The 120,613-nt window shown below is 48.0% G+C and overlaps 4 protein-coding genes and 1 long non-coding RNA gene across 9 annotated transcripts in view; 3 read left to right on the top strand and 2 right to left on the bottom strand.

Moving 5' to 3' along the window:
• The window catches only part of myo10l3 (myosin X, like 3), a gene marked incomplete at its 5' end in the record, with an annotated part of 90,741 nt that extends 74,981 nt beyond the window's left edge, over nucleotides 1-15,760 (top strand). Inside the window, 18 exon segments of the mRNA XM_084442781.1 lie at nucleotides 516-962; nucleotides 1,507-2,323; nucleotides 3,820-3,943; nucleotides 5,511-5,754; nucleotides 6,523-6,618; nucleotides 7,230-7,323; nucleotides 7,710-7,765; nucleotides 8,388-8,530; nucleotides 9,077-9,271; nucleotides 9,512-9,669; nucleotides 10,225-10,348; nucleotides 11,016-11,313; nucleotides 11,954-12,161; nucleotides 12,653-12,789; nucleotides 13,199-13,322; nucleotides 14,023-14,496; nucleotides 15,225-15,416; nucleotides 15,634-15,760. Coding sequence (XP_084298907.1) covers nucleotides 516-962; nucleotides 1,507-2,323; nucleotides 3,820-3,943; nucleotides 5,511-5,754; nucleotides 6,523-6,618; nucleotides 7,230-7,323; nucleotides 7,710-7,765; nucleotides 8,388-8,530; nucleotides 9,077-9,271; nucleotides 9,512-9,669; nucleotides 10,225-10,348; nucleotides 11,016-11,313; nucleotides 11,954-12,161; nucleotides 12,653-12,789; nucleotides 13,199-13,322; nucleotides 14,023-14,496; nucleotides 15,225-15,416; nucleotides 15,634-15,738 — 4,036 coding nt within the window. The 3' untranslated portion in view covers nucleotides 15,739-15,760.
• A 12,528-nt stretch (nucleotides 15,761-28,288) lies between these two features.
• On the top strand, nucleotides 28,289-89,767 carry lrp2a (low density lipoprotein receptor-related protein 2a; the record flags this gene model as incomplete). The annotated part of the gene is made up of 79 exons (XM_084442780.1): nucleotides 28,289-28,397; nucleotides 34,675-34,782; nucleotides 34,928-35,050; nucleotides 35,398-35,514; nucleotides 36,176-36,286; nucleotides 36,447-36,560; nucleotides 36,906-37,022; nucleotides 37,914-38,057; nucleotides 38,531-38,650; nucleotides 38,803-38,931; nucleotides 39,467-39,636; nucleotides 40,747-40,970; nucleotides 41,529-41,735; nucleotides 41,905-42,107; nucleotides 42,232-42,372; nucleotides 42,647-42,850; nucleotides 43,567-43,759; nucleotides 44,809-44,934; nucleotides 45,511-45,641; nucleotides 46,142-46,279; nucleotides 47,315-47,596; nucleotides 47,897-48,136; nucleotides 48,907-49,026; nucleotides 49,566-49,682; nucleotides 50,146-50,526; nucleotides 50,974-50,988; nucleotides 51,524-51,772; nucleotides 52,417-52,628; nucleotides 52,876-53,060; nucleotides 53,834-54,062; nucleotides 54,204-54,381; nucleotides 54,740-54,868; nucleotides 55,928-56,094; nucleotides 56,186-56,329; nucleotides 56,506-56,615; nucleotides 57,443-57,620; nucleotides 58,089-58,302; nucleotides 58,855-59,094; nucleotides 59,606-59,794; nucleotides 60,168-61,103; nucleotides 61,304-61,469; nucleotides 61,851-62,009; nucleotides 62,576-62,865; nucleotides 63,143-63,343; nucleotides 63,933-64,244; nucleotides 64,715-64,840; nucleotides 64,963-65,082; nucleotides 68,124-68,255; nucleotides 68,829-69,030; nucleotides 69,218-69,513; nucleotides 70,005-70,671; nucleotides 71,144-71,314; nucleotides 71,403-71,626; nucleotides 72,191-72,368; nucleotides 72,871-73,067; nucleotides 73,554-73,799; nucleotides 74,208-74,336; nucleotides 75,960-76,079; nucleotides 77,635-77,751; nucleotides 79,133-79,249; nucleotides 79,353-79,490; nucleotides 80,031-80,153; nucleotides 80,418-80,546; nucleotides 81,384-81,515; nucleotides 81,825-81,956; nucleotides 82,110-82,253; nucleotides 82,727-82,892; nucleotides 82,978-83,106; nucleotides 83,213-83,433; nucleotides 83,641-83,820; nucleotides 84,101-84,220; nucleotides 84,442-84,532; nucleotides 84,702-84,769; nucleotides 85,986-86,103; nucleotides 86,435-86,561; nucleotides 87,055-87,165; nucleotides 88,043-88,159; nucleotides 88,256-88,327; nucleotides 88,443-89,767. 79 exons carry the CDS (start codon nucleotides 28,289-28,291, stop codon nucleotides 88,611-88,613), a joined length of 14,103 nt encoding a protein of 4,700 aa, XP_084298906.1. The 3' UTR covers nucleotides 88,614-89,767.
• LOC311312788 lies at nucleotides 73,651-76,627 on the bottom strand. 2 transcript variants are annotated; one of them, XR_014630582.1, is made up of 4 exons: nucleotides 76,286-76,627; nucleotides 75,939-76,170; nucleotides 74,188-74,331; nucleotides 73,651-73,873 (listed from the first exon to the last, which is right to left on the bottom strand). It is a non-coding gene; the product is annotated as an uncharacterized lncRNA (long non-coding RNA). The 2 variants fall into 2 exon arrangements; XR_014630583.1 differs by having other exon boundaries at nucleotides 75,939-76,151.
• A 9-nt stretch (nucleotides 89,768-89,776) lies between the features above and the next one.
• LOC311312947 (uncharacterized protein) lies at nucleotides 89,777-102,715 on the bottom strand. The gene is made up of 11 exons (XM_084442955.1): nucleotides 102,601-102,715; nucleotides 101,850-102,164; nucleotides 99,372-99,630; nucleotides 96,902-97,065; nucleotides 95,752-95,974; nucleotides 95,344-95,347; nucleotides 93,512-93,553; nucleotides 93,061-93,391; nucleotides 91,828-92,086; nucleotides 91,239-91,402; nucleotides 89,777-90,289 (listed from the first exon to the last, which is right to left on the bottom strand). Exons 2-11 carry the CDS (start codon nucleotides 102,160-102,162, stop codon nucleotides 90,054-90,056), a joined length of 1,995 nt encoding a protein of 664 aa, XP_084299081.1. The 5' UTR covers nucleotides 102,163-102,164; nucleotides 102,601-102,715; the 3' UTR covers nucleotides 89,777-90,053.
• A 5,399-nt stretch (nucleotides 102,716-108,114) lies between these two features.
• On the top strand, nucleotides 108,115-116,526 carry abcb11a (ATP-binding cassette, sub-family B (MDR/TAP), member 11a). 4 transcript variants are annotated; one of them, XM_084442784.1, is made up of 25 exons: nucleotides 108,115-108,158; nucleotides 108,283-108,502; nucleotides 108,664-108,748; nucleotides 108,893-109,026; nucleotides 109,152-109,323; nucleotides 109,495-109,619; nucleotides 109,708-109,882; nucleotides 109,990-110,103; nucleotides 110,203-110,313; nucleotides 110,394-110,519; nucleotides 110,621-110,824; nucleotides 110,963-111,133; nucleotides 111,277-111,478; nucleotides 111,559-111,637; nucleotides 111,745-111,877; nucleotides 112,010-112,165; nucleotides 112,308-112,412; nucleotides 112,828-112,989; nucleotides 113,185-113,388; nucleotides 113,511-113,752; nucleotides 114,290-114,446; nucleotides 114,574-114,771; nucleotides 115,423-115,629; nucleotides 115,815-115,961; nucleotides 116,172-116,526. In XM_084442784.1, the coding sequence occupies exons 2-25, from the start codon at nucleotides 108,291-108,293 to the stop codon at nucleotides 116,370-116,372; spliced, it is 3,822 nt and encodes a 1,273-aa protein (XP_084298910.1). In that variant the 5' UTR covers nucleotides 108,115-108,158; nucleotides 108,283-108,290; the 3' UTR covers nucleotides 116,373-116,526. The 4 variants fall into 4 exon arrangements, with proteins under 4 accessions (XP_084298910.1, XP_084298909.1, XP_084298908.1 ...); XM_084442783.1 differs by having other exon boundaries at nucleotides 108,261-108,502; XM_084442782.1 differs by lacking the exon at nucleotides 108,115-108,158 and having other exon boundaries at nucleotides 108,186-108,502.
• The last annotated feature ends 4,087 nt before the right edge of the window (nucleotides 116,527-120,613 follow it).

Genomic DNA, 120,613 nt, shown 5'->3' with positions numbered 1-120,613 from the left:
GCGCTGCTGATCTGCAGGCATCTGCACACACTATAGAGAGACTTGTGGCACGACAACTAGCCTCCCGCAAGACAAGGTCACATACTGTAGGTGGTGGGACAGAGAGAGAGAGAGGGGGGGGGGGTAGAGAGAGAGAGAGGCAGGGCATTGTGTGTGGTCCCGGGGGGGGGGCGGGGGTAGGGGGGTGGAGGGGTGGGGGGGATGGGTGATGAGTCCCAGTCACGGAGCTAAACACAGCTGCTAACTCAGCTCACCGCACACTGCTGGCTCTCGACGACACACACGATGGTTCGCAACACACGCTGGCACTCGACACGGTCAGCGTACCAGGGCCTGGCCTGCACATGGTGTGTGTTATGTTGTTGTCAGCAGTCTTTTCCAGGTTGAATAGATGTGGATGATACCGTGAGGGGGGAGTGGGGGTGGCGGGGGGGGCGGTGGACGGCGGTCGGCCTATGACTGCGGCGTGACGTCCCCCTCCTGTGACCGCGGCGTGGCGTCCTCTGTCCCTACAGGAAGCACTATAAGAGGGTCCTGTCCAGCGCCGTCACCATCCAGAAGAACTACCGCGCTTTCTCCGGCCGCCGCGCCTTCCTCCGTCTCCGCTACGCCGCCCTGCTCCTGCAGACGCACCACCGGGGCGGGCTGGCTCGCCGCCGCTACCGCCGGCTCCGCGAGGAGAAGAGGAGGAGAGAGGAGGAGGAGGAGGAGAGGAGGAGGAGAGAGAAGGAGGAGGTGGAGGAGAGGAGGAGGCGGGTAGAGGAGGAGAGGCTGGAGGAGGAGAGGAGGCAGAGGGAGGAGCTGGAGGAGAAGAGGAGGAGAGAGGAGGAGGAGGAGGAGAGGCGGCGGATGACGGAGCAGGAGGAAGCGAGAAGGAAGCAGGCGGAGGCGCTGCGGCTCCGACGGGAAGAGGAGGAGTTGAGGAAGAAGGAGGCGGAGCTTAAGACCAGGAAGGAAAACAGGTACGTCAAAACACGGGCTGCGTTCCGAATCGCATACTTCCACACTATATAGTATGCCAAAAAAGAATGTAGTATGTCCCAAAACATAGTATGCTACATGTAATATGTCAAAAACACCAGGATGTCCTACTACAATTGTATGCATACTGCGTGCAAAGTGCATACTTTTAGGGGCAGCTGTAGTACGTACTGGTAGTAAAAAGTAGATACAATTCGGAACGCAGCCACGGTCAAAAATGCTAGCCCTGTTAGCCTCCGATAGCCCCAGAGAAGACTAGTTTTCTCTCTACTCCTGCAGTGTTCTGACCAACAATGATTTCTGTGTTTGTCTGCTTAGGAACTCACTGGTGATGAACTCCGCTTGTCCAAAGGTAATTTCATCTCATATGATCTCATAGTCAGGAGTGCAGTTTCCAACAAAAACCACTGATATGTCGTTAGCATTTCCACAGTGAAGGCAGCGGGCTCAACGTTCATCTCCCCTCGCTGTGTCCTCTTCGTCCAATCAACAGGAGGCGTCGGCGCCCCCAAGCCCCGCCCCCAGCCCCGCCCCCGGCCACGCCTCGGAGGAGGAGCGACGGCAGATGGAGGAGATCCTGCGTCTGGAGCGGGAGATTGAACGGCTGCAGCGGCGGCAGCACGAAGACGGCGTCCTGCCGCCTACGGGCGGCGGCGACGCCTCCAGGGAGGAGCTCAGGCGGAGGCGCGACGCCGAGATCTACCGCCTGGAGAAGGAGGCATCGCGCGTGGCCACCGAGTTCCTGGAGCTCCTGGACTTCGGCGGGCTGGAGCCGTCGATGTCCAGCGAGGAGAACCTCCACGACACGTCCGAGTCGGCGGCGCCGCTCGCCCTGGCGGAGGAGGAGGACGAGGAGGACGAGGAGGTGGAGGTGGACGAGGGGTTTCACGCCGAGGAGGAGTGCGTCCCGCTCCCGGACTTACCGCCCCCCCCTGCCGCCGCCCTGGACGGGGACGACCTCGGCGGCCTCCCCCCTCCCCCCGCCCCCTTCACCGAGGGGCTTGTCGCCGCCTCCTCCTCCACGCCATCCCGCGTGGACCGCCATCCGGCCGTCTCGCCCCACGCCCTCAACGGGGCCGAGCACACCCCTTCGCCGCCGCCCCCAGGGCGCTCCGACGCAGACGGGCGCTACAAACCCGGCAGGGCCTCCCGCAGCCCGCCGGACGGGGAGGGGCTTCGGTTCGGCGCCCCGCCGGACGCGGAGTCGGACTACGACCAGGAGGAGTACGAGGAGACGCAGGGCAGCTCCGGAGACGGCACCAGCGCCAACGGGGAGGAGGCGCCGCGCAAGTCCTCCTTCACCCACAACAGCCTGGACTCCTTCAGGGGCAGCTCTGACTCGGTGAGGGACACACACACACACACACCTCTACACACATGCACACACACCGCTACACACACACACACACCTCTACACACATGCACACACACACACACATGCACCTCTACACATGCACACACACACACACATACACACACATGCACCTCTACACACGCACACACACACACACACACACACACACACACACCTCTACACACATGCACACACACCGCTACACACACACACACACACTTCTACACACATGCACACACACACACACATGCACCTCTACACATGCACACACACACACACACACACACATGCACCTCTACACACGCACACACACACACACACACACACACACACACTTACATGCACCTCTACACACACACACACACACACACACACAAACATACACACTTACATGCACCTCTACACACACACACACACACACACACACACACACATACACACTTACATGCACCTCTACACACACACACACACACACACATGTGCGCGCACGTACACGCACTTCTACACACACACACACACACACACACACACACACACACACACACACAGCTGCCACATCTGGAAAGAAGACTGGTTTTAGAGTCAGATGTCAGGTTTGTTTTGGAGGCTTGGCCGGGCCTCTGGGAGGTTATTGGATATTTGAGTCGGACGGTCTTGTTGTATTGTGACCTGATTACGCCGGGGTCACGGGGTCTTATGCGCTTATACATCATCCTGGTTTATGACCAGCCGAGACCTACAGCTCTCAGGAACCTCTGCCGTCTAGACACACAGGTTTCTTTGGCTTGAGACACACTTCCCCCAGGACTGGATGGTGTCTTAGGGCAAACACTACTCCATTCATCACACACGCACGCGCACGCACACACACACACACACATTCCTCTTGGCTCCCTCCGTGACATGCGTTACAGCTTGTATCTGCCGCTCGCTTGTCACGACGCTCCCTTCCGTGATGATGTGAGGAGTTCTAATGGAATAGTTCATCAGTGAGTTCACTTGGCCTCGGCCTCTGCGCCTGAATCTGTTCCCAGATACTGCCAGTCACAGCAGGGCCTGGAAGAAACATTGCCAGTTCAGCAGAAAGAGCCAGGGAGGATGTGTGTGTGTGTGTGTGTGTGTGTGTGTGTGTGTGTGTGTGTGTGTGTGTGTGTGTGTGTGTGTGTGTGTGTGTGTGTGTGTGTGTGCAGGGGCGGGGGGGTGGACAGGGTAGGGCTGATTGGCTGTGAGCCAAAAAGAAAAGAGAGACTTCACGAAAAGAGGAGTTGAAGGAGGGAGTGAGACGTCTCTCTCAGAGGGCGTTGATAAGGAGTTGACACCTCCGAGTCATCGTTCTACGCCCCCCTGACGAGCATGACGCACACACCTACACACACACACACACACACAAACTCACTCACCCTCGCCGCCGATCGAGACCTGACACTGCAGATCGCTCCTGTCGGAGCCCCGCCCCCCTCTAACGAGTCGCGTCCGTGTTTCAGTTTATCGACAGCGACGAGGACAACGACGGCTACGTGGACACCGACGAGGAGGTGTCCAACGGGAGGGCGAACCTGCTGAACGGGAGCGGCCCCCCGTACTTCCACAGCTACCTCTACATGAAGGGTAGGTGGAGGCGCGGTACCGCGCCCACCGGCCTGAGAGGTCGGGGGTGGGGGGGTGGGGGGGTGCTGAGAGGTCGGGGGTGGGGGGGGGGCTGAGAGGTCGGGGGTGGGGGGGGGCTGAGAGGTCGGGGGTGGGGGGTGGGGGGGAGCTGAGAGGTTTGGGGTGGGGGGGGGCTGAGAGGTCGGGGGTGGGGGGGGGCTGAGAGTTCGGGGGTGGGGGGGGGGCTGAGAGGTCGGGGGTGGGGGTGGGCTGAGAGGTCGGGGGTGGGGGGGGGGGGCTGAGAGGTCGGGGGTGGGGGGGGGCTTTCGCGTGCCGAAACGCTGCGGTGGTTTGTTAGCTAGCCGGGCTAGCAGGAGAAAAGCTCTGAGGAGAAGAGTGCGCTACTTCTCTGGTACAAGAAACGGGGAGAGATTTATGTTTAAAAACCCACCTCGCCTTCCATCCTGGTAATGAATATACACTCCTATACTGCCCTCTTCTGACTGTACCATGCGATGGTCTATTGATTTGTCTGGTGCTGAGGAATCAATGGCCGGAGAGGAATGCAATTTGCCGGAAGGGGGATTGTAGATCGGATTCAGCACGTATTTACTAAAACAATATACAGATATCTGGGTCAGTCACAGTGAGACGCTATTGCGTTCAGCGTTCTCTGCTCAGACGACTCGGCTTTCAGCGTGGTCTCTCTTTATAGGCGGTCATCCATACAAACAATAGATAGTGGTCAGCGGGCTCCTTATACTGCAGCTGTAAACACTTGATCTTCACTGGACACTGACCAGTCCCATGACCAACTGAGGCATGTTCATGGTGTTTTTCTGAGAATGGTAGGGGCACTCATGACAGAAATGATCACTAGATGTCTGTATCAGAGGAGATTTTGGACGCACCTTCTCAAAAAGAGACTTCCTGTGGTGCTAAAGCAAAAAGTAGGAAAACTACATCTGAATATGTGCAGCTCCAGAAAGCAGGACAGGGACAGAAAGCAGGACAGGGACAGAAAGCAGGACAGGGACAGAAAGCAGGACAGGGACAGAAAGCAGGACAGGGACAGCGCCTTGATTTCGCCAGTTTATTTGGCCGTCCAAACAAGCCTTCATCAGAGTATCTGTTACATGTCTGTTTCTTTCTCTCAACCTCTCCTTCCCTCTCTCTCTCTCTCTTTCTCTCCTCCCTCTCTCTCTTTATCTCTCTCCCTCACCCTCTCTCTCTCCTACTCTCTCTTTCTCTCCTCCTCTCTTTCTTTCTTTCCTTCTCTCTCGCTTTCCCTCCCTCCCTCTCTCTATCTTTCTATCCTCTGTCTCTTTCTCTCCTCCTCTTTCTCTCTCTCTCTCTCCTCCTCTCTCTCTCCTCCTCCTCTCTCTCTCTCTCTCCTCCTCTCTCTCTCCTCCTCTCTCTCCTCCTCTTTCTCTCTCTCTCTCTCCTCCTCTCTCTCTCCTCCTCCTCTCTCTCTCTCTCCTCCTCCTCTCTCTCTCCTCCTCTCTCTCCTCCTCTCTCTCTCTCTCTCTCCTCCTCTCTCTCTCCCTCTCTCTCTCTCTCTCTCTCTCTCTCCTCCTCTCTCTCTCAGGGGGGCTGATGATCCCATGGCGACGGCGCTGGTGCGTACTGAAAGACGAGACCTTCATGTGGTTCCGGGCCAAGCAGGACTCCCTCAAGTCCGGCTGGCTGTACAAGAAGGGCGGCGGCATGTCCACGCTGTCCCGGCGCAACTGGAAGATGCGCTGGTTCGTCCTGCGGGAGTCCAAGCTCGCCTACTTTGAGAACGACAGCGAGGACAAGCTGAAGGGAACCATCGACATCCGCGCGGCCAAGTAAGAGCCTGCTTCCCCCGACTTGGGACCGCGTTTAGACGGATAGGAAGCTAATTGTTGCTATGTCGTAACTAGCGTGACTCAGCGGATGTAGGTTTTGGGGATAAGCCTTGTCATTCGTTTATTACTGCCCAATCAGCGGCGGCAAAATCTATTGTCCGCCCAATCAGATTCAAAACAGACTACAGTGCGTAAAACAACAACCTAGCAACCGCTCCATTTTTTTTCGCCCTTATCCCCAAATGGTAATGAGTCCAGCCAGACCTTTCTCCCGCGCTGGCCCAGCGTAAGCGCAGTGTGGAGATAGAGGTCCGGCTACGCGACACTACGTCGTAACAGTCCTGCCTTTTGGTTCTGCTCATGGTGTGTTCTGTGGCTAAAGAGTTACTTAGGGGGGCGGCTGTAGCTCAGTTGGTAGAGCGGGTCGTTCAATGATCGAAGGGGCAGCGGTTCGAATCCCAGCTCCGACTGTCCACATGTCGAAGTGTCCTTGAGCAAGACACCTAACCCTAAATTGCTCCCAATGAGCAGGTTAGCACCTTGCAAGGCAGCTACCGCCATTGGTGTGTGAATGTGTGTGTGAATGGGTGAATGAGAGGCCATTGTAAAGCGCTTTGAGTGCCGCTAAGGAGGAAAAGCGCTATATAAGTGCAGTCCATTCACCATTCATTAGATACAGAGCGTGTTGAGGCGACGTCTTTCTCAGCGCCCAGCGCCAGACGGTTCTGGTTCTGACGGCGTCCCCGCTCTGTGTCGACCTCCTCACAGGGAGATTGTGGACAACCACGAGAAGGAGAACGCTCTGAACATCGTGACGGAGGAGAGGACCTACCACATCTACGCAGAGTCCCCTGAAGACGCCAGGTACGACCACAGTGCTCCTGCTTTGTATGCACCACCATGTAGAGAATACTGGTATTTGCTGGTTAGGGATGGGAATCACTCATGATCGCACAATTCAATTCGATTTCTATTCTTGGGGTCAGAATTCGATTTCAAATTATCGCCGATTCGATTTTTGATTTGATTATGATAGAATTTTCATTTCCACCATTTCACGGCAGTAACACATTAAATACTGTAACCCATTAAATATAGGTTGTCCCATAATGGTAGGGGAAGCACTGAAATATATCCCAAGCACAAAATTATTGTGATAACAGGATAAAATCCCCAAATAAATTCGAACACACAAAAAAATGAAAAATAAATAAATTTTCGCACTTACATGGCAGCTGATGCCATTGGTATGTGAATATATACATGCATGGGTGAATGAGAGGCCATTGTAAAGTGCATTGGATAAAAACGCTATATAAGTGCAGTCTATTTACCATTTACCAAAGTTTACTAAAGTGTTTTGCCTGATAATCAAATGATAGATGTATGTCTCCCTCTACTGGTGAACTAGAGTAGTGGCGTTGCTCAGTGTAACTCTCCCCCACATCCTCCTCTTCCTCTCTGTGCCCCTGCAGCGGCTGGTTCAATGTGCTGAGTCGCGTCCACAGCGCCAGTCCAGAGCAGCTCACGGAGATGCACCACGAGCAGGCCAACCCCAAGAACGCTGTGGTGAGGGCCACCTCTGTCACTGACTCTCTGTCTCTTTCTCTCTCTCTCTCCCTCCCTCTCTTCCTTTCTTCCCCCTCTCTCTCTCTCTCCCTCTCTGTCTGTCTATGTCTCTCTCTCTCTCTTCAGATTCCTTTACTATTACATCCATTGTACAGGTACAGGGGAATACAATTCTTGGGTTCTGGCTCCTCAACCTTGCAGTAACAACAGACTCTCTCTCTCTCTCTCTCTCTCTCTCTCTTTCTCTCTCTCTCTCTCTCTCTCTCTCCTCCGACCCATCTGCTAGAGATCCAGCTTGTCGATGGTAGTTTAGAGCTACATTATGGCGTTCTTGTGGATGTAAATATTTCATGTAAATCGGGAAAACAATTTGCATTTCCTTCCAGGGAACTCTGGATGTTGGACTGATCGACTCGGTCTGTGCCTCTGACAACCCTGACAGGTGAGAACCGAGCCATCAGTCACTCTGCTCTGCTGGATCGCATGCTGATGCACCGTTTTCCAGGAAGAACCTGTTTTCTCCAGCAATTATTTCATTTCAAACTGCAATAGCATGACCTTATGACCTTCGCATAATAACAACAACAGTTTATTTTGCTGCTCTTACGGGCCCTGTATGTCATATCGGGGTGGCTGTGGCTCAGGAGTTGGAGCGGGTTGTCCAATGACCGCATGGTCGGCGGTTCGAATCCCGACTCCCCCTGTCCAAAGTGTCCTTGAGCAAGGCACTGAACCCCAAATTGCTTCCAATGAGCAGGCTAGCACCTTGTCACCATTGGTGTGTGAATGTGTGTGTGAATGAGAGGCCATTGTAAAAGCGTCAAGGCAGGAAGGCGCTATATAAGCGCAGTCCTTTTACCACATATGTGATGATACTGTTTTTTTTGCTTCCCTCTGGAATATATAGGAGTGGGACCTATGCCCACCTCCCTTGTTCTCTGTAAAGCGCATTGTGTTGCCTCTGGGTATGAAATGCGTTATACAAATAAAGCTTTGATTGATTGATTGATTGATTGATTGATTGATTGATTGATTGATTGGTTGATTGATTGATGTGTCCCCAGGCCCAACTCGTTTGTGATCATCACAGCCAACCGGGTGATCCACTGCAACGCCGACACGCCGGAGGAGATGCACCACTGGATCGGCCTGCTGCAGAAGCCCAAGGGAGACTCCCGGGTGGACGGGCAGGAGTTCCTGGTCAGAGGTCAGTCCTGTGGTCAGTCTGGGACGCCGGGGCCTGATTACAGGGTTGACTTTTATACGGCAGAGTTGACCGTACTGACTCAAGATGTGATTTGGTAGAACTAGCCTTGGGTAGAACTAGGCTCGATGCAATGTACGAGGTTAGCGTGATCCTTTGTGTAGGAGGTGCATGTGGAGCCAAATGGACTTTGACAAAATGTATCAAGTCTCCTGTATCGTTATGGATGGATGCGGTTTTCTCAAGCTGTGTTCGGAATCGCTCCCTCGTTCCCTCACTCCCTATTCCCTATATAGGGTTCACCATGTAGTGAACTACCTAGGGAACGGAGAAAATGTAGGGTACATGCACTGTTCCCTGGAAATCAAGTTGAATTGTGGGTAATAAATAGTGAACTATATAGGGAACGAAAATTCCGCGGAGAATTCGGACACTACAAACAAAATGGCTGACGCCCTATATAGTGCACTATATAGTGAATAGGGAGCGATTCCGAACACAGCTTCAGTGTTTCTCAGTCTCCTTCTCTGCCCCCCCTCCCCCCCCCAGGCTGGCTGCACAAAGAGATGAAGTCCGGCGCCAAGAGCTCCTCTTTGAAGCTGAAGAAGCGCTGGTTCGTCCTGACCACCAACTCTCTGGACTACTACAAGTCCTCCGAGCGCGGCACCTCCAAGCTGGGAACCCTGGTGCTCAACAGCCTGTGTTCAGTGGTGCAGCCGGACGAGAAGGTCTTCAAGGAGACCGGTGAGTACGGACGCCGTTTTCAATCGTGTTCAGTCTTCGTCGGCACTCCAAGGGTTGGCTACAATTACAAACATCCCCACCGCAGGTCTAGCCACTTGTAGATAGGAAAGAGTTGGATAGGCATAAGAAAAATGGTGGCACTAGTAACCTATTGTACCAAGCTAAGTCAGTGCTTTAAAAACAAAATGTCTCCAGCTTCTCTGTGTTTTGACCTGCCCCGTCCCCTCCTTGTCCACCCAGGCTACTGGAACATCATAGTCCACGGGCGGAAACACTCGTACCGCCTCTACACCAAGCTACTCAACGAGGCAATGAGGTGGGCCTCAGCCATCCAGGGGGCCATCGACAGTAAGGTGCCCATCGAGACCCCCACCCAGCAGCTGATCAGGGACATCAAGGTACCCCGATCCCCGCCTCCGCTATCAAATCTCACTCGGATCAGAAACACAGCGCCGGGAAACGCTAGCTAGGCCAGGCCTTCGAGATCCTGTGTTCATCAATGTGTCGTTGACCTATGACCCTTTTATGTATTGTCGAGTAGCATTCCCGTCTGAGCTCTGTTGTAACCCATGTCCATCTCCCATGTCCAGCTGTGCAGGCCCCTACCTAGGCCCTCCCTGCCTGTGACCAGGCACACACACTGTAGTTAAGTGAGTCACTTGAGTGGAGCTCACTGTGTGTGTTTGAAGTGATATTCCTTTATTTCAGGCTTCAGCCTCCTTCTGTGAACATCGTATTTTTTCCTCTTTTCTCCAGAATGTCTTCATTTAGCCGTGTGCAGTGCTTAGTGCTATCCCGGCTCAAACCACGGCATGCATCCCTTCCAAAGCCGGTGGTTTCTTCCTGTGTTGACTTTGACCTTTGACCTCGCGCTACCACGCTACTAGCTGTCCCTGTAGCCGTCCTCCCAGGCATTACGAGCCGACCCCTGATCCCGCTGCCTCTCTCTCCAGGAGAGCAGTCTCAACGTGGAGGCTGTGGAGCAGACCTACTGGAGGAACCCCATCCTGAGATATACCCAGCATCCTTTGCACTCCCCACTACTACCTCTGCCCTACGGGGACGTCAGCGTCCACTGTGAGTCGACTCTCTGATCCCTCTCCGCAGGGGGCCACTGTTCGTTGATAGTGAAATACACAAAGCTGGAGCTTATGATCTCTGAACGAGCCTTTAGTAGTGAATATCTTACTGTATCTCTCTCAGTATAACTAGCGCTCTCTGTCTATAAACCTTTTTCCATACGATTTTCAAGCGAATTAACGTGTAAATCGATGTAAATTTGAGCGGTATTAGAAGCCCTCACACGGTTTTCCATTCTAGCGATTCTAGCGAGTTAGCTCGAATGCCCCGTGTTGATGTGCATTTTAGTAATTTGTTTTTCTAAATTGGTATTCAATCGATTCAATTATTTTCCCATCAACCATGGCGCAGTAACTTTTAGATGCTTTAGATCTATTTTGAGCAAATTATCTTTTTGATGGAAAAAGGCCTCATCTCTCTCTCTCTCTCTTTGTCTCTCTCTCTCTCTCTCTCTATCTCTCTCTGTCTCTCTCTCTCTCTCTCTCTCTTGTCTCTCTCTCTCTGTCTTTGTCTCTCTCTCTCTCTCTGTCTCTCTCTCTCTCTCTCTCTCTGTTTCTCTCTCTCTGTCTCTCTCTCTCTCTCTCTCTCTCTCTCTCTCTCTCTCTCTCTCTCTGTCTCTCTCTGTCTCTCTCTCTATCTCTCTCTCTCTCTCTCTCTCTCACAGTGCAAAAGGAGAAGGGCTACGCCAGCCTCCAGGACGAGGCGGTGAAGATCTTCAACTCGCTGCAGGAGATGGAGGCGGTGTCGGACCCCGTGCCCATCATCCAGGGCACCCTGCAGACCTGCCAGGACCTGCGGCCACTCAGGGACGAGGTCTACTGTCAGCTGATCAAACAGACCAATCACGTCCCCCAGCCCAACAGCCCGGCCAATCGGGCTCACTGGCACCTCCTCACCTGCATGAGCTGCACCTTCCTGCCCAGCCGAGGCATCCTGCGCTACCTCAAGTTCCACCTCAAAAGGTGCGGCACCCGCAGAACCTCTCTCCGTAGTCGCGCCCTTCTTCTGGGTTCTTTTAACGATCCCCAACCCCAGTAGAGCAGAACAGAACCGGATTACAGTAGCATCCACCCAGTTTAACCCAAGCAACACTGTACTGTATGTGTCTCCCTGTACAGTAGTTGTATAAGTGTGTATCCTGATGTAGTTATATATATACAGGTACAGAATATTGTGAAAGTTTTTGAATAATGAAAAATTGTTTTTTTATGTAATTTAATTCAACTTTCATGTATTCTAGATCCATTACACAAAGGGAAATATTTCAAGCCTTTTTTGTTTTAATCTTTATGATTGTACTGTATGTTCAGTATGTTCATTTATACACTCAATACTTGGTGGGGGCTCCTTTTGCACAAATTGCTGCATCAACGTGGAGCGTGGCATGGAGGCAATCAGCCTTGAAATATTTCACTACATGTGTAATGAATTTATAATATACGAAAGTTTCACTTTTTGAATTAAATTAGGAAAAATAATGAACAATATTAGAATTTTCTGAGATGCACCTATATATATATATATATACATATATATTAATAGACAAATCCACTTGGCTGCGTCACATTATAATAGTGATTTGTACTCGTCTGTTTCCCCCAGGATCAGGGAGCTGTTCCCCGGGGCGGAGATCGAGCAGTTCGCCCTGTTCATCGGCGAGTCTCTGAAGAGGACCAAGACCCGGGAGTATGTTCCGTCCCAGGAGGAGATCGTGGCTCTGCTGACCCGACAGGAGATGACCACCACCGTCTACTGCCATGGAGGAGGCTCCTGCAAGATCTCCATCAACTCCCACACCACCGCTGGGGAGGTACGTCCAGTGGGTCAGGACCACAGGGAGGAACGGCTCTATTCAACAAAGTGCCACTTAGTTCGAATGACCTCCCACGGGTTATAGTGGGTTATAACTCCAGTAATGTAGGACTTGTTTGGGGCTGATTTCAATGTTGGGGTCAACACTTCCCAGATAGCAAGCGGATCTGGGCCATGTACAGGCCAGATCTGGCCCTTGTGGCTTAGTTCCGGCCCATATATGGCCCAGAATCATTACACATCCGCTTGCTATCTGGGTTAGTCAGTTCAATTAGTTGCAATTTAATTCAATGCAATCGCATGAATATGAGAGTAAAGTCAGTAATTCAGAGCTGAGAGGTGTGTGTGCGTGCGTGTGTGTGTGTGTGTGTGTGTGTGTGTGTGTGCGTGTGGGTGTGTGTGTGTGTGTGTGTGTGTGTGTGTGTGTGTGTGTGTGTGTGGGTGTGTGTGTGTGTGTGTGTGTGGGTGTGCGTGCGCGGCGCTCTCCAGGTGGTGGAGAAGCTGATCCGCGGCCTGGCCATGGAGGACAGCAGGAACATGTTCGCCCTGTTCGAACACAACAACACCATCGACCGCGCCGTGGAGAGCCGGGTCATCGTGGCCGACGTGCTGGCCAAGTTTGAGAGGTCAGAGCTCCGCCCCCAGCACGTCTGCGCGGGAATCACCGTTGTATCGATGCATTATAATTATAGGATGCTTACTAGCCTCCTGTGTCCGCTCGCATAGCGTTTGGTATCAGTAGCGTGTTATTGCACTGATGCTAAAGCTATGATGGTTTTTTGCTTCCCTCTGGAATTTGTAGGGGTGTGACCTACGCCCAGCTCCCTTGTTCTCTAAAGCACATTGTGTTGCCTCTGTGTATGAAATGCACTATACAAATAAAGCTTTGATTGATTGATTGATTGGTTAATTGATTGGTTCAACCAATTTAATTCAAATTTCATGTATTCTAGATCCATTACACATGGTTGGTTGATTGGTTGGTTGATTGATGAAACTGGATGAATCCTAAGGTGTCCCGCTCTCGTCCAGCAGGCTGGCCGGCAGTGAGGAGCAGGAGGCGGAGGGCCAGTGGCGACTCTATTTTAAACTCTACTGTTTCCTGGATGTGGAGAGCATGCCCAAGGAAGGGGTGGAGTTTGCCTTCATGTTTGAACAGGTGAGCTGCTGGGATCCTCTGAGCTAGACAGTCACTAGTAAGCAGAGTCACAGAAAGCGTAGTCTTATTAGCGTTAATGTCTTTAAGTAGCCGTGTAATAAGCGGGATAACGTATGACCAGCCGGTTATTATCGAAAAAGAAGAGCCCGACAACTGTGCGTTACAATCCCCCTCGGCTTCACCTCGCTACGTTATCCCGCTTATTATACGGCTAGTTACCAACGTAACGTCAAAAAGTTACACTTTTTATTTCGCCAGGAAAATGGTTTCTGTGTGCTTGGGCAACGGACGTTTTCAGAGATTGAACATAGCAGGCTACAGCAGTCAAACCGTTATTGTTTAGAATTCAAACTTTCAGACAACTTTCAACTGTCGCCCATAGACGTACATGTATAATGTGTTGCCCTTAGCAGCGGCGAATATCGCTTGTTGCCGGTGAATTATCGAGAAATAATTCACTGGTAGAACGTGCGATTGTCCAATCAGAGACGAGTATTTCAGAGAGCCGTGTAATAAATATATACGATTCACTCTCTCTTCTTGCATCAGTCTTTGTTATTGATCCTGACCGACCTCCTCAGGTTTCCCTCATGGGACAATTAAGAGATTGGTTGATTGTCTGATTGGTTGATTGTCTGATTGGTTGATTGGTTGATTGGTTGATTGGTTGATTGGCTGCCCTCCCCCTCTGTGTCTGCAGGCCCATGAGAGCCTGACCAGCGGCCACTTCCCGGCCCCCGAGGAGACCCTGCAGCACCTGGCCGCCCTGCGGCTGCAGTTCCTCCACGGGGACAAGGCTCGGGTGGGCTGGACCCTGGAGGCCGTCTACCCCGTGGGCCGCCTGCGCAGCCGCATCCTGCAATTCACCAAGGCAGGGGGCGGGGGCGGGGCCTCCACCGGCGGCACGCCAGGCCACACCCTGGAGCGCCGGCGCACCAGCTTCCTGGACGGCACGTTGAGGCGGGGCCTGAAGACGGGCTCGGTGAAGAAGCAGAGGATGGAGGAGGAGCAGATGCTGGAGATGTGGGTGAAGGAGGAGACGTCGGCCACGCGCGCCAGCGTCCTGGAGAAGTGGGCCAGGCTGAGGGGGCTGGACCAGCACCAGGCCATGCTCAAGTACATGACCGTCATCAAGGAGTGGCACGGCTACGGATCCACGCTCTTCGACGTGGAGGTGACTGATCTGACGCGCAGGACTGCAAACACAATACAGCCTTAAGGGGGCGATCACACCTGGGAAAGACGCTAGAAACGAGATGCTAGTAAAACCATTGATTTCCTATGATACGGCGCGTCTGACTGGCGTTCCGTCGTCTTTTTCGACGGGCGTCTTTTCTTGCAGGCGCGTCAGTTTTGAGTTGTAGACAAATAAAGAAACGATTTGACTACTAAACTATTTTCAACCTTTTGAGCGTCAGACGCGAGAAGCGCCATTTCGTCATCGTCATATTTGGCCCAGGCATTTCAAGCGTCTTTGAAGCGTCCGCGTTTAAAGTGTCTTTTCCAGGTGTGACCGCCCCCTAAGATGCCTTTCTGACACGGTTTTTATTTGACCCAAGTCATACCATCACACTGGGTTTTATTGCCAGGTAGTTTTTACACATACTAGGAATTTGTTCTGGTCAATCGGTGCATAATACTCATGGAGACATCATTTGACGGGGTGGAAGGACTAGACGGGACAGTGCAAAGACAGGACTGTGCAAATGACAGTACAAAATACAAAATGTTGTGTGTGATGTGTGTATATACAGAATGTGTACAAAGTGTTAATGTGTGTACGATGTTTTTACCCTTATCACGGTGGGTAACAAAGATGATGTCACTTGAAGGTTACCAGACAGTGTTTGTTTGATGTTAGCCAATGTCTCTGACCAGGTGTGTGTGTGTGTGTGTCTGCAGTGTAAGGAAGGAGGTTTCCCTCACGACCTGTGGCTAAGCGTGAGTGCTGAGAACGTGTCTGTGTACAAGAGAGGAGAGCCCCGGCCCCTGGAGACATTCCCCTACGAACACATCGTCTTCTTCGGGGCCCCGCAGCCCAACACCTACAAGATCACCGTGGACGAGAGGGAGATGTTCTTCGAAACGCCACAGGTACTTTCAAACGCCATCGCTTGGAACTGCACTATAAACACATCGTCGTCGCATCGTAGCATCTCAGAGCCATGGTTTTATTGGCTGTTGAATAGCGTATAATAATGTTCCTGTGTGTATTCCACATGTACTGAATAGCGTATAATAATGTTCCTGTGTGTATTCCACATGTACTTGTTCCTGGCGGGTGACTGTGTTTATGTTGTATCATCATCAGGTCGGGGAGATCACCAAGATCATGAAGGCCTACATCAACATGATCGTGAAGAAGCGCTGCAGCGTGAGATCGGTTTCCAGTTACGGAACCAGCTGGATCAGGTGATGGACGGGACAACAGCCCGACCGGGCTCGCAACCACCTTGGGTGGAAAAGTTCGCAGGAAGGAGGCCGCGAAGGCTACAGGGATTAAACTCCACTACCCAGAAATCTGAATGGCAGGGAGTTTTGCTGACCAGAAGCAAATCTGTCCTTCTCGTAGACATTGACTGGCTAGTGAGAATCGTGGTGGTCTCCCTCAGTGCATATGCCAACATTGTAGCATCTGCTTCACTAAAGGCTTTATCGCCCAGTTAATAGTGCTTATTCCCCTAGAGGCTGTGCTGTATTCACACCTACACCATCTGGTTGCAGCCTGATCAGTACAATATCAGTATGAGTATCACATGTCGTGTCAAATTCTACATTCTCTGATCTCATTGGATCGAGACGCAGACCACACTCCGTTTCTCACGTCGCCTCGGTAACTCCCCCCGCCATGAGAATGTTGCGTTTGTTTTTTCCCACGTTGGCATAGTAACTGAGTTATTGACCATAATGAGGTTCTGATACTGTACACTCTTAACAGATGTGTTATTTTAACAAGTCTGTGTGTATAGTTCAGGACGATATAACACATGTTGTTTTTAACACATCTGTGGTAAGAGTGGTGTTTGGGGGCGGGTCTCACTATTATTATTTCTGATATGTCTTGATTTAGCCACTGAATGGAAATGCAGGTTGTATATTTCTCCTGTTGGAAGAGTCCCTCAGGTTCAGTGGGCAATATGACGGTCAGCATTACACCTAGGGAGGTTCCTGTCTTCAACTCTAATGCCTTAAGTAGTTTCACTGCTTCCATCTGTTATTATGGACTATAAGTAATAGTTTCAGTGCAGACTTTGCCTTTCACGAATGGAGGATTAAAGAAGTTGGTTGGTTTTGCTGCACTCTGCCATTGAAATGTGCCTCAGAAGCAGGGTTCTATCCCTGGTGAAATAAAATGCCTTTTACAAGTCAGTAGAATAAGCAAATTACATTCGCACTCCATGAGAGTGCCTTCATTCTAAGGCAGTGTTGTTCACTAAAAGCAGTGGCTCTACAAAGTGATTGTGTGCTTTTTGTGTAATACACGCTTATAGAACTAGTCCTCAGTATTCAGCTGTTTTGATTTTCTTATGGATTAGAACATTTTTGCATCCTGGTAATGAAATGTATTCTGACTGAAACTGTTGTTCAAAGAAAGCGTTGTTTTTTTTTCTCCAGAAACGAGCATGTTCTGCTTGGTACTTCTGCTACTGAAGGATGTTTTATTTGGGAGGGGGACATGGGTGGGTGGGGTATTTATTATGTGTCATTTTAATGGTTTGGAAGAGAGAGGAGCAGTGAGGAGGACACGTCGTCACAAGCCAATACAGAGAGTATAGTATAGAGTAGCATAGTATAACAGATGTATCTGCCATGTCAGAGAAACGTTTAGGACGAGTCACAGGTGGACCCCTGGTTTGGCCCCCTGCTTAGGTGGTCTGCAATTCATGATGCAAGCATTTCAAAGAAAGAAGAAAAAAGCTCCTATCCTAAAACCTAGATTCACTATTATTTGGTTGCAAGCATTTTTCTTTTAAATGACCCCGAGACCCATGTTGGTAAGGGCAACAGGTGTCTGCCTGTCAAGCTACGGTGTGATTTGGATGTTAGCCCATGTCTGTACCTCGCTCTCAGCATCGCTGTCCTCCCTGCGTTTCATTGCTCTCCTCTCTCGTTGACTGTTCTGGTCAGCTGCCGGCAGCTACACCAGAGCTCTTAGCTTCCAATTTATAATGACTGTACTTATGACATTTCTGCTTGTTTGGAGTAAAACAATCACAAAATGATGTTTTATAACTGGATTTAAAAATGCTTTAATAAATTATTGTATTTCATAAGCTATCTGATGTCTGTATCTTGTGGACTTCTGTGATGTAAACACAAACACGTACAACATTATTTATTTCACAACTTGCAGCCATACCCCACCTCCCTATGGCTAAATTATTGTTTTGATAAACAAGGGATTGGCCTGCAGAGGGTATGGGATCAAATTGATGACCAAAAATATTATGAAAAATATGAAAATCATGATTCATCCGGTATATGGAAAAGTATGGAATTTGATTTTAGTAATTTCCAGGTCTGGATAAGCAAAGGGGGGGGGGGGTGGTCTTGGACCTTGCAGGAATGACAGCTGATACAGTAGTTGTGGGTGGATATTAAATCCACTTATAGATTTCCTCATAGCACTGGGGTTCTTTCGCCCCAAGCAAATTGTCTTTGTGCCATTTGTGCAGATCTGATCATATCATATTCTGCCACAAAGAGGCGCCAAATATCTTTATGATTAAATAGAGGGGGGGGTTGACCGCTACTGTTGAGTGACGGTTTAAATATTGAGGGATACCCCTCCAGCTGAAAGTGGCTGATGTGTCACATATTTATAGGCTATATTCTCTTTACGTTGCCTTAATGTTTGTGAAACGATCTTCGTGATTGAGTGTATTCATTGTAATAGGCTTGTTGTGCCCCCACGCCCAAGCCGATCCCAGTCACGTTCCCAGTCCCACTCAGCGCGTCATCATTGAGGTTGGTCCCGCGTCTCCTTCAGCAGCAGGTGTTTCCCATTACCATCTGACCAGCTGAAGCCAATCACCGCCTGGGCTCGGTACTACTTCAGGCTGCTGAAGACAAACGTCGGGCGCTTGAACGTTGACAACTGTTTGGCTCCCTCCGGCTCAAGACGTCCAGTGTCTCCCCAGCTCCACCTACGTCCTCCCCCGAACTTCCTAAGCCCCATCTCCCCGCTCCTTCCCTCCACTCTCTCGTTCCTCCTCGGGACCGCATCTCCCCGTGCTCCCCTACCCAGGACCCTCCCGGACGGGTCTCCCCCACCCAGGACCCTCCCGGACGGGTCTCCCCTACCCAGGACCCTCCCGGACAGGTCTCCCCTACCCAGGACCCTCCCGGACGGGTCTCCCCCCACGCATTCGACCCAGGAACCCCCCTCTCGGATCCTCCCTGTCGCCTCACCCCTGCCACTAGGGCTTTTCTTCTGCAGCACATAGCCTACACAACACTCCCCGGTACATTTAGCCTACACTCGCACCGGACACTGACACACACACACACACTCCATTCATATTCCTACCAGGCACCCATACACAACTAAATAGGCTAGTTTTCGTTTATGTTAGGTAGGGTTTATGATTTATCAAATCGTTGAACTTGGATCCGGTCTTGTCTCTGCTTCTGGGGTCTCTGGCACATTTGGCTAGCAGGTATCGTTGGGTCTTAACAACGCTAAAATAAAATAGCTTAAATCTATTTAAATCTAGCACTACATTTATTTCAATTAGTTGGCCGCCTGGACTAGCCGTCAAGTCACAGTGTTCTATCCGGTCTGTGACATCACGGGTGTTCGCATGGCGTAACATGTACACGTCACAGCGGCAAGGTACATATCTGGACTAGCCGTCCAATCACAGTGTTCTATCCGGTCTGTGACATCACGGGCACTACGGCGTAACATGTTGAGGTCACAGCGGCAAGGTACATATACTGCTGTAACAAGTGGACAAGCGTCAGTGTGGTGTTTGCGATGAGATTAACATGTTGATAAAGATGTGTCTTTGCCAATATGTTCGATAGTGCAAGAAATATTTTTTCTAGAACCCGAGAGAGGGTGCCATGTGGACATACATCCCAAGGTCCTGAGGCGACGCCATTTCAGCAAAACCCGTTCCTGGACCTTGATGTGATACTCTGGGGAGTTGTGGTCGCTCTCTATATGATCCTGATCCTGTCTTGGCTATTAGACCAATGGAGAAATCGCCAAGGAAATATTCAGGTTGGTAATCAAAGTTTCATTGTACTTTAATAATTTACAATTCAAACAATTACAGAAGCTGCTCTTTGTGAAGCCTTAATGACCTCAACATCCATCTGGTATTTCCTTTATAAATTAGGATGAAAACCGTGAAGACAGTGATTGGTAAGTTCAAAATGTTTTTTGCAGTGTATCCAACTGTGTGTGTGTGTGTGTGTGTGTGTGTGTGTGTGTGTGTGTGTTTGTTTGTGCTTGCATGTGTGAGATGTGTGTGTTTATGTGTAAAGTGTGTGGTATGATGCATTTTGATTATACAAGTGTACTAAAATCATCAAAAGTCATTTTTTTATTCATTTATTTTATTCTATCTCAAAAGGGCCGAGCTGGAGAGTGTGACAGTCCGGGTCAACAGCTGCCTTGCCCGTCTGGAAGTACTAATGCAGATGCATGAGCTCCATTGGGACTGTCGAGGACAAGACGATCCAGGTTCATACTCCTATGATCCGGGGGCCTGTGGAGAAGACCCGGTGTCTGAGATGAGTAGAGGCTCCGCCCCCATGCCATCTGGCGGCGTCGCCGAGCCCTTCCAGACACACAAGGGCAAAAGTTCAAAGGGCACATCTGAGCTGAACGTTCCGCTCTCAGCCGAGGCCGACAGGGAGCGTCTGGTGCTGGATCGCTGTCAGAGGCTCTATTGCAACAGCGCAGACTCTGTGGTGAACAGGGCAGCTGTCACAGCCCTGTCTGCCACAGCTCCATCTGCCAGTCCACCACTCTCCATGACCAGGACCAGTAGAGGAGACAGCCCCGCTAGCCACTTATCCACCCCCATGGCATCTACTGGTGTGCTGGTAAAGGGACAATCTGACCCGGACGTTCCACGATCGCCCGAGTCCCACTGGAGACAAGATCTGGAGCTCTCTCAGCGTTGGAGGCTCATTGGTAATAAGTGGGAAAAAGTCTCTCAAGGGGCGACCACTTCCACCTCGGACTCTCTGACGTTCCACGATCGCCCGAGTCCCACTGGAGGCGAGGTCCAGAGGTCTCTCTGCATCAGAGACCATCAAAGAGCAGCCACTTCCAGTTCGGACTCTCTGATGAAGAGGTCACCTGACACAGTCCCTTCTGTCACAGCTCCATCTGCCAGTCCACCACTCTTCATGACCAGGACCAGTAGAGGAGACATCCGCACTAGCCACTTATCCACCCCCATGCCGTCTACTGGTGTGCTGGTAAAGGGACAATCTGACCAGGACGTTTCACGATCACCCGCGCCCCACTGGAGACAAGATCTGGAGCTCTCTCAGCGTTGGAGGCTCATTGGTAATAAGTGGGAAAAAGTCTCTCAAGGGGCGACCACTTCCACCTCGGACTCTCTGATGAAGAGGGCCTCTGACACAGGCCTGTCTGTAACAGGTCCATCTGACACAGCCCCGTCTGTAACAGGTCCATCTGACACAGCCCCGTCTGTAACAGGTCCATCTGACACAGCCCCGTCTGTAACAGGTCCATCTGTCAGACTACCATTCGCGATGACCAAGACCGGTAGAGGAGACAGCCCCGCTAGCCACTTATCCACCCCCATGGTGTCCAGTGGTGTGACACTAAAGGGACGATCTAAGCCGGACGTTCCACAATCGCCCAAGGCCCACTGGACACGAGGTCCGGAGCTCTCTCTGCATGAGATGCTCCGTCGCGAATTGTTGGAAAAAGTCCCGAACCTGACACAAGCCCGTCTGACCGCCCCGTCTGTAACAGGTCCATCTGACACAGCCCCGTCTGTAACAGGTCCATCTGACACAGCCCCGTCTGTAACAGGTCCATCTGTCAGACTACCTTTCGCGATGACCAAGACCGGTAGAGGAGACAGCCCCGCTAGCCACTTATCCACCCCCATGGTGTCCAGTGGTGTGACACTAAAGGGACGATCTAAGCCGGACGTTCCACAATCGCCCAAGGCCCACTGGACACGAGGTCCGGAGCCTTCTCTGCATGAGATGCTCCGTTGCGAATTGTTGGAAAAAGTCCAGAACCTGAAACAAGCCCGTCTGACCAAGTCCCTTCAATCACAGCCCCGACTTGATGACCCGACTCAATGACCAGACTCGATGACAAGACTCAGTGACCAGACTTGATGACCGGACTCCCAGTTCCCCCCAACACTATCCACTGAACAAACACAAGACGTTATGTTTTGTGCTTTTACTGATTTCATTTGAGAGTAAAGTTTCTGAACATTCTTCTCCTGTGTTTGGGTCATATCTCCATTGTATCCTGATGCACGCTAATCAGCGCCCATCCCACGGCTGTGCTTAGTGAGCTGCATGGACTAAGAGACGTTGTGCAATAAAATGTGTAATAAAAATCAAATTAAAGTCGCAAGCAACAATGAGACGAGGTCCTACGGTTACACGCCTTTAAGACTGACAGACAGGGTGAGACTGACCAGACAGACCTGGTAAATCCAGCAAGACCAGCCAATGACCAGCCGTGGTTTGTAGCTGACTCTCACTGGATTTACCAGTAGAGTATGACATCTAGCCTGTATTGAGGTCATTGTATCACACATTTGCCATGGGGGTAATTTTATATACAATCCAGCTGCAGATTGACAAACAGGGTTTTATTGATTGATTGATTAATAATAATAACAATAATAATAATAATAATAATAACAATACTACACTATGTAGCCTATATAGCACTTTTCATACAACTAGCTCAAAGTGCTTCAAATAAAAAGACGTCAAATAAACAACAAGCAGGTAAATAAGATGGAAGACAAAACACAATAAGAGATGAAGATAAGAAATCAAGTAAAATACAGTGTAAAATTACAATTTAATAAAATATTGTGCTGGAGATAAAATAAAGAAAAGTACAGTAGCCTGCAAGTGCAAAAGGAGCTAGTTAAAAGCTTAAGTGAAGAGATACGTTTCTAGCTTTCTTTTAAAACTATTTAGCGAGCTGGCTTCCCTGATATCTGTATTGTGTTCTATAGCTTTGGGCCATAATTGACAACGGCTGCACTCCTGATCGGCCGACTGTTGTTGCTGGGAACCTCTAGTAAACCAGCAGTGGATTATCGCAATGTTCTTGAAGGCGCGTAATTGACAAGGGAGTTAGCAATGCTTGGTCCATTAAAGCCCATTAAGGGCTTTGTATATAAGGAGGAGGACCTTACAATCAACTCTAAATGTTACTGGAAGCCAATGTAAAGCATTTAAGACTGGACAAATGTGCTCTCTCCTCTTGGTTTTTGTTAACAGTGGGCCTGCAGAGTTTTGAATGAGCTGAAGTCTCTCGGTGGTTTTGGGGGGAGGCCAGTGAAGAGTGCATTACAGTAATCAAGTCGGCTTGAAATAAAAGCATGAATCAAATGTTCTGCATCCGTTTTCATATGGCCGTACCTTAGCTATTTCTAAGGTGGGAATATGAAGTTTGAGGTCACATTGTTAGCTATATTAGCGTTAGCCCTATTTTGCTAGTTATGGCTTCGGTAGGGATTTTGATAGCTTCTTCATATTATTATCATGTAATCCCTGGTTATACTGTAGGCTATTGGTAGCTCAGAGTAACTGTAGCCTACTTTGTTTTATTTTTATGTTCATTATGTTCTGTTGTCCAAGTAGGCTATGATTTAGTCCACGTTCTTGTTGGCTACAAATGTGTGTTATCGGTGATAGACTGCATTTACCGTTTTCGGCCACAGGAGGGCGGCAACAGGCTTAGACAGACTGTTCCTGGCTCAGTTTCAGCAATTCAATTAGTATTTGAGTTAGGATATTTAGTTATTTCTGTAAGTATTTCTGTTAGTTAGGCTATATATGATATTTCTTTATTATTTCAGAGACCACACACTCACTAACCAGGTTTCCCGATAAAGAACCTTCTTAAGGAACCCTTCTTAAGCAACCCTTTGCATGGGAGTTAAGAAGTACTTTGGAGTTAAGTGCTTCTTAACACGTTCGGGAAACCCGGCCACTGTCTGTTAATGTAAGTGAAGAGAATTGAAAGGTCAAATAATTCTTATTACCTGTTTAAAAAGTAGTAGTACTGTCACAATACTGAGGAAAGCTTGCGTGCAACGAGCGCATGTATGCTCTCACTCACTTAAGAAACTGGGCTCAGCATCATGATCATGATCACAAGTTTATACAGTTAACATATTTTTAAGCAATGGTAGTGTCTTCTTTTCATGTCAGTGAGTCAAACAAAATTGATAATGCATGGGTTGTGTCTTTTGTCTTTTCCCACATGTGACCTTCATTCCTGTCTGGGCTGATCATCGACCACTATGTTCCTCTGATCTGGAATAAAACAAGTGCAGAGGTAGTGTTGTTTTCTCTTTCAATGTCTAGTTAATGGAGTAAACAGTGAAAAATTGGGGGGGGGATTTAAAAAAGGGGGTACCACATATAACATTTGTTATAATTCCTAAACCGTTCACCTGATTTGGATGTAAATTTTGATGGATTTTGGAGAGATTAGCATATAACATATATGTGTGCCCTGTAGTTTCTAGAGGGTTGTCAACACGCACTGGTAAATATAGGCCTACAATAGCTGTTCTGCCAACCAGGCCTAGCAGAAGGGTCATGCTAAGGGGTCAACTTTGGGAGTGCAGACTAGGAGAGAGGCCTAATCCCACCATCTAATACCTTATTTAGTAAGAAGGCCCTCCTGATAGTCATAAATTCATTAATGGTTGAAGTCTAGGCGTTGCGTCATACATATTACGCGCCACAGCTGACGCACACGAGTGTTATGGAACCTTCAGGTCTAGCACAAGCACACTGTGAATAGCAAGTAAGGGTCATCTTGGCCCCCCTAGCACCATTTAATCAGAACCTTAGCTGATACCGATACGCAGGCAGGAAAACAGTATTTAAGGGGCATTTTGGCCTTGGAACACGTGACTAGAGAGAGAGGGTAGACAGGCTTAGGCCAAGTGTCTATTTCAAAAGACTCTGTATAGGGAAACTTATACAATATACCTGTGTTTTTGCTGCTCCAAATCCCGTGTTGGACATTCTTCATTTGCAAAAAGACCAGACTAAATGTGGTTGCTAGCTGAGTGATGCTGCAACTTTATTGAACTTTAAAAAAAAAAAAACACATACACAGAACAACAACAACAAACAACAAAAATGAACAACAAAAAAAGACATTAACAACAAAACAAGAAAATTAATACGATACAACAATACCCTCAAATTAAAGCTGAAAGTCTGATGATGAAAATTGTGTCAATGTCCAAATAATTATGGACCTAACTGTGTGTGTGTGTTGTATGAAATTGAAAAAGGTCATGGCCAAACAAAAAGCTCCATGGAGAAATGAGGGGATGAATCACCTTGAGAACATGTAGAAAAGCTGAGTGCACATGGAGGAAGACAAAGCTGCAGGTTCACCATGATATCCATAAAGAACATCTCTATGCCTCTAATAAGGCTATAAGAGATGCTAGGAGAGATCACTTCTCAAAATTGATCTCTAGAAATCATAACAATCCCAGGGTCCTTTTTTCAACAATTGACAGCCTTATAAACCCTCCCCCTACACACTTGTCAACATATTCTATACTTCCAAGTGTGAGCAATTTATAGCATATTTTAGAGGGAAGATAAATTACGTTAGGATGCATATGACCAAATGTTTTGGTTTCCTCCAGTGAGCAGTGGGATGAACTTGTTTGCACCGGTTGACACAGAGATGCTGAGCAGTGGTATCACAACTTAAGTCATCTACATGATTTGAGACATTTTAGACTGATTTCAAACCTCCCATTTTAGGTAAAATTCTAGAAGAAAATTGTATTCAAACAGGTTAATGACTTCCTAGATGCAAATTGTATCCTTGACACTTTTCAGTCTGGTTTTCGCCCTTTTCATAGCACAGAGACGGCACTGGTCAAGGTTGTAAATGACCTCAGAATCAACGCTGATGCGAAAAAGCTCTCTGTCCTTGTCCTTCTGGACCTGAGTGCAGCTTTCGACACTATAGATCATGACATCCTTATTGGAAGACTTGAGAACTGGGTCGGCCTCTCCGGGTCCAGTCCTTGACTGGCTGAGGACCTACCTAATTGGCCCAGAGTTTTTTGGCGCCCTTGGTGATCACAGCTCAAAAAACACTTCAATGAGATGTGGGGTCCTACAAGGATCCATTCTAGGGCCCCTACTTTTAAGTCTATATATGCTACCCCTACCTGATGTCATTAGGAGGCACAATATTAGCTACCATACTGTAGCTACGCAGATGACACCCAGCTCTATATTTCTGTGACACCCGATAACGACAGCTCACTACAGACCACTTGGTAGAATGCATTGCTGATATAACTCCATGGACGTCGCAGAATTTCCTTCAGTTAAATCAGGATAAAACTGATGTGCTGATCATTGGTGAAAAAGTTGAAAGGGAGAGACTATCTGGGCACTTAAAAACACTAACACTGAACACCAAATGCCAAGTCAGGTGTCATGTATGATTCAGATCTTAATTTTGAGGCCCATATTAAGAACATGACAAGGACATCTTTTTATCACTTGAGAAACATTGCTAAGGTGAAACCTTTTCTCTCCCAGGCCAAAATTGAAAGACTAATGCATGCTTTTATCAGTAGCAGGTTGGATTACGGTAATGTAAAAGAAGATGATGTCCGCACACAGTATAAGGTCTCTGTCCCTGCTTTATTCACCCCCAACTAATGCACACAATTAATGTTTCGCCCACAAGGGCTTCTTCAGATCTGGATTACTGTAATGCCCTCCTATCTGGTCTACCAAAGAAAGCAATTAGCCAACTTCAAATAGTAGAAAATGCTGCAGTACATGTCCTCACTAAGACCAGAAGGAGGGCACACATCACACCAGTTTTGAAAATCACTGCACCTGTCAGTTTTAGAATAGATTTTAAGATTAATTTATTAGTCTATAAGTCATTAGATAATCTAGCACCTAAATACATATCAGATATGCGTTTAAAATATACACCCAGTAGGTCCCTCAGGTCCTCTGGCACTGATCTTTTAATGGTTCCTAGAGCCAGGACTAAGAGGCATGGGGAGGCAGCCTTCAGTTCTTATGCCCCGAGCTTTTGTAACACCCTGCCAGAGGACCTGAGAATGTCTGAGACCGTGGTAATTTTTAAGCGAGATCTTAAAACACACCTTTTTAACGTTGCTTTTACCATGTAGTTTTACTTGTTTTAATATCTTAGTGTTCTTAATTTGCATTGCTTTATAGTTTTTATTCTATTTTACACTATTGTTTAATTTGTAATTCTTTTACTTTTATTGTATGATTTATGTTTTTATCCTTCTCCTTTTATGTAAAGCACTATGTGCTACATTGATTTCTATGAATGGTGTTATATAAATAAAATGACATTGCCATTGTGTGTGTGTGTGTGTGTGTGTGTGTGTGTGTCTAGAATGTATTCCCATTCATCCTCTGCGAATTCAACCTCCAAGTCGTTTTCCCAAAGAGACGTGGGAGGGCAATGTCTGAGAGTATGTTATAGACTAATATAACCTATTCGAGAAATAACTAACTTTATTCTAATCTAGAATGGATTCCTGTTGCAGTTTGCATTTAAAAACACCAACGAGTTCGCCCTCGGAATAGACAGATCGCCTACATCGTAGCCTATCAAGAAAATGTTACTTCTACTGAGTCTACGTCTGAGTCTAATAGGCTATTGAAAGCAAAGCGCAGGTGCCTTGCGGCAGGTGACGTCTTACCTCTGCACCGACACATGGTGGCGCTGTTGCGCTTCATGTTAAAATGTATGTGGGATACTCGATTGCAATCAACTCAATATTTAGGCTTCTTAATAGGCTATTGAATAATGTGAGGAGAAGTAACACGTCGGTTGTCACTGACGTCCAAACGCCCTATTTTAGGCTATGCTGTGACTGGTGGTTGAAAACAACATTGTTATAGCAATAGAACACTTAGGCTAAATGGAATAGTAGTTGGATGAAACATCAAGCAAGCACATTTCAACCAATTGCTGATCTGGAACGTTTGGGGCATAGGGGGCCAGACAGAAGTAGGCTATTTGCCATTCTGTTTAACTATCCTCACACTGATTTTACCACCCAGTAATTGGGTCTTGACCCCCGTGCAGTCCAACACGTCACCCTGAAGCTGAATAACATTCTGCTAGAACAGAGCGCAACAATCTGCACAAACAAAGTAGGCTAGCATGCTACATTATTTCTCTATTGTAGCCCTACTGATTAACACGTCGTACGGTTGTGTATGACGCCACGTTTTGAATTTAATCTAGACGCAACAGACTCAGACCAGATAGGCCTACTGCATGCATCAAGCAAAGTCGTCATAGTGCCTTTTTATTTTTTTTATAAACAATTGGTCTATAAAAAACTAATATTTATAGTTTTTTTTAATTACATTTTGTATTAGTTATTCAAATTGAATGGCCTCCTATTTGTGCATTGACGCTGCTCTCATCACGTGGTCTCCTATCAGGCCTATTATCCTAGCCCCCAACGCGATATCAAATCACGCGCAGATAGACAGCCTGGGCAGTGGCATGGAATTATGCAGATTCCAGGGCGCGAGGTTTAAGGTTGTTTTTTTTGCTCTCCCGGAGCGCCGGGGTGGGCGGGGGGAGCGACCTGGCTGCGGGTTTGGATCCGCCCCTTTTCATCAGCTAGCGGGACAAGAAAGAGAGGGGCGAGCAAGCAGCATCCCAGTCCCTAGAGTACCTCCATCTGGCCGGCTTCATGCGGAGCTGGACGGACCCGCCGGGACCCGGCAGCAGAATGTGGAGAGCACTGCCAATACAACTCCTCCTTATACTCATTTGGTGTTCTATCCGGTGTCATTCTCAAGGTAATGGTTTTGATTTATTTATTGATTCGTTGAGAACCTGCGGTGTCGTTGTGCTTCGATCCATCCCAGTGATGGTAAACACTTGTTGCCCTTCACTAGGCCTATAAAAAAAAGTCGTCTGGCACTGAGGAAGTGTGTAGGCTAATGGCATAATATTTGAATAGGCTAATTGAAGCCTTTCATAATGTCCTAATTAACCTCATTTAAATGAACAGATTAGACGGTCTTGCATGATGGCAATTGCTGTAGCCTAAGGCTCTTTGATGATGAACTGCTGTGTCTTTCCATTCGCTAATGTGCCTAATCACAACACCATGCTGTGAAATGACCAGTAGGCCTATGGCAGACACGTTTGGCACTTTCCATAGACCCTGCAATCTCTACATTAAAATAGAGATTTTATATGATAACATAAATGTAGGCCTAGTGCATTACAAAGGTTGAGCATAACAGCTTTCCTCCCACAGACTGGAAGTTCTGGAGAACTTTTTTTCTGAGCTTTGCCGTTGCTAGGTAACAGAATGGAGCATGTGACTTCCAGACAATCTGTGTAGACTGAGCTGCTGGTTCGAATCCCACTCAGAGCTCAACAGTGTGCCTGGTGCGACATGTTAAATGAGAAATAATTTTAGTAGTCTATACTTTCTGATTGGGGAGCATGTTCTTCTCAAAATTGTTTTAAAAAACACCCCCACTTGCTTGTGAGGTTCATCTCTTATGTTGGTGTAGTCTATAGGGCCTAGGCTACTGCTCGAATTGTAATCTGCTTTCTTTTTGCTCAACCCTTAGTATGTAAGCTCCTTAGTGTGAATCAAGCAACTAATTACGCTGCAGCTGCTGCTGAAAGCGACCATTTCCACCTAAGGAACAACAGGGAAACGAGTAGGCCCTATATGTGTAGGCTAAACAACAAGGGGAAAGTTCCCAGTCTACAGTCTTGAGATCGACCATCTAGAAATCTCTTCACTTGCTGTTTTTTTTATCCATCGTTTTCTAACCACCTCATGCATTTGCAGGCATTCCAAGACAAAGACAAAACCAAATGTATTGTTTTAAGTGATTCAGTACTTTCCCCCAATTTTTTAAAATACATAGGTTTAACTGTAATGCCAAACTGTAATGTGGGTTTCACAATTTTGATATGCCCAATAAGTAGCGTTTAATCAATTCAGGACTTTTGTTGATAATTGCTTGATAAGAATTGATCAGTGGGTCGACCTGTACTAACTGTAGAGCCATTTTGATATCAGAATATGATGTTCTAACCTTGAAAGTTCAGATGGATGTCAGTACAGGCTACAGGCAATATTGCTACCAGGAACAGACACTCTTGAACTTTTTGAATCTGGTTGCAGTTTGTATCAAACTTAAGAACATGGCACTTGGTGATCTCCTCAGAAATGTGAGGCAGGAATGGTTGATTTAATCCAGATTTATTCACCATGTGTTTCAGAGGAAATGACCAAAAGAGCCCCAATGCAGGCAGACAGGTTACTTTCTCTAATCCATTGAGCCTTATTTCCGCTGGGTCCTGTAGGGTACAGGTTCACACTCTTCTTTTTTTGCCCTGTCAAGGTTTTTGAAAAACTAGTATGGTTCAGCTAGTTGGCTGTTTAATGTGTGACTTTGAATGTGAGGCTTTGGATGTGTTGATGTGTTGAGAATGCCTGTGTTGGCACTAATGGCTAATGTAGCACTAATGGCTAATGTAGCACTAATGTAGGTGATTTTATGTTAATAGATCATTCATACAAAGGACCGGGAGTGGTAGGTGAACTTCAGTCATGGTTAGTTGACTATCTCTTGCTTGATTGGTTTTCAAAACAGTTTTTTGCTGATCAATTCTCAGAATATTGGGAAATAATGTTGTTTTTACCATAATCATTAGCAACAAACAGCTGACCATGAACATGGTCTAATGTACATGAACAGGCCTGATAGATACAGCTATAGGGCAGTGACACATTGAGATAATGTGACATTGTACTTTACTGCATAGTTACATGATAGGCCATTGTAGCGTAGATTCTGAACGCCGTTATAGTATTGTCAAAAGGCTGCTTGTGTTTCTATACAGAGGCATACAACAACATCCCTGCCATTTCACATTCGTTTTCTGAGGTTCTTAGATGAGCCTAATCTGTTATTAGTTCAAGTTTGTAAAAACATAAGAAAAACACTTGTGCTTTGGTGTTTACATTTCACAAGGCAGAAAAAAACCCTGGTCAGCACGTGCATACTAAACCTTACTCATGCCGTGAGTCTTTTCCGGTGTAAATCCTTGAACAACTCACTGTATTAGAAACAGGAACAGAAGTTAGCACAGTTGGCGCAGGGAAAGACGTCTAATCCGTTTCCTCTGCTCCCAGCCTATGTCCCAGGCTTCTCTGGGATGCAGAGGGAAAGTACTTTAGGCCAACTAAACGCTCATGATCGCTCAATAGTCACATTTCACTGCACTAGTTATAGTTACGTGCAGCATGTCAACTAAATTCATGCTCCTTTTGTCAACAATATATTATTTACACTCTTGCTGATTAAATAAAAAAACATGCTGGATTCCCCCCCTAGTATTGGTTATAAGTAAGGCTTCATTCATCACGCCTTGCCTCCTTTTGTACCTATGCCAATGCCAAACTCCCTTGGGCTTTCTCTGTTTTGTGTGTAGCAGTAAGAGCCAAAGTCAGTTGTTTGGCAATTGACTGCATTCTGTTGCATTGATTTCCATATGAAATGGGCAGCCGCACTCCACTCTGACAGCAAGGACAGATCCAGCGCTTCACGCTGCCAGACGTTTTCTCCGCGCACATTCAAAGGGTGCGCGACGAGACGCACCAAAACAAGGCGGTATTGATGAAAGATGGCGCACGTCTCGCAGGGGCCCCACGTGATCAGAAAGAGATGTTTTGGGCGAAGGGGACAGGCATTTTATGGGGTGGGGGTGGTGGGGAGGGGGACTGCTGTTAGACTTTTGTTGTTGTTTTTTGCAGGAAGCTCTACTGTATTCTGTTTTCTGCTGTCCATCTCCATCGGGGCCTTTTTGCGTGGTGACACTTCCAGTTATGAGGGTTCAGTCCTGCTGGCTCCTCCATTGTGCCATTGTGATGTCCCAGTGGGGTCTGAGTCATAGGGAGGCTTCATTCTAATGAAAATTCCTCCACTGCTGCTCTTTGTTTGGCCGTAGTAGGGCGTCCTTATCTTCCTCTTTGGATGGTGTGGGCTTCTCGCATGCTGTGGGTTTAAGTTGGCTAATTAGAAAAGACATGGTCAGAGAGAGGGGCAAAAGAAAACACCAAACTTAACAAAACAGGCGAAACAAAGACACTACTGAAAAAAGCCAATCCTTAGACACCACTTTCTTAACAGCAGCTTTGCATCAGTGAAGTCACTCTAGTTTAAACTTTTATCATAATTAACACAGTTGAATTAGACCAATGTTTGATCTTTGTTAGGGAAAAAAAAATACAATGTAAGGATTAAGACATGCATAGTTACAAAGAGGACGGTTTTGCTGAATGAAAGGCTCGACACAAGATACAGAAGTACTGTTGGGAAGTCCACTTTAGTCTGCCAGTCACCTTTCCCAGAATTGATACTGTCAGGGAACACTGGCCCCATTTGAAGGTCGGAGAGGATTGGTTTCTTTTTGGCAAAAGTTTGAAGTTGTTAACCCAGGTCGGGAGATTGGATGTATAGCAGTATCAGCAGACTGTGATTGAGAATATCTCTGTCCCAAAAGTGACCTTCCTTTGACCCCACTGTCCCAAATTACCCGCCCAGAGATTTTTGACTATTCAGTATAGCTTTTGTTATGTTGATCTTCCCTTAAATGGTTTGAGGATAGTTTGAGCCATTGAGATGGGTCTGAGAGTGTGAGGTTGAGTGTCAGTTATACAGCCTGTTCATGTTCAGGTTTGTCAACAGCCTACAGCTTTTGCTTATTTAATTTTATTGATTTATTTAGATATATTTCTAACCTGTCATACTTAAAGGGAAGGTGTTGAAGTTGTTAAACCTGTCACACTTAAAGGGGTGAGTGCTCCGGAGCTCCTGACTGACTGCAGAGAGCTGCTCGGTGAAACCCAGACATCTCAGCGGTGTCGCGGTGCGCGCCGCGCCGGTACTGTGAGCTCCGTTTGTCCTACCTGCCACGCACAGATGATGCTGAAACCTCCTGGGATCATTGGCTCGCAACAAAGGCTGCCTTTGAGCTGACGGGGGAGCAATTTTATCATTAGTAAACTGAGCAGGAAAAAGGCTGGCCTCCCAATTGGCTGCCGAAGGAGTTAAATACTGTATGAAGCCCATTTGGCTGGCAAGGTTTGAAAGTGGCGTTGCTGGTGTGGGCTAATTAATCTGAGAAGAGACCTCATGGTAGGAGAAGCCCCCCGAGAGGCTTTTAGCGCAGTAGCACAGGCAGTGACCCCACTACGCAAGTGGAAGTGATCCATCTTTAAAGAGCACATTACATAAAGGAGATGATAAAGTACTGACTCTCCTACAATAAACTGTCCGCTCGCACAACATTTGTCAAGCTGAGTTTTTTTTAGTTTTTTTTTAAAAGTTTTTTTATATATATATTTTTTTTTACAGTCAATTCATTATGTTTTATGTGTGTTTGAAAACGCTCCACCAGTAGTCTGGACACACACAATGGTCAGGAAATTGATTTTGTTATTTGTCGAGCGGACAGCTGACCTTGTCTGTTTTTTCATATCCTTATCATGTAAGACACTCCAATGCCTGTGGAATTTGAAGTAATTTCATTCTTCAGCGGGGGAGAGCTTGTTCTCTCATCTAATAGAAGAGGTGCACATGGCACACTCACACTGTAGGTGATGCCTCTCATAGAAGATGCAACGAGGAAAATATTCATTATACGTTTGCTTAAAAAAAAAAAAAGTATTATATGTTGTATGCAAATATATGCATGACAGATAAGCCATGGAGCAAAGCTTGTCTTTTAATATATGATGAGTGAATCATTTTTTGCATCTGATGTTGATGTGTAGCCTGTGTACCATTTGAATGTCCAGATGTATCTGCACAGTTGTGCTGACGCAATGTCATTGATTTATTCAACTGAAGACCCCCAAAAAATCATTTTTTAATTGAGTATTTAGGTTAGTTAGGCCTGTGGATGTGTGGTCAGTATCTTTGCAACTGAGGTGTTGACTCACTGTAAAAACCCTTCCCTGTCTGCAGCCCATATCTGCCCAGGCAGGGAATATATTTGAAGGTGGTGGATAAGATTGAGTAGACCACCAACCCCAGCCATGCACCACCAACCACCACCTTCCATCTCACCTCACCAAAGAATTTGGGTTTAAGCGGCTGCAGTACCACCCGGTACCACCCGGTACCACACGGTACCCCCCGGTACCACACGGTACCACTATTTATCCCAATTACATTTCTGACAAGGAACAGCATGCACCATTAATCAGGCTGTCAGAGGGAGCCAATCAGAACTTCACATTCCTGTACGGACGGGTCTGACGGAGCGCGCTGCCACTGAACTATGCCGCCCCGGGTCGATATCTCCTGGAGAACGTCAGGGAAGGTGGAACGGTGGTACCTTATCTCCTCGGATGCCACTCAGGGAGAACATCAAACGGAGTGGTGCTGGGGATGAGTCCGTTGGAAGTTGTGTAACTCGTCAGGGGGTGGGGGGTGGGGGCGTTGGTTGGCTGGCACGCTCATCTCCGAGGGATACTGTCGATGCTGTTAACACCAGGCTTATCAATAGGAGACATCCCCAAAACACACTTCCAACAGTTTAGATGTTTTGATTAAAACAAAAATGCAAAGAGCACATGGGTTTATGTATTAAATAAGGAGGTTGTTGGAGGGGTGACTGAGGAGGAGAGGTTATATTAGGATATATTTAATCGCGTTGTCAAACAAGATTATAGCCTTAGAACTGAAGCTACAACATACCAGCTACTAGATTAGAAGGCCGATGTTGAATGTCAGATTTAGATGAAGCTGTGATCATACTCTTCTCATTTGGGGCGGCGGTATAGCTCAGGAGGTAGAGCGGGTCGTTCCAACACATCGATCGTAGGGTCGGTGGTTCGAATCCCGGCTTCTCCTGACTACCTGTCGAAGTGTCCTTGGGCAAAGACACTGAACCCCAAAATTACTCCCAATGAGCAGGCAAGCGCCTTGCATGGCAGCTGCCGCCATTGGTGTGTGAATGGCGCTCCGGGCCAGTGTAACAACTGGATAGGGAGGGCATTACAAATGCAGTACCTATACCTATACCTGTTTGCAGGATGCGAGTCGGGGCAGTTCCGCTGTGGGACCGGCCGGTGCATCCCCCAGGACTGGCACTGTGACGGGACGGCCGACTGTACGGACGACTCCGATGAAATCGACTGCCGTAAGCAAGCGTCGTCTTCTACAGTAACCACCTCATCAAAGCTGCGATTTGATCGGATTCCTTCTCCTACATTCTGAGAGTTGTCAGTAGAGGAGAGAATAATATGGGATCTGCTGTGTGTGTGTTTGTGTGTGTGCGTCCTCAGCTCACGTAACGTGTGACAGCAGTCACTTCCAGTGTCTGAGTGACGGCGAGTGCGTCCCGGACGTCTGGGTGTGTGACGACGAGGAGGACTGCGAGGACGGCTCGGATGAAAGACATCACTGTTGTGAGTTCCTCCTCACCAACGCCCCCCCCCCCCCCCCCCCCCCCTCCCCGCGCGTGTTTCACCGTGCTACAAGGCACCGCGGCCGCCCCTACGGCATTAGGAGCAAAATATATGCGTTACAAATGTCAAGTCACTTGTACATTTGTTGTCAGTGACCACAGCTTGAATATGACCTATGACCTTTTGACAATGCCTCATGTTAATGTTTTTCTTTTCGCTTGTTACCTTGTATTGTTGAAAATACCAATGAAAATAAAAGTTAAAAAACAAATGTCAAGTCAAAGATCATAGGAGAAATAGAAAACGCTGGTGTTTGTGGTGAAGTTCCCCCTCAACCTCCCCTCCAGCTGGCAGGACGTGCACCAGCGGTCAGTTCGGCTGCGGTAACGGGGCCTGCATCCCGGGGGAGTACAGGTGTGACCGGCTGCCCGACTGCTCGGACGGCGCGGACGAGAAGGACTGCCGTAAGTCTCCCCCCTCACCCCTCACCCCTTCCCCCGCTCACTCCAGTATGGCTTACCCTCTCTCCCTCGGACTCCTGTGGCATTTTAATCAATTTGTTCAGATTAAGAGGCTCGCTGACTGACAGAACGGGCCACAATATGCTTCTTGTTGTCAGATGTTGATTGCGGATTCCTTGGTGGATTAGTCAAGCTGAAGTTCAGCTGCTGTTCGGTTGTTGTGGCGCTATGGTGGAGTCACAGCACCACGACGCAGCTGCTGTCATCTCACAGCGGCAGAAAAAAATGTCGGTGGTGTTTATAAGACAACCTCATTAGGTGTTCACGTTTCCGGCTTGTGTGGGATGCGTCCGGAATACTTCCGGAATAGTCAGCCTTTGTTCCTTTAGGCAAGACAGCGTTTTAATTTAATTTATCTGAGGTGAATTGCCACTCTGGTTTCAAGGTGAGGGAGCCAAGGGTATATTTTACGTGTAAGCCAGTGGTTCAAACAGTGCGATCCCTTCTACTGCTAATGAGATTATACAAGGGCTAGATCCCCCAATATGGCTGCTACTATGATTACCGTTGGAGAGCAAATCGTTTAATTTGGCGGACACCTTAGTCGGCCTGGAATGATCGGTCGGTCCGCGCTTGTTATTCACTATCTCCGTGTGCCTCTCAGACTACCCAGAATGCTCGGAGTTGAGCTGTGCTAGCGGTGCGTGTTACAACCGGACCCAGCGCTGTGACCAGGTTCTGGACTGCAGGGACGGGTCAGACGAGGCCAACTGCAGTAAGTGTCCACTCAACTCCGACGGTGACGCACGCACACACACACACACACACACACACACACACACACACACACACTCAACGCGGCCCTCCACAGAAGGAGAGTGTGAGGAGCTGGTGCTGTGGAAGGATGGTCATTATGTTCTTGTTTTCTTTATTAGCGCAGCACTGCAGTACCGGCCGCTTCCAGTGTCACAACGGGGAATGCATCCCCCAACGCTACGTCTGCGACCACGACGACGACTGTGGCGACAGGAGTGACGAGCTAAACTGCAGTGCGTTCTGTACCACGCCTCTCCTCTCCTCTCCTCTCCTCTCCTCTCCTCTCCTCTCCTCTCCTCTCCTCTCCTCTCCTCTCCTCTCCTCTCCTCTCCTCTCCTCTCCTCTCCTCTCCTCTCCTCTCCTCTCCTCTCCTCTCCTCTCCTCCCCTCTCCTCTCCTCTCCACTCTCCTCTCCTCTCCCCTCGTCTCTTATCCTCTCCTCCCCTCTCCTCTCCACTCTCCTCTCCTCTTCTCCTTATCTGTGCGAGCCACTTAATGGATACTCTTATCTGGACTCTTCGGCCAGATTGATTCTCCCTCTGACTTGAACTGGCGCTGACCTCCCCTCTGTTCCTGCAGCTTATCCCACCTGTAGAGGGAGCTACTTCACGTGCCCCAGCGGCCGCTGCATCCACCAGGTCTGGCTCTGCGACGGCGAGGACGACTGCGAGGACAACGCCGACGAGAAGGGCTGCGGTACGGACGCCACGCAGCGGGAACCTCCTCCGCCTAGCCTAGCCTAGCCTAGCCTCGCGTCACCAGGCTCTCCTCGGGGGGGGGGGGGGGGGGGGGGGCTGGTTTTTATTCGCTTGGTTTCCGGTGTAGAGCCCGCCGGTATCCTGTCACGCAAATGTCGAATCAAGCAGACTAGTCTCACCGAATTAGAATAAAACACGGAGCTGCCGAACGAAGTAGGCTATTCCACGAGAAACTCTTGCCGCATCGCTTGGGTGTATGGGTAGGTCTGTTTTTGGACGGGAGGGATCACTATCCGCTTAGACCGGAAACCACAACTGCAAAGCAAATAGGCCCCAGGCTACCTCCACCGCAGTCCGACACACAACACCCCAGTGCACAAAACCTCCCAGCGCGATTCATGGAGGAACTGAATGAGGCTGTTGGAAATAGAGGTTCTCCCGAATGAGAAATGCAAGAGCTGTGTGAACCCGATTCACCTCCAGCCTCCACGGCTGGCCAGGGTTAGCCAAGCACTGTGCTTGTGCTCTTCTAAGTGTGTTATTCAAATGCCCCCCCCTTCTTTGTGGCACAAGATCGGCCAGCCCTCCAAAGAGCTTTTGAATTCCTCCACGCCGCTGTGAAGAGTGTGTTTTTAGAGGATGGGCCGCAGGAGCCCTCAGAGCCCCCATGTGACCCTCTCAATGCCCCCCCGCCCCCCCCGGGAGATTTAAAGTGACAGTCTGTTCCCCGACAATGAAGTCTGACTCACACACTAGCCTTGAGTTCAGCCATGCATACCTCTGAAGATAACGCTGCCTGTGTCCGATGCTTACTTCACACATTGTGTCTCTTTTTCCCTCCGCAAACCCAGGCGGTGAGAATAGCTTGTTTTTTGTGTGTTTTTTTTAGATAATATCCCTCGCGAGTGCTACCCCGGAGAATGGCCCTGTCCCTCGTCAGGCCTGTGCATCCCCGCCGAACAGCTGTGCGACGGAACGGTCCACTGTCCCGACGGCGAGGATGAGACCAACGCCACCGCTGGACGCAACTGCAGTTAGTTAACACACACACACACACACACACACAGACACACGCAATTACACGCACACACACACACAATCACACTGGGTTGAAGACCATAATGTAACTAGATTTAACAATACTCCCCAGTCACATTGACAAATGATCAGTATCCCATCATTGACGGCCATGTGTGTCTCCGTGGTTGTCGTGTGTGTCTCCGTGGTTGTCACGTGTGTCATCGTGGTTGTCGTGTGTGTCTCTGTGGTTGTCACGTGTGTCATCGTGGTTGTCACGTGTGTCTCCGTGGTTGTCACGTGTGTCTCCGTGGTTGTCACGTGTGTCATCGTGGTTGTCACGTGTGTCTCTGTGGTTGTCACGTGTGTCTCCGTGGTTGTCACGTGTGTCTCCGTGGTTGTCACGTGTGTCTCTGTGTTGGTCATGTGTGTCTCTGTGGTTGTCACGTGTGTCTCCGTGGTTGTCATGTGTGTCTCTGTGGTTGTCAGGTATCTGGAGATGTGCGTCTCTGAGCTGCGAGCATCGCTGCCAAGCTTCTCCTGAGGGAGGAACCTGCTCATGTCCCTCCGGATATATCGTCAACAACAACGACAGCCGCTCTTGTGTTGGTAAATATCGTACCCCCCCGCCCCCCTTCCCCCCCGTTTACCCCCAATTAACTTCACACGGGGGGAATTCTGGGAAACTATTCGATATTATGCTGAAATGAATGTCGTCAAACAGTATTATAACACGATACCACTTTGTTTGCGGGATGCAGACTTTGACGACTGCACGATGTGGGGCGCGTGTGACCAGCTGTGCGAGGACCGGACGGGCGGCCACCGCTGTGCCTGCCGGGAGGGCTACATTCTGGAGCAGCACAGATACTGCAGAGCCGACACCTCGAGTGAGCGACCGTTTCTCTTCTCTGTGTGTGTGTGTGTGTGTGTGGGGGGGGGGGGGGGGGGGGACCAGCTGCAGTTGAATACATCCAAGCCGCCCGTGCTACAGGCCAAGCTAGGCCCCCTCCTCCCCGGGCCCCGGGCCCCTGTCCTGTGTGCCAGCCCCTGTGGCTGCCCCTCTGCTCGCAACTCTGCTCTGGCGCATTGTTGCGTGCTGAATGTTGTTTCAGTCGGACGTTTGCCTCTGTGGGACAGAGAGTGCCTTTTGACCGAGAGACAAGAGACCTCTCTGCCTCGGAGCTCCAGGCCAGCAGCCGGGGGAGAAAGTCTGTTGGTAGCGCAGAGCTGATTGTCTTGTCTGGCCGGGATCCTAAGTTTGAAATTCGAAAATAAATAAAAGGAATCATTTTGAAATATAAAAAATCTGATAATAATCTTAACGTCTAACTTGCTTGTTATAAATAGAGAGACTGTAGATTATAAACTGAGAAGGTTGTCTTGGGGATCTTAATGTTGTTGTTTTATCGTCCTCTGCTGCAGCCGGAGTTCCCTCTCTGGTCTTCTCAAACGGCCGAGACCTGCTGATGGGGGACATCCACGGCCACAGCCTGCGCACCCTGGTCCACTCCCAGAACCGAGGGGTGGCTGTGGGGGTGGACTTCCACTTCCAGCTCAGACGGGTGTTCTGGACCGATACCATTCAGAACAAGGTACTAGAACGCAGCTAGAACAGCTTTTTCCATCCAATCCCCCGTTATCAACGCTTATACCCCCATGAAGGCACCAGGGGCAGTTTTTCGAATACCCCAGCTACTCTAGCTATCTGCAGGATAGATGGGCAGGCGTATCGTTTGGGGAAATGCCTGTGTACAGGAACCTGCCCCTTCCTGGGGAATTCTGGGACAGATTTATGAAGATACCGGTGATGTGGATACTCTAATACCGGACGAACTCTTGGCTCCTTCATGGCTGAGGTCTTAATGAAGGGGGGAAGTAGACCTGGAATGGAATCCGAAATGTCCCTATCTTGAAAACTGTCTGATATACCGGTATGATGTTCACAAACCGCCGTGCAATTTTTGTAATTCGATCGCGTCCGAAGTAATCGCGCGGTATTTGTTTCCAGCGAGCCGTCCGTTTGGAAGCTAGTAGCTATATGCATTCTTTGGACAGCTCAAAGGCCTTTGTTAAGTCTCTCCCCCCTGGCTTCTCCCGTGGTTTGAACCTCAGCCACGAGGCTGAACAGCCAGGGCATAGCGGGGCGCCGGGGTATCTGGGTATATCAGCCACCTCCATGGCGGCATGTCAACGAATTTAAAGTGTGGGAGGGGGACCCGCAAACGGGGCATGTGAATGTGACCAGAGAGGTTAAACTACCAGGCTGCTTCCACATCTTCAGTTTCTCCCGAAACAGGTCAGCTGAATATCCTGCTTTTTAAGACGTGTGGATCTCGTTTCTCCAAAGAGCCAGAACTGTAAAGAGCAGTATTCCCCTCCAGAAGCCCGCTGCCAAGGCTTCAAGCCTGAGAAACTAGTGCCATCTTAGAATCAGTAGGGTAGCAGTTTCAAAACACCGCCGGCACCACCAGAATGTAACAGGACTGACAAGATGGTAGTCAGACAAGCTACAGTACCACCAGACTCAATTTCCACTCAACGGAAGGATGGCATATCACGATTATAGCCGTAGAATCCCAGTGTCTCTGTCCTATTTGTGTGTTTATATATGATTATATATGTGTTGTGCGTGGATTTCCGGAGCCCCAACCTCCAAAGGGCCAATCTCATTCTTGACAACAATGCTCTCTTTTGTGGGGCAGGTGTTTTCAGTGGATATGGACGGTAACAACCTGCAGGTGGTCTTAAACGTATCGGTTGACTACCCTGAGAACCTGGCCGTGGACTGGGTGAACAATAAGCTGTATGTGGTGGAGGCCAGCGTCAACAGGATCGACATGGCGGACTTCGACGGGAACAACCGGATCACGCTGATCACCGAGAACCTGGGTAACCCCAGAGGACTGGCCGTGGACCCGACGGTGGGGTGAGCGCCTCTTCTCTTCCTCCCTCCGTCCGTCCCCTACGTCCTCCCCGTCCCTCGTCTCTCTCTGTCTCGCTGTCCTGCTTCAGCGGAGGGGAATAATGAGTGTGTGTGTGTGTGTGTGTGTGTGTGTGTGTGTGTGTGTGTGTGTGTGTGTGAGAGATTAGCAGAATGTCCTGGAGGGATTAGCGAGGAGCAATATAAGTGATGGCCATCATTGTAATCCAATAGTACAGTTCAAGAGGGGGGATGGGCCAGGTGGGCAAAATTGGGAAGGGATGATAAATGTACAGTTATTCCTGTGTGGGATTTAAAGTGACTTACTGTATCTTTAGACTGGCGGACAAAGACACAGCTGTGGAATGCTAATTTAATAAATAGGTGAAATCCACTCATGCGTTTCCTTCGGTTGAGGCTTAATCTAGTATCTCAGTAGTAGAGAATGACCACCGTGATCGCTGTGGAATCCAATATAGAAGCGCAGTGCATGATGGGCCGCGTCAGTGTAGCGTATCTAGTGTCGTGTGAGCCGGCTGACTGAACCCACATCACTTCTCTCAGTTTCATGTTCTTCTCGGACTGGGAGACTCTGAACGGGGAACCAGGTCTGGAGAGGGCCTACATGGACGGAACCAACCGCTACGGGATCATCAGAACCAAACTGGGCTGGCCGGCCGGGATCACGCTGGACATCGAGGCCAAGCGCGTCTACTGGGTGGACAGTCGATACGACTTCATCGAAACCACGACGTACGACGGTCTCCACAGGTAACTGTACCGGATACTGTCCTTTTCCTCACGCCGGGGCGTGATTCACGGTTGTCTGGTTTGCATTTCCGAAAAACCCTCAAAACAAAGGACATTCCCTTCACTAAAACTGGGAATGATACAGTACAGTGTACAGTAGGTACTAGCTCATTGTATGTCCCCCTTTCAGGAAAACGGTGGTCCATGGTGGCTCAGTTATCCCCCACCCCTTTGGCATCAGTCTGTTCGAACACACCGTCTACTACACCGACTGGACCAAGATGGCGGTGATGAAAGCCAACAAGTTCACCGACAGCAACCCTCAGGTGGTGTACGCCACCACTCAGACGCCGCACGGAGTGGCTGTCATACACCAGCTCAGACAGCCGTTTGGTAAGTACCGCCCCGCCGCCATACAAACCACGGTAAAGACCTGTTTGACCAGGACCCAAAAAAATGACCCGTCGTTCCTACAACGGCGCTCGTATCTGAGACTTGTGTGCGCTGCTTTCCGCAGTGTCGAACCCTTGTGGAGAAGAGCAGGGCGGATGTGAGCACATCTGCGTTCTGAGCCACAGGAGCGACAACGGGGGTCTCGGGTACCGCTGCAAGTGTCGCATGGGCTACGACCTGCACGCCGACGGCAAGAAATGCGTGGGTAAGAGAACCGCGCTCGACTCTCGGCAGCAGCCGTGCGTCGTCACCGGCGACGGGCTCAGGGCAGCTGTTCAGCTTAAGGTTTCGGTTATCTGACCTCGGACTGTTTATAGGATTAGCTTCATCCTCAAGCCCACCCGTTTTTTTTACTTCATCTTCTTCCGCTTTGTGGCATTACGGGCCCTCCGGTGCGGTTGCCGCGGCGACCCACGGAACATGAGGCCGTGTGTGCGTGTGAGGGCTGACGACCTTTTTTTGGCGGGCGTTCTCCACAGCTGTGCGTCAGTTCCTGCTCTTCTCCAGCCAGCTGGCGGTCCGGGGGATCCCCTTCACCCTCTCCTCTCAGGAGGACGTCATCCTCCCCATCACCGGGAGCCCCTCCTACTTCGTCGGAGTGGACTTCAGCGCCGAGGACGACGCCATCTTCTACTCGGACACGGCCAAAGACATCATCTACAAGCAGAACGTGGACGGCACCGGTGAGAATGCCGTCCACGCTGTCCGTTCGGTGCGATCGAGCTTTAGCCAAAATTCACGATCAAAAGTATTTTAACTAACTATTTATTTTCAGTGTATCAGAATATTCTTAATTGAATTGAATTGGGAATATGAACACTGTGTGAAGTTGAGGCGTTTTCTATTCGTTTTCCATTTTCTACTTTGTTTACATCCTTGGATAATATCCTTCCCAGCAGAGAGCTCAAGCATGTGATCCAGGCAGGCTTATACAGGGAGTAAGGGGAGTGCCTGACAGGGCTGACTGGTACTAGGGGGTACTGGTCCTGGTTCTGGTACTACGGGGGAGGGAGTGGAAAGCAAGACAGACAGCAGTGAAACTATCACGCAATCACAGAACAGCGCACAGCCATGCCTTCCAACCAGATAAAACAAGCAAGGTGTCACGCTGTTAAAATAGCTCTTGAGGGTTCAATGTGTATTTTCCAACTTACAACTCAACAGTCCTGTAAGAGAAGTTAAGAATGTGTTTATCCGTGTGGTAACGGATTCCGGCAAAAGGCATTGAAAGGACACCGCCCCGGTGTTGTTTTTGGGACGTGGCGTTAGCCAGCCCCAGTTTTCTCTGTCAGGTTGACAGACGCGCGGCAAATACGAGCTGACGTTCTATTTACTCTGCGTGCGTTTCGCTTTCATCCGCGTATTAAATGGTGGCGGCCGGCGCTTTTCATCTGCGCAGGCAGGGAGGTGCTCGCGGCCAATCGGGTGGAGGGTGTGGAAGACCTGGCTTACGACTGGATTTCAAAAAACCTTTACTGGACGGACCCGAGGTACCGGAGCATCTCGGTCATGAGGCTGGCCGACAAGTCCAGGAGGGCCATCGTACGCAACCTGAACAACCCCAGGGCCATCGTGGTGCATCCTGGGATTGGGTAACTGGAGAGCCTACACATCTGTCTGTCTGTCTATCTATCTATCTATCTATCTATCTATCTATCTATCTATCTATCTATCTATCTATCTATCTATCTATCTATCTATCTATCTATCTATCTATCTATCTATCTATCTATCTATCTATCTACAGTATCTATCTATCTATCTATCTATCTATCTATCTATCTATCTATCTATCTATCTATCTATCTATCTATCTATCTATCTACAGTATCTATCTATCTATATATATATCAATCTATCTATCTATCTATCTATCTATCTCTCTCTCTCTCTCTCTCTCTCTCTCTTTCTCTATCTATCTATCTATCTATCTATCTATCTATCTATCTATCTATCTATCTATCTATCTATCTATCTATCTTTCTATCTACAGTATCTATCTACAGTATCTATCTATCTATCTATCTTTTCCTGGTTAAATAAAGGCTAAATAAATAAATAAAAATATCTATCTATCTATGGAGTGGGATGTCATCATAGAACGGACACCGCTGCTAGATATAGGATCCACTTTTTTTCCGTCACACTTTTCAAAGCCCTCCCGGCCGGGGCATGCTCAGAATTCAGCGAGGGTATTAGGCAGACCGAGAGGCCCTCACTTTCATCTCCGAACCCGGCCTCCTGCCTCCCCGAGAACATAAAACAGCATTAGCAAACTGGCCACTTGTGTCTGCTCACACCTTCCTTAGCGTCCAGCGGTGCCCATCCATTCAGAGATTGTTCACGCTTTAAACCCCCACCTGATAAAAGGGAGTCTTTATTTAGTGCTAGCGGAGACTATTTCCAATAGCTTCAAACTCATAAGGCCCCTGGGTCCAACAGGCTAGATTAGTTCAGCATGAAGGCGGGCATTGTGGGGGAACACTAAGAACTTGGCTTAAACGCAAAAGCCCTGTGGAGCCCTCAAATAAATCATCTATATTCTGCAGTTTATATAAAAGATTTCCATTTTTTTGTATAAGAGAGTAGTCTTTGAAGCTAATTCAAATTGATTTTGCCTTTGTGTACGTTTTTTTGGCAGGTATATTTTCTGGACAGACTGGTACCGTCCAGCGAAGATTATGCGGGCCTGGTGTGACGGGTCACATGCCCTGTCCATTGTAAACACGACTCTAGGCTGGCCAAATGGCCTGGCCATCGACTGGAGGTGAGCCAAGCCATCTCCTAGGCTCAAGTGAATGAAGTGTATGTAATGAAATGTACTATTCATGAAAGGCGCTATATAAATTAGTTATTATTATTATTATTATTATTATTCCTCCAATTATTCTCCATTGGAGAATGATTTCATTTACAAGATACAGTACATTTCAACATTTTAGTACATTTCAACAATTTCTCCTGTGTTTACTCACAATTCATTGTGTCCCCCCAAAAACAATCAGGTCCTAATCCTGATCAGTGATTTCATTTACCAGAAAACAAGTGGTGGTTGATTTGTGTCTGAGGAGGAAGGGGTTGGGGTTGAGGAGGAAGGGGTTGGGGTTGTTACATTTCAACATTGTATTCTGTGTGTAACGACATCAATTCATTGTTCGCTCATCTGAGATCTGAGCCTCTTACAGTACGCTCACCTGTAATCCCTCTACGGACGCCGTTAAGCAGCTGTCTCACTGCTCGTTAAGCAGCTGTCTCACTGCTCGTTAAGCAGATGTCTCACTGCTCGTTAAGCAGCTGTCTCACTGCTCCTGCACCCCCCCCACCTCACCCTCCCCCCTCCCAGCTCCATGCGTTTGTATTGGGTGGACGCCTTCTTCAATAAGATTGAGCACAGCACCTTCGACGGACAGAACAGACTCTCCCTGGACCGCATCACGCAGATATCACATCCTTTTGGTCTCACCATTTTTGGGGGTAAATATAAAACCTTTATAATAATCAGAAGATATAAGCAGATATGGATCACTGCTTAGCTGTGATATCTATAACTGGAATATCTACAGTAACAAGTGCTGTGGTTGGTGTTCTGCTATGTTCCCTGAGCTTCTGTGGTCTGTGCACTGCCGTGCTCTGTCTGCATTTCATTTTAACGTTTTTTTTTTCAGGTAGCCGTTGTAATATGTGGTCTGCAGATGAAAACTAGCTGTCTTCCGGCAATGTTTATTAATGTGCAGGTCCCTGTTAAACAAATAAATAAAATCAAATTAAATGGAAGTTATGTAAAATTATTAGAATTTAATTATATTTAATTTAACAATGATTGATGATAATTTCAGAGGGTAATTACTGTGGCATCTCAACCATTTGATGTCTGTCTGGCGGTGATGAGAGGTGAAGTAGCTGGGGTCAGAGGTCGCGCCCTGGTATTCACCGCCCGTCTCTCACAAGCATTCTTGCTGTGCTCGCCCGTCCAGCCTACGCATACTTCACCGACTGGCGCCTGGGTGGCATCGTGCGCGTCCGCAAGACGGATGGCGGCGAGATGGTCAGCATCCGCCGGGGGATCAGCCGCATCATGCACGTCAAGTCGTTCAACTCCAACTCCCAGACAGGTGAGCGCCGCACGCCGCGCCTCGGCGTCCACGCAGGCCGGCTCTCGCCTGTCCGTCACTTTCACGTTGACAGCAGTGAGAATGTACAGAATAGATCAGAGTAATAACATACATATAGCTATAATATAGCTATTTAGAGGAGTAAAAAAAAAAATACATACAGTATACTGTACATACAATCTTTATATATATCCCCCTGTTTGGGAGTTGGGGGGGGCGCTCAGGCGCTCATATAGAGTCTGATGGCTGCTGGTACAGAGGAACGCCCACCCCGATCCGCTCTGTTTTGCACCTGGGTGGGACGAGGCCGCGACTTAAGGGGCTCCCTATCTGCCGCAACTCGTCATGGGGGGGGGGGGGGGGGGTGGACTCCATCTTGCCCCTCACCCTCCTCTCCCGACTGTCCGGTCCTTGCCCCCCACGACAGAGCCGACCTCACGCTGTGACCTTATCACCCCCCTCCCCCACCTCCTCCCCACACACACTCTCCTCACACACTCCCCACACACACTCTCCTCACACACTCTCCACACACACTGTCCTCACACACTCTCCTCACACACTCCTCACACTCTCCTCACACACTCTCCTCACACTCCCCACACACACTCTCCTCACACGCTCTCCTCACACACTCTCCACACACACTCTCCTCACACACTCCCCACACACACTCTCCTCACACTCTCCTCACACACTCTCCTCACACATTCCCCACACACACTCTCTACACACACCCTCCTCACACACTCCCCACACACACTCTCCTCACACACTCTCCACACACACTCTCCTCACACACTCCCCACACACACTCTCCTCACACACTCTCCTCACACACTCCCCACACACTCTCCACACACACTCCCCACACACTCTCCACACACACTCTCCTCACACACTCTCCTCACACACTCCCCACACACTCTCCACACACACTCTCCTCACACACTCTCCTCACACACTCCCCACACACTCTCCACACACACTCCCCACACACTCTCCACACACACTCTCCTCACACACTCTCCTCAGGTTCCAATTTCTGCAACCGGGAGGTCAACCCCAACGGAGACTGCAGCCACTTCTGCTTCCCGGCACCCGACTCCCAGCGCGTGTGCGGCTGCCCGTACGGCATGAGGCTGGCGTCTGACCGGCGGACGTGCGAGGAGGACCCGTCCAACGAGCCGCCCACGCTGCAGTGCGGCGCCAACTCCTTCTCCTGCGCCAGCGGGAAGTGCGTCCCCCACAGCTACCGATGCGACGGCGTCGACGACTGCCACGACAACAGCGACGAACTGGACTGCGGGACTCATAGTAAATTTATTATGTTCCTTCTTTCGGTACAGAATAAACAGGAGTAGAATAGAACAGAACCGAAACGTTATCATTAAAGGACTCTCTTGAACCAGGCCAGGTCCAGCCTGGCTTATGTGCGTGGCTGGCTTGTTTCTGTTCAGGACTGGTAGTACAGAAGCTAGTCATGCCACCGAAATAGCTGTGAATTGAAATAACATGAAATAATGTCTGATAAATTAAGATAGGTCTTGTCACCTGGAAAAATCCTGAAAAATAACAACCCTAATATTTACTCCCACCCCCCGTTCTCTTTCTCAGACACTTCCTGCTCTTCCTCCGCCTTCGCCTGTGCCAACGGCCGCTGTGTGCCCGGCAGTTGGCGTTGCGATGGGCACAACGACTGCTCCGACCACAGCGACGAGAGGAGCTGCCCCACCCAGGTCCCGGGGACCTGCGCCGCCGACCAGTTCGCCTGCGCCAACCGCCGCTGCGTCCCGCGCACCTGGCTGTGCGACACGGACAACGACTGCGGCGACGGCTCCGACGAGGCCGACTGCAGTGAGTCTCCCAGTAGAGAGATCAGTAGAGAGACCAGTAGAGAGACCCAGCTCCCTACTGTATATAAATGAGTCTCCCAGTAGAGAGACCAGTAGAGAGACCAGTAGAGAGACCCTCCAGCTCCCAGTAGAGAGACCCTCCAGCTCCCTACTGTATATAAATGAGTCTCCCAGTAGAGAGACCAGTAGAGAGACCCTCCAGCTCCCAGTAGAGAGACCCTCCAGCTCCCTACTGTATATAAATGAGTCTCCCAGTAGAGAGACCAGTAGAGAGATCCTCCAGCTCCCAGTAGAGAGACCCTCCAGCTCCCTACTGTATATAAATGAGTCTCCCAGTAGAGAGACCAGTAGAGAGACCAGTAGAGAGACCCTCCAGCTCCCTACTGTATATAAATGAGTCTCCCAGTAGAGAGACCCGGCTCCCTACTGTACATGCATGGTTACTGTACTCTTATGAGTGAGTCTCCCAGTGAGTCTCCCAGTAGAGAGATCCTCCAGATCCCTACTGTACTTTAAGGGCTACTGTACTCTACTGTATCCCTACTGTACTTTAAGGGCTACTGTACTCTACTGTATCCCTACTGTACTTTAATGGCTACTGTGTATGAACAAACGCACCCTTTTTTATATCCTCTGTGATTGCTTTGATTAGTGAACAATCCAGCTTGGAGGATGTGTGTGACTTGTGTGTGTGTGTCTGTGTGTGTCTGTGTCTGTGTCTGTGTCTGTGTGTGTGTCTGTGTGTGTGTCTGTGTGTGTGTGTGTTGGCAGGTCTGACCGGTACGTGCGACCCGGGTCAGTTCCAGTGCCCGGACCACCGGTGCATCGACCCCAGCTACGTGTGTGACGGGGACAGGGACTGCGTGGACGGGGCTGACGAGCAGGGCTGCAGTGAGTGTCTCCTGCGTACCAACGCGCCGTCTCAGTCTGCCTCTCTCCACACGGACACCCCAGGGTCATTTGCTACCGCAAAACTAGAACATATTTTAAAATATTTTTGTTTTTTTTGCGAGAAAGACCGTCTTCCAGGCTTCAGGGTTTCCATCACTGCTCTGACTTCTCAGGGGGGCATATTTGTGTCCCAGCCCCAGATTTGAAACTACCTTCTGAATATATTATTGAGTCTGCGAGTTGAGAGGTTGAATCTGTAGATATTGGTGATGGATTGGATCAAAAACAGATACTCCAGGATTTGAAGCGGAGTAAACGATGAACTTGGTGTAACGAGGAGTTTAGCCGTGTCAGTGCTATGAAACTGGAAGAGGTTAGCTGGATGTACAGCTAAACGTGACATTTTGCGTTCTTATTTGATAATCCTTCTGCCCCATTGATCTCATACGATTACTTTGCATTTTTCTTAACTGCCTCAGCTGCCACAGTTAAAGAGAACGTCAGTCTAGTTGTATAATACTGCCGCTTTTGTGTTTCAGTTTACAACTGCACAGCGTTTGAGTTCAAGTGCTCCAACAGACACCAGTGTGTGAACTCCTACTACCGCTGTGACGGCGTGTTCGACTGCAGCGATCGCTCCGATGAGTCCGGCTGTCGTGAGTACAGAGCTGCTTCCTTCAGTAGGCCGATGCTCAAAACAGTGATCAGTGACCAATATGACTCTTTTTGACTTTTGAGGTTAATTTATGGTCGGTGAGACAAGTGGCGTCCCTTATGAAAAAAAAGAAGCAATATATATTGTAAAATACTGTATAATATATCAAAAATACATTTCCATATATAGGAAACTAGAGGTTATATTTTCCGATATACTGCAATATATGAAAAGCGGCAATTCCTTATGTATTATTCAATATATTATGTATGCATCGTATATTATTCTGTATATTTCCTCCATATATTATACACACTATATTGACGGTTAATATGTAGGGGAACATATTTTCTTTGCATAAGAGGTACCCCGCGTCTTAGACCAAAATGACTTCAGTCAGACACTTGGATTTGGCTCATTTGACTGCCCCCCCCCCCCACCCCACCCCACCCCACCCCCCACAGCCACCAGACCCCCCGGCATGTGCCACCACCAGACAGAGTTCCAGTGCCAGTCTGATGGCAGCTGCGTCCCGTCCACCTGGGAGTGCGACGGCCACCCGGACTGCGAGGACGGCTCTGACGAGCACCACGTCTGCCCGCCGCGCACCTGCCCCGCCTCGCTCTTTCGCTGCGACAACGGCAACTGCGTGCTCCCCGGCTGGCTCTGCGACGGCGACAACGACTGTCGGGACGGCAGCGACGAGCGGGACTGCCCCGCCCCCCCCTTCCGCTGCCCCGGGTGGCAGTGGCAGTGCCCGGGTCACAGCGTCTGCGTCAACCTCACCCGGGTGTGTGACAACACCCCGGACTGCCCCAACAGCGCCGACGAGTCGCCGCTCTGCAGTAAGTCTCCGCCCCCTTCCCCCCCCCCTCCCTCCCCTCTCTCTGCCACTTCTTCTTCTCTCTCGTCGGGCTCGCGCCGGAACCGCGCTGAGGTAACGCTCCTGCCCATCAAAACGACCCGGTCCCCTTTGTCGAATGTTCCCGTGTGCTCTCATCAGACGTACAGTCATGTTATCATCACCGTAAACAACGACCGTCTTTCATCCTCCTGTTTTCACCCCATCGTTGCGATTTATTTTTCAACGTCATCCTAGTATGTCCTGACGGCAGGCTTAAACGCCGCCATTTTGAGTAAAGCCACTGGTTTCTTGCCTTTGATGCGAGTGGTGAATTGTGTTGCTTGTGTGGAATCATTATGTTCAAATCCTGCACGTGCTGATTTGGTGTGTGTATTAACTTTCAAGTGATCTGTGATTCTCCTCTTTTCGCTGTCCTTGCTGCTTTCAGACGAGCCCTTGCCAGGTAGGAACAAACACTCAATCAGCCGCATGCATGTAGTGACGATTTACCCCCCAAAACCTGCCATCCGTACTAACTGTCTGGATAATGCGTAGACTGGTGCCAAACATGGCTGACGTCTGTAGAAGTAAACGTAGGAGTTGTGCTTCACTGTATATTTTTTTTGCATTATATGGAAATTCTTCAGCATGTTTCTGGTGAAGGTAACGCTGTGATGATGGCTGTGATGTGGCTGTTTACTGTGCTTGTACAGTACATGAATGGCTGTGATGTAGCTGTTTACTGTACTTGCGTGGTTAGCCAGAGGGGTATTCCAGAAAGCGTGTTTAGTGATCTCAGGGTTAGCAAACTAGTTTTCACTAAACCCTCTTTCTGGAATACAGCACCCCCCAGATCCCTTGTGTTCACTCCACGCAGATCCTGTCTGTTTACTCAGACTTCCTGTTACGCCAGGAAAGCGCCTCAGTGTCTCTCAAGTCTGCTGCCGTGTACGTCTGGCGTGTCCCCTCACCTCCCCTCTCCCTCGAAAACCCCTCAGACCAGGAGAGCTGCTCGGACAGCAACGCGGGCTGCACCCACGGCTGCATCCAGGGGCCGTTCGGGGCCCAGTGCACCTGTCCCCTGGGCTACCAGCTGAGCAACGACTCCAAGACGTGCGAGGACGTGGACGAGTGTAGCCCCCCCGGCCTGTGTAGCCAGCACTGCTTCAACGAGAGAGGCTCCTTCCGCTGCCACTGCCAGGACGGCTACACCCTAGAGGCGGACGAGCGCACCTGCAAGGCCTCAGGTGAGCAGCGGCACTATGGGTAATGTAGTCCGAGCGAGCGCGACGGAAGGCCACGGCGAGAGAGTTTCAGAACTCGAATGCCGATCGCTCCCCTCGAATAGAGCGCCTGATATTCTAGAAATGATGACTCGTTGATACTTGGATGGAGGAGATCTGATTGGCTCGCAGAGACACGAGACTTAGAGACAGGACTGATCCCCTGATCCCTAATGGAGCGGAGGTCGCCCCCCACCCCCTCCACCCACCGCCCCCCACCCGCCCGCTACCTCTCGGACGGGCTGACTCGCTATCCTCTCCCCTCTCTCTCCACCCTGCTCCGATTTCCCCAGATAAGAGAAATAACATCTATGTCAGTCAGTGGCTCTCGTCTGGGGTAATTAGGACATAATCGGCAACAAAGGGCTGTTTATGAGGAGCGCGCCTGACATGAGCCCATCTCCCCCAGAGATAACGCGCTGAAAGGCCCCCGTAATCCAATACGCCATGATTCCCAACAAAGCAGCGTTTATCTGCCGCCGTGGGGAGCAGGTCTGTCTATCGAGCTGTGTGGGGTTTTTAGGCACACGATAACGGAAGACCGGCGTCGCCCGTTCGGACGAGAACGTGCGACGCCGGTGACGGAGAGACTCGCCGTGCGTTCGCAGGTTCGCGCGAGGCCTTCCTGTTGGTCGCCAGCAGGAACCAGATCGTGCAGGACGACATCACCAGCCAGCCCAACGTGATCCGCTCGCTGGTGCGCGACGGGAGGAACATCGTGGCGGTGGACTTCGACTCGGCCGCCGACCGCGTGTACTGGTCCGACACGAGCCAGGACCGGATCTGGAGCGCCCACAGGAACGGCAGCGACAGGACCGTGGTGAGTGCGGGACTAAGATCTCTCATTGGCTCCCCCCGATGTCCAATCAGCAGAGAGAAGCGGTGCCAGGGAACTTCATCTTTTTGTTCCAAACTTGTCGCCTACGTTGTATTACAGTATGTATGTGACTCTGAATCTGAATCTGAATCTGAATCTGAATCTGAATCTGAATCTGAATCTGAATCCTTTGCTTAGTAAGTTTTCCTCGGTAGGTTTTCTCACTTCGAGGTCTTACTTTGATCGACAGGTGTTTGACAGTGGGGTGACGGTGACAGAGAGCCTGGCTGTGGACTGGGTGGGCAGGAACCTGTACTGGACCGACTATGTCCTGGAGACCATTGAAGTGTCCAAACTGGACGGCACCCATAGGACGGTGCTGCTCAGTCAGAACGTGACCAACCCCAGAGGCCTGGTGCTGGACCCAAGGGAAGGGTGAGTAGCATCTCCCCTCCATGTTAGACACTGTCCAGGGCGGCTATAGCTCAGGAGGTAGAGCGGGTCGTCCGATGATCGGAGGGTCTGGCGGTTCGAATCCCGGCATCTCCTGACAACATGTTGGAAGTGGGCAAGGTACAGAACCCCAATTAGCAGGCCCAACATGGCAGCTTACATGGCAGCTGCCGCCATTGGTGTGTGTATGTGTGTGTGAATGGGTGAATGAGAGGCCTTCATTGTAAAGTGCTTTGGATAAAAGTGCTATATATACTATATATATTATATATATAAGTGCAGTCCATTTACCATACTCTTATGTCCTGTACTATAGAGTAAAGAACTGAAGTACAGTGCCCAGTGGGCTACTTTGAGAAAGCATCTCTTTGATTGAGTGCTGATATACACACAGACATATACCAGTGTTTGCCATGTCTCTCCTATGATGTTTTTATTGCTTTATAAATGTTCTTAGCCATTAGACAAACATACCCCAGGAGCTTGCTCGATCGCCTTGTTGAGAGGGGTCAGGGAAGAATTTTTACAGCTCACTTATCTGGCCCCCGGGTGATACTGTTTTTTTTCTTCCCTCTGGAATATGTAGGGGTGGGTCGTATGCCCACCTCCCTTGTTCTCTGTAAAGCGCATTGTGCTGCCTCTGTGTATGAAATGCGCTATACAGATAAAGCATTGATTGATTGATTGGTTGATTGATTGATTGGTTGATTGATTGATTGATTGATTGGTTGATTGATACCCTTTCCACTGCGCAGTGCTCATCTGATGTTCTGGACAGACTGGGGTAGAAACCCCCGCATTGAGAAGGCCAGCATGGACGGCAAGATGAGGAGCACAATCATAAGCAACAAACTCTACTGGCCCAACGGCCTGACCATCGACTACCCCACCCGTCTGCTCTACTTTGCGGACGCTTATCTGGATTTCATTGACTACTGTGATTACGATGGCAACAACAGGAGACAAGTACTGGCCAGTGATCTGGTGAGGAAATGAGACGCAGCGTCACTTTGCTCTGATGTCATGATATCATTCATATGGAACAAAAAATGTTTTTACAATCTGTTTGTGTTGAACGATGTGAGTAAAACGCACTTCTTGTCTTTTGCTGCTCTCGATAAAAAGGTACTGCAACATCCCCACGCAATTACCATTTTTGAGGATTTTGTGTATTGGACCGACAGATATATCAACCGTGTGGTCCGAGCCCATAAGTGGCACGGGGAGAACCAGACAGTGATGCTGTACAACCTCCCTCAGCCCATGGGCCTGGTGGCGGTCCACCCGGCCAGACAGCCCCCCGGTACGACTCAGCGCACATTACATATTACAGCGCACATTACATATTACAGCGATATTACATCGCTTTGGTATTAGTGATATACCTTGAGATCTCATTATCAAAACACAAACTTTGCTATAATGACCGACTCATGTGTCTTTGTGTGTGTGTGTGTATTGTGTGTGTGTGTGTGTGTGTGTGTCGTCGTATGTGTGTGTGTCGTCTTGTGTGTGTGTGTTGTTGTGTGTGTCATTGTCTTGTGTGTACCTTGTGTGTGTGTATGTCGCTGTCTTGTGCGTGCGCGTACATGTGTGTGCGCGCGTGTGTGTGTCGTCTTGTGTGTGTGTGTGTGTCGTCGTGTGTGTGTGTGTGTGTCTAGGTGAAAACCACTGCCTGCAGAGCCCCTGTACTCATATCTGCCTGCTCTCGGCGGTGGGGCCCAGGTTCTACTCATGCGCCTGCCGGTCTGGCTGGACGCTGGCCGCTGACCAGCTCACCTGCGCCAGAGGTAAGCACCGGGCCGACCCAGGAAACACTCACCCTCTGGCCCAGGAAACACTCACCCTCTGGCCCAGGAAACACTCACCCTCTGCCCCAGGAAACACTCACCCTCTGGCCCAGGAAACACTCAACCTCTGCCCCAGGAAACACTCACCCTCTGGCCCAGGAAACACTCACCCTCTGGCCCAGGAAACACTCATCCTCTGGCCCAGGAAACACTCACCCTCTGGCCCAGGAAACACTCACCCTCTGGCCCAGGAAACACTCACCCTCTGGCCCAGGAAACACTCACCCTCTGGCCCAGGAAACACTCACCCTCTGGCCCAGGAAACACTCACCCTCTGTCCCAGGAAACGGGAAATCAGATGCAACAGATACAATTCACCATCTAGAACACACGTTTTTAATGAAGGAGATATTGTCGCCAATGCTAAGTATGGCTAATCTTTGTGGAAGAGAAAAGGACCTTAGAGTATTCCAGCATGCACATAACTTATCGGTAGAAGTACTGGCCTCTGAACACTGGACTCCTATTTTAGAAGCAAGGGACTTGTCAACAGTATCCCATTTAAATTCTCTTGTAAAATCCCGTTCCAGAGGTAAATATTGAGAATCATGAGAGTCTAAGGTTTCAATAAGACAAGGGACCTTTAATCTGAGGTCCGGGGAGTCCTCTTTAGGTCGACAGCTTAATCCCTCTCGGGTTTCAGCTCGTTCAAACCAAGCAGAACGCACTCTCCCCTCGGGGAGGAGAACGATTACCCAAGAATGAAAATGCCCACGGCCATCCGTCGATTCTAATCTCTGATGACAAAGCAAATCAGATAGTGGCACAAAACTTTCACCAGCTAATCTGAGCCCTTCTTTAAAGACCAGGGCTTCTTCAGAATGAAAGGTTGAGCTTCTGTTGGTTCAGAGCTTTAGAAGACCATGTTGTTAATAGGGTTAGGGGTTAGGGTCCGGTTAGGTCCGGTTCATACCGGGTTTTGTGGTAAATCAGTGTTAAATATACAGATGTAGGCTATCGCCTCACGACGTCTCGTCTCTGTCGTTGCGGCCCCCGCAGTCGAGGATCCGTTCTTGGTGGTGGTGAGAGACAGCATCATCTACGGCATATCCCTGAACCCGGACGACAAGAGCAACGACGCCATGGTGCCCGTGGCCGGGCTGCAGAACGGATACGACGTGGACTTCGACGACGCCGAACAGACCATCTACTGGGTGGAGCACCCGGTGAGTGTGTCCGCTGTCCACTGAACCAGTCTTATAGGAGACGCTACGGCCCCTCCGGGTCTGACCAGTCCTGTCTTCCTGTCCCCCAAAGGGTGAGATCCACAGGGTGAGGTCGGACGGGACCAACAGGACCGAGTTCGCCCCCGCGGCCATCTTGGGTTCCCCGGTAGGACTGGCTCTGGATTGGATGACCCAGAACCTGTACTACACCAACCCAGCCACCCAGTCTATCGAGGTGAGGAGGCCCCTGCTGTACAGCGGTGTGTGCCGTTTACACCAGACGGCAACGAGGTTATTATTGTTACTGCCGTGACAGTGTAATAGACCTGTTCTCTGTGTGTGTGTGTGTGTGTGTGTGTGTGTGTGTGTGTGTGTGTGTGTGTGTGTATGTGTGCGCGTGCATGCGGCCAGGTTTTGAAACTCAGAGGGGAGGTGCAGTACAGGAAGACTTTAATCACCAATAATGGCTCCCCGACTGGCGCTGGCACTCCGGTTGGCATCGCCGTGGACCCGGCGCGAGGGTAAGCCCTGTTTAACACTGGCCCGGCGCCGACGCTCAACGCCATGGCTACTAACTGTGCCCCTGTCAGCACACCTGGCCGGCGTCCGCTCAACTCTGCTCAGTGTCACTCAACACCACTCAACACCACCAGACACACTCCCAACAGCCTACAACACCTTAGAACCAGGGGACGTTAGCGTTCTACAACACCTTAGAACCAGGGGACGTTAGCGTTCTACAACCCCTTAGAACCAGAGGACACTAGCATTCTACAACCTCTTAGAACCAGGGGATGCTAGCATTCTACAACACCTTAGAACCAGGGAAAGTTAGCATTCTACAACACCTTAGAACCACGGGACGTTAGCGTTCTACAGCACCTTAGAACCAGGGGACGTTAGCGTTCTACAACACCTTAGAACCAGGGGACGTTAGCGTTCTACAACCCCTTAGAACCAGAGGACACTAGCATTCTACAACCTCTTAGAACCAGGGGATGCTAGCATTCTACAACACCTTAGAACCAGGGAACGTTAGCATTCTACAACACCTTAGAACCAGAGGATGTAGGCATTCTACAACACTATAGAACTAGGGGACGTTAGCATTCTACAACACCTTAGAACCAGAGGAACGTTAGCATTCTACAACACCTTAGAACCAGAGGAATGTTAGCATTCTACAACACCTTAGAACCAGGGGAAGTTAGCATTCTACAACACCTTAGAACCAGAGGATGCTAGCATTCTACAACACCTTAGAACCAGGGGAACGTTAGCATTCTAAAACACCTTAGGAACATCTCGGGTGAATTGACGTGCGTTCATATTTCTGCCTCTTCTGCAGGAAACTGTACTGGACCGACCAGGGCACAGAGAGCGGCATCCCTGCCAAGGTGGCGTCCGTGGACATGGACGGCGCCAACTCCGTCACCCTCTTCACCAACAACCTGGACCACGTGGAGTTCATCACCGTGGACATCAGGGAGAACAAGCTGTACTGGGCTGTCACCGGGACCGGCATGGTGGGCACTTACCAACACTCTCTCAAACACCACAGTCACAACCTGTAGCTCACCCAGGGGTGGAAATGGTGGGGAACGCAGGGGGGGACAAGGGGAACGCGGTTCCAGGAGTAAAAGTCTCCTCACAGATTTCGAAAATCTATTCAATGTTTTTTTATTGGGGTAAAAAAAGAGTTGTGCAATGCATGAAAGCATTATGCTATCTGTTTAAAAAAAATATCTGTGAATGTAAAAACATCTTTAGCGATTAGCTTTATTTTCCGGACGAGGAGAAGCGCGGGTGGGGTTCCGCCGGGAAGGGTGGGGTTCCGCCGTCCAAGACTCACCCACTTCACCCAAATATGGGTTCCCCCAGTAGAACCTGTCTATTTCCACCACTGAGCACACCCCTAGGCTGATAGTATAGAGCACTACTGTACTGTGAAGCGCAAGCATCAAGATGGTCACATCATCGCTGCCATTCCACAGATCGAGCGCGGCGACCCGGACGGGTCGAACCGCGTCACCATCGTGACCGGCATGTCGCACCCCTGGGGGGTGGCGGTCCACGAGAGCTTCCTCTACTTCACCGACCGCGACTTCGAGGTCATCGAGCGCGTGGACAAGGCTACGGGGGGCGACAGGGTGGTGCTTCGTGACAACGTGTCCGGGCTGAGGGTCTTGAAAGTGCACTACAGGGAGAGTGAGTACCCAGCGGAGATATTTGGAGAAAATATGACCTCGATCATTGTAAAACACAACATTTTTAACTAGGGCTGTCCCCGGGTAAAAGGAATCTTGGTCCACCAATAGTTGTCCGTTTTTTCCGATTAGTCGATTATTCGACATTTTAAAATAAATAAATAAAATAAAAAAATATTTTTATTTTTATATTTTTACTATATGACCTACCTGATTTGTTTTAATAAATACACAACTATATGCACTAAAGACTTCTAATGACTGAGTTCAAGGCCTAGCTATGTTAAGCGTGAAGAACACAGCATCCAGAAAGGATTATTCTACTACCATTCTGTGGCACGCATCATCTCATGCTGTGTGGAGAATTAAAAAAAAAAATATATATATATATTTTTACTCAACCAAAACAAATCTTGGTGGACCAAACAATCGACCGGTCGACTAAATGGGGTCAGCCCTACTACACTTTACCATACATCACCAGCATTGTCTCGGGGCTCGCTGTTTCTCTCAGTGACTGTGGCTGTGTGACTGTTCCTCTGTACCCTCTCAGCCTCCGCCGGAACGACCAACGGCTGCAGTAACAACGTGGGGGCGTGCGAGCAGCTGTGTCTGCCGCGGCCCAAAGGCCTGTTCAGCTGCGCCTGCGCTACGGGCTTCAAACTCACCGCCGACAACCGGACCTGCGCTCCCTACCAGTCCTACGTGGTCATCTCCACCCTGTCCGCCCTGAAGGGCTTCAGTCTGGAGGGAGCGGACCACTCGGAGGCCATGGTCCCGGTGGCAGGGAGAGGTGGGTGTGGAGGTCGGAGGAGACGACTACCTGAGCCCTCCCTCAAAGGAGAGGCAGGCACTGATGAGTTATTTAAGACTATGCTGACTGACGACTGACTGACTGACTGACTGACTGACTAGCTGGCTGACTGACTGACTGACTGACTAGCTGGCTGACTGACTGACTGACTGACTGACTGACTGACTGACTGGCTGACTGGCTGACTGACTGACTGAGTGACTGACTGACTGACTGACTGACTGACTGACTGACTGACTGACTGACTGGCTGACTGACTAGCTGACTGACTGACTGACTGACTGACTGACTGACTGACTCACTGACTGACTGACTGAGTGACTGACTGACTGACTGACTGACTGACTGACTGACTGACTGACTGACTCACTGACTGACTGACTGAGTGACTGACTGACTGACTGACTAGCTGACTGACTGGCTGACTGACTGGCTCGCTCACTCACTCACTCACTCACCCTCACTAACCGATTGTGGTCCCATCTCGCAGGCCGTAACGCCCTCCATGTTGAAGTCCACATGGCGTCCGGGTTCATCTACTGGTGTGACTTCAGCAGCACGGTGGCGTCGCAGAACGGGATCCGCCGCATCAAACCCGACGGCTCGGGCTTCCGCAGCGTGGTCACGTCCGGGATCGGACGCAACGGGATACGAGGCATCGCTGTGGACTGGGCCGCAGGTACCCGACCGAGGAGAACCGGGCTTTTGGGCTGATCTGTTCAGAAGGAAACGTTTGTCTGGCCTCATCTCAATTTCTCTAATTCTCTAGTTAGATTAGATGTGCTGGTATTATGAGGCTGGAACAAACATGTGTACAGATAAATTGAGTCTTTCATGACCACATGAAGTCCGAGGACAAAATACTGTAGTATGTATGGTCAACGGGGTTATTTTGTCTTTACTGTACAAAACTAAATAAATACAGTCTGCGTGACCAACTGTCTCCAGTTGATCTTATCTGAGCTATGGTGCCGCACTGTCTCAGTGCTGTTAAGTTGACGACAGTGTAGGATTCTCTTCCTGAGGATGTCGACTTCTCTGCGGTTTTCCAGGGAACCTCTATTTCACCAACGCCTTCCTGACGGAGACCTACGTTGAGGTTCTGCGCCTGAACACCACCTTCCGCCGCGTGCTGCTGAAGACCCAGGTGGACATGCCTCGACACATCGTGGTGGACCCCAAAAACGGACACCTCTTCTGGGCCGACTACGGCCAGAACCCCAAGATCGAGCGCGCCCTGCTGGACGGGACCAACCGCACGGTTCTGGTGTCGTCCGGGATCATAACCCCCCGCGGACTGGCGCTGGACTACCGGACGGGCTACGTCTACTGGGTGGACGACTCCCTGGACATGATCGCGCGGGTCAACCCCGAGGGAGGGGAGACGGAGGTCGTCCGGTACGGCAGCCGCTACCCCACCCCCTACGGGGTGACCGTGTTCGAGGGCAGCATCATCTGGGTGGACAGGAACCTGAAGAAGGTCTTCCAGGCCAGCAAGGAGCCGGGGAGCAGCGAGCCACCGGCGGTCATTAGGGACAACGTCAACATGCTGAGGGACGTCACCATCTACGACCACCGCGTCCAGCCCGGCTCCGCCCAGCAGCTGGACGGCAACCCCTGTCTGGACGCCAACGGGGGCTGCGCCCACTTCTGCTTCGCCCTCCCCGGGTCCGGCGGCGGCGGCGCCCGGGCCAGGAGGTGCAGTTGCGCCTTCGGGAACCTGGCGGCGGACGCAGAGAGCTGTGTGGTGTCGCGCGACGACTTCCTGGTCTACACCACGGAGAGCACGGTGCGGAGTCTGCGCCTGGACCCCGACGACCACGGGCTGCCCTTCCCCGTGGTCAACGTGCCGCGCACCTCCGTGGCGCTGGACTACGACCTCGCCGACCAGAGGATCTACTACACCCAGAGCTCCGGGGTGGGCGTGAGCAAGATCAGCTACATCAGCCTCTCCTCACCCACCTCGCCGGCTGTGGCGGTGGCCTCAGGTACGCGGCCCTGCGACTCGTCCACACACCCTTACACTGGGCACTTCATGTAACTTGCTGCACCGAATACAATTTGACTCGGCCACTTAAGCTAATAACGAATCTAACAGAGTCTGATTTTAGCAATTCACGACTGATATCCGATCTGAGATATCGAGGCGTACGGTGACGTCTCGGTGTGTGTTTGTGCGTTGGTGTAGATCTAGGGGCTCCCGATGGCATCGCCTACGACTGGATCAACAAAAGGATTTACTACAGCGACTACATCAACCAGAGCATCAGCTCCATGGCCGTGGACGGCTCTCAGAGGACGGTGGTGGCCCACGTCCCCCGGCCCAGAGCCATCATGCTGGATCCCTGCAGGGGGTAAGGCTGGGAGGACACGCCAATGACGCCGTCTCACTGTAGGATGACCAAAGCTCTAATTCTTAATTGGGGGCAGCTGTGGCTCAGGAGGTAGAGCGGGTCGTCCAATGATCGTAGGGTCAGCGGTTCGAATCCCGGCTCCTCCTGTCCAAATGTCGAATTGTCCTTGGGGAAGATACTGAACCCCAAATGGGTGAATGAGAGGCCATTGTAAAGCGATGTTGGATAAAAACGCTATATAAGTGCAGTCCATTTACCATTTACCATAGCTCAAGTATCATGCAGTATCCCGAATAAAAAGAACTCATGAAACTCAGGAAACGATGAACTCAGGAAACGATGTCTTGGTTCGTTTGAAAACGTACTTTGCTTTCCCCACAGGTATATGTACTGGACAGACTGGGGGACCAATGCAAAGATCGAGCGCGCTACTTTAGGAGGAAACTTCCGGACCGAGATCGTGAACAGTAGCCTGGTGTGGCCCAACGGACTGACGCTGGACTACGAGGAGCAGAGGCTGTACTGGGCCGACGCCAGCCTGTAAGCCCTCGCCATCACACTCACTTAACGACACAATGACACCGCCGACCCTTCGCGAAGGCTAGGAGTTTTTAACACATTAGCGGTTGCCCACACACTGCCCCAACCGACGCCAACCAACACCAACCAACAGAAACGCTGGATCGGCGGCGCCATGTTTGTTGGTGACCGTTGGCGTCGGTTGGATGGATTTTACAGCGGAATTTTAGCATTCTTACAACTGCCGACTTTAGAATGTTGGCTGTTGGGAGTTGGTTGGTGTCAGTTGGGGCGGTGTGTGTAGACACCTTAAGATTGCCATGTTCCTGGTGAGTTTGTTTTGTTTCTTATCATAAGAAAGAAAAAAAGTGTCGCACACAGTCGACACAAAGTGTCGCATCCATATGCAGTTAATTTATTTTTGACGTTTCTGCCTGTTGGCCTTCTTCAGAATCGAGATTAGAAGAAGGCCAACAGGCCCAAACGTCAATAATAAATGAGCTTCATATGAAGTTTTTCTTTCTTATGATCTGTTACCTTGGCGAGTAGTACGTATCGTTTCTTACGCCACCTGCTGTGTTTCCCAGACAGAAGATCGAGCGCTGCTCTCTCACGGGGGCCAACCGTGAGGTCATCGTCAGCACCGCCATCTACCCCTTCGCCATGAGCATGTACGGCCAGTTCATCTACTGGACCGACTGGAACACGCGCAGCATCTACCGGGCCAACAAGCACGACGGCTCTGACCAGAAGGTGATGATCCAGAACCTTCCGTCCAGGCCCATGGACATCCATGTCCTGGCCGGCGCCAAGCAGCAGCAGTGCGACAGCCCCTGCCAGCAGTTCAACGGAGGCTGCAGCCACATCTGCACCCCAGGTAGAAGCGATTGTGAAGAAGTGTGTAGAAGTATGTGTGTGTGTGTGTGTGTTAAGGTGTCTGCACACTGCCCCAACCAACTCCAACCAACACCTACGTCGGATCAATGTGCCATGTTTCTTGGCGACGTCGGTTGGATGGATTTTGCAGCTAAACGACAACTGCCAACTTAAAATTGTTTGGTGTTGGGAGTTGGTTGGCGTCGGTTGGGGCCGTGTTTCGGGCGCCTTTAGCGTGCGTGTGGACTCACTTGCGCGTGTCCCCCCGCCCCCTCCAGGCCCCCAGGGCGCCGAGTGCCAGTGCCCCTCGGAGGGCCGGTGGTACCTGGCGGACAACAAGCACTGCATCCCCGACAACGGCACCCGCTGCCAGGCCGGCCAGTTCGCCTGCCTGAACGGCCGCTGCATCCGCGCCCAGTGGAAGTGCGACAACGACAACGACTGCGGGGACGGCAGCGACGAGCTGGAGAGAGTCTGCGGTAGGCCGACGGGGAAGGAGCCGTACGGGCGGCGCTCGACTCTGGGGGTCGTTTAACTGGGTCCTTTGTTGGGGGGGGGGGGGGGGGGTCAGATGTGATGTTTTTGCATGTGCGCCTCCGGCAGTGATGTTGCTGTTACAGCGCTTGGTCCTCCCTGGTGTTATGTGTGTGTGTGCGTACATGTTTTGTGAGTGTGTGTGTGTGTGTGTGTGGTGACACTAACGCTGTCTCTTGTCGTGCTGTGATCAGTACCCTGCTCTCTTTGGCTCCCAGCTCCCCTCACTAACACAGGGCGTCTAACTGGCGACAACTCTCTTTTTCAGGGCCCAAGACTGATTTCAACCCTTTTGGTGTTTTTGGTGTGTATGCTTGCTTTTCACTAATCAAATACAATCTGTTTTCTCACGATAACTCCTATTCTAACAAGTGAACCAATATACCTGTATCTTGCATGCAGCCCCTCAAGTGGCATCATTTATAGCCTTGTCAGGTAAACACATTCTCCACTGTGTGTGTGTGTGTGTGTGCGTGCGTGCGTGTGTGCGTGCGTGCGTGCGTGCGTGTTCACGCGCACCCGCACAGCGGCTAGCTCGCCTTCACCTTGTTCTGGTTTCCCATTGGCCGGAGCGCTCATATATCTTTGTTTCTGGTTGGCCAGCCTTCCATACTTGCGAGCCGACCGTGTTCACGTGCGGGAACGGTCGCTGCGTTCCCTACCACTACCGCTGCGACCACTACAACGACTGCGGGGACAGCAGCGACGAGGCGGGCTGCCTGTTCCGGCCCTGTGACCCCGACAGCGAGTTCGCCTGTAACAACGGCCGCTGCGTCTCCAAGGACTACGTCTGCAACGGCATCAACAACTGCTACGACAACGGCACCTCCGACGAGCTGAACTGCCGTAAGTCCAGTGAGACTCCAGCTTTGTTGCTTGATGATGGGTACGGTTTATTTCAAAAGGGGCCTCCACAGGAAATTTTGCCTAGGGCCTCTAAAAGCCTAGAGCCGGCCCTGTCCGTGAGGAACGTCTAATCGTCGTTAACCACGATGAAGCACGACCTCGAGCGATACAACAGCACTGCACTGATGTTAAATATTTTTGGGAAAAATATCCGTTTGAACTGTTCAATTTAGCTAAATCGTGTTGCTTCAGCCCTCCGCAATCCGGAATACTTTTACTTTGTTTACCGTTGCTATAGGCAACCACAATGTATCAAAGCGGAGTGATTTACCCGTTGGTATATTGTGGCTATTGGCACGGCTCTGAATGCCTCTTGGCCAATCACAAAGCATGGTTGGAACTAGCCGTAGTATAAAATAGGATATTTACTGTCGGCCACGTCGATGTTTGTTTCTTCTCGTTGACCTCAGCGGAGCGGACGTGCCAGCCGGGGCACACCAAGTGTCAGAGCACCAACATCTGCATCCCGCGCTCCTACCTCTGCGACGGGGACAACGACTGCGGCGACATGAGCGACGAGAGCCCCACGCACTGCGGTGAGTCGCCCACGCCGCGCCCGGCCCCTCCCGGCTTCACGAGGCAGCCAGCTGAACATCCAGGTCACGGGTGACTAACGGAGGCGCGTGTGTGTCCCCCCGCCCCCTCCCCCTCCCTGCAGCCACCTCCACCTGCTCCCAGACGGAGTTCCGCTGCTCCAGCGGCCGCTGTATCCCCGCCCACTGGTACTGCGACGGGGGCACGGACTGCGCTGACGGATCCGACGAGCCCTCCACCTGCAGTGAGTACCGGCGCCCCCCCTCGCGTGTCTGTGAGTGTGAGTGTGTGTGTGTGTGTGTGTGTGTGTGTGTGTGTGTGTGTGTGTGAGCTGTGGGAATGATACCTCGGCGAGTGTGAGTGAGTGGTGTATGTCCTTTGTGAGGGACGTGGTCAGGCCAGGCCAGGCCTCCTATTGTCTGCTGCATTCCTCCAGGGCGACGCCCCCAACCCCCCCCCCCCCCCCCCCTCTGACAAGCTGCCCCTCCCCTCGGCTTTGTCTCGGAGGACGGAGGACTTACACAGCTGCTCTTCAGCTTTTGTTTAAATAGATCACTAAGCACTGGAATGTGGAGTTTACCAGTACTGTCACTATTTTGGGAGTTTGGCCAGTATAATGTTATAAAGGGTTAATCCCTTTTTTTCCTCAATAAATGGGGTTCAAAATTTTAAGTTAAAAGTGACTATATAGAACGTTGTTTATTTCTTATTTTATGTCTTATTTATTTATTGACCAGGGACAGTACACATGAATCAACCAAATACAAGTACTAAAACATAGACATATACATGATAAATGTGCCAGTGTTAGCCGAATGGATCATTTTCAACAGTTGTCCCTGCTGGCAGATGTAAAAAGCCATACACTAAAACAAAATAAATAAGTCATTATTCATTATAGAAACAGTTATCACAACAATGACTTAGCAATGTGCCGTCACTACCTTAGGATTTTTATTTTTTTAAATTAGGGAACTAAGAATACCACCATGTACTGTACAGGTAAATAACAACAAGTCATCACTAGACTATCTAAACAAGCAGAACAGGAAAGAGTTGAAGTTAATGATCACACAACTGATGGCAATAAGCCCATCTAAGCCAATTTAAATGTGGCAAGGTATTCCAACAGTGAGCTCCTTTAACAGAAAATGCAGACTGGCTAAAAGAGCTTGACCTATAAGGAACGAGACGGTCACCTCTCGAGACAGATCTTGCGTATCTGAGTATTTTGTTAAACAAACTCACTGGAGGAGGTGGGGCCAGACCATGGAGAACTTTAAAAACCAGACATGCATTAGAAAATGTAATGAGGTTGTCCTAACTCAAAAGTTTATGTTTTATGAGAATATTGCAATGGTGGTAACGCTTTTTGTCCAGTACTTTTAAGGCCTGTTTATGAAGAATTTGAGCAGATTTTAATGTTGTACTGCTGGCTTGTGCCCGACTGGTTAAACAGTAGGTTAGGTAAGGGACAATCATAGAATTAAAATACAGTTTTGCAGCCTGTGTTGTTAGATGAGGTCATATATACTTAGAGTTCATCAAATTAAATTGTATGACCTTCGTCACATTTTACCTGCTTTTTAAAAGAGAGGTAAGAGTCAAGTAAAATACCTGAATATTTAAAACTAGAGACTACCTGGAGCCTCTGACCAGCGACGTAAACATCTGGCTCAGGTGATTTGCAGGATCTCTTTGAGAAGAACATACAAACTGTCTTTTTGACGCTCAGGTGTAGGCAGGAATCAATGAGCCATTTGGTTCTATTCACCAGTGTGGATGTAAGTTTAAGTGCAGCCTGCTCTTCTTATTTGCGTGCACATACAGGAGATCACGGTGTCGTCTCCGTACATTTGAATATCACAACTATTGCAGACATTTGGTAAATCATTTATATATAAACTAAAGAGTAAAGGGCCTAAAATAGAACCCTGTGGTACACCTACATCATAACTCTGAGTCAATGAAGTATCATCACCCACTCTAACACACTGGCTTCTTCCTTCCAGGTAGGATTTCATCAGTGCCAGAGACTCTATGGAAAAGTTAGTTACATTTTTTAACCAAGACATTGTGATTGACAGTGCCAATGACCTTCCAGAGGTCAAGAAATACCGCTCCTACTACACCCCCCTTATCCATTTTAAGCTTAACATTCTCTAAGAAGATGCAGTTAGCTGTATCAGTGGAGTGCTTAGCTCTAAAACCAAATTGCATAGGGTGTAGTTGATAGTGAGTTGTTGCCGTGTGTAATAAGTTGCTCAGCAATACATTTCTCAGCAATTTCAGAAACAGCTGGGAGGATGCTTATGGGTCGATAGCTGGTAAGATCAGCTGAGTCACCTGATTTAAAGATAGGTGTAACTATAGCTCAGGCATTCCCAAACTGTGAGGCGACCTCCCCTGGGGGTCCCCAAAGAAATTCAGGGGAGGAACGGAGGGATGGTTAGAAGAAAAAAAAAAGAAGTTTTTTTTTATGTCTATGGTTTTAATGAATGAAACGTGATTTTAAAGGTCATAAGATCTAAATAAATAATGGGAGAGATGTATACTAAATTTGTGGATAGTGCAGAGAGAGCCTCCCCCCGCAAGCATGAATGTATTGTGCAAAAACGTCATAACGTTAACTAGCAGCAGGTGCCATCAAGCTAACTTAGCTGTGTAACGTTATGGGCTAGCTAACGCTGCCTTGCAAAAAGGACAAATTTGGGGGGTTGCGGGGGCGCGGGTGTGTCACTGTTTTCAGAGGGGAGGCCCACATTGATGGAGTTTGGGAACCCATGCTATAGCTGATTTCCCCCCCTTTGGAAACACACACTGCCTGAGGGAGCTGTTGACCATGCTTGTGATCGGAGCAGCAAGTGTGTCTCTTTATGCCTCTTGAGGAACATATTGTAAATTCCATAAACATCTTTGTCAGTAGAGTTCTTAAGTGAGCATAGAATATTGGTAGCTGTAGATTCAGAGACCTCCTGAATGGAGAAGCTGGGATGACCTTCAGTTCCAGGTGTAAGATCAAGAGGACCAAAGCTGGTGCTTTCTGTTAAGGCTTCCACTGAGTTGACCAAGTATGGTTATGGTAGTGGTATGTATTGTGGTATATGAGCTTGTGTATGTTTATGGTTATGGTAGTGGTATGTATTGTGGTATATGAGCTTGTGTATGTTTATGGTTATGGTAGTGGTATGTATTGTGGTGTGGTTATGGTATTGTGGTATATGTGTGTAGGTTATGGTTATGGTTATGGTATTGGTATGTATTGTGTGGTGGCGTCCTCCCCAGTCACCACGGTGAGAACCTGCAACGCCGACCAGTTCCGCTGCGACGACGGCAGGTGCATCGCCACGTCCTGGATCTGCGACGGAGACAACGACTGCGGAGACATGAGCGACGAGGACCAGAGACACAGCTGTGGTGAGCTCCCCCCTTAAACCACCCACCTACTCCCTCCTCCTCCTCCCCCTCACCCCTCTCTCTCTCGGTGTCAGGACACTGATGGATCAGGCTGGGCGGCGGGGGAGGGGGGTGGGGTGGGGTTGGGAGGAGACCGCCGGGGGAGGAGGGAGAGGAAGTGATGGGGGGGGGGGGGTAGGCTAGTCCACCGCGTCTCTGGCTCCCGAACGAAGGTCTCCGAAGGCCAGGGTCCGAGCCGAGGAGCTGCTGCATGGCATTCCTGACCGCCCCCCCCCCCTCCCCTCCCCTCCCTCCCTGGCTCCGGGTGGATCAAGACCTCTTATTATGTCACGTCTCACCCCCGGTGTGTGCGCTCTCCGCAATAAAGGTGCCCGGAGCCCACGGCTTCGGCCTCCGCGGGAGACTCACTTCAAACGACGGGGATGAGTCACATTAGGCGGACGGGGCAGCTCAGGCCGCGGCCGAGAGTCATGAAATACAGTTAGGAATGTTTGGACTGTGAAACATGCGGGCCCTGAGAGCCGTCGTCGGGAAGGACGCGATTGGTCAAAATCCCCCCTCTGTTTTTTGCAGCCAACCGCACGTGCTCGGCATCGGAATTCACCTGCGCCAACAACCGGCCGCCGCAAAGGAAGTGCATCCCGCACGACTGGGTGTGCGACGGCGACGCCGACTGCGGCGACGCGCTGGACGAGCACCAGAACTGCTCCCGGCGTTCCTGCGCCGCCGGCGAGTTCACCTGCGACAACGGCCTCTGCATCCGCTCGTCCTACAGGTCAGAGGTCGCGCCGGCCCCGTAACGCAGATGCAACCGATGCTATTGTTAAACACGACACACGTTGATTGACAGCTGCGGTGAACTTGTCAGACAGGCTATGGTTTGTAAAGGCGTCGTATCGAGGGGTTTCGGCGCCCTCTGGTGGTCAAACCGGCACTTACACTGAGTGATGCTCTGGTGACAGGTGTGACAGGAGGAACGATTGTGGGGACGGCAGTGACGAGCGGGGGTGCACCTACCAGCCCTGCCAGCAGCACCAGTTCACCTGCCAGAACGGGCGCTGCGTCTCGCACGACTTCGTCTGCGACGGCGACAACGACTGCGGCGACGAGTCCGACGAGCTGGAGCACATGTGCCACACGCCCGCCCCCACCTGCGCCCCCGGGCAGTTCCGGTGCGACAACGGGCGCTGCGTCCCCCTCGTCGAGGTGTGCGACCGGACCGACGACTGCTCGGACAACAGCGACGAGAAGGACTGCGGTGAGTGATGACTAGAGGATTATTATTATTATTATTATTATCTGGGTTTTTGGTCGCTCTGTGTCGAAGACATATTACTGAACGGGCCCCGGGGCCCAAGAGCTCAGGGGGCCGTTTGTATTTCTTGTCGCATGACTAAGGGCTGAGTCATGCATGTCAATAACAGAGCCCCCAAAATCCTGCTGAGAAACTGAAGCAATAGCCTAAACATTCACTTAGAGGACGTCACGAGAAAGTAACTATCATGATAGTTTTTAAGTGAGTGTTTATAGTATTTTAGAGGGTATGAGTACTCCATGGAATATGGGCCCTTCATCTCTTTTGGGGAGAAATCCGTCTCATTGTGCAAATTAAAAAATGCGTGGGGGGGGGGGTCTTTACGTGCCCAGGGGCCCATCATTTCCTAATTCGTCTATGCTCTGTGTTCATTGGTCGGATTGACTTCGACTTCCTCTCTGTTCAACTTCCTCTCTGTTCCGCCCCGGGCGCAGGTATTAACGAATGCACCGACCCCTCCATGCACCACTGCGACCACAACTGCACCGACACGCCCACCGGCTTCGTCTGCGCCTGCCGGCCGGGCTACCGGCTCATGTCGGACGAGCGGACGTGCGACGACGTGGACGAGTGCGCGGACACGCCCGGCGTGTGCAGCCAGAGGTGCGAGAACACGGTGGGCTCCTACGTGTGCAAGTGCGCGCCGGGCTACCTCCGCGAGCCGGACGGCCGCAGCTGCCGTCAGAACAGCGACACGGCGCCCTACCTGATCTTCAGCAACCGCTACTACCTGCGCAACCTGTCGACGGACGGGGAGGCCTACTCCCTCATCGCGCAGGGCCTGACCAGCGTGGTGGCCGTGGACTTCGACCGCGTGGACAAGCGGCTGTACTGGGTGGACGTGAGCAGACGGGTCATCGAGAGGATGTTCTACAACGGGACCGGACGCGAGGCGGTGGTGAACGGCGTGCTGCACGGCGAGGGGCTGGCGGTGGATTGGGTGGCCAGGAAGCTCTACTGGGTGGACAGCTTCCTGGACTGCCTCAAGGTGTCGGAGCTGGACGGACGCTTCGTGAGGAAGCTGGCGGAAGACTGCGTGGACGCCAACAACACCTACTGCTTTGAAAACCCCAGGGCCATCGTCCTGCATCCCAAATACGGGTGAGTGGACGGCGCCGACCGGAGAAGTAGAAACAACATGTTCCATAAAGACATTCAACAATACAACTTTATTTGTAGAGCACCTTTCATACAAATAAATGCAGCTCAAAGTGCTTTACAACAGAGAATTTACACGCATGGAGTGCTTCACATAGAATATAGACATACAATGAACAAATAAAATAGAAGATAAAACACAATAAAAGAAATAATTTTAAAAGTAAAATACAACCTTAATTTTAAAAAAAAAAATCTTACCAATTCAATATCACAAAGCACCAAAGTCCCACAAATTTGTAGTATCTTCCTGTTCAATAATAAAGATTATAATAAAATTAATTATTTTCGAATATAGTATCTTCCTGTTCCCACAGGTTCCCACAAAACAAGTGATTTGTGTTCTGAGTTGTGTAACCGCAGGTGGTTTTGTGGTGTTGTGTAACCGCAGGTGGTTTTTTGTATTCCCTGTCAGATACGTCTACTGGACAGACTGGGGGAACAAAGCCTTCATCGGCCGCGTTGGGATGGACGGGACCAACAAAGCCGCCATCATCACCACTAAGCTAGAGTGGCCCAACGGCATCACCATCGACTACACCAACGACATGCTCTACTGGTCCGACGCACACCTCAACTACATCGAGTGAGTTTACGTCCGATACAAACAACCCCTCCTTCTGTTACAATTCACCCCGCTCCGCTCCTTAAAACCAACTACCGTCTCGCCGCAGGTACTCCGACCTGGAGGGTCGCCACAGACACACCGTGTACGACGGCGTGCTGCCCCACCCCTTCGCCCTGACCGTGTTCGAGGACACCGTGTACTGGACCGACTGGAACACGCGCACCGTGGAGAAGGGCAACAAGTACGACGGCTCGGGCCGCCAGGCGCTGGTCAACACCACGCACCGGCCCTTCGACATCCACGTGTGCCACCCTTACCGACAGCCCATCGGTCAGTCTCACAGCGCATCATCCGAGTGTTTGTTTTGTTTTATTAGTTAATTATTTACATTATATTACATATTACATTATATTATAGTCATTTAGCTGACACTTTTATCCAAAGCGACTTAATAATTGCATTTAACGTAAGAATAATTGCATTTCACGTAGGAAAAGCCAATGTACTACTACTTGCCAGAACTCGCAAGTGCATCTCCTTTCTAAAACAAGTGACTAAGAGCATAATCTAGTGCTGAAGGCACAAGAATAGCAAACTAAAAATACAATAGGTGCTTAAGAGGGAGGATTGTGGTAGCACTTCAAGAGATGAGTTTGACGTCCTGAGTGTATATCCTGAGGTTGGAGAGCTTCCTCCACCGCTATCATCCTCATTCATTACTTAGATTCTTATCACCTGCTTAGCCGGAGGTGATGGACAGTTTCCTGCCGATTGAGCCCATTCAAGTGTCTCAGTGACGCGGTGAGACAATGCGACGCCTGTTTGCCCAGCTGTAGTGAATGGGGGAACGGAATGAACCGGAGTTTCTGACCCCCGTCTCCCCCCCCCTGACAGTGACCAACCCCTGCGCCGTGAACAATGGAGGCTGTTCCCACCTGTGTCTGATCCGCCCGGGGGGGCGGTCCCGCGCCTGCGAGTGCCCCGACCACTTCCTGACCGTGCAGATGGGGGGCGTGGCCCGCTGTCTGCCCATGTGCACTAGCACCCAGTACAGATGCGCCGACAATGAACGGTGAGGAGGGGCCGGAGGGAGGAGGGGTTTGAGCCCGGGTTTGAGCGCAATCACTTGTCCTTCTACTACGGTACTTCCTGCCCTCCCCATGTTGTTGACTTCCTGTTTGCCCCCGTCGGGCCTCCTACGACACGCCTCCTGTCTTTTCTATGCGAAGGCCTTTGTTACTGTTCTTTTTTATTTATTTTTCGGTTTTAACGCACAAACACAACAAACAAAAAAGGCCTCACAATGGTATACTTGAACACAAACAGCGCACATAAGAGAATAGAAAGAGAGAAAAAAGACGAGAGAAAAAAGTAAACTAAAAATATTAAATAATATTAATATAATATTAAAAATAAAGAAAATGAAAAAAGTATCAAAAGAAGAGAGACAGCCAAAGTCATATTTTTAAACCGCCCATGTATACGAGAAAGAGCTTGAGAACAAATAGATAAACGTTTCAGCTTCAAACCGCCGCTGTTCTGAGGCGTTGGCGTTGGTGTCTGTGTCCCCGCAGGTGCATCCCCGTGTGGTGGAAGTGCGACGGCCAGCGGGACTGTAGGGACGGCTCCGACGAGCCCCCCACCTGCCCCGGGCGCCACTGCCGGCTGGGCCAGTTCCAGTGCGCCGACGGAAACTGCACCAGCCCACACTTCCTGTGCAACAGCAACCGGGACTGCCACGACGGCTCGGACGAGGACCTCGTGCTGTGTGGTGGGTAGCCCAGGAGATCGCCTGCGCATTTCCCCCCCCCCCAATTCACGAAGCGACCGCATTTCTGTTGCGTTCTCATTCCTGTAGTGTTCTGAAATGTCTTTGTTCATTTGACATGATGTTCCCCATGTTTTCATATGATGGTCCATGGCTATGGAAGGAGAGGGACTGTTTATCACTCTGTAAATGTTCCTAGCCAATAGACAAACATTTTACAGGAACTGCTCGATTGTCTCGTCAAGAGAGGTCAGGGAAGAATTTTTACAGATCACTTATTCGGTTCCTGGGTGAACTGGTTTTTGTGCTTCCCTCTGGAAAATGTTGGGGTACAGTAGGATATATGCCCCCCCCCACCCCCCACCATTGCTCTCTGTAAAGCCCATTGTGTTGCCTCTGTGTATGAAATACTGTCTAAATACTGTAAAATTTAGATTTGATTGACCTTGCGTCGAGCGTTGACCCCCGTTACCTGGTCTGGCCCCCCAGCCACCCACCAGTGCGAGAGCCACCAGTGGCAGTGCGCCAACAAGCGCTGCGTCCCCGAGGCGTGGCAGTGCGATGGCGAGGACGACTGCGGCGACGGTTCGGACGAGGAGCCTGCCCACTGCTCCGCCAGGACCTGCCGGCCCGGACAGTTCAGGTGCCGGAACGGACGCTGCGTCCCCCAGAGCTGGAGGTGCGACGTGGACGACGACTGCGGGGACAACTCTGACGAACCGCTGGAGGAGTGCAGTGAGGGAAACGCACAGACACACACACACGTAGACACACACACACAGGCGCATGCGCATACACACACACACATACTGTACATACACACACACGTAGACACACATGCAGACAAACACAGGCGCGCGGGCGCACACACACAGACACGCAGTCACACACACACAGACATACACTCACGTGCAGAAACACACGGGCGGGCGCACACACACGCAGACGCACACACGTGCGCACACATACAGACACGCAGTCACACACACACACGCACTCACTCTCACACACACACAGACACACACACACACACACACACTTTAATGGCCCAAATCAGATTTAGACTGAAACCATACATGCTGTGTCTGCATATTTTTTGTTTTTCTGTTTATTGTCGACTCACCTCACCTGGTCTTCCCACAGTGGGAGCCTCGTACCGCTGTGACAACCACACAGAGTTCTCCTGCAGAACCAACTACCGCTGCGTTCCTCTGTGGTCGGTGTGCAACGGTCACGACGACTGCCGGGACAACAGCGACGAGCAGAACTGCGGTGAGCCCACAGCAACCGTTAGAAGAAGTGATAAGAGTTGCTAAACACATCGACCGTCCGCTGGTGCCGGACAATACGGTTACAAAGAATGCAAAAAAAGTGAGGTCCGTACTGACAGCTGCTCCAAGGTATATTTATTACTTGAGGACAAAAAACAACGTTTCGACCCAAGGTGGGTCTTCGTCAGGTCATCGTCGACATCACCAAGTACAGTAGTTCGCCTTCAAGGCGCTGAATGACTATTTAATTTTTTAATAGGAACCATTGTGTGTTCAGGGGTTCAAAATAGTATTTTTGTTGTTGTAAATCAGGTGCTGTAAGGAAAGAAAAACGTGTTAGTTCCAGGTCAGGAGGAGAGTGAGTGAAGGGTCATTAGCTCCTCATGAGCAGCATAACAGAGGGGTGGAGGGAGGTGGTGATGGAGAGGGTCTCAGCACTCCCCCCCGGGAGAGCGCTCGGGGATTTATGGCCTGCGAGTCTGTGTGTGTGCGTGCGCGTCGGTGTGTGTGTGTGTCTGACAGTGCGTGGGGTAGGGTTCACACTGCCCTCTTTGTACCGCGCGTACGATCCGACTCGCCCCTCCCCCCCACACACACACACCGGCCCACCCGCCACCCCCCTCCCCTCCCCTCCTCTCTTATCAGAGGCCCCAGCTCCATTAGTGCCATCCCCGCGCAGGAGGGGAGATCGGCGCTAATCTGCCGGGAAGAATGCAGCCCTCAGGCCAGGTGGAGGGCCAGGAGGGTCTGGCTGTAGCACTGTCTCTGACCTCCGGCGCGGTCTGGGACAGAGACGGCCTAGCACGGCTCTCCTCCTCCTCCTCCTCCTCCTCCTCTCCAATCTCGCTTGTCTTCCCTCTCGTCCTCCTCGCCCCCGTCTCCCCTTGCGCCGGGGCCTGGCATAGCTCAGCCCTCGCCTGGACCCTCTCCTCTCCGCGTGCGATCGCTTTAATTAAAAAAGGGGGAGTGCCCGCTTAGATCAGAGTCCTCCTCATCGGTGAGGAATTTCACGTCTGCTGATGCGTCTGTCTTGTTTCTGTTTTGTTCTTTTCCTCACATGTTTTGGTTCGTCCGACCATCAGTGTAGTGTAGTGTATGTGTACAGTGCGCGTGTGTGTGTGTGGATTAGTATTACACAGACCATTCCTTCTAGCCCTTATTGTATTTGTACTGTAGTTGTATTGTATTGTATCTGTTCTCACACTTTTACTTGAGCACTAAGTCAGGCTCTTACATGCTTGTTTAGGAAGAGATTCTCTTGTGAGTTCTGGTGAGTACAGTAGTAGTGACTACCTACAGTACATTGAATACAATTGTAAGTCGTTTTGGATAGAAGCGTCTGCAAAATTACTAATGTAATGTAATGCAGTGTGTGTGTGTGTGTGTGTGTGTGTGTGTGTGTGTGTGTGTGTGCGTATACTGTACTGTATGTGTGTGACACTCATCCGTGTGTGCTCTTGTTCCAGATAAAATTACCTGTGTGTATATGTGTGTGTGTGTGTGTGTGTGTGTGTGTGTGTCTGTACGTGTGTGTGTGTTTGTTTGTGTGTGCGTGTGTGCGTATGTGTGTGTGTGTGTGTGTGTACGGATGCGTGACGCTCACCCTCGTGTGCTGTGTGTCCAGACGAGGTGACCTGCGACCCCCTGGGAGACTTCCGCTGTGACAACCACCAGTGCGTCCCGCTGAGGTGGAGGTGTGACGGGGACAACGACTGCGGGGACAACTCTGACGAGCGCAGCTGCAGTGAGTCCAGGCGCCCAACGCTGTCCCTGGCACCCGGACCGTCCTACACCCTGTCCACACCCTGTCCACACCCTGTCCACACACCACCACACTTAGTGTGGAGGAATTTAAGACCGTGAAACAAACTATTCAGACAAAGAACTTGTCTGTTGGAGACTTAAAGTTGTATTAAAAAATATATAAAAGACACATGCTGTCCACTGTACCTGTTAGGCTGAGTGCTGGAAACACAAACTCTTGTAGTTAAGGAAAAATAGAGTTGCGCACACCGGATAGCTCCCAGTAAAATGGGATTTTTCTTCTTGAAAAACATGATGTTTCGTGCACAAAAGCTCTTCCTCAGACTTCTGTAGACTACAAAGCCGCCATCTTTAAATACCCACAACAATTACACACACTTGTTGCACATTGCAAATTAGTGGCCAATAATACATCTTGTATACATACAGACTACTGAGAATAGGCTACACATGCATATATAGAAATACAGGTTACATATATACAACCTCTAATAGTTAGTATATCCATTAAAGGCTCAGGCTACACAAGCCATCATACTGTACAATCTATCAGAGTGTCCCAGGACAGCGGTGTTTGCTAACCGTCTGGCGTCCGGAGCAAAGTACAACCAAACACACACAAAAGACAGCAAGTTCAGACTGCAATCAATATGGGCCTAAATGGATACTTTAATATGTGGCTATGAATTGTTGGTCAGAACCATACAATAGACCATATCCTATACAGGAAAAAACATGACAATAGCACTAACAATGTAGTATGGTTTAGTTTCAGAACAGTTGGAGAGAATCGTCACTGTCAGTCAAGTCACTGTCAGTCAAGTCACTGTCAGTCAAGTCTTGGTATTGGTGAACTTGGCTTAGGGCCCTACAGGGAAACGGATCATGTAAAATAGCTAATCCACTTGCAAATGCCATACAACTTGTAAAACTGGATGTACTGTTTAAGTACTAAGTGATCCTCGGGGGGGGATTCCAGTTCAGGGCCCCCCCACACCCCTCCCCCACGCCCCGCCCCCCTGCAGTGAATCATCCAGATGAGACGGCTCTGTTGATGGTTAAGAATGGACCTGTTATTTGTTTATATCAGATAAGGAGGTGCTCTTGTAAAAGCCTCAACACTTCTGTCCAGTGGGCAGCGTTTTGCAAGGCGGGTCTTATCGGCCGGCAGAGAAACGGGCTGTCCTCGGAGTGTCAAGAGGGGAGGGGAGGGAGCTGCCACCCCTGGCCGCCGGCATCTAAATCTCGCTAAATCATGGTGTCATACGCTGAAACCCGGGCGCCACTCCCCTCGTAGCCGGAGAGGGAATGCGCCGGGAGAAAGACAACACCTCCGGCGAAAGTCCATGAGCTCATCACACAAATATGTCTGCAGCATGACGTCGTCGTGCGCTTTGATCAAACAGAACGCTCTGATTCAACACTGCCAGCTGTGTCTACGCCGCTAAGCTTTGGGGTCGTGGCGTTTAAACCCTAATATTCACCCACGGTGTGTGTGTGCGGTGATAATTCCCAAACCGTTGTGCCCCCTACAGGTCCGCGGCCGTGCTCGGAGAGCGAGTTTCGCTGCGATAATCTTCACTGCATTCCTGACCGTTGGGTCTGTGACCATGACAACGACTGCGAGGACAACTCTGATGAAAGGGACTGTGGTGAGTGGGGGCTCTTTGTTTCGGGGCCTTGGCACTGGTTAGATGGTTGTGCGGCCGGGGGGCGGTGGGAGTGTGGGGGGGGGGGGGGGGGGGGGGGCAGCGCTAAGCAAAGAATCAATAAAGCTTCACCTTTTAAAAGCACTAGGGGTAGACAGACAGGACCACCATGATCCAGTTATTCAGCTCAGCGGAAAATCCACCGGCCCTGGCGGAGAATAAATCCCACGTCTGTTGATGTCTGTTGCCGTTTTATTGACAGTAGTCATGAGCACAGCGTTAGCATCCGAGTTCTACATCACAGCTTGGCGGATGCAGGATTAAGAGGATCACTCGTCACTGTATTTTGTGTTCCAAAGTCAATTGTCCTGTTCTGTCAATACTGTACATCAGCTTAGTCATTGGTATGTTTTTAATTATAAGGCCTTTCTGGGTAGACTAGCCTATCATTTATCTGTCTTTCTAACCAGATGATGAAATGATGGCCTCAGGACACCATGCTTATGACTGTTACTAGAGTTCAGACTGCGTTGGGAAAGAAGAACTTTATGTTTTCTGCACCATCTGCATGGAATAGCCTGCAAAATAAACTGAAACTCCAGGATCTAGTCACTCTGAATTAATTTAAAGGCATGGTGAAATCTATAGAAACTTACTATTGATACTTGTAATTGTTTTCATTGAAATAGGATTCATGGCTTCCCTGCACTTTTACTGTATGGCTCTTTTGAGCCGATCTATTGTTTTTAATGTGTGTGCTGTATGGAACTGTTTGCACTGCCACCATTCTCCAGGTCGCTCTTGAAAAAGAGATTTTAATCTCAATGGGTCCAAACCTGGTTAAATAAAGGTTATCCATCCAACCATCCATCGGCGTCCGCTTATCCGGGGTCGGGTAGCGGAGGCAGCAGTTCCAGCAGGGGGCCCCAGACATCCCTTTCCCTGGCAGCATCAACCAGCTCTGCCTGGGGGATCTTTAGCCGCTCACAGGCCAGTGTGGAGATGTAGTCCCGCCACCTAGTCCTGGGTCTAAAATAATAAAAAATAAAGGGTCACACTTTACAATAAGGGTCACAAAAAACATTAGTTAACTAATGCTTATTTAGGGTTAGGTTAGGTTAGGTTACTAATGTTAATGAATACCTTAGTTAAGGTTAGGGTTAGGTGAGTTAACCTTAGTTAACATAAATAACATTCGTAAATGGTTAATAGAGACATTAGTTAACTGTTACTTAATGCTTAATAATGCATTAACTAATGCTTATTAATGTACCCTTATTGTAAAGTGTTACCAAATTAATTAATTAATAATTGAAAGGGATGAGGGAAGGGGTTACTGGCGGACCGGGGTTAATGGCGGACGTCGTGCGCTGTGTCGTTGCAGAGCTGCGCTCCTGTCACCCCGGCTACTTCCAGTGTGGCAGCGGACACTGCATCGCCGACCGCTTCAAATGCGACGGCAACGCGGACTGCCTGGACTTCACCGACGAGATCTCATGTCGTGAGTGACATCCCATAATAATAATAATAATGTATTTACAGTTCACTTCGCTCGTCTCCTCTGCGTGGATGTGTTTCATCATGAGCGGTTCTGGGTTCCACAGTTCCCCGCTATCCCAACGGAACCTACTGTCCCCCGTTCCTGTTCGAGTGTCGGAACCACGTGTGCGTCCAGCCCTACTGGAAGTGTGACGGGGACAACGACTGCGGGGACGACTCCGACGAGGAGCTCCACCTCTGCCGTGAGGACACTGCTGACTCATAAACGGGGGATAGACGGATCACACGGTCGGGCCTTGGGGTTAAACGTCTTCCTCGGTTTCAGTGATCCGACTGGAGATGAAACCACTCGCTTTTGGCTTCAGGGGCTTTCGTACAGACTTAGCTTCCATCTTCAATATTACAATATTTGATCTTCTCCATTAAACCATCACTTGGTGACATCAGGGTTGCAAAATTTGGGAATATTCACAAACTTCCCATGGGGATGAACAGGAATTGGTGGGAATTAAGGGAATACATTTAAAAACATAATTCATTTCCATTCATTCCCATGAATTGGGAAGTGAATATTCCTGGAATTTTGCAATCCTAGGTGACATTGGCCGGGTTTCCCGCACGCGTTAAGAAGCACTTAACTCCAAAGTACTTCTTAACTCCCATACAACGGGTTGCTTAAGAAGGGTTCCTTAAGAAGGTTCTTTATCGGGAAACCCGGCCATTATTGTCTTTTAGGCCCAAGACTAAACGAGTGTGTGTCTGCCTGGGTCTCTTCTCCCCAGTGGACATCCAGTGCGAGTCTCCCTTCCGATTCCGCTGCGAAAACAACCGCTGCATCTACAGTCACGAGCTGTGCAACTCCGTGGACGACTGTGGCGACGGCACGGACGAGAGGGCGGAGCACTGTGAGTACCGACCAATCACACGTCAGAGGGCTGCTCGGAACACTTTTGGGGGAGGGGTTTGGAGATTCGACATGGTAATAGTGCACAGACCAGAGGTCAGTGAGGTTTTCATAGAACGCTATGGCGCTCGCTGTACTGTAGGTCATCAAAGCGCCGTTAAATTGGTGACGGACAGTAAGCGCCATAACATTGGTCTGTCTCAGTGATGATCCTTCAACTCTACATCCCATGTTTCCCTGACATGACATGTGTCGTCCACCCCAGGCCAGACCCCCACCCACGGGCCCTGCTCAGCGGACGAGTACAAGTGCAGCAACGGCCAGTGCATCCCTCTGCAGTACGCCTGCGACGACTACGACGACTGTGGAGACCACTCTGATGAGCTGGGCTGCAGTGAGTAACCCCCAACACCACATTACACAACATTACACCATATTACATAACATTACATTACAACACATTACATTACATTACACCACATTACACAACATTACACCATATTACATAACATTACATTACAACACATTACATTACATTACACCACATTACATTACATTACATTACACCACATTACACCACATTACATTACACCCCATTACACCACATTACACCACATTACATTACATTACACCACATTACATTACATTACACTACATTACACCACATTACATTACATTACACCACATTACACCACATTACATTACACCACATTACATTACACCACATTACACCACATTACATTACATTACATCTCACTACACCACATTACACCACATTACATTACATTATATTACATTACATTAAATTACATTACACGACATTACATTACATGACATCACATTACTCTACATTACACCACATTGCATTGCATTACACCACATTACACCACATAACATTACACCACATTACACCACATTACATTACACCACATTACATTACATTACAGTCATCCTGGTCGTACAGATCCTGGTAGTACACAGTCCTCGCATCACCTGTTGTCATAAATGTATCTGCAGTATATCATACTTAGATGCTGCTGCTGGTTGGATTGTGTAGAACTGTGTAGCACAGTTGGGGTCCATTTACATTTTAATGTTAATCAGAAATCAGAATAAGAATCCAAATTCGGTTTATTTGCCAAGTACATTTTCACAAACAAGCAATTTGACTAATCGTTTTCCACGAGGACTGTTTTCGTCACCTCACGTCTACTGCATGTGCTCCTCTCAGACACTGGCAGCGGCCGCTCGTGCAGCGAGAACATCTGTGAGCACAACTGCACCGATCTGACGGACGGAGGCTTCCTCTGCTCCTGCAGGCCGGGGTACCAACCCAGCCAGGCAGACAGGAACACCTGCCAAGGTACGCACAGCTGGAAAACACCAACATTTTACAGCCATCATTTCAAATATTTTCTCTCCTCCTTGTTTTTATGAATCTTGTTTATGAATACTATTACTTATTTATGAATTACATAAATCATTTATGAACAATCCTCCCTCCTAAGCACTTATTGTATTGTATTGTAGATTGCTATTCTTGCACTTTGCCTTCAGCACTAGATTATGCTCTTAGTCAAGAGCATGTGCAAGCTGTGCTTGGATACAAGCGTCTGCTAAATGACTGTAATGTAATGTAAATGTAATGTAAATGAATCTTTTTTTTCCCTAGATGTGAATGAGTGCGAGGTGTATGGAACGTGTCCTCAGGACTGCAGGAACACCAAAGGAAGCTACGAGTGTTTCTGCGCCCCGGGGTTCCGCTCGGTCGGCGAGCAGCAGGGGGCGGAGTGCGCAGCCGAGGGTACGAGGACGCCCCGGACAGATAGTCCGTCTCCTGTCTCCTACCACGGTCGAAACTTTCACGCGCGATGTCGGCCGTCGTTTCTAAACATCTACTTTTCTCTCTCCGACCGTGACCCTGAGTGAAATGTAATCTCCGAATGTCTGCCACCAGGAAACCCGCCTGTGCTGCTCCTGCCCGACAACGTGCGTATCCGCCGGTTCAACCTGTCGTCCGAGCAGTACTCTGACTACGTGGACAACTCAGAGCACATCCAGGCTCTGGACTACCTGTGGGACCCCGAGGGTCTCGGACTCAGTAAGAACGCCTGCTCCGCTGCTGCACTATGATGATCAGTCTACAGTAGGGGTTCCCAAACTGTGAGGCGCGCCTCCCCTGGGGGGCCCTAAAGAAATTCAGGGGAGGTGCGAAGGGATGGTTGGAAAAAAATAAAAATAAAGGAAAAACGTTTTTTATTTAAAAAATGTCTATGGTTTTTATGAATGAAACGTGAATTTAAAGGTCAGGAAATAAATAATGGGAAAGATGCATACTAAATTTGTGGATAGTGCAGAGAGAGCAGGTGCCACCGAGCTAACTTAGCAGTGTAACGTTATGGGCTAGCTAGCGCTGCCTTGCAAAATGGACAAATTTGGGGGGTTGGGGGGGGTGCGGGTGTGTCACTGTTGTCAGATGGGAGGCCCACATTGATGGAGTTTGGGAACCCATGGTCTACAGTATAGATGACTGTGGGAGGGGGGTGTGACCCTGTGGTCTTCATGTGCTCTCAGGTATCGTCTACTGGACGGTTCTGGGCCGAGGCTCCCAGTTCGGGTCCATCAAACGGGCTTATATGACCACGTTTAACGACCACGGTAACAACCCGGTCAAGGAGGTGGACCTGAACCTCCGATACATCGCCAACCCGGACGGCATCGCCGTGGACTGGATCGGAGGGTACTTCGCTTCGCCCTCTTCTTTCTTATGTTTTTAAATGCACCTTGTGATTTTCGGGGCTAAGAACCTACTTTTTGTTTTCAAGGCACATTTACTGGACAGACGCAGGGACCAATCGCATCGAAGTGTCGAAGCTGGATGGGCGGTACAGGAAGTGGTTGATCTACACCGACCTGGACCAACCAGCTGCTATCGTTGTCAACCCAGCACTGGGGTAGGAGACTCCAGTGATAATAGGAATAATATAAAGCCCTTGAATGGGTTCTGTGAGAGTTTGGCTTCAGAGGCGTGTCTGTGTGACCGTACCTTGTATTTCCCAGAACCATGTACTGGACCGATTGGGGCCGGAGACCCAGGATCGAGTCGGCCTGGATGGACGGGCAGCACAGGCAGGTTCTGCTGGACGAGGACCTGGGCTGGCCCACGGGCCTGGTGCTGGACTACCTGAACGGAGATCGGATCTACTGGTGCGACTCCAAAGAGAACGTCATCGAGTCCATGAGGCCGGACGGCACCGAGCGGAAGGTCATCATGTCCGGAGGTCAGAACGGGGGTCGCGTTCGTCGATCGTTAGTCTAAGATGTCAGCTGAACATTTGTACTCAACTCATCTTACGTATTGTACAGTAACCTTAACAGTACGGAATGCGAATCAGATCACACAGTGAAAGCACTACACTGTATATTCCAGCCGTCTGTGTAAGTGTTAATGATGCAACGTGTGGTAATGGCGTCCTGTCCTGTCTCAGACATCGGTAACCCCTACAGCCTGGATGTCTTCGAGGGACACGTGTACTGGACGACCAAGGAGCGCGGCGAGGTGTGGAAGACCAACAAGTTCGGGAACGGGGACAAAGTCAAGGTGCTGACCATCAACCCTTGGCTGACTCAAGTCCGCATCTACCAGGAGCACCGACACAACCACTCAGGTCAGAGAACGCGTCGGGAAAAAATGTACACTTAGTAGGAGTGAGAAACAGACTTGGCTGGGGGTAGGGCTTGCCAATTTGGGAGCATCCCATTGGTTACAATGCGCCAGACAAGACCATTCATGCGCAGAAAGGTAAATGGAAGTACGTCAGATACAATTTCGAACCCGAGGTCCGGAGTGAGATGACTGGTCTGACCAAGACGGGACAGAAAACCTCTCCTTTACCAGTTTGCTGACATTCATGTAGTTCTCCCCCCCCCCCTCCCCTCCCATGGTAGTGCCCAACCCCTGTAAGGACGTCTGCAGTCACCTGTGTCTGCTCCGCCCGGGAGGCTACACCTGCACCTGCCCGCAAGGCTCCGCCCTGGTCGGCTCCAACGCACACGAGTGTGACGCAGGTACGGGGGTCGCGACCTGTAGCCTCGCACCGCCCACGACGGCTGCTCGCTCGAAACCACCATACATCATCACCTATACTCCATACACTCATACACTCCCATCCATCCCTGGATGCATGGCTGCTCCAGTGTTTCTCTGTGACGTCTGTGTGACGTTTGTTGTTGTTGTGATGTGTTGTTTGTTTGTTTGTGTGTGTGTGCCTGGCCTGTCACTCCTCCAGCCATTGAGGCTCCAGTCCCAATGCCCCTTGCATGTAGATGCATGAACGGAGGGACCTGCTTCACAGACGAGGGGGGGCTACCCAAGTGCAAGTGAGTTCATCTGCTGACGCCAGCGTTAGCGTTAGCGGTGTGTAGAGCCGGCTGATCGTCCTAAAGGTCTCCTCATCCCACTGGGCAGGGACACCTTGCTAGCGGATTGTTGGAGTGTGGGTCCAACATGAAAAGAGATGTGTGTTTTATGGCGTGGTGTGTTTCGCAGGTGTCCCTACGGTTACGCCGGCAGCTACTGCGAGATGGGGAAGTCGAGGGGCGCGCCGGCAGGAACAGGTACAGAGGAGCCGAGTTCACGCTGTTCTTTTTAAACCGCTCGTCTGTAAACAAGAGCGGTAATTACATGACCTTGTTCTGGCCATTACGACAGAGTTTGCATGTAGACAGGGTTCATCTTCAACTGAGTCCCTCAAGTTAGTAGACCGTGACGTTGGGGCTTTCGTATAGCTCAGCAAATACTAAAGTTGTTTTTCCTCTCCTGTGAAAAAATGACACAGGACACTTAACCAAAAACCCATTTAATCACCTATCGTAACACTTTAACTCTCAGGGATACAGTACTTGAGTAAATCTAACGGCTCATCATCATGTCATTAACACTAATGGTTAATCCGCACGGCTCATCATCATGTCATTAACACTAATGGTTAATCCGCACTATCTGCTTTGACCTGGCTTGTATTATTGTGATATATGGTTGTATTCTTAGTACCTGGGTGCCTTTATGAGATGATTAATGCTGGGCTCACACTGATTTCGAAATCGGGTTGCATCACGCACATAAGGGGGCGGCTGTAGCTCAGTTGGTAGAGCGGGTCGTTCAGTGATCGAAGGGTCAGTGGTTCGAATCCCAGCTCCAACTGTCTACATGTCAAAGTGTCCTTGAGCAAGATACCTAACCCCAAATTGCTCCCAATGAGCAGGTTAGCACCTTGCATGGCAGCTACCGCCATTGGTGTGTGAGTGTGTGTGTGAATGGGTGAATGAGAGGCCATTGTAAAGCACTTTGAGTGCCGCTAAGGTGGAAAAGCGCTATATAAGTGCAGTCCATATACCATATATATATATACATATATATATATATATATATATATATATATATAAGGAGAATCTTAATAGATGTTCTTCTCTGGAATCTCAAACAAGCACACTAAGATATTTGAAAATAACGGCTCATCTCACACTACAAGATATTGTGCCCGAGAGAGCAATGAACAAAACTGCTGTCTCGCTTGTAAAGTGTGTGTAAATGTAATAATCTAAATATCAAACATGTTTGATATTATCGGGGCCGCCCTGATGAGTCTGCAAGCCGATCGGGAGGTTTAAATTTGAATCTGTAAACCCCTCACATTACAAGATAATCTGGGCCGAACTTCAAGACCAGATTTCTCCTCCGATTGTCGGGAGGGGTGAATTGGGGATAAATCGGCACAAAGATCCTGTATTGTGAGCCCGACATTAACTGTGTTTCTGCCGTCTCTACCTGCAGCGGTCGCCGTGCTGCTGGCGGTCATCGTCATCCTGATCACCGGGGCGCTGGCCGTGGGGGTTTTCCTCAACTACAAACGAACAGGCTCCTTCATCCCCACCATGCCTAAGCTCCCCAGGTAACAGCAGTCCGGACACACAAGGAAGGGGGCCACAGGCATTAGCTAGTAGACATGCCTCAATCAATCAATCAAAGCTTTATTTGTATAGCGCATTTCATACCCAGAGGCAACACAATGCGCTTTACAGAGAACAAGGGAGGTGGGCATACGACCCACTCTCTACATATTCCAGAGGGAAGCAAAAAAACAGTAATCACCCAGGGGGCCAACTGTGGTCCTCAACAGTAACCGAGCTTGGAGCTCTGATGATGATGATTATGATGATGATGATGGTGATGATGATGGTGACTATTGTGACGACGACCTTAACGATGCCTGTGATTTCCAGCCTGAGCAGTCTGGTGAAGTCTGGCGACACGGGGAACGGTGTGACCTTTCGCTCGGGTGACAACGTCACCATGGACCTCGGGCCGCCTGCCATCGGCGTGTCATTCATTGACAGGGCCATGCAGCTGGTAAGCACCCGACTGTGTTCGTTCAGCACTTAGGTGCTATGGCTGTGCTGCCCCTTCAGCGTTTTAATGGTATGCATGACCTGAGAAGCCCCCAATTGGCTTTGGACCCTGGCTGTTGTTATTCGACAGGAGCATTCATTAACAGGACTGGTTTATCTTTAAGCGGTGCACGCGCTCTATGTGTCATGTGTGTCTGTCTGTGTTTCCATCCATTCGTACCATGAGATGTAGACCAATCGGGAGTAGCCAATACCATTGCAATACCAGCAGAGGGCAGTAGAGATTATACAGTAGACATAAGCCTGCACTGCTTACTTCACCACCTGGGTGTTATTTTTTTACTCACTCACAGGGTTGCTTCTCTCCGTCGTTTACGAGGAAGCATGAATCGCTTGTCACTGAGGTCAAAGCAAACACCGTCCGCTGGTGTAGATGATGGCGGGTGTCTATTGCAGTGTCACTGAGCAGTGAATGTACCATCTCACTCTGATAGGACGAGAACTTTGCTGTGGAGGCGGGAAGGCAGCCAATCACGTTTGAGAACCCACTGTATGCCACCACAGCTGGAGTGTCTGGTGATCCTGCTGTCATCCATGCCACACAGGTAACCAAAACAACACTCTACACATTCTCATGCACAGCCAGTTAAGAGGCCCATACTTTTGTTTGTACAACACCTTTCATACATAAAATGCAGCCCAAAGTGCTTTTTTAAAGCAGTAAAACAAGAACAACTAAATATGTCAAACTTTAACTTATGATTTAGTCTGGTGAGCGAGGTTCCCGAGCTTACTAAAAATGGTGTCTCTTTGATTTTGATCCAAGCGAACGTACTGTATCTCAAACAGGCAGCCAGGGAGCAAAGACTGTCTGGGTTTGTTGGCTCAACAGAAGCGTAAAGTTGGGTATCATCTGCGTAGATATGGAAATTAACATTATGTTGACTAATGATGTAACTTAATGGAAGCATATACAGGTAAAATAGCAAGGGACCAAGACAGCTCCCTTGGGCTACACCCAAAGGTCTATGTTTTAGAGAAACATGGACCCCTGCCTAGACTAACAAAATTATCTCCCAGTAATGTAGGTTTTCGAACCAGTTTAAAACACTTTTAGAGAGACCAACCCACTTCTCAAGGTGGTGAATTAAAATGATCGAATGCTGCATGAATTCTAAATGAATAAGCATTGATACTTTAAGTCAGCAGCTAGTCTAAGACCATTTACTATTTTGACTAAGGCTATTTTTGTGCTGTGATTGGATCCAAAACCTAATTTCTCTAGGATACTGTTTTCATTAAGCTGATTTAAATACTACTTTTTCAGGTACTTTGCTCATGAATGGTAGGTTAGATATAGGCCTATGACTACTAAGGATTGTATTATCTGTATTCAACATTGCTATGCAGTTGTAACACGTGACCACATCAGTAGTCAAAGGTTACAGTACCTTCGCCCCCCCCCCTCCCAATTTCAATTAGGTGACCGTTAATGTGAGCGGTGACCAAATAGAGAACAACTTTGCCAACCCAGCGTACCATGCAGAGCAGACTGCTGGTATCGTGCAGACGTCCACGACTACCGCCAAGCCTCTTCCGGTGAGCGTCCTGCCCTACTTGCTGGATCACTAAATGAATGGAAAGTGGTAATCCTGTGTCCCATAAACCCACACTTTTGGTTACATGTGTTTGCAGGAGTCGAGGTGGGCTTTCTTCAAAAGAAAATTGAAGCCAAGCACCACTTTTGAGAACCCTACGTACTCAGAGGTAAGAACCATAGAGCCTCCAAGTGATCATCACTCAGGATGCTACGTGATGTTAGGAGTGTTTTGCTTGGGCCTGTCTTGCTGCTGTAGTTGTTGGTTCCCTTCCTGTATTTCAGATGAAGGAGGAGAATGCAGTAGGAAGCAGTGGGGACAGCTCCTCCACTGGCCCCTCCCCCTTTGTCCCCTCTGCCCAATCCCAGAAGAGGGATCGTCCCAGCACCTACTCACCCACAGAGGACACCTTCAAGGATACAGCCAACCTCGTCAAAGAGGACAGCGACGTATAACCCCCATTTATAAAAGACAGACAGACAGACGGGAATCAAAGACACACTCTCCTTTGCACAGAATCTATTTTTTATATGCAGCTTGTGTACAAAACTAAGATTGTTTTGGAGAAAAAAAATATTTTAGATGAACATTTCTTTATCATACAGAAAAAGAGGTCTGTCATGACAATGCCTTCTCATATTTCTTATGCCAATTCCTGTTTAATGATTTTCATTTTTTATTTTGATGTACTATATGTACAGTATATCTTTGCACTGAAGCTGCTGATAGAAATGTTATAAATATGTTGTATATTTGTAAATTTGAAGAGTAAGATTTTGTTGATAATATCTGCTGGCTGTTCAAAATACTGTAGATTTTAGTGCTACATAAACAACAATAACATAACTGGTGAAGTGCATTGTGAATGTACAGTAGATGTATTGTGTTAGGACGGTTTGGTGATGTTTTAAAAGGATAATTATATATTTTTTGCCACTGAACAAAACTGAAGATGTATGCAGATCATCTTTCAGGTTTATATACCTCATTTCAGGGCTAAAAAACAAACAAAATTAAGCAAAAGAAAAACAGACTGGTCTAATGCAGAAATAATCCTCCTCAGTTATTCAGAGGTATTTGTGTGCTTTATCTCAGATATATTTTATCTGTAGACACTTTATCTGTAGACACACACAAAGCAGAGAAGACATTTGGAATATCTCAACAGTATGCTAAGCATACATTTTACTTGCTTTTGGACATGATACAAATTATTAAGGTTCCCTTTGTATATTTGAATCAAAACACTTTTAATTAGAATGTTTATGAATAATGATGGCCTCTTAAAAAAAAAAAAAAAATTGAAATTATGGAAATACTTGAACACGCCCATGTTAATGTATGAACACATTGCCATGGTATCATTCTCCTATTGGACACATCCACAGCCTCTGGAGTTGATACAGTCCAAGAGCAAAAATCCACCTGTGCAGTTACAGATTTCAGTAAATTAAGTGTCCAACCTTTATATTCTAAACAGGGGCTAAAATTCTGTTCTTAGAGTGATTGTTTTGTATTGTGATGAAAAGGACAAATAAAGACGGTATCAATGATCATTCTAAACATGTCCAAATGTTTTTCTAGATTGTAGAACGGGAGACAAATTGATGCTGCTGTGAAAAAATGAATAAATTACTTATTTTGTAAAATAATCTACTTTTTTCTTTCTTTCTTCCTTTTTTTTTTTTTTAAACACAAATTCATACAGCATTTATCGCCACCTTTTTGAAAGTCGATGTATTTGAGAGCCAGACATTCAGCACATTCGTACTGTACTCTCACACAAGCTCAATGAGTCACATTACAGCTTTACATAACAGTACAACACTGACTCAGTCTGGGAATGTGGGCCAATACAAGGAGACCGTCGTCATCATCACAGATATGACACCCACTTAGTTTGTCTGGATACATCTGTTGTTTTTGGGGACAGGGAGGAGGGCGCTGACGACGTAGTCTGCAACAAAAGCTGGCAGGTAGGAGAGAGGAATCCAGAAGAGCTTGGCGTCCCAGCCGGCGCTGTAGCGGGTTCGAGGGTGGCGCGCCGTCAGGGCGTGCTCCATGCACCTGGTCACTTTGGAGATGTCCGGGCTGCACAAGATGCCCATGGAGAACTCCTGAGCTTTCACATCTACCACACACAGTACATGAGACAAGGGAGGGTGGAGAGGCGGACATTAGGAAGGCTTCGGGGTTACAATCATGCCTGTTAGCACTGCATCTCTCTCTCCCTCCTATCTTCTAACCAGGTCCAGTGGATGCCCCGCTGTCACCAGCAGACCTCCCGGAGTCCGATAGATACCCCTGTGTCTGCTGTGGATGTCGTAGCATTTAGTTAACACACACACACGTACACACAGACATACACCAGCCCACTTCCGGCTTTAGGCCTGGGCCATAGCAAACACACACCAGTATTTGCCATGTCTCTCCTATGATGCTTTTTTAGCCTCTCTTACTCTGAAATTTAATTTAATGTAATGTACTGCTTTATAAATGTTCTTAGCCGGTAGACAAACATACTCCTGGAGCTTGCTCGATCGCCTTGTTGAGAGGGGTCACGGAAGAATTTTTTCAGCTCACTTATCTGGCCCCCGGGTGATTACTGTTTTTTTTTGCTTCCCTCTGGAATATGTAGAGGTGGGTTGTATGCCCACCTCCCTTGTTCTCTGTAAAGCGCATTGTGTTGCCTCTGGGTATGAAATGCGCTATACAAATAAAGCTTTGATTGATTGATTGATTGATTGATTGATTGATTGATTGATTGATTGATTGATTGATTGATTGATTTACAGGAAACCCCCGCTAGTAGTAGTACCTCTGCAAGCACAGGTTTGGTTTGAACTTCTAACACAAGCCCTCTGGAGTTAACTGCACACTGTAGCTCCCTTGTAGCATATTTACTTTGTGATGTTTCCGATTTCACAAATTAAATCTGCTACACAGGAGCTACAGTGTGCGGGATATTTTCCTTCTTCATGTTGTATTTTTGATCCAGCACCTGACCTTAATTTTTGGGAGGATGTGCGCGAATTATGCCTCTACTCTGCACATACAGTATATGACACACATTCACTCACATTCGTCAAAGTAGGTGTCTCCATATGAGTCTTTGACCTCTTGAGGGAGGCGTGTCCACAGTCTCCTCAGGTCCGCCTCGAGCAGGTCCAGTCTGGTCACCCCCGTCTTGAAGAACCCCGGCTCGATGATGCTCACCTTGATACCAAAGTGTTGCATATCCCTCCTGACCACACAAGGATGAGAGGAAGTTGTTAGTATCCATGGAGAGTGGAATATTCAGCAGGGGCGATATTCTGAAGTTGTGCATTTGTAGAATTTGTAATGTTTGAAATTACCGGGCGGTGTTACTAAACCTTTCCTCTGTTCTCAGTAATTCAACCATAGAATTGAAAACTAACTGATTTGAATAATGCATTTTCCTGGAGGAAGAGATTTATGCGCAGTTTAGATGAGAGGAGTGCAATGACTGGCAGCAATCAACTAATACACTAAGATGCTTAAATCTATTAATAACTCGATGGGGTGTCATCTCCTAATGAACCACAACTTTAATCAAACGCCTATGAATCCACTGTATCCCTATCTTTGCGAACGATTTCTTATGTGCAATAACAAGGAATATATAGTCATAAATTCTAATCCTGGTACCTCAGGCTGTCGGAGAAGGCTTCCACTCCCCACTTGGACAGGCAGTACCCTCCTCCGGTCAGGGCCAGCCTCCCCAGGATGCTGGCCACATTGACCACCCTGCCCTGAGCCTTCTTCAGGAGCGGGAGGAACTGCAGGGTCACCTCGATCAGACCCAGCAGATTGACGTCCAGAACCTTGTGGAAGTCCTCCAGCTGCATCCATTCAGTGGGCCCGATGGGGATGGAGCGACCAGCGTTATTCACCAAGCCCCAGAGACCTGCAGGAGTACGGAAGAGCATTAGGGCCAACAGCAGAGGTTGTTTTTTTTAAGCTTCTGAGTTCAAAGTCAGAAATTCTGACTTTTTTCTCAGAAGTTATTTCTGACTTTTTTTTCTCAGAAATTCCGAGTTTTTTTCTCAGAAATTCTGACTTTAATCTCAGAAATTCTGGCTTTAATCTCAGAAGTTATTTCAGACTTTTTTTACTCAGAAATTCTGACATTAATCTCAGAAATTCTGACTTTAATCTCAGAAGTAATTTCTGAATTTTTTCTCAGAAATTCTGACTTTAAAGTCAGAAATTCTGACTTTAAACTCAGAAGCTTAAAAAAAAAAAACTCAGTTATTGGCCCTAATGCTCTTCCGTACAGGAGAGGAAGAGACAGACATACAGAGAGATAAAGAAAGAGAGATACCCTCTTCAAAACCGTCCTTACATTAAATCCTTTAGGCATATTGTATGAAAGAGCACAGAATGTGTTATGTGATTGTGATCTGATTCCAAGTGATATTTCCACCTAATTCAAGAGTGGACATGCTGCATGCTGTCAAGTTAGTGGAAAATATGCAGATTTATGAATCAGGGCTGTAGCCCCATTTACTGTTACTGTAAATGTTAAAGTCTCTGGTGCTTGCCTCGGAATGGCACCCTATCATGCGTACCACCCGCTGCCAGGGCCGGACTGGGTGAATATTTCCTGCCGGGAAATGTAGCCCCAGTCAGGCCACTAGCCGAGCCGACGCGGTGAGATGGAACACCTTCAGTTTCGTTTTGTTGACGGGGGGTGGGGTGCTTCACCGCGGGCCAGGCAAGTTGGCGCGCCAGGCCACCGGGAAATATATTATAAATATAATATAATTTTTTTTTTTTTTTTTTTTCCCCCCAGCCGGTTCGGCCTGGATGGGTCGGCCGTTCGGGAGTCGTCCCGAACCTCCCGATGGCCACCCCGCCCCTGCCCGCTGCCCACCTCACCTCGCTCCCCCACCTCGGCGCGCACGAACTCCACCGCGCTCCTGACCGACGCGCTGTCGGTAACATCCAACCGGACCGTCTTCAACCGGGGGGACGACGCGGTCCTCAGCTCCCACGCGCCCTCCTCCGTCATGCACGCCGCGATCACGTGGAATCCTTTGCGGTCAAGCTGCGTGGCCACCAGATTCCCAAAGCCGCTGTCGCAGCCCGTGATGAAGACATGCTTCTGGTCAAACCCGTCCACTTTGAACGAGTCTCTGATGTACCAGGCGATGGCGGTGACAGTGATCGAAATTAGAATACAGGTGAAGGCCAAGTGTGAAAGGATTGCCTGAGACCAGAAGACAATGTGTGTGAACTGAATGTCTTAGTTAGGCTGCAGCATAAAACAAATCATTTCAAATCATTACAGAATAAAACAAAGTAGTGTAGCCTATGCCTACAAACTTACCTCTGAAAAATCTGAGGGGATAGACCTGCTGTCTTCAGACACCTAAGAAGCATTTAAATTACTTTAGCATTTAAGTCAATTAAAACAGGTGTGGCACAAATATCTTTCTATAGGCTACTGTAAAACCTGTACTTACATGAGGAAAAACTAGATCTTCAGCCATTAGAGTTATTGTTCCTGGTTATGATGGGGGGCTATGATCAAACCACACTGTCGGTAACTATCAACCACCATTATAGTAATTAAGACAATGGCTCATATAGAGTAAATTGATTGTCATTTATTTTCGAATGCATAGAAAGTAGTTCCTAGTCTCTGTCCTGCAGTCCCAGCACCGTAATCCGTCTTGCTTATTGAATTGACAACAGAGGGATTATAATATTAGTTTAATCACAGCAATGCACCTGGCCTCTATGGAGCTCACACCAGCTTTTAGAATGCAGGTCTTGCAGATTGTATTTTAGAAATTCGCCCTGGGATTAATGGAGCCTCAGTCTTGACTGCACAAACACAGATATCAACATTTTGAGAATTTCAAGTAAAAATCAAGAGTGAAAATATGAAAACAATGCTGTAAATGCCAGCCTATTGAATACCACGAGTGTTCTCCTGATCACCAGGTGTCAGTTAACGCATCTCAGCTTGTTTGAACATATGTAGGCCAACACACTTGTGAAAAATGCCTAAGACAGATGTTGTCCTACATCTCTCAGAAGTTAATTCTTCCATGCTGTCGTAATGTGCAGTAAACATAGTCATTCGATAGTAGTCAAGTGCATCTAAGTACATATAAAGATAGATTTGATAGGCTGTAGGGTCACTCTTCACCTTGGTAGATGTGAAACATTAACCTACAGTATATGTGCGTAAATGGATTATAAATTTAACCTACCATAACTACGGCGCTTGCAAATGTGAAGTCTCCTTTTCATGAATGGGGTAGAAGTTGGTGGATTGTTGCTCAGTCAAACGTGCATGCTGCCCAGTGAGTTTCAACTAAGGAGTCACAAGTATGGGGACTAAGGTTGGCTGGGGGGGCCAAAGGTCTTTGCTGGATTGCAATTACACAGGTAAACATTTCCTAGGGAATTGATTGTGTAAGAAACTCATGACCATGAGCTCTGATAACTCTCTTCGCCTAATTGCTACAAAGACAGACAGATGTTTTCTACCACTAGGCCTATCTCTTTAACAGGCTGCTGGTTTCATAATGTGCCTTGACCCCAATGCAGGTTGCTGGACAAAGGGCACATCAGGGAAAGGGTGCCTAAGGCCAAAAACCAACCACTGCAAGTGGTGGAGGAAATCTGGGGGGCGAGTTCAGCCCCAGCCAAACATTGCAAAACGTTTATTGAAATGGAAACCTTGGTGCATGTTACACAAATGTTGCACCTATGAGATACGGTTGGGTTTATATATCAGTCTGCTGATTGGGTAACACCTCTGACACACCCACCAAACGAGCGAAAACCTACTGTACCCCAAAGCCTGTTGCACACCGTTTAGAGGAAACGTCGTTCAATCTGGAAACCGTAGCAAAATGGTGCACACCGTTTTCAGATTGAACTCAACTGTGGTGAAGCTTAGATTAAACATTCAGAACATTTTCATAAGCCCACATCCCTCAGTCTTGGCACACCCAAATGTACTTAATACTCTTTATTAATGGGCATCCTGTTGGCATGAGGTGGATACCAGCCATGTGTTTTAATTGTTTTATGTCCAGATCTTCTGTATTTCCCATATTATGAAGGCATTTCTTGCCTTCCTTAGTGGGTTCATTTTTGGTTATCCAACAAAATGGAGTCACTGACTAACCATAAAAGATTTACTGAACTACTTGTGTAGAGTTGTCCACAAAAACAGAGATTAACAAAGGAGCTAATACTTTGTAGTTTTTAAATGATCAGATTTTTCACAACGACCGTATGACAACAGAAACAATGTTAATTGTGTGATTACATCTGTTTTACTGGATCAGTTGAAATTGTCTTATTTTGATATTTCCTTGGACATACAAAACGCAACCTCTGGAAATACTACTGACAGCAGCTCTCATCTTGAAACATCACAAGAAAATACAATTCAATACTCCCTGCCAAGGCTTTTCAAATCAGAAGATTTCAGCAAATCTATATTACTTCTAATGTAGGTTGAATCTACAACAACAGACAAAGTCTCTCATGGTTCCTTCCCTCTAATGACAAGTCTCCCTATATCTAGCCATGCCTGAAATTAACTATAGCACTGATACTTTTGGTTTGACAGTGTCTCTCAAGAACAGCCTGTCAGCAATGCAGGTTGGCATGTAGGACACGGGCAGCCAGAAGAACTTGGCGTCCCAGCCGGGTGAGTATCGGGTGCGGGGGTGGACGGCGGAGATGGCGTGCTCCATACAGTTGACCACCTTCATCAGGTCACCATCCAACATCTTTGAAAAGGTTTCGTTGAACTTGTTGTCCACTGGAAGAACAGACAATTTTGAGTAAGGTTATGCCATAATTATGTGTTAACATGATCTATTCAATCCATAAGTGAAAGTGGGTTAATTGAGGCTATGAGGTACCTCGGTTTTGAAGTTTGTTCATTTCCAGTACAATAAGGGGGGGACATTTAAAAATATAAAATTGCTTATTGTTTATTAGATATTATGAACTTCTCTCGTGCCTCCCCGCCTCTCTCTCCCCCTTGTGTTGCAAGCTGTCTACTCATTATTCAGTAAACATGTTTCTGGCAACATGTCAATATTGATACACTAACTTATTTGCCCCTGAGATTGTCTCAGAGATTGACAGTGTTGTGTTTACTTAGCCTACTACTGTAGCTTATCAGGGTTAGGCCTAACTAACCATGAGTTTTGGACAAATTTGTGCAGAGGTGTTCACTATACAGTATATCTATATATACACACACACATATATATATATATATATATATATCACTATAACCACACGGGGTCACTGTAGAGCGGTGGATCCTCACGCCAAAATTAAACCAGCCCTAACCCTCGGGAGAGGCGGCCCACAATGCCACTCCCCTGTGGGATCCGGCGACACCAGGGCGCGAACCTCGGTCCGGGGTGAGCAGCTGCACCAGAACCTGACGCTCAGACCGCTCCACCACCCCGGACCCTGGTGAGCAGCTGCACCAGAACCTGACGCTCAGAACCGCTCCACCACCCCGGACCCTGGTGGGCAGCTGCACCAGAACCGCTCCACCACCCCGGACCCTGGTGGGCAGCTGCACCAGAACCGCTCCACCACCCCGGACCCTGGTGGGCAGCTGCACCAGAACCGCTCCACCACCCCGGACCCCGCATTCCATTGCAAATTCTAATGCTCTTTACATTTGATCAATGCAGCTTTTTTACAAATCTACCTAGAAACAAACCTTTGTCCAAGTAATCACTTCCATAGTCATCTTTGACATCCTGAGGCAATTTATCCCACAATTGCTTGATGTTTTTTTTCAAGAGAGACGTATCAGTTACGCTGGTCTTGAAAAATCCTGGTTCGATGCACAGAACTTTGACTCCAAAGGGTGCCATGCTCATCCTGAAAAAGATAACAATGGCACCATAAACACACAATGTTGACAAATGCATTACCATATTAATTCAACATGCCACTATTATCTAATTGATAAAAGCTGAAGTGTAGGGACCAGAGCAGTTAAACCCGGACTAAACTGAAGTATTGATCATTGGTGAAAAAGGTGAAAGAGAGAGACTATTGTTGCACTTAAAACACTGTCACTGTATACCAAATGCCAGGCCAGAAACTTAGGTGTTGTTCGGCATTCTGATCTTAGCTTTGAGGATCATACTGTATAAAGAATGTGACAAGGACCTAATTTTGTCACCTCAGAAACACTGCCAAGATGAAAGCTTTCCTCTCCCAGACTGATAGTGAAAGACTAATGCATGCTTGTATTCCTAGCAGGTTGGATTATTGTAACACTCTTCTGTCTAACCTACCAAAAAAAGCGAAGCGCATGTTCTTACAAAGACCAGAAGGAGGGTTCACATCACACCAGTTTTAACATCACTACACTGGTTACCTGTCAGTTTAAGAATAGATTTTAAGATTATTTTACTAGTGTATACATCCATACATAATCATGCACCTAATTATGTCAGACATGCTTTTAAAATATACACCCAGTAGGTCCCTCAGGTCCTCTGACACTGAGCTTTTAATGGTTCCTAGAGTCAGAACTAAGAGGCATGGGGAGGCAGCCTTCAGTTCTTATGCCCCCGGCCTTTGTAACACCCTGCCAGAGGACCTGAGAATGTCTGAGACCGTGGTAACCTTTAAGCAAGATCTTCAAACATACAGTTCTTAGCCATTAGACAAATATATTCCAGGAGCTTGCTCCAGGTTGCCCGTTTTAAATATCTGTGTGGTTTTTATGGCTCTGTGTGCTACTAACCCTGTTCTGCCTTCCCTCTCCCTAGTGCCTCTCTCTCTCCCTCCTATCTTCTAACCAGGTCCAGTGGATGCCCCACTGTCACCAGCAGACTTCCCGGAGTCCGATAGATACCCCTGTGTCTGCTGTGGATGTCGTAGCATTTAGTTAACACACACACGTACACACAGACATACACCAGCCCACTTCCGGCTTTAGGCCTGGGCCATAGCAAACACACACCAGTATTTGCCATGTCTCTCCTATGATGCTTTTTTAGCCTCTCTTACTCTGAAATGTAATTTAATGTAATGTATTGCTTTATAAATGTTCTTAGCCGGTAGACAAACATACTCCTGGAGCTTGCTCGATCGCCTTGTTGAGAGGGGTCAGGGAAGAATTTTTATCGGCCCCCGGGTGATTACTGTTTTTTTGCTACCCTCTGGAATATGTAGAGAGTGCGTCATATGCCCACCTCCCTTGTTCTCTGTAAAGCGCATTGTGTTGCCTCTGGGTATGAAATGCGCTATACAAATAAAGCTTTGATTGATTGATTGATTGATTGATTGATGCACCTAATTATATGACATGCTTTTAAAATATACACCCAGTAGATCCCTCAGGTCCTCTGACACTGATCTTTTAATGGTTCCTAGAGCCAGGACTAAGAGGCATGGGGAGGCAGCCTTCAGTTCTTATGCCCCCGGCCTTTGGAAGACCCTGCCAGAGGACCTGAGAATGTCTGAGACCGTGGTAACCTTTAAGCAAGATCTTCAAACATACCTTTTTTTTTTTATATATGGCTTTTACCACATACATTTCCTTGTGTTCATATCTTGAACTGTTCTTAATTTGAATTCTCCATTTTATTTGTATTTTTACAAGACAGATTTGGAATTTAGCATTATAAGCCATAACATAAGGTTATTTACGATCATATACAATGGTCGATATCAAGGTTGTCAAACGGTGCACTCTTAAGATATAGCCTGTCACCGCTAACACACTCTGGATCCATAGGTGCATAGACAAAATCCCTCAAAAACACCATAAACTCTCGTTTTCAAAGACAGGAAACTCACAGAGTGGTCACTGACGAGTGACTTTGATATATGATTGTAAATAACCTCATAGCATGGCTTATAATGCTAAATTCCGAACCTGTCCTTCAATTCTTTTAATTTCTATTGTTTCTTTTTAAATCTGTTCTCATTGTGTTTATGTGATTTATGTTTTATTCACCTCTTTTTATGTAATGAACTATACATTGATTTGTATGAATGGTGCTATAGAAATAAAATGACATTGGCCAGGTTTCCCGAACGAGTTAAGAAGCACTTAACTCCAAAGTACTTCTTAACTCCCATACAAAGGGTTGCTTAAGAAGGGTTCCTTAAGAAGGTTCTTTATCGGGAAACGCGGCCATTGACATTGACAGAGCAGGGCGTCTCACCGCAGGCTGTCGTTGAAGGACTCCACACCGTGCTTGGACACGCAGTACGGCCCTCCGAACGGGCTCACTCTTCCAAACACACTGGCCACGTTGACCACTCTCCCCTTGGCTTTCTTGATGAGAGGCAGGATGCTCAGTGTCACGGCGATGACCCCGTTCAGATTGACCTCCAGCATGCCCCTGTAGTCGTCGATGGTGAGCCAGTCGCAGGGAGCCGACGGCACGGAGACTCCAGCGTTGTTCACCACAGCCCACAGACCTGCAACGTCACACCCACGTACGGACACCAGCCACCTCAATGAGTGGGCCGGAACCTTCCACATCTACAAGCGCTTAGCTCACACCCCAGTCCCACTATGTTATGCTAGAGGGGGAGCTAGCTGCCAGAGGGGAAAAGATGTGTGCTTAGAGACGCAGTATAATTACAAAAAAAATTGATTTGAAATATAATACAGTTGCTATGGGCAATGTTTGACCATGGTAGCATGCCAGTCTCTCATTCAGTGGAAATTGTTTTGAATGATTTTAAGAGTTTCTCTTTAAACGGGACCTATTATGAAAAACATTTTTAGTAAATGGACTGCACTTATATAGCGCTTTTCCACCTTAGCTGCACTCAAAGCGCTTTACAATGGCCTATCATTCACCCATTCACACACCAATGGCGGTAGCTGCCATGCAAGGTGCTAACCTGCTCATTGGGAGCAATTTGGGGTTAGGTGTCTTGCTCAAGGACACTTCGACATGTGTACAGTCAGAGCTGGGATGCGAACCAATGACCCTTCGATCACTGAACGACCCGCTCTACCAACTGAGCTACAGCCGCCCCGTTAGTACTTGTGCATGTAACCAGGAGGCTAAAGTAGACTATAGGGATGGGGATCATTCATTTTTTATTGATATTGATACCGTTATCGAGTCTGCTTAATGATCCGGGTCCTTATTGATACCACTATCGGTCGGCAATACATGTTTAACAGAACTGGTTTTGCATTTATTGCTTTTTCGCCTCGTCTTTATCTTTCACTCTTGTGAAATGAAGCCAAGCACTTGACCGTTTTGCACGCTCTGCCATTTTCTCAACAAGCAAACTTGTGAACGAGTGTGCAAGGCTATAAAATAACAGCAGTTGGCATGCAATTCAATTGAATTCAAAAACTTTATCAATCATATGTTTGTGCACCACGATCGGACAGGACGTATAATGTGGGTGACCAGACGTCCCGATTGTCCGTGTCAAGCCGGTTGTACCGTGAAATATCTGTAGAACACTAGTTTTCAACATTCACTGCCAACGGTTTTAACCACAGCATAATGTGATGCTTGTTAACAGTGCTCACATGACATTTATCAAGTTAATATGATCTTTACATCGGCATTACTAGTACCTACAAGTCTAAAAGTGTAGCCGAGTGTGTTCAGACCAATATGTTGCTTGCTGGGAAGCTGGTAAAGCTGAAATACTTGTATCATTCTGAATGAAAACGCCTGGTTTTAGTGCTTGAGAATTATATATGACTACTTGCGAGCTTGCATGAACGTGCAGTAGCCTAGCCTACACTTTTGATTGTCCCGGTTAAAATGGTCACTCGGCTGTAGGCTCGATTGCAGACCCGATAAGCTCCGACCTTATTGATTACCGGGTCTTGAAAAATTTGGAACCGGGTCCTTTTGGACCCGGGTTTAGTTCCCCATCCCTAGTAGAGTAGTCGTCAAATAGTAAAACTCACTCCCCTATTATAAAGGATGTGCTAACAACCCTGCCGAGTGCAATGTCTCTCTTGGCATAGGGCCTAGTTGTTAGCACACCTGACTTACAAGCAGACTTACAAGCAGAACGTTATAGGTTCGCGTCCCGCCCTGGACAATCCCTTAACATGGGTCAAATGAACGAGTGACACAGAAAAACCCAACGCAGAGTGGAATGAAATCCGTCACACACACATACATTTGGGTTTCTGGTGGGCCTACTAACACACAACACTAGAATTAAGACAATCCTGTCATTTTTTTTGTGGGCAGCCAAATTCTGAAATGATGTGATTCAACAAGCCGTTCAGATTTGCCTGGGCTGCTGACATCAGAAGCCCCCCATCCCTACTGGATTTGCATTGTTTGAACTCCTGGAGGCGCGGATGGAATGGGGGTGGGGAGCAGCTGCTCATTTGCATTAAAGCTACAGACACAGAAACGGCACATCCAGAGCATGACTGAAACAGAGGGGTATAGAGGCATGCTAGAATGCTTAATCTGAGTGGTATTTTCAGTAAAAATATGAGTAAAAAAAGACATGTTTTGGGGACCACAGAGACCTATATTAACTTGTTGAAAAGGAGCATATATGGGACCTTTAAAGAAATACTACTTGGCTAGTGGTGACTGTATATTTGAGCATCTTCTGGAATGTCTTGTGGAATGAACATGATAATCCAACGTCATGAATCAGAAATCTCCAGTGGACCTGTTCTTAACACTCACCCTTCTCCCCAACTAGAGCTTTGATGGTTGCCGCTGCTTTGTTGACGCTGTCTGGGCTGCGGACATCCAGGTTTATAGTGGTCAGCCTACCGGAGCAGGCCTTTCTCAACTCATCCTCCCCTTTCTCAGTGTAGCAGGCTGCGATCACGCAGAAGCCCAGCTTGTCCAGATGCTTGGCGAGAAGGTTACCGAACCCCGTGTCACACCCGGTGACATAGACAAACTTGTGTGACTTGTTGGGAACTCGTTCTGTTTCTTTGTACCAGCGATACAGAAACCACACAGGTACAAGTCCAAAGATATACAGGTACATCCCTAAAGAGTCAGATGAACAAATTGCATCATTATAATGAAAGCAGAGGCATGTTCACTTTGGTCAGAGGTTAGAGGTTAACCCAGGATATAGCCTAATAACACTGATGAACTCCAACAGCAGACTGTTCGAGATAGCAGCAGTAGCCATTAGAAAACATTGCGCAAACAAGAGCTGCCTGAACTTGAATTCGACCACTGACCAATCACAAATAACACTCGAAGTTACGTTGTAGGCTGCAAAATGTTTAGAATCACAACGCAAAATGAGGTATGACTTACAAAGTTCAGACCCGTGGGGTTCAGACACATGTTGTCAGCTCGACTGTCATGATATTCGAACGATTTGCTAGATATATTGTTGACTATAACTTACTCGTTCTAGATCAATTTGTCTGAGATTGATTGAACCCTTCAAACAACAAGACCAAATACTTACCAAGAGCGTTATTCTCTCTTCTGCAGTAGGCTAAATTTGGTTCTCTAGCAAGGTAGCACTGTCGGTTCCTCTGCCGTAGGTAAAGACTGTTCCACCTTCCAGATACGGACGTACTTTTAGGTGTGGTGTGAAACACCATGGATGTCACCAGCCCTCTAGACTCCCTGCAGACGCACTCCACCTGCTGGACATACAATTTATCACAGCTTGGGTTGGAAAATGATCAGACGTCTATGATATGAACATATTGTGATTTATCACGCCTGGGAAAACGAATCAAGTTGAATTTGAGGATGAATGGGAGTCTAGGCCGAGTAGCCTACTTTCTCTATTTGTTATGACACAGGCTCATATAGGGATTGCCATCGCTTTTTAAATGAAAGGCTTGTGAAAATGATCCTGTCCCAACCCCAAACCTTATTCTAACCCCAACCCACACTAGGGACTGAAAGAAGGACACCAAAACTAACCCGCCGATCTCCACTGCACAAGTAAAGTAGTGGTCAGAGCATTGGATTCCCACCTGGGAGACCGCAGTTCAAGACCCGGTGGGGATGACTTTATGTTATCATCAGTACCCAGATAGCAAGCGGATCTGGGCCATATACTTGTGGCTTAGTTCCGGCCCATATATGGCCCAGATCCGCTTGCTATCTGGGGTGTAACGTCTTTAGCCATTGAGCGTTACCATTAATGTTATGGAAGCTTCTGCTTGTTGTATGAGCTCATGACGTCATATAGACAGGTTTCTGAATATAGAGGGGTCTGGTTCTAGGTCTGTTCTGGGTCTCTCCTGGGTCTGGTCTGGTTCTGGGTCTGGTTCTGTTATGGGTCTGGTCTGGACTGGTTCTGGTCTGTCTCTGGTTCTGGTTCTGGTCTGGGTCTGGGTCTGGGTCTGGGTCTGGGTCTGGGTCTGGGTCTGGGTCTGGGTCTGGGTCTGGTTCTGGTCTGGATCTGGTTCTGGTTCTAGCACTCCAGGCACCCAGATGACTGTCCCCTCTTGCAGCTCAGAGACTGAGAGAAACCAAGAAACTCCCCCAGCCACAGCAACCAGACCCAAAACTCCTTTTAGTGGTAAATCTACCTTCACCACTCCCAAACACAGAAACACCGCTATCGATTGCAGATTATTAGAATGTTGTATATCCAGTTTGTTAGGCAGAAAGAGAGAATACCAAGTAACACAACCTCACGTTGGCTCAAGGACCAAGGAAATAAGTATTTGACTAAAACTAAAACTCGCTGAGCTGGACTAACTGAAAAATGACAAATCCATTGTTATTCAAAGTGCAGATAAAGGTGGGGCCCTATTTATCCTGGATAGAGATGCCTGCAACCAGGAAATTAAGGGACAACTGATAAAAATTACACCTTTTACCACCAATTACTTTACCTGAGAATCCTATCACTGAATTCAGTACCAAAGTCCATGCATGTCTTAATGACTTGCTAGAAAGAGAAGAAATTACCAAAGATTATTCTCTTTTATGTTGGTCAACTCATCCATTACATTTCTGTGTCTGTGTCTGTGTCTGTGTCTGTGTCTGTGTCTGTGTCTGTGTCTGTGTCTCGGTCTCTCTCTCTCTCTCTCTCTCTCTTTCTCTCTCTCTCTCTCTCTCTCTCTCACTCAACCACAGATTTGAAGCTTAAAAAACTATACTAAAAAGATAGAAGGCGGGCGTAAAAAGATATTTAAACTACATTCCGAGACAACGATAGTAGTAGCCTATCTCGAAAATTAGAACTTACAGTTGTGAGTTTTCTCCTCTGACAAATTCACAAAAGTCATCTTCAATTATGTGTTTTAATTTTTAGAACAAAACATACTGTTCTCTAGTCTGGGAGTCTCTGTTAATCATAGACCTTATTTTTTGCATTTTTTGCAAATCCCATTCATTTTTCCCATAGGGATTTTGGACTCGCCAAACGCGGCAATGCAAACTTTTAAGCCTAAAGTGACATTAGACCTCACCAATGTACAAAATGCATTCTGGGATACTTGGCTGTCTCAAGTCCACACAAGTCACCTTCAATACTTTTGAATTGGAATAGTACTTGGGCTGCGACTGATGACCGTTTCACAAGTCCACAAGCATAGACAACAACGCATATTGAGAAAGGGCCACTGATGGTATTCGCAACAGTTAATAGTTAATACTTAAACTGCTATAGCCTACTTTTAACGTGGAATGTTATGGCCTACATTAGTTGCTTGTAGGCTACAGTTGATATGTCTACACATTTTCAATGAACTACAGTGTTGATAAAAAAGTGTATAAATGGTTGACTTATTTGTCTTGCTGTGTTGGGTCTACAGTAACTATCAGTTAAGAAGTCATCTAGATCTTCACCAAATCGATTGCAGCGCCCGTCTCCTTACTAGATCAATAGGATCCTTGTGCTCTGTAATAGGAAGGAGGCAGGACCAGATTATCCTGACCAGTCCTGTCTTGATTACAGGGTGCCCCATCGTGGTTGGGCTTATCATCAGTTACTGTATGTGGTTATTAATAGGCAGCCGTAACGCAAGTTCTGCTGTCTAACCTCATATTTGTCCTGGCGGTCGTTGAACCCATCTGCCGTGGGTTTGATTCAATCAGTTCCACAACACATCGCTCACTGGTTCCTATTCCAATAGTGAAATATGTAAAAATTAAAAAAATAAAACTCTGCTTTATGTGAAGAGTTTGTTAAAAGTTTCAAAAGACAGTAAATTCTAATGACCACCACAACCCTAAATCTACTGGTGCATAAGGTTTTTTCCAGCACAGCTTTGACACCTGTTACAGCAAGCCTTGAGACAATGGGCCCCTGGGCACAGATGTGTAAAAGCCCCCAACCCCCTTATTATTATTATTATTATTATTATTAATAGTAGTAGTAGTAGTAGTAGTAGTTGTAGTATTATCATATATGATATAACCACAATACATTCATGCCTGCGGGGGGAGGCTCTCTGCACTATCCACAAATTTTGTATACATCTCTCCCATTATTTATTTAGATTTTCTGACCTTTAAAATGATGTTTCATTCATAAAAACCATAGAAATTTAAAAAAACAACAACATATTTTTCCTTACATTTTTTTATTATTTTTTCTAACCATCCCTCCACACCTAAATTTCTTTGGGGCCCCCCAGGGGAGGCGCGCCTCACAGTTTGGGAATGCCTGATCTAAGGGAACCCATTGAGACCAAGGTCTAATTTGCGATGGCGCCCTGGTTACAAAGCTTCAGTATTTCTAAATCATAAAACAATACAACAACAAAAATGATACATCAATACATTTTACACATTCAAACTGATGAACATGCACAGACCTCGAATTCCAATTCATTTATTGCATTTTTGAATTTGCCCAATGAGACGGCATCTAATTTGAAGATCTCTTGAAACTCATTCCATAATTTAGGAGCACAATAAAGGCAGCTTTTCCCAGCTTGGTTTTGACTCGAGGGACTTGAACTCTGTGGGGAGAAAAGTCTTGCTTTTTGGAATTCTCCCCACAAGAGTTGAAAGGCCCATATTGCATGGAGTACTCAGGTACTAGTACTTGGGGTGCCTCCCTAATAATCAGATTGTGGCAGGTGTGATCTCCAGCTATACAACCCTCATAAGGATAAAACTCTTATGTTGATAAAAACGTACAGAGAATGTCAGACTGATCTGAGTTCAGGCCCTGGTCTGGTTTAGGCCTACAGTACTGTATGTCTGGAAAGTGTGAATATTATCTTTCCACCCCAAAGCCTCAGCCCGATTTGGTCTATTTTTGAGACATCAATCCATAGGATGACTTTCTAAATGTTTTTATTGAGTCTCTCTGTTTGTTGCCACTAATGATGAGTAGGTCATTGCACTCCTTTTACAATCCGCAACAATGTAGTCTGACTCACCCACAGTATTAAGGTAACATACCAGTGTGTGAATATCAGTCCAGACTAATGGCCTTCAGGTCGTTAAACCCTTTTTACAACGTCCTGGTGAGAACATCCTGGTGATGCACACCTGACAATGGAACACTCAAGGCTTTCAGGTTCTGTACCCTGTTGTTGTTTACACATAAAAAATCATAGTACACACTTATTTACATATTCTTTATATTTATATGTTCTATTCTATATTTTCTATTATATTTATATTTTCTAAATGGCAATTAACCTTGCTTTTCAATGCTGTGATATTTTTCTACCAAAATATTTGTCCATAAAAAAAAAAATCATACATAATCCCCACAAGTAGGCTATACCTTGGAGGATGAATGAAAAGGCAGATTTAGTGTAAAACATCAATAATTACGTTAATATACTGCACATTAACTCGGTTCAATGAGTGGACATTTGACCCACAAAGGCTTTCCAGTTAAAGTCCTAATGCTGACAGAACTCTTATCAGTCTAATAGTGAGAGAGATAAGAGCAGAGGCGGACCCTGAGAAGATAGGACTTTCCTCTGGACTGGAGCACTGGTGTTCGTGGTGGACAGAGGAGACCAGGGAGAGACACTGACAGGAGGACAAAACAGGTACAATACAACTTGCTTCTTCAAGATACTAGTGACAAACTTATTGTCCATCTTAATATGAAAGATCCTACATATTGAACATTTCATGAATCAGAAATTTTCATGAGTTTTTGTCCACAAATTTTTGTATTTTTGTATCAACACATCATAATCCTGTTATTGTTGTAAATTGAATAGGACTATTGAAATATTTTGAGGTGATTTGTTTGTATTTCAACTTTGTGTTCAACTTTGACCATTCACATTTGCATACTGTAGCCTACATTCTAGTCAGTATCGTGAATAAAAATGCTGTTACAGTTGTAATTGTTTTTTGTACGAACGGCTTAAGAATCCATTTCACATATTGCATTTTGTCTATATTTAAGCAATACATTGCTGAGGAATCTTAATATGTCAAGGTTACACCTGTCATGTAATCAAGTCTCTCATAGTCCAATAGTTCGACTTCCCAGCAGGTCTGGCATGGCCGACAGGTCTCTCTGAACTCCAGAGAGTCTCACTTCAAATGTGATCTCACTTCCATCCTGCCAGGGAAATGTTATACAGGCTAGACTTGCTTTAATGCAAAAAATGATTATACAAATGTATGTAATTTGTTCAATTTCTTCAGGACCCAAAGACGTGCCTGTCTGTGTTTGAGTTCGATTATGAAGGAGCCGATCAGACTTCAAAAAGTAACCTCTCTGAAAGAGGACACAGATCACTGGACCACCATGCCAGAGAACAGAGAGGAAAGTGAGTGACCCATTTCTGCCAGTAATACAGATAGTTTCTTTATCATGCACTGGTATTGTAAGAGTACAGTAAATGGTGATCTCTATGATGTTTCATTTGAAAATCACCTCTCTTTTCAACAGAGGAGGAAAATGGGTAAGAAATTTATTTTCTTAATACATTTGGTAGCCTACCTACTGTATTACAGTATACATTACAGTTTTGGCATCAAAGTAGACAAATACCTTCTTCTTATTCTGCTGTTTGCAGAGATGGAAAGAAAAACGAGAATGGATTGGGTGTTGGATTCTTTCAGCTGGTAATTATCCTACCTACATGACTAATTTCCAATACATTTTACATGAAGCATCCCCAATTCTGTGGTTGTTGTAGCAGTCTAAACAGGCTATTTCTACTCAAGTTTCGTTTTGCAACCTGGAAAGACACGGTGATGATGGTGGTTGGGGGCTTGTGTGCCCTGGTCCACGGTGCTGCCTCCCCACTCATGTTGCTGGTCTACGGGATGATGACCAACACCTTTGTGACGTACGAACTGGAGGTCCAGGAACTGGCAGACCCCAACAAGACCTGCATCAACAACACAATCACCTGGACCAATGGCTCTATATTTGAGACATCAGACAACAGCACGGTCATCTGTGGGTGAGTTGAGTTGAGCTCAAAGTATGTACGATGCTCTTTTAAATTCGGCAAGATTGCCAAGGATATGTACGTTGTTTATTATTAATTATAATAAATAAATATAATATAATAATTATAATTATTTACAATTATTATTTTTTCTCTATCCATCAACTTTGCAGGGTGGATATTGAGGCACAAATGACCATGTTTGCATATTACTACATTGGTATAGGAGTGACAGTCCTGGTTGTTAGTTATTTTCAAGTAAGTTGTTTTACATTAACCAAAAGCGCTGACATACAGTAAATCAGTATATACTTCATGGGTCATTCTATTCAAGACCCTTACTTCTGCTATAGCCAGATGACTGAGCTGATGGCCATGTATACATCCAACCCTGCTGTTTAGATTTCTCTCTGGGTGTCGGCTGCAGCACGACAGATACAGCGAATCAGGAAGACATACTTCCGAAAGATCATGAGAATGGAGATAGGCTGGTTTGACTGTAATTCTGTTGGAGAACTTAACACAAGGATATCAGAGTAAGTTTCATAACCACGATGTGATTGCTTCGAGCAGAGTCAAAATATGTTGTTTTTTATATTTTATATACTGTACAGTGACTACCTGCAGACAATTTTCAAATATTGGAGATTTCTTTTCTCAGCGACATCAACAAGATCAACAACGCCATTGCTGACCAGGTGTCTATCTTCATTGAGAGGATCTCCACGTTTATCTTCGGGTTCCTGGTGGGCTTCATTGGGGGGTGGAAGCTGACCCTAGTGGTCGTCGCAGTGAGCCCGCTCATCGGTCTGGCTGCTGGACTCATGGCCATGGTGAGACAGATTTACAAAGTACACCTCTGTACACCTCAGGATTTGCTCTCATATTTGCATTTTAAATGAATTAACAAGTGAAGGTTTGTGACGGTTGAGGTAACATAGTCAGTCCTGAACCTTTCTCTTCCTGTCTGAGGTGCGTGTCGTGACGTGTCGTTCCCCGTGCAGGCGGTAGCCACGCTGACGGGTCGGGGGTTGGAGGCCTACGCCAAGGCCGGGGCTGTGGCTGACGAGGTGCTGTCCTCCATCAGAACCGTGGCAGCCTTCGGAGGGGAGGAGAAGGAGGCTGAAAGGTATCTCTCATTCTTTCATACCGGGGGAGACGACGAACACGGTCCGGCCAGGTCCAAAGTTAACAGAATGCATCTGACGTTCTGACAGGTATGACAGGAACCTCGTAGAAGCCCAGAACTGGGGCGTGAAGAAGGGAACAGTCATCGGCGTGTTTCAGGGCTACCTGTGGTGTATCATCTTCCTCTGCTACGCTCTGGCCTTCTGGTACGGCTCCAGGCTGGTCATCGACACCAGGGAGCTGACACCAGGAAGTCTCATTCAGGTATGGAAATTCACATTGATGTCAAGTACATTGATCTGCCCGGCATGTACTGCTGTAATAAAAGTGGTGGGAAGTCCAGTAATCTGGTGTGTGATAACTGTGTCCAGGTGTTCTTTGGTGTTCTCATGGCAGCTATGAACTTGGGTCAGGCCTCTCCCTGCCTGGAGGCATTCGCATCCGGTCGAGCCGCAGCAAAGACCATCTTCGATACGATAGAGCGGGTGAGGCCAGATCTGCTGTACGTCTTTGCTACCGCGATCGACGAAACGATCCACTAAACATAAGTATTGTTCCTTTTCTCGTTCTCTCTACCTCCTTAGGAGCCAGAAATCGATTGTTTCTCAGAGGAGGGTCACAAACTAGACAAAGTCACGGGTGATATTGAGTTCCGCAATATCACTTTCAATTACCCCTCTCGACCAGATGTCAAGGTGATTTAACACAGTAATGTCTTTATTCCCGGTGTCCCTTCCCCAAGCAGAACTCTCTATGAACCTAGCTGTGTGGTCAGATTTTAGATGACCTGAGCATGCTGGTTAAAGCAGGAGAAACCACGGCTTTCGTGGGGCCAAGCGGATCTGGGAAGAGCACCACGATTCAACTAATCCAAAGGTTCTACAACCCCAAGGAAGGAACGGTAGTACTCACGGAACCTCCGTGTTTCCGGTACCACTACTAACATGCTAAAGTGTACAGCATTAGATATTGTTAATGACACACATTCCTTCTGACTCCCAGGTGACCCTGGACGGTCACGACATCCGCAGTCTGAACATCCAATGGCTTCGTTCCCTCATCGGCATCGTGGAGCAGGAACCCGTGCTGTTTTCCACAACCATCGCTGAGAACATCCGCTACGGAAGACCAGGGGTCAACATGGATGACATCATCCAGGCCACAAAAGAGGCCAACGCCTACAACTTCATCATGGACCTGCCACAGGTAGCCTATACGGCATACGATTCTAGAACGTATGTAAGGTAATACGTTATATGATATGACCCCTATTGTATATCTCATTCGCTACTGTAGGCTATGTATTCATAGTACTAAGCAAAGTTACTCATACTGGATATTCAGAAGTTTGACACGCTGGTGGGAGAGGGTGGTGGCCAGATGAGTGGTGGACAGAAGCAGAGGATCGCTATCGCCAGAGCTCTGATCCGCAACCCCAGGATTCTGCTGCTGGACATGGCCACCTCCGCCCTGGACAACGAGAGCGAGGCCGTGGTGCAGGAAGCTCTCGATAAGGTAGGAGACTCTTCACCGCTCACGCTCCGTCCATCCAGACAGACGAAAGCATCATACTGTGCGGTACATGTTGCTTTTTGAACTCCAGTTGTACCTCATGGTGATACTCGGTGACACGTGGTTGAATCTCTCACCGCCGCCAGGCTCGTATGGGCAGGACGACCATTAGCATCGCCCACCGTCTGTCGACTGTCAGGAATGCAAACGTGATCATTGGCTTCGAGCACGGAAAGGCCGTGGAGAGAGGAACGCACAGCGAGCTTCTGGAGAAGATGGGCGTCTACTTTACCCTGGTTACCCTTCAGAACCAAGAGAACAATGGGTCTCATGTCAAAGGAACCAACGGTACGTCAGACACTCAGAGAACGTTATACTTTGTCCCTTCCGGTATGATCTTTGCCTGAAACAAACAGTTTTGTTTTCAGATTCTGCGTGTGACACGATGGAGGAGGAATGCATTCGAGTGAGGAGTTTCAGCAGAGGAAGCTATAAATCTGGATTAAGGTAAATCTAATCCGGCCTTTTAAAGCATGCTTTCGATGGTCAACCAAATAGAGCACTTAATTCATTTAACACACAAGTAAAACTTGAATTCATTCTCTCTGCCAAAGGAGATCTATTCGGCTGCGATCTCAAACACAAATATCAAATGAACTGATGGTCCCTGATGCTATATCTGGCAGTCTTCAAATCAAATCAGACGCACTTAGCGCTACAATAGACAGTGAGATGGAACATTTCAAGGTACTGAGGCGCTTTTATGAGAGTATTGCCGCATATCATGTATTACTGTATGTACCCATTATAGTACGAATTTTATAAAATGTTCTTTCACGATAGAATTAAAACCATCCACCTGCATCATCTCTGCCACAGAAACCTGGAGATGAAGTAGAGGAGGCCTCCCCAGTGACTCGTATTCTGAAGTATAACCAGCCCGAGTGGCCCTACATGCTGCTAGGATCTCTGGGGGCGGCTATAAATGGCTCAGTCAATCCCATCTATGCTATCCTTTTCAGCCAGATTCTAGGGGTACGAGTAGCCTATCTCTCTGGGTATCTATTTTAACATGGCGCAGCCTGCACAAATGGAAAACTATGTTATTCTTTGGCTATAATGTGAATCATATAACGGAAGTCATATTTGTGTATCGTTGTCGTTTATATTTATTCAGACGTTTGCTATCCGTGACCCCGAAGAGCAGAGGCAGCAGATCGATGGAATCTGTATTCTGTTCTGTGCCGTGGCTGTGATGAGCTTCTTCTCCCAGTTCCTACAGGTTGGTTTTGTCACCTGTGGGCTAAATTGTGTGATAACAGTCCATACTCGGATGCTTACACTGTACACACATGTTCACAAAACAACTAAAGACACACTTGTTCAGACAGGCCTTTGGGAATTTATAATTGCTACTTTTTGCTGCTTGCAATGTTTGCAATGCTTTTTTTCTTTCTTGTTTTAATGTGTTTTTGGATTGCATATTTTATGTTTGATTTTAACGTATTACTGTAAAGCACTCTGTACATTCGTGCTGTGAAGAGCGCTGTATAAATAAAGTTTACTTACTTACTTACTTACTTACTTACTTACTTATTTACTTACTTACTTACTTACTTACCTATTAAAGTTTAGTACATACAGTACCAGCGCACAGAACACAATAGCAGGTTGACGTATGCGAGGTGCTGTTACAGGGTTATGCCTTCGGGAAGTCTGGAGAGCTGCTGACTCGCCGGCTGAGGAAGGTGGGCTTCCAGGCCATGTTGAGGCAGGAGGTCGGCTGGTTCGATGACCCCAGGAACAGCCCAGGAGCCCTGACCACCAGGCTGGCCACCGACGCCTCCATGGTCCAGGGGGTGGGTGTCAGCGATATTGTCTAAGCATTCTTCTTCTGTTGTGTTTTTTCCCCCAGATATTTTATGACTAAAATGTGCATTTTAGCCGAATAACGGTGATTTCATTGTGAGGCGGTTTTGAAAAATGATGATGAAGAGCGTTGATCTGCGCCGGAAAACAGCCGTAAAGAGGTTTTGTCTGTATGTTCTTTGCAGGCAACAGGATCTCAGATTGGAATGATTGTTAACTCCTTGACCAACATCGGGGCATCTCTTATCATCGCCTTCTACTTCAGCTGGAAGCTAAGCTTGGTGGTGGTGTGTTTCCTACCACTCATTGGGTTGTCTGGGGCCTTCCAAGCTAAAATGCTAACGGGATTCGCAAACGAGGATAAGACGGCGATGGAGCAGGCGGGACAGGTGATCTTTAAACTATCACTCCATCTGGATCAGTGAGCTGACTCTCTGTGTTATCAAAATACCTCAGAGGAGGGGAACTGGGATTGACTTCAGGATTTCACCATCTCTCATCCCTCTCACAGTTGTCCAGTGAGGCTCTTACCAATATCAGGACCATAGCTGGGCTGGCCAAGGAGAGCGCCTTTGTGGACGCGTACGAGCAGCAGCTGGAGGCTCCATACAAATCTGCCAAGAAGAAGGCCAATATCTACGGCCTTTGCTTCGGCTTTGCTCAGTGTGTTATCTTTATGGCATACGCAGCCTCCTTCAGATATGGAGGCTATCTGGTCAGCTCTGAAGGACTGCAGTATCTGATGGTGTTCAGGTTTGTTTGTGTTTTGTCAAGAGTCGCACGGCCATATATCTTGAATACTTTAATTTGGTATGTGATGTACGTTTATATTAGGGATGCACGATATATCGGCAATCATATCGGTATCGGGCGATGTTAGTAATTTTTTAGTTTATCGGTATCGGTCTGATGTGCAAAACTGGGCCGATGTGAGGTTTTGAGAGGAAACAATGCAGTAAATCTAAGATTTATTGGCTTTTCCAAATGTTTTGGAAATAGAGACAGTGTTTCCATGTGTTTTTCAGTATGTATAACATTTGATTATCATAGAAATGTGTTTTTATACAGATCATATCGCCATTGGTAAATATCGGTTATCGGCCATGACAGCAATGTTAATATCTGATATCGGTATCGGCCAAAATTTTCATATCGGTGCATCTCTAGTTTATATCCCAGTTAGCAACGTGAAAGGTCTACAAAATGCGGAAAATAACTGTTTCGGGAGAAACCAGCAGCCTTCCAGGTTTATGGAGAGACCAGTCTCATGCCACTGTTGTTTCCTCCCAGAGTGATCTCAGCCATAGTGATCAGCGGAACGGCTCTGGGCAAAGCGTCCTCGTTCACCCCGGACTACGCCAAAGCCAAAATAGCAGCTGCCCAGTTCTTCAAACTGCTGGACCGTGTCCCTAAGATCAACACCAGCCACACAGAGGGAGAGAAATGGGTGAGGGAGGGGTAAAAACAAACAAAACATGTATTTCAAATCTGTCAAATCAAACATCGTTTCATTGTTGATGAATTTCACCATCACTTAAACGGTGTGGTGAAGTCATGTTCTCTTTCCCTCCCAGGATCATTTCAACGGGGAGGTGGAGTTTGTCGACTGCAAATTCACGTACCCGACGCGTCCAGACGTGCAGGTGCTGAAGGGGCTGGTGGTGTCTGTGAAGCCCGGCCAGACGTTGGCCTTCGTGGGCACCAGCGGCTGTGGGAAGAGCACCAGCGTCCAGCTGCTGGAGAGGTTCTATGATCCTGACCAGGGTCAAGTGGTGGGTAGTCTGGAGTCAAGCGCCACAAAACATGGGCAGAGGGGCGGAGCCAGCGCATTAGCCTGTCTTTTAAATCCAGCTGCGTTTGAACATTATTTCATCGGGAGCGTGTAGTCGTGACTAAATGAAAAACTAATTTAGGTAATACACTTTGCCGTTTGTGTAATAAAAACCTGAAGTGAGAGTTAAGTGAGAGTTAACTTGGAAGAAAGTCCCAGTAAATCGCACCTTGTGTGCCATATATGTTACCAACAGCTCGCTAGAGCTCAGGACTCGTTAGCAATACTTGATAAAGTGGAAATCTGCGGTCAGTGACCAATCAGAGGCCAAATCAGCCTCTCCAGAGAGCCCACTATCTGTACGGCCCAATCAGCATCCGGTTGAATATCCGATCGGATTCTCATTGGTGTCCACGGGTATCATGGCTTGTTCCCAGAAGTACTTGCCATAGTGAGATCTTCTGGGTACTCATAATAAGTGGTAGGTAGCACTAATGTGATGCTCCGTCAGCAACAACTTATTTACAAGTTGAATTTAGTTACATGAAATTAGTTACATAACAGTTTCATTTCTTAAGTCCAAATCCATTGCCTCCGACATGACTAACAGTATGATAATCATATTGTTGTTTCTATTTTTTTTTTATTCCAGCTGATCGATGGCCGTCCGTCTCATAGTGTCAACGTGCCGTTCCTGAGGTCGAAGATCGGCATAGTGTCCCAGGAGCCGGTGCTGTTTGACTGCAGCATTGCTGAGAACATCCAGTATGGAGATAACTTCCAGAACGTCAGCATGGAGAAGATCGTTGAAGCTGCCAAGAAAGCCTATCTCCATGACTTTGTCATGACCCTACCAGATGTCAGTACGCTAATATATAATCCTATAAGCTTCATCAAATGCCTGCTAATGCCTGTTGGCTATTCCACTATGTAGTGTTAACTTCACTTCACAGTAAAAGTCTCTATCGTGGTGCTCTTTTTTTATCATGAGTGCTTGATATATATTTAACCCTTAGAATACTGTTGTATCTTTGCTTGTGACAGAAATACGAGACGCAGGTGGGTGCCCAGGGCTCCCAGCTGTCCAGAGGACAGAAACAGCGCATCGCCATCGCACGGGCCATCGTCAGGAACCCCAAAATACTACTGCTGGACGAGGCCACCTCTGCTCTGGACACGGAGAGTGAAAGGGTAATGTTACCAAAAGAACAACCAGATGAACTGACACAGACAAACCTCATCTCTCTCTCTGGGTCATCTTTGCTAGTATAGGAAGAATATTTCTCAACATTGCTCAACATATTTGTATTAACAGCATTGCATGAAAGACTATGACGATTGACCTTTAAGTTAAGGTCAGACTGATGCGTTTGTCTCTGACAATGTTCTGTTGGCCCACAGACGGTCCAAGCCGCTCTGGACGAGGCGAGACGAGGACGCACCTGTATCGTCATCGCTCACAGACTGTCCACTATCCAGTCGGCTGACATCATCGCGGTCATGTCTCAGGGCTCCGTCATAGAGAAGGGCACTCATGATGAACTCATGGCCAAGAGGGCTGCTTACTACAAACTAGTCACAACAGGGGCCCCAATGAGTTAAAACCTCATTTCCAGTGAGACAGTGCAGGCGGAGAATGATTCTTATATGTTTGTGTATTTAAAAGGGTATTCAAGGAATTCAAGTGTTTTCAGCATTTTAAGACGTTAAAGGAGTTAAAGAAATGTCTTTCGAAACGAAATAGCTTCCTCACTTGCTCCAGCACGCATGCGCACAGCGCGCAATCGTTGCTCCAGCACGCTGTGCGCATGCGTGCTGGAGCAAGTGAGGAAGCTATTTCGTGTCTAAAGACGTTTCTAAAGATCATATTACAGAGGCATGTGAAAAACCACAACAGGCCTACGCTCTATGTAAGCACAACTAGCGATTCATCAAGACAGATTGATGAAAACAACCGTTTCGCGGCAGAAAATAGATTTTTAGAAACTGCATTCTCAGTGCCCCGACCACCGCCATTACATGGATATACTGGCTCGCGCTGGATTTTAAATTTCTTCTACAGGCCTCCGAACTACACCAAAGTGATCTCGGTGAGTCAAACCTCTTATAATATGTCGTAAATAAGGTCCAGGTTGTCAAAAACGAGCATTGTCCTTTAAGGCATTACGTTTTAAGTTACTGTGGCTGGAGGCTCTCAGTGCCCATTTTTCTCACTATACTGTCCTCTCTGTCTTGACGGGATTCATTATAGAACCAAAGAAAGCATATTTTTAGTGATCATTGTTGTTGAGTGGATGAGCACTTACAGAATAACAGAGTTTTAAGAAATTCAAAGTGTTTACAATCAGGAGTGTAAATCATATGGCTGATTGAATTTGTGCTATATTACACAGTATTTATTTGTTTACGTAGAAGTGTATGTGCGTCTGTAAATATTCTGTACAAATGAATCACTATTTGTAAAATCCCGACCATTCATCGTTCTGTTTTTGTTGTGGAAGCTTGCTTTGATATGGCAATTCATAATCTGCTGAAATATCTAATGTGCATTGAAATAGCTGCAAAATGTTGCTGATATATTCAATAGTATCCAGTGCTGGCCCAAGGTTTTGGGGGCCCTAAAAAGTCCTGTATATGGGGCCACCTGTTTCGTTCAAAAACCATGTTGGGGATTATGAGCATACAAAAAATCGTGCCACATCAGCCCCACCCCCACCCTCAGAATCCACTTCAAGGTCCTGGTGTTCACCTACAGAGCCCTCCATGGACAAGCCCCCGCCTACATCTGCAACCTCATCCACCCCTACTCCTCCAGCCGGTCCCTGAGGTCGTCCGACCAGGGGCTCCTGGTGGTGCCTCGGACCAGGCTAAAGACTAATGGTGACCAAGCCTTTGGGGCGACGACCCTAGGCTCTGGAACGCCCTACCCCAGGACCTGAGAGCCTCAACTTCTGAGAACTCTTTTAAAAAAACTCTTGAAGACCCACCTGACCCACAGGCTTTTGGAGATCTGTAGCCCAACTATTGACCCTCCCCCCCCCCCCATGCTGTTATGATTTTTGCCTATGTGAACTGTATGTTTATTTTAATTCTCCACTGTAAAGCACTTTGTGCACTAGTGCTGAGAAGAGCGCTCTATAAATAAATTTTTACTTACTTACTTACTTATTACATTTCATTATCAAAGTTGTGTGTACTGTTTATTATTGATTGACTAAATTATTTGTTTTTTGGGGTGTGGGCCCCAAACTCTTGGGGCCTAAACAAATGTTTACTTTGTTTATAGCCAGCCCTGGCTGTAGCCCTTAAGACTGCTGTCCTTGGGAAACAGCGATAGTGTTGTCATGCAGATAGTGTCTACTGATAAATGACAGATGATAAAGTCCTGCAGTGTTTTCCTATTATTCCTGCTGGTTTAAGCGTCTCAGTGCTCTTTGTTCCATTGTCTGATAAATCAAGACTAAACCACCAAAGACATGACTAAATCGTTATGTGTCTGTAAAGAAATCAATTATGCTGGATCGATTAATTTCTTGTTTCTAAAGTAGGCTACTTAGAAAGCCCTAGCTTGCCTAGCCCCTGAGTAGATCATTAATCAGGGGTTTTGAAATTACAATCCCTGCCCATCCGGAGATCAGAGTGCTAATACTGTACATGGTGTTGTACAGTTCCTAACTAACCGCTGTGAAGGTGGATTATCACATTATACGCAGTGGTGTAGTGGAGGGTACGGAGGTATATGGAGTACACCCACTTCTTTATCCATGTCCTGGATCAGCCTCCAAAATGTCTTGGAAAGCTGAAGCATTAACATTTTGGACAATTTTGTTTCCAACTTTGTGGGAACAGTTTGGGGAATGCCCTTTTCTGTTCCAGCATGACTGTGTCCCAGTGCACAAAGCAGGGTCCATTAAGGCATGGCTGGGTGAGGTTGGTGTGGAAGAACTTGACTGGCCCACACAGAGCCCTGACCTCAGCCCTATCGAACACATTTGGGATGAACTGAGATTGGGAGCTAGGCCCTCTCGTCCAACATCAGTGTCTGACCTCACAAATGCTCTTCTGGATGAATGAATGAATCTTGTAAGAAAGCTTTCCCAGAAGAGTGGAAGCTGTTGCAAAGCAGGACCAACTCCGTATTACTGCCTACGAATTTAGAATGTCATGAAAGCTCCTGTAGGTGCAATGTGTAGGCTACAGTATGTGTCCCAATACTTTTGTCCATATAGTGCATGTGGAATTGCTACAGTTGGCGTTGTGCACCGCTTGAAGTTCAAATTTATTCAGTTGTGACCCCAGTTGCCAGTTACCTTTCAAAGCACAACAGCGTTGCCAGATGCACCACCATTATCGTATTTGCCCTCTGTACAGTCAATAACAACAAAAATCCCATAATGTACGATAATTTGATCATTTTGTGACACTTAGTTGTAATCAGTTTAGTCATTCATTTCCTGAGTCCCCAAAGAGTATGGAATGCCAAGAGGGGACATCCCATTGATTGTGCTGCCAGGCCGCCGCCATTTTGGACTGTCAAGTTGATTGCGCAACCTGTGCTGCACGTTTAGCTGTCAGTGTCATGCACTCGCTTTTTCATGTTGACACTTCCGTTCATTAAATAATAAATCAGGAACTTCCACTATTACGATCTCACTCCTTTTTGATTTTACCTTTATTAAAATATACAATTATATCTGCACAAATACTATAGGCTACAAGTTACTCATTCTACATAGACTGATACAACTACATCCACACAAGTTTACAAAAGGTAAAACTTGACAAAAGGTTCCCTTTTCTCACTGAATTTATTTTTTCATATTAAAATCTATGTTCATACACATATGTACATACACTTCTATTTCATGAATGTTTATATCATATTTACATCCCAGCTGCACTTCTATTTCATCAATGTTCATATTCATATTTACATAAAGTACAAGCTATGACTTGGCTAGACTTGCCATCTTCAGTAATACCAAGGAGCTGTGTCTGGGAGGTAGGATGGGAACAGGAAGCAGGGCCCGTCTTCAGGCCTGCTACCATGAAGGGGCAAGAAGTGGAACAGGCCACGCACTTAAAATACCTGGGAACAATCATTGACAATAAACCTGGCTCCTCCTGTCCACATGGTGAGGGGTCCTTGGGCCACTGAACCCCAAATTGCTCTCAATGAACAGGCTAGCACCTTGCATGGCAGCTGCCACCATTGGTGTGTGTGTGTGTGTGTGTGTGTGTGTGTGTGTGTGTGTGTGTGAATGGGTGAATGAGATTTCAACATTTTCAACCTGTGTAATAGTGAATTCAATGTATTTTCAAATGTTACCGCTAATACACCAGCTGTTGTCGATGAGGACAGTAGAGAAGTCATCATTTTGGAAGTAGGTTGTACGTTTGATCAGAGTCTGGAAGATGCTTTCCCTACCAAGGTGTTCAAATATCAACCGCTCAAAGATGGGATCACGCAGCTTGGGTATGAATGTAAACTGCTCGTGTTTATATTTGGTAGCCTAGGAAATGTCCACAGACTAGTTGTGAGGGGCCTACAGATGGCAGGAAGGACCAATCCAAATGTTAAGGCACTGGCAAAATTCTGTTCATTGTCTGTGATAATTAAAAGTCGTCATATATGGAGGAGACGTTGCTTCCTGGATCCATAGACTCTCTGCTAAGTGATGTAATGGCGGTCAGTGAGTGTCCAATGCTTCCACATCTATTATTGTTTGTGTTCAAGATTATGTGAACACAAATAAAGTCATTGAAATGTGTGTTTCAGCGTTGGCGTTGGAAGGGTCGTAGCTGACATGTTTTTTCTAATGTGGGAAAAATGGAAGATGGTT

This window comes from Borostomias antarcticus (genome assembly GCF_949987555.1).
Source record: "Borostomias antarcticus genome assembly, chromosome: 9".
In the NCBI taxonomy this organism is placed as follows: domain Eukaryota; kingdom Metazoa; phylum Chordata; class Actinopteri; order Stomiiformes; family Stomiidae; genus Borostomias; species Borostomias antarcticus.
This window is presented reverse-complemented; position numbering and strand designations above follow the sequence as displayed.

Excerpts from the sequence above, each read along its gene's own strand:
- LOC311312947 (XM_084442955.1), bottom strand. The coding sequence starts at position 102,162 with ATGTACCTGTATATCTTTGGACTTGTACCTGTGTGGTTTCTGTATCGC. Across the intron at positions 95,975-96,901 it reads AAGTGATTACTTGGACAAAG|TGGACAACAAGTTCAACGAA; the intron begins GTTTGTTTCTAG and ends CTGTTCTTCCAG. Across the intron at positions 90,290-91,238 it reads AGACACCTACTTTGACGAAT|ATGTGAAAGCTCAGGAGTTC; the intron begins GTGAGTGAATGT and ends TGTGTGTGGTAG.
- abcb11a (XM_084442782.1), top strand. The coding sequence starts at position 108,201 with ATGAAGCATCCCCAATTCTGTGGTTGTTGTAGCAGTCTAAACAGGCTA. Across the intron at positions 109,324-109,494 it reads CTGCTGGACTCATGGCCATG|GCGGTAGCCACGCTGACGGG; the intron begins GTGAGACAGATT and ends TTCCCCGTGCAG. Across the intron at positions 115,630-115,814 it reads TTGTCATGACCCTACCAGAT|AAATACGAGACGCAGGTGGG; the intron begins GTCAGTACGCTA and ends TGCTTGTGACAG.